The 144,179-nt window shown below is 43.7% G+C and overlaps 3 protein-coding genes across 3 annotated transcripts; 2 read left to right on the top strand and 1 right to left on the bottom strand.

Annotated features, from left to right (window-relative positions):
- Positions 1 to 23,713: 23,713 nt before the first annotated feature.
- Positions 23,714 to 27,746, bottom strand: SERP1 (stress associated endoplasmic reticulum protein 1). Its single transcript, XM_075861494.1, has 3 exons — positions 27,423 to 27,746; positions 27,268 to 27,343; positions 23,714 to 24,741 (listed from the first exon to the last, which is right to left on the bottom strand). The coding sequence occupies exons 1-3, from the start codon at positions 27,504 to 27,506 to the stop codon at positions 24,701 to 24,703; spliced, it is 201 nt and encodes a 66-aa protein (XP_075717609.1). The 5' UTR covers positions 27,507 to 27,746; the 3' UTR covers positions 23,714 to 24,700.
- A 42-nt stretch (positions 27,747 to 27,788) lies between these two features.
- Positions 27,789 to 88,588, top strand: EIF2A (eukaryotic translation initiation factor 2A). The gene is made up of 14 exons (XM_075861493.1): positions 27,789 to 27,897; positions 39,466 to 39,535; positions 55,191 to 55,265; positions 55,956 to 56,074; positions 59,348 to 59,447; positions 60,192 to 60,274; positions 61,725 to 61,798; positions 63,986 to 64,130; positions 68,100 to 68,216; positions 71,378 to 71,949; positions 73,939 to 74,049; positions 76,417 to 76,533; positions 84,760 to 84,825; positions 88,365 to 88,588. Exons 1-14 carry the CDS (start codon positions 27,870 to 27,872, stop codon positions 88,428 to 88,430), a joined length of 1,743 nt encoding a protein of 580 aa, XP_075717608.1. The 5' UTR covers positions 27,789 to 27,869; the 3' UTR covers positions 88,431 to 88,588.
- A 9,798-nt stretch (positions 88,589 to 98,386) lies between these two features.
- SELENOT (selenoprotein T) lies at positions 98,387 to 110,446 on the top strand. The gene is made up of 6 exons (XM_075861495.1): positions 98,387 to 98,578; positions 103,658 to 103,768; positions 104,613 to 104,739; positions 105,825 to 105,912; positions 108,309 to 108,462; positions 109,782 to 110,446. Exons 1-5 carry the CDS (start codon positions 98,430 to 98,432, stop codon positions 108,434 to 108,436), a joined length of 603 nt encoding a protein of 200 aa, XP_075717610.1. The 5' UTR covers positions 98,387 to 98,429; the 3' UTR covers positions 108,437 to 108,462; positions 109,782 to 110,446.
- The last annotated feature ends 33,733 nt before the right edge of the window (positions 110,447 to 144,179 follow it).

Below are 144,179 nucleotides of genomic sequence, written 5' to 3' on the forward strand. Positions count from 1 at the left end.
GCTTGTTGACTACTCTCCTGCTCTGCGTTTGGCACCTCGTACTCTCCTGGTTTGACTCGGCTTGTTCACTTCTCTTGTTGCTCACGGTGTTGCCGTGGGCAACTGCCCCTTTCTCCCCCTAGCTCTGTATACCCTGTTCTGTTTGTCTGTCGTGCACTTATTGAGCGTAGGGACCGTCGTCCAGTTGTACCCCGTCGCCTAGGGCGGGTCGTTGCAAGTAGGCAGGGACTGGGTGGTGGGTAGATTAGGGCTCACTTGTCTGTCGCCCCACCCCCGTCATTACAGTACCCTCTGTAGATACTGCCACACCCCGTAGATAATGCCATAGTGCCCACTTTTAGATAGGGCCACCCCCCTAGATAATGCCACAGTGCCCTCTGTAGATAATGCCACACCCGTCGTAGATAATGCCACAGTGCCCTCTGTAGGTAATTCCCCGGTACCCTCTGTAGATAATTCCCCAGTGCCCTCTGTAGATAATGCCACACACCCCCCTTTGTAGATAGTGCCACACACCCCTTTGTAGATAGTGCCACACATATCCCCCTATAGATAGCTCCATTGGGGCTCCCTCTAGGAGTGGAATCCCGAGCCAAAGCGGCACTTTGGCCGTGGATTCCTCTCCTGGAGGAGCCCCTGACGTCACTGTCCATATATGGACAGTTACGTGAGAGACCTCGTCTATCAGTGGAATCCCTGACCAGTGCGTCGGAAACGCGGTGGCTCGGCATTCCGGTACAGGAGGAGCCACTAACGTCACTGTCCAGATATGGACAGTTACGACAGAGGCCTCGTCTATCAGCGGAATCCCTGACCAGAGCGCTCAGGTTGGGGATTCCACTCCTAAAGGGAGCCCCAATTAAGCTGTCTATGGAGAGGGGGGTGTAGCGCTGTCCACAGGGTTGGGTGTGTGGCGTGGCACTATCTACAGCGGGGTGTGTGCGGCGCTCCTCCTTCGGCCTGCTCTCTGATCTCCCACTGTCAGCGGGCCGCAGATGACAGCTTCAGGGGCCGCCCGCGTGTTTGAGACCTCTGCATTACAGTGTCCGTTTTGGCTCAATCGCGCTGGTATACATCGGTATACATTTTTATCTGCTCTATTGAATAGGACAGTCTGCTGCGTTCTTCCATAAAGAGGCATCCAGTAAAAAAAAACTATACCGCGCAGTATTGTTTTTTTTTTTTAACATAGGAGCCTATGGGCTGGGGATGCAACTGTATGCCTTTACAATGGCATCCGTTGAAGCATCCATCGAAGGTACAGGATATGTTGGGAAATCCTCCTGACTTATGCCTCCAACTGACACTTTTGCCGCATTAGCACTTATATTAATGCACTCATGCACATGACCGTGTTCGGTCTGTGATATACGGACCGCATGTCGGCCGTATTTCCCAGACCAAACGCAGTTCAGGGAGCCGGGCCGCTAGCAGGGAATACTGTCCTGTACTGTATTCATGTATTCAGTGCGGACAGTATTCCCGCGGAGAGGTAGGGACACCTAGCGTCATACGTAACTATGATGCTAGGAGCCCGGCTCCCTGAACTCTGTTCAGTCCGGGAAATGCGGCCAACATGCGGTCTGTATATCACGGACCGAACAGGGTCGTGTGCATGAGTTTTGTATTATTGTGCATGTATTTATATTAATTAATTGTTTCATATTTTGGCAGAGTATGAGTATTCATTCTCATATCATTGTGTTTGTTTATATCAGGGCCGGACTGGGGCTGAAATTCATCCCTGGCATTTGAAAGCACACAGGCTCACTTGATGTTTGGTGAATGTGAAATATATAGCCATGTTCACACAGGGCGGATACACAGCGTAAAAAAAGTACACACCCTGGAACCAGCAGTCAATTTCGGCAAAAAAACGGCATCAAATTGTGGTGTAATTTTTCTGGAGGAATGTCCGCTGTCGAAAACAGCGGTTAAAAAAAAAAGCTTATACTTCCTCTGTCTCCGTAGTCATGGCGACGCATCACCTGTGATTGGCTGCAGGAGGCCGGCCTGGATGAAGAAATATAGAGAACAGGATAAGTATAACCGTATAAGCGATTTTGCAGCAGAATCGCAGATTTTCAGCCACAAAAATCGCAACATCTGCTATTTGTTGGAGGTTTTACATACCCATTGAAGTCAATAGGGAAAACTAGTAACGGAGAAGCAACGATTCCAAAGCATAAATTGACATGCTGCAGATTTTTAAAAAAAATAAATAAAAAACGCACTGCAGGTCAATTTATGAATGTTGTTTTTGGCTAATTTTTTTGGCAGCGTGTGGATGAGATTTGTTTAACCAGTTCCTAACAGCTGGTTGTGTATTTACAGCCAGCGGTCAGGGTCCTTAAAACCCGCGACATAGACTATTTACGGCTCGGGTTTTAGCTTGCTGCCGAGCGATGGGGCAGCTGAATGTCGGGTCTCTGGCAATCAATGACTGCCAGGCACCCTGAGGAGAAGAAAGAAGCAGCTTTCGCTGCTTCAGTCTTCTCTGATCACTTCTACACAGTGCTCAATGAGCGCTGTGTATACGAATAGAGGCAGCGGCTGCGCTGCTGTCTCTATTGGTCCCGGTGATCATGTGACTGGTCACATGATCGCCGGGATGCCATTAGTGGCAGGCTGCTGCTGGGTCTTACTAGACCCAGAACAGCCCTATTAGTGATAATAGTCACTATAAGAGGGCTGGTTTCCCCTGTAACTGGGGCTGCTGTGCAGCCCCAGTAAGGCTGGATTCACACGAGCATGTTCGGTCTGTAAAGGACGGAACGTATTTCGGCTGCAAGTCCCGTACCGAATACACTGCAGGGAGCCGGGCTCCTAGCATCATAGTTATGTATGACGCTAGGTGTCACTGCCTTACTGCGGGACAACTGTCCCGTACTGTAATCATGTTTTCAGTACGGGACAGTAGTTCCACGGAGAGGCAGGGACTCCTAGCATCGTACATAACTATGATGCTAGGAGCCCAGCTCCCTGCAGTGTGTTCGGTCCGGGACTTGCGGCCGAAATACGTTTCGTCCTTTACGGACCGAACATGCTCGTGTGAATCCAGCCTAACAGTGAAAAAACATAGTGTAAAAGAAGAAAAAATATATAAAGTCCCCCAAAGGTCTTTTCTGTCCTTTGAGGGACAGACCATATTAATAAAAAAATAAAAGTAAAATAAAGTGCAAAAAAAATTAATAATAATAAATACACATAAAATACCCACCCCAAAAAAAAAACGTTCCCCCCCGCCAATCATTGTGGTAATGCTAGCCCTGAGCCAATTACCCTAAAATAGACATGTAATATATTAAAATTTACAGTAGACAATGACGATCACAAATAAAAGGTCTATTTGGGGGTATACGTATGTTATTACCAGAAAAAAATAGCTAAAAGGTAAAAAAGCTTTTTTTTTTTTTTTATTATTATTTTCAAACTTTAAGCCTAAAAATTCTAAAATATCAAAAAGGATGTGTATAAAAATGATAAAAAAAAATAAACCTGCATTGACTACGGAAAAACATTGCAAAAATCACGTCGCTAGCCCAACAAATAAAAAAGTTATAGCGGTTTAACTAATGAGTGCTAAAAAGGGCTAAACGGTGTCTGGTCCTGAAGGATCAAAATAGCCCAGTCCTGAACCGGTTAAATCTCATCCACTCTGCTACTACTGTATTACGATGCGGAAAATCCGCAGTGTTTACACTAAGTTTGGATAAACTCTATTGGTGCGCTCGTAGGTTATGAGAAGGTGTGGTGAGTGCAGCATGACTACAGTATATATCATATTGTCATGATATGGCTGTACCTGGTATTACAACATAGTCCTTTAAAGGGGTTGTCTGGTTTAATCAAATGAATGTTATTTTCCGTATCATTAATCCATTATACTTGCTGTATTAATTCCTCACGGTTTTTAAGATCTCTGCTTGCTGTTATTCAGTAGGAACTTTTCATTGTTCACTTCCAGTGAATAAAATTCTGTCCATGGTCATGTGATGGATACACAGGGGCTGGGCTCGTTACAGTTACATTATGTGTTTCAGAGCTGTGTCTTGTAACGATCCCAGCACCTGTGTATCCATCACATGACCATGGGCAGAATTTTATCCACAGAAAGTAAATAATGAATGTTACCACTGAATAGCAGCAAGCAGAGATCTTAAAAACCAAATTAATACAGCTAAAAACGACCGAAAAATCGGAAAGCAGAACACCACCAAACATCTGTCCATTTGATTTCAATAGGAAAAACGTCGTTCTGTTCCGACAAAAAAACGCCCGCAAAAAAGAAGTGCATGTCACTTCTCCAGCCCTTTTTGGAGCCGTTTTCTATAGAAAAACAGCTCCAAAAACGGCATTGAAAAACGCTAGTTAATTAAGAAACGGCTGAAAAATAGCCCCGTATTTTCAGACGTTTTTTCTAACCGTGTGAACATACCCTTATTGTTTATCCATGCACGGCGGCATCTCAGCCACCTGCTATGCCCTGAATTGAAGCACTGCTCCATTCAAATGAATAGGGTCATGCTGCAGTTCCTTGAACCGCCAGGTGGCTGAGTGACGGGTATAATTATTATTATTTTTATTTTTTTTTAATTACATTTTTCATAACCAGCCAGATACAACATAGCAGCCTAGCATTACCAGGGTGGGAAAAGGCCACTGTGTTTGGCCTTTCCCAGCCTAATAATACCAGCCTCCGGCCGCCCCAGTGCCCTCCCAGGCTGTGTGGCACTACCTGGGAGGGGGGCTGTGTGGCACTACCTGGGAGGGGGGCTGTGTGGCACGATCTGGGAGGGGGGCTGTGTGGCACTACCTGGGGGGAGGGGCTGTGTGGCACTACCAGGGAGGGGGGCTGTGTGGCACTACCTGGGAGGGGGGCTGTGTGGCACGATCTGGGAGGGGGGCTGTGTGGCACGATCTGGGAGGGGGGCTGTGTGGCACTACCTGGGGGGAGGGGCTGTGTGGCACTACCTGGGGGGAGGAGCTGTGTGGCACTACCAGGGAGGGGGGCTGTGTGGCACTACCTGGGAGGGGGGCTGTGTGGCACGATCTGGGAGGGGGGCTGTGTGGCACTACCTGGGGGGAGGGGCTGTGTGGCACTACCAGGGAGGGGGGCTGTGTGGCACTACCAGGGAGCGGGGCTGTGTGGCACGATCTGGGAGGGGGCCTTTGTGGCACTACCTGGGGGGAGGGGCTGTGTGGCACTACCTGGGAGGGGAGCTGTGTGGCACGATCTGGGAGGGGGCCTTTGTGGCACTACCTGGGGGGAGGGGCTGTGTGGCACTACCAGGGAGGGGGGCTGTTTGTCACTGTCTACAGTGGGCACTAAATTTATGGGGGTACAAACTGGGGGCCTAACTTCTTTATGGGGCAATAACAGAGCCTAACTTCTATATGAGGGCACAAAGTGACGTTTTCTGCCATTTTACTGCCACCGTGAGTCCCCCCCCCCCCCCCGCAAAGGGGTCCACTTAGTTTGCGTCGCCCAAGGGCCCACATAAACCTGGTGCCTGCCCTGTATTACTGTATATTATTTTATGGTATTACCATATATATTACTGTGTGGTATTACTGTATATATTATTATATTGTATTTACATATATACTATTGTACCACATTATTGTGACTATTATTACAGGTTGTAACATTTTTTCATTGTGTGGTGTAAATTCTACCTAATGTTAATAATGAAAGTGCGAGCTCCTGCTCATTGTACACGGGCAGCTGCGTGTTGTGGACATTTAGAGCTGTTGCGCTTTATGTATTGTGGGTTTGCTCCTTCTCCAAATATCAAAATTTGATAATCCAAGGCTTTCCTGTCATCTCCTGTGGTGACCTGTAAACAACAAAGCCCGGCTTTACACTGCAGGATAAGACATCCCTAGACATATTGTGATGTCACACTAGGCCACATTAGAAGTGTCTGACACAAAATTGTTGTTATGCATAGCAACCAATTAAATTCCATGTTTCATTTCTCCAGTGCAATGTAGGACTTGAAAGCTGAACTCTGATTGGTTGATGTGGTTAACCCCACACCCTTTATAATAATCATATTAATAACAATGATGATGAAATTTACATATTCACTGCTGTGGAGAATGTAAAGATGTCAGAGAAAAGTGGTGGGTTGTCATATCAACCAATCCACTCTTACGGCTTTTTGAAATATGAAAACAGCAACCTGATTGGTTTCTGTAGGTAACATGACCACTTTTCCATTGCACTAGTTATGATAAATCTTCCTAAAAACAAGTGAGGACAAAAAAAATTGTGTGTTGCCCATAGCGACCAATAATAATGCTGGATTCTGATTGGTTGCTATGGGCAACACTACTGTTTGTCTGCACTAGTTTTCATACACGTGGTATAATATATTATATACTTTATCTATGTGCTGATCATACAAAGGCTATAATATTACAATGTGTATTATAGACTTCATGTGCTGATCATACAGAGGCTATAATATTAGAATGTGTATTATATACATTATAACAACATACAGTCCTATTCAATGAGTGATATAAGGGGGGGGGGGCTATAGGGCAGCAATGCTCCCTCCTGTACTTTTTTACCTATATCTTCTATTGCTATCTAATTCTTCATCCTGTAGATGTTGTATGTTGTATGTTATGACTTCAGGAAAGTAATGGAGTTACCTGTATTCTGCCCTCTCTCCTCGTCTTCATCTCCTGATCTGAGCTGTGAGCTCCGGTTACACAGAGCAGCATTAGTATTATGGAATCCTGTGATGTCACAGTCTTGATGTCATCTTATAATGTAACAATGTGTACTGAGATACAGGTCACCATTATGTTGGCAAGTGGCAGCAATAACAAGGTTACCTTTAATATAGCATAATGGAGTGAGTGAAAGGAGCACATTTACTAATACACAGATAAATATATACTTAGCCGCTCTGTCGACCCAATGAATCCATAAACTGAGTCCAATAGTACTGAAGGTGTCCTCCTTTTGTTCTATAATCCACCTTGAGGAAACGTAAAAACACAAAGGTACCGGTGCAGCAGTTGTCAATTATGGCTGGGCTTTGTAGTTCTACAGTCATCCCTGACTTCTTCAGATGTTTTCCAATAAGCCTACTATAGAGGAGACGACAAATAGGGTAGCTCTGCCAGTAACTTGTGAAAAAGCATAAGGTATTTATTTCTACTCACAAACAAAGTTTTAAAAACAGCATATCATTAAAAACGTGGCACGCCAAGTCAGCTATCATACTGTTACTGAACAAAATCCGGTCTACCAAGACCAACATTACCACAATACGAAGAACAAATGATACTGCTACACCAGAACCACATAATACCACCACATAGTGACTGAATTATACCACCATACTGTTACTAAACAATACCACTACAACATGACCACATATTACCACCACATTGTAACTGAATTATACCACCATACTGTTACTAAACAATACCTCCTCACCATGACCATAAAACCTCTACATAGTGACTGAATAATACAACAATACAGTTACTGAGTAATACCACCACACCATGACGACATATTACCACCATATAATGACTGAATAATACCACTATACTGTTACTGAATAATACCTCCTCACCATGACCATATATTACCTCCACATAGTGACTGAATAATACAACCATACAGTTACTGAGTAATACCACCACATCATGACGACATATTACCACCATATAGTGACTGAATAATACCACTATACTGTTACTGAATAATACCTCCACACCATGACGACATATTACCGCCTCATAGTGACTGACTAATACGACTATACTGTTACTGAATAATACCTTCACACCATGACCACACATTACCACCACATAGTGACTGAATAATACCTCCTCACCATGACCATATATTACCACCACATAGTGACTGAATAATACCACCATACAGTTACTGAGTAATACCACCACACCATGACAACATATTACCACCACATAGTGACTGACTAATACGACTATACTGTTACTGAATAATACCTCCACACCATGACAACATATTACCGCTGCTCATAGTGACTGAATAATACAACTATACTGTTACTGAATAGTGAAGACCAATATTACAAACATACAGTGATTTCCCCCACACAGATAATGCCGCCTTTTGTGCTCCCTACACAGTAATGCCTCCCTTTGTGCCCCCAAACAGTATTAACGTCCGCCTTTGTGCCTCCATCCATTAGTAATGCCCCCTTTGTGCCCCCATACAGTAGTAATGCCCCCTTTTTGCCCTCATGCAGCCATAATGCCCCCCTTTAAGCCCTCATACAGTATTAATGTTTCCTCTTTGTTCCCTCACCTAGTAACCACCCACATATTAGACGTGTTTATCTGTGTAGTTACTGCAGACGTTCTGTCTACCCCTCACCACACTAAAAGTGCTGTATTTGCACCAAAGACAAAATGAAATAAATAACTTACCTCTCCTCTCCTTATTCCCATGATAAGACTGCGGCCTCTTCCTGTCTCTGCTGTCCACTGTCAAGTGCAAGTGGCGCGATGCAATGACATCATCGCAGCACCTAAACTTTGTCACTGACGTCATGTGCCACACCAACGTGCTCCCAACCTCTTAATGGCACTCTGCTCCGCCATAACTTTCAACTGGATCCGCTCCCTGAGGACCAGGATACAGTTGGCACTCTTTTAGTTCACCGGGCAGAGCGGCCCACTGCTGACACCGGACCATCTGGCATGTGGCAGAATTGCCATATGGACAGTCCAGCCCTGACTATACTACTCTACCTGTACTATATGTATTGTACTGCTCTCTACCTGTACTACATATATTGTGCTGCTCTCTACCTGTACTACATGTACTGTACTGCTATCTACCTGTACTACATGTATTGTACTGCTATCTACATGTACTGCATGTATTGCACAGCTTTCTACCTGTACTATATGTACTGTACTCTACCTATACTACATGTACTGTACTGCTTTCCACATGTACTTTACGGCTATCTACCTGTATTACATACATCTACTGCACTGCTCTCTATCTGTACTACATGAACTGTACTGCTTTCTACCTGTATTACATGTACTGTACTGCTCTCTACTGTGTATACATGTACTGTACTGATTTCTACCTGTACTATATGTATTGTACTGCTCTCTACCTGGGCTACATGTACTGTACTGCTATCCACATGTACTATACTTGGTCTATACCTGTACTACATGTACAGCATGCACTGTACTGCTTTCTACCTGTAATACATGTATTTTAATGCTCTCTACCTGTACTACACGTACTTTACTTCTTTCTACCTGTCTTATACTGTACTGCTCTCTAACTGTACTACATGTACTGTACTGCTCTGTACCTGTACTACATGTACTGTACTGCTTTCTACCTGAACTACATGTATTGTACTGCTCTCTACCTAGGCTACTTGTACTCTACTGCTCTCTACCTGTACTACATGTACTGTACAGCTATCCACATGTACTATATGTAATGTACTGCTCTCTACCTGTACTAACATGCTTTACGGCTTTCTACTTGTCTTACTTGTACTGCACTGCTCTCTACCTGTACTACATGTACTGTACTGCTCACTACCTGTCCTGTACTGCTATCCACATGTGCTACATGTACTGTACTGCTCTCTACATGTACTACATGTACTGTACTTCTGACAACCTCTACTGTACTGTTCTCTACCTGTACTAGATGTACTGTACTGTTCTTTACTTGCACCACATGTACTGTAAGGCTCGTTTACCTGTAGTACATTACTACATATATTGTAGTGCTCTCTGCCTGTACTGCATGTATTGTACTGATCTCTACCTGTACTACATGTACTGTAATGCTCTCTACCTGTACTGTAATCCACATGTACACCTGTACTACATGTACTGTACTGCTATCTACCTCTACTATATGTACTGTACTACTCTATACCTGTACTACATGTACTGTACTGCTATCTACCTGTACTGTACTGCTCTATACCTGTACTACATGTACTGCTCTCTACTCGTACTACGTGTACTGTACTACTCTCTACCTGCAGTTTAATCCATGTTTACTACCTGTTCTGTAATGTTATCTACCTGTACTACATTTACTGTACTGTTCTCTACCTGTACTACATGTACTGTACTGCTCTCTACCTGTACTACATGTACTGTACTGCTCTGTACTCGTACTACATGTACTGTACTGCTCTCTACCTGTAATGTAATCCACATGTACTACATGTACTGTACTGCTCTCTACCTGTACTGTAATCCACATCTACTACATGTACAGTACTGCTATCTACCTGTACTACATGTACTGTACTGCTCTATACCTGTACTACATGTACTGCTCTCTACCTGTACTATAATCCACATGTACTACATATACTGTACTGCTCTGTACTCGTACTACATGTACTGTACTGCTCTCTACCTGTACTAAATGAACTGTACTGCTCTATACCTATACTACATGTATTGTAATTCTCTCTACCTTGGCTACTTATACTGTACTGTTTTCTACCTGTACTACATGTATTATACAGCCATCCACATGCACTATATGTACTTTACTGCTCTCTACCTATACTACTCATACTTTACTGCGTCCTACCTGTACTACATGTACTGTACTACTCTTTACCTGTACTACATTTACTGTACTTCGCTCTAGCTTCTACCTGTTCTGCATGTCCTGTACTGTTCTCTAGCTGTACTACCTGTACTACATGAACTTTACTGCTTTCTACCTGTACTACATGTACTGTACAGCTATCCAGATGTACTATATGTACTGTACTTCTCTCTCCCTTTACTACTCGTGCTGTATTGCTCTCTACCTGTACTGCATGTATTGTACTACTCTCTACCTGTACTACAGGTATTGTACTGCTCTCTACCTGTACTACATGTACTGTACTGCTCTCTACCTGTACTACATATATTGTACAGCACTCTACCTATACTACATGTACTGTACTGCTATCTACCTGTTTTACATGTACTGTACTGCTCTCTACCTGTACTATATGTACTGTACTGCTCTGTACCACATGTATTGTACTGCTCTCTACCTATACTACATGTACAGTACTGCTCTCTACCTGTACTACATGTACTGTTCTCTACCTATACTACATGTACTGTACTACTATCTACCTGTACTACATTTACTGTAATGGTATTTACCTGTTCTACAGTGAAGGAAATAAGTATTTGATCCCTTGCTGATTTTGTAAGTTTGCCCACTGTCAAAGACATGAACAGTCTAGAATTTTTAGGCTAGGTTAATTTTACCAGTGAGAGATAGATTATATTAAAAAAAAAAAAGAAAATCACATTGTCAAAATTATATATATTTATTTGCATTGTGCACAGAGAAATAAGTATTTGATCCCTTTGGCAAACAAGACTTAATACTTGGTGGCAAAACCCTTGTTGGCAAGCACAGCAGTCAGACGTTTTTTGTAGTTGATCATGAGGTTTTCACACATGTTAGATGGAATTTTGGCCCACTCCTCTTTGCAGATCATCTGTAAATCATTAAGATTTCGAGGCTGTCGCTTGGCAACTCGGATCTTCAGCTCCCTCCATAAATTTTCGATGGGATTAAGGTCTGGAGACTGGCTAGGCCACTCCATGACCTTAATGTGCTTCTTTTTGAGCCACTCCTTTGTTGCCTTGGCTGTATGTTTCGGGTCATTGTCATGCTGGAAGAGCCAGCCACGAGCCATTTTTAATGTCCTGGTGGAGGGAAGGAGGTTGTCACTCAGGATTTGACGGTACATGGCTCCATCCATTCTCCCATTGATGCGGTGAAGTAGTCCTGTGCCCTTAGCAGAGAAACACCCCCAAAACATAATGTTTCCACCTCCATGCTTGACAGTGGGGACGGTGTTATTTGGGTCATAGGCAGCATTTCTCTTCCTCCAAGCACGGCGAGTTGAGTTAATGCCAAAGAGCTCAATTTTAGTCTCATCTGACCACAGCACCTTCTCCCAATCACTCTCAGAATCATCCAGATGTTCATTTGCAAACTTCAGACGGACCTGTACATGTGCCTTCTTGAGCAGGGGGACCTTGCGGGCACTGCAGGATTTTAATCCATTACGGCGTAATGTGTTACCAATGGTTTTCTTGGTGGCTGTGGTCCCAGCTGCCTTGAGATCATTAACAAGTTCCCCCCGTGTAGTTTTCGGCTGAGCTCTCACCTTCCTCAGGATCAAGGATACCCCACGAGGTGAGATTTTGCATGGAGCCCCAGATCGATGTCGATTGACAGTCATTTTGTATGTCTTCCATTTTCTTACTATTGCACTAACAGTTGTCTCCTTCTCACCCAGCGTCTTACTAATGGTTTTGTAGCCCATTCCAGCCTTGTGCAGGTCTATGATCTTGTCCCTGACATCCTTAGAAAGCTCTTTGGTCTTGCCCATGTTGTAGAGGTTAGAGTCAGACTGATTAATTGAGTCTGTGGACAGGAGTCTTTTATACAGGTGACCATTTAAGACAGCTGTCTTTAATGCAGGCACCAAGTTGATTTGGAGCGTGTAACTGGTCTGGAGGAGGCTGAACTCTTAATGGTTGGTAGGGGATCAAATACTTATTTCTCTGTGCACAATGCAAATAAATATATATAATTTTGACTATGTGATTTTCTGTTTTTTTTTTTAACTATAATCTATCTCTCACTGGTAAAATTAACCTAGCCTAAAAATTCTAGACTGTTCATGACTTTGACAGTGGGCAAACTTACAAAATCAGCAAGGGATCAAATACTTATTTCCTTCACTGTATATGTACTGTAGTGCTCTCTACCTGTACTACATGTACTGTACTGCTTTCTACCTGTACTACATGTACGGTAGTGCTCTCTACCTGTACTACATGTACTGTACAGCTTTCTACCTATACAAAGTGGCATGGCATATATTTGAGGTATGTAATGTGTAGCCACTTTTTTAGAGAGATGTGCGAATTTTCAAAGGCAGAGCACTTTCTGAAGGATACCCATGATGACGCACAGTTCTTGTAAATACACTTCCGAGAACATCTATCAGACATTGGCGACGAGCGATCCAACGCAGAGGTTGGTGGCAGTTTTCGCAGTCCAGATTGTTTGCAAGTAAATAGCGCCGTTTCATGAATTCGATGACATCAGTTTTATTCGTACAAGATATAATAAGCTGGAGTGTCTTTTCAAAGAAATGTCCACCCATTTTAATTTAACGGCAATAAAAAATTGCAATTATTAGGGGAGATTTATCAACCGGAAATATAGTAAGAATGTCCTTTGTTGCCCACAGCAACCAATCAGAGCTCAGCTTTCATTTTACCTGAGCTCGATAACCCTTTAAAGACCCAGAAATTTTTCGTTTTTACGTTTTCATTTTTTACTCCCTTTGAAGAGCCATAACTTTTTTTATTTTTCAGTCAATAGAATGGTGCGATGGCTTATTCGCCGGGGGTCCTGCTTTGATCGTGCAGGCACAGAAGCCTTTCCATGCCGTGCATGTACGTGATTCTGCGCCAATGGGTTAAATAGATTAAATTAGACAAATCACTGGGTCCAGATGGTATGCACCCCCCCCCCCCTGAGATTAAAACTCTTCAAGACAAGGCAATTTTTTGCTTTTTAGTTTTTTACTCCCTGCCTTCCAAGAGCCATAACTTTTTTATTTTTCTGTCAATATTTTCTGTCAATATTTTTTTTTGAGTTGTAGTTTCTATTAGCACCATTTAGGGTATGTTCACACGCAAAGGGAAATCAGCTCCTAATTTTCAGCTATTTTTTTAAGCAACTTACGTTTTTTGCGGCGTTTTTTACGGCCGTTTTTGGAGCTGTTATTCTATTGAGTCAATGAAAAACGGCTCCAAAAATGGCTCAAGAAATCATAGAAGTGGCATTTTTTTTCGCGGCCGTTTTTAAAAACAGTCGGGTAAAAAACGCCCTGTGGGAACGGAACGCCGTTTTTCCCATTGAAATCAATGGGCAGATGTTTGGAGGCGTTTAGCCTCCATATTTTTAGCCATTTTTTGGGGCATTTACAGCCCGAAAAACGGCTGAAAATAGGCCGTGTGAACATACCCTTAACCCCTTAAGGACGCAGCCTAGTTTTGGCCTTAAGGCTCAGAGCCCATTTTTCAAATCTGACATATTTCACTTTATGTGGTAATAACGTCGGAATGCTTAAACCTACCCAAGCGATTCTGAGATTGTTTTCTCGTGACACATTGGGCTTCATGTTCGTGGTAAAATTTGATCGATATATTCAGTGTTTATTGGTGAAAAATTGCAAAATTTAGAGAAAATTTTGAAAAAATAGCATTTTTCAGAATTTAAATGCATCTGCTTGTAAAACAGACGGTTATACCACCCAAAATAGTTACTAGTTCACATTTCCCATATGTCTACTTTAGATTGGCATCATTTTTTGAACATTCTTTTATTTTTCTTGGACGTTACAAGGCTTAGAACATAAACAGCAATTTCTCATATTTTTAAGAAAATGTCAAAAGCCTTTTTTTTAAGGTACCTCTTGAGTTCTGAAGTGGCTTTGAGGGGCCTATGTATTAGAAACCCTGATAAAACACCCCATTTTAAAAACTAGACCCCTCAAAGTATTCAAAACAGCATTTAGAACGTTTTTTAACCCTTCAGGCATTTCACAGGAATTAAAGCAAAGTGGAGGTGAATTTCAATTTTATTCAATTTTTTTTGTGTAACACGGAAGGTTTTACCAGAGAAACACTACTAAATATGTATTGTCCAGATTCTGCAGTTTTTAGAAATGTCCCACATGTGGCTCTACTGCGCTTGTGGAATAAAACACAAGCCCTAGAAGCAAGGAAGCACCTAGTGCATTTTGAGTCCTCTTTTATTAGAATATATTTTAGGCAGCATGCCAGGTTTGAAAAGGTGTTGAGGTGCCAAAACAGTAGGAATCCCCCAAAAGTGACCCCATTTTGGAAACTACACCCCTCAAGGAATTCATTTATGGTTGTTGTTACCATTTTGACCGCACAGTTTTTTCACAGCACGTATTTGAATTGGGCTGTGAAATGAAAAAAATGACATTTTTTCCAATAAAATGTCATTTGTGATCAAAATTTCTTATTTTTACGGGGAACAAAATACCCCATTCTGTTGCCCAATTTGTCCTTAGTGTGGCAATACCCCATTTGTGGTGATAAACTGCCGTTTGGGCCCATGGGAGGGCTCAGAAGGGAAGGAGCGCTGTGTGTTCTTTGGAGTCCAGATTTTGAGGATTGGTTTTCGGGTGCCATGTCACATTTGCAGAGCCCCAGAGGTATCAAAGCAATGGAAACCCACCAGAAGTGACCCTATTTTGGAAACTACACCCCTCAAGGAATTCATTTTTGGTTAATGTGACCATTTAGACCCCATAGTTTATTCACAGAACTTATTTGAATTGGGCTGGGAATGAAAACAAAATAATTTTTTTCAAATAATATGTCGTTTTGGCTGAAAATGTCTTATTTTCACAAGAAACAAAATACCCCATTCTGTTGCGCAATTTGTTCTGAGTGCCGCAATACCCCATTTGTGGTGATAAACTGCCGTTTGGGCCCATGGGAGGTCTCAGAAGGAAAGGACCACCATTTGGCCTACTGGAGATTTTCTAGTGCGGTCATGTATGCAGAAGCACCTGAGGTACCAGTACAGTTGAAACCCGCAAGAAGTGACCCCGTTTTAAAAACTACACCCTTAAGGCATTCATCTAGAGGTGTAGTGAGCATTTTGACCGGAGACCTACACCCCATAAACTGTAATGTGGGTTCTCCTGGGTATGGGAATACCCTACATGTGGCTGTTATCAGCTGCCTGGGCACACAGCAGGGCTCAGAGAGTAAAGACGAGGGGGGATAAGCTGTGCGGAGTACATCAGGGTAAGTAAAATTGGGGTAAATTATAAACCAAGGGATGTATGATAAATTTTAAAACACTCTTTCATACAGAGCTCTGGTTATTCGGGACACGTGTCACATTGATATATTGTGTCATCCCTTATCGCCCTCTTATAGCAGACTTTGCACCTCTTTTGACTTTTTCCCTTCTTGCCAGTTTGGGGAACTTCTCCTGGAAAGTGTTGCCGCCCTGGTACGATGCGTGTGGCCTTGCTTCCAGAAGTACTGGGTGCCCCCCCCTTCTTGGTCCCTAAAGATTAGGTTCTTGATAATCACATCTTGAAATTCCAGGAAAGTTCCCGTCTGGCCTGCACATCGACGTAGCACGTACGCATTGTACAATGCCATCTGTATGAAGTGCACGGCCAGCTTCTTATACCACACCGCATGGCGCTGTAGGGCTTCAGGACTTGATCTGACAAGTCCATCACTCCCATGTACCTATTGTAGTCCAGGATGCAGTCTGGTTTGGGGGTGGCCTTTCCTTCATATATCCTAAATCTGTAGGTATACCCTGATGCACTCTCGCACAGCTTATACATCTTCACGCCATACCTTGCCCTCTTACCCGGCAGGTACTCGCGAAATTGAACCCTCCCTTTAAAATATACCAGGGACTCATCAATAGAAATACACTTCTCGGGGGTGAATGCTTGGGAAAACCGGACACTGAAACGGTCTAATAGGGGTCTCCGTTTATACAAACGGTCAAAACTGGGGTCATCTCGGGGTGGGCACGGCTCATTATCAGTATAATGTAAGAAGCGAAGTATTGCCTCATTCATTTATTTTTTTAGGTTACAGTTCAGTTCTGAAGTTGCTTTGAGGGGCCCATATATTAGAAACCCCTATCAAACACCCCATTTTAGAAACTAGACCCCTCAAAGTATTCACAACAGCATTTAGAAAGTTTATGAACCCTTTAGGTGTTTCACAGAAATTTAGAGCAAAGTAGAGGTGAAATGTACATTTTTTTTTTGTCAGAAAATCCTCTTTATACCATTTTTTTTATAACACAAAAGGATTTATCAGAGAAACGCAACTTAATACGTATTGCCCAGATTCTGCAGTTTTGAGAAATATCCCACATGTGGCGCTAGTGCGGTAATGGACTGAAGCACCGGCCTCCGAAGCAAAGGAGCACCTAGTGGATTTTGAGGCCTCCTTTTTATTAGGCACCATGTCCGGTTTGAAGAGGTCTTGTGGTGCCAAAACATTGGAAACCCCCCAAAAGTGACCCCAATTTGGAAACTAGACCCCTTGAGGAATCCATTGTAGTTTTCTTGGGGTGCATGCGGCTTTTTGATCAGTTTTTATTCTATTTTTAGGTGGCGTGGTGACTAAAAAACAGCAATTCTACTATTGTTTTTTTATTCTTTTTTTTTTTTACAGCGTTCACCGTGCACTATAAATGACATATTCACTTTATTCTGCGGGGCGATACGATTACGGCGATACCAGATGTTTATAGTTTTTTTTTATGTCTTATGGCGTTTACACAATAAAATACGTTTTGTAAACAATCATTCACTTTTTGTGTTACCGTATTCTAAGAGCCAGAACTTTTTTATTTTTCAATCAATAAAGCCGTGCGAGGACTTATTTTTTGCGTAATGAACTGTAGTTTCGATCAGTACCATTTTTCGGTACATGCGACTTTTTGATCTCTTTTTATTCCATTTTTTGGGAGGTGAAGTGACCAAACAATTGTGATTGTGGTACGGTTTATTATTATTTTCTTTTACGGCGTTCACCGTGCGGGATAAATAACGAAATAATTTTGTAGTTCAGGCCGTTACGGACGCGGCGATACCAATTATGTATAGTTTATTTGTTTGTTTATATATTTCTATCATAGCCGGACGCCATTGTTTGGTGTCAGGTTGCCATAGTCACCATCGCCGGCCGCTATCGTGTAGCAGGCCGGCGATGGCAGCTTAACCCCTAAAAAGCCGCGATCTCTATTGAACGCGGCTTTTAAGGGGTTAATCAGCGGGGACACAGCGATCGGTCCCTGCTGTAGGAGCTGTGACAGCTGCTGTACGAGACAGCAGCTGTCACAGCTCTTGTATGTGTCGGGAGGACGGCCGAAACGGCCGTTACTCCCGAGACGTACTATTAGTTCATGGAGCGCGAACGATACAGCTGCCATGACCGAATAGTACGTCCAGGAGCGGGAAGGGGTTAAAGTACCATATAATGTACTGGGAAATGGGAAAAAAAAATCTTTCTGGGGTAGAATTGGAAAAAAAACTCAATTCCTCCATTGTTTTTTAGGTTTAGTTTTTACGGATTTCAACGTGCAGTAAAAACGACAAATTAACTTTATTCTGCTTCTCAATACCGAGGATACGAAATTTATATATAATATATATATATAATAATTTATATATTTTATTGTTTTTACAAAGTAAAAACAATATGTTAAAAATAAAATCTTGTATCACCACATTCTGTGAGCCATAACTGGTTTTATTTTTTTTCGATTGAGCGGTGTGAGGGCTTATTTTTTGTGGAACGAGCTGTAGTGTTGGTACAATTTTATGGTACATACGATTTTTTTTATCACTTATTACATTTGTTTTTTAGCACTAAGGTGACCAAAAAACAACGAATCTGGTGCTTTAAAACATATTTTTTTACACCGTCCACTGTGCGAGTTAAATAGTGGTCTATTGAAATTGATCAAACATTTATGGATGTGGCGATACCAATCTTGTTTATTTTTTAAAATTGTGCTTGGGGAAAAATGGGAAAAGGTTTTTTTTTTTATCTTTTTTTACACTACTGAAAAATGAATTTAATTTTTTTTTTACACTTTTTATTAGTCCCCCTAGGGGACTTGAACCAGCGATCGGAAGCCTTTGTTCACACACTTAACAAAAAATGTCTGTAAATACGGAGCTGTTTTCAAGGGAAAACAGCCCCTGATTTTCAGCCACTTTTTAAGCAACTAGCGTTTTTTGAGCTGTTTTTCTATTAAGTCAATGAAAAACGGCTCCAAAAACGACTCAAGAAGTGACACGCACTTCTTTTTATGCGGCCATTTTTAGAAACGTGAACATACCCTAAGACAGCTTGATAAATCTCCCCCAATGTCACTGAGGAAGCAGGGGGGGTTTATAATCTTCACTTGTTCAATCAGGGAGAGGGACATAAACTTCACTTGATCCTTCTTTTCTAACCAAAATAACACTCAGATTATAGACTGAGGGTATGTTCACACGCAGTGGTTTCAGACGTAATTCGGCGTTTTACACCTCGAATTACGCCTGAAAAAACGCCCCTAATACGCCTACAAACATCTGCCCATTGCTTTCAATGGGAATTACGATGTTCTGTTCCCATGAGCCTTTATTTTAAGCGTCGCTGTCAAAATATGGCGCGTAAAATGACGGCTCGTCAAAAGAAGTGCAGGTCACTTCTTGGGATGTTTTGGAGGCGTATTTCATTGACTCCATTGAAAAACAGCTCCAAAAATGGCCGTAAAAAGCACAGTGAAAAACGCGAGTTGCTACAAAAATGTCTGAAAATCAGGAGCTGTTTTCGCCTGAAAACAGCTCTGTATTTTCAGTCGTTTTTGGTCACTTTGTGTGAACATACCCTTATGGTGACAGGTCAGGTGACTGGACTGGTCCACTCCCGGGCCGGCATCGACACCAGTGAGAACGCCTTTGCAAAAATCCTGCCTTCTTCTGAGGCCGGGTTTACACGGGAAGTGCTTCCGTGTGACATGCGTGGTTTTCACGCACCCATTGACTTCAATGGGTGCGTGATGCGCGAACAGCACACAAATATAGAACAGGTCGTGAGTTTTTCGCAGCGGACTCACGCTGCGTGAAAATCACGCACCTGTCTGCACGGCCCCATAGACTATTATAGGTTCGTGCGACGCTTGTGAAAATCACGCGCATCGCACGGACGTATAACAGGCTCGTGTAAACGAGCCTTGACAGTGATTGACGTCAAAGCAGAGCGGAGAGTGGCAGCAGTAGGGCCGGCTACCTCTACTGCTCTCCGCTCTGGCGGCATTGTGGACTAAAAGTATAAGGGGGTTGTGTTGCACTACCTATAGGGGGGCTGTGTGTGGAGCTATCTACAGGGGGGGCTGTGTGTGGAGCTATCTACAGGGGGGGCTGTGTGTGGAGCTATCTACAGGGGGGGCTGTGTGTGGAGCTATCTACAGGGGGGGCTGTGTGTGGAGCTATCTACAGGGGGGGCTGTGTGTGGAGCTATCTACAGAGGGGGCTGTGTGTGGAGCTATCTACAGAGGGGGCTGTGTGTGGAGCTATCTACAGGGGGGGCTGTGTGTGGAGCTATCTACAGGGGGGGCTGTGTGTGGCGCTATCTACAGGGGGGGCTGTGTCTGGCGCTATCTACAGGGGGGGCTGTGTCTGGCGCTATCTACAGGGGGGGCTGTGTCTGGCGCTATCTACAGGGGGGGCTGTGTCTGGCGCTATCTACAGGGGGGGCTGTGTCTGGCGCTATCTACAGGGGGGGCTGTGTCTGGCGCTATCTACAGGGGGGGCTGTGTCTGGCGCTATCTACAGGGGGGGCTGTGTCTGGCGCTATCTACAGGGGGGGCTGTGTCTGGCGCTATCTACAGGGGGGGCTGTGTCTGGCGCTATCTACAGGGGGGGGCTGTGTGTGGCGCTATCTACAGGGGGGGCTGTGTGTGGAGCTATCTACAGGGGGGGCTGTGTGTGGCGCTATCTACAGGGGGGGCTGTGTCTGGCGCTATCTACAGGGGGGGGCTGTGTCTGGCGCTATCTACAGGGGGGGCTGTGTGTGGCGCTATCTACAGGGGGGGCTGTGTGTGGCGCTATCTACAGGGGGGGCTGTGTGTGGCGCTATCTACAGGGGGGGCTGTGTGTGGCGCTATCTACAGGGGGGGCTGTGTGTGGCGCTATCTACAGGGGGGGCTGTGTCTGGCGCTATCTACAGGGGGGGCTGTGTCTGGCGCTATCTACAGGGGGGGCTGTGTCTGGCGCTATCTACAGGGGGGGCTGTGTCTGGCGCTATCTACAGGGGGGGCTGTGTCTGGCGCTATCTACAGGGGGGGCTGTGTCTGGCGCTATCTACAGGGGGGGCTGTGTCTGGCGCTATCTACAGGGGGGGCTGTGTCTGGCGCTATCTACAGGGGGGGCTGTGTCTGGCGCTATCTACAGGGGGGGCTGTGTCTGGCGCTATCTACAGGGGGGGCTGTGTCTGGCGCTATCTACAGGGGGGGCTGTGTCTGGCGCTATCTACAGGGGGGGCTGTGTCTGGCGCTATCTACAGGGGGGGCTGTGTCTGGCGCTATCTACAGGGGGGGCTGTGTCTGGCGCTATCTACAGGGGGGGCTGTGTCTGGCGCTATCTACAGGGGGGGCTGTGTCTGGCGCTATCTACAGGGGGGGCTGTGTCTGGCGCTATCTACAGGGGGGGCTGTGTCTGGCGCTATCTACAGGGGGGGCTGTGTCTGGCGCTATCTACAGGGGGGGCTGTGTCTGGCGCTATCTACAGGGGGGGCTGTGTCTGGCGCTATCTACAGGGGGGGCTGTGTCTGGCGCTATCTACAGGGGGGGCTGTGTCTGGCGCTATCTACAGGGGGGGCTGTGTCTGGCGCTATCTACAGGGGGGGCTGTGTCTGGCGCTATCTACAGGGGGGGCTGTGTCTGGCGCTATCTACAGGGGGGGCTGTGTCTGGCGCTATCTACAGGGGGGGCTGTGTCTGGCGCTATCTACAGGGGGGGCTGTGTCTGGCGCTATCTACAGGGGGGGCTGTGTCTGGCGCTATCTACAGGGGGGGCTGTGTCTGGCGCTATCTACAGGGGGGGTACTGTACTGTATCTAATCCTATCCAGTATACCTATCCTATTTAGAGCACAGACTTCTGCTACATCTAACACATTCATTACTTCTGTATTACTACTACATTTGACAGGACACACTTGGCTCTGCTGCATCTGATCGACTCAAGACTGCTGCATCACTACTACAAACTGCGTAGTGTTGAGTCTATTAGATAAAGCAGAACTGAGTGAGTGTCCTGGCAGATGTATCAGTGACGTAGCAGGACACACTCAGCTGTGCTAGATCTGATAGACTCAACACTTCTACATCGCTATCAGATATAGCAGAGCTGAGCATGTGGCTTGCCACATCGCTAATACATCTGACAGGACACTCAGATTTGCTGAATCCTGTAAACTCAGCACTATTACATCTGTGGTAATAAGTTCTGCTGCATCTGACAAGCTCAATTCTGGAATATATGACCATAACTTCCCACTTTCCTGGAATTTCTAAGAAACTCCTGGATAAAAGGGGAGATGAGCAGGACTCTTGGAAGAACTAGCAAATCTCTTGGACGCCCCCCTCTCTCCATACCTGCGCTTCCCTCCACGTCTGAGAGGAATGACAAACAGGGAGAGGTAGGCAGCTGAACACCTGGACTGGGGTCTGTATACAAGGTAGGGGGGGCCGGAGTGCAGTCTGGGGAATGTAGTCTTCTGTCAAGCAAGTAAATATTGTATTCAGTCATCTCTTAGCTGTATTCTTTTCTGAGATAGTTGAGTGACAATTTAGGGTATGTTCACACGCAGTGCTTTCAGACATTATTCGGGCTTTTTACGCCTCGAATTACGCCTAAATAAACGGCTCCATTACGCCTACAAACATCTGCCCATTGCTTTCAATGGGTTTTACGATGTTCTGTTCCTACGAGGTGTAATTTTACGCGTGCTGTCAAAATACGGCTCGTAAAAAGACGCCCGCGTCAAAGAAGTGCAGGACACTTCTTGGGACATTTTTGGAGCAGTTTTTCATTGACTCCATTGAAAACCAGCTCCAATAACGTCCGTAAAATATGCAGCGAAAAATGCGAGTTTCTACAAAAACGTCTGAAAATCAGGAGCTGTTTTCAGGCGAAAACATCTACGTATTTTCAGACGTATTTTGCTACTCCGTGTGAACATACCCCAAGGGTATGTTCACACGCAGTGTTTTACGCCTCAAATTACACCTGAAAAAACGCCCCTAATACACCTACAAACATCCGCCCATTGCTTGCAATGGGATTTACGGTGTTCTGTTCACACGAGGTGTAATTTTACGCGACGCTGTCAAAATACGGCGCGTAATAAACCGCCCGCGAATAAGAAGTGCACGTCACTTCTAGGGCCGTTTTTCATTGACTCCATTGAAAAACAGCTCCAATAACGGCCGTAAAATACGCGAGTTGCTATAAGAACGTCTGAAAATCATGAGCGGTTTTTGCCTGAAAACAGCTCCGTATTGTCAGACTTTTTTGGTCACTGCGTGTGAACATACCCTTATACAGTTCTGGCAGAAGTACAATATCAAGTAATGCTATTTACATCAGCGCCATTTAAGAGGTTACCTGTCAGTTATATCATAATAGATGATGGTGCACATTTATAAAGTGGTTGCCGCTCATATATTGGCATACGTGTGTTCATTTTATGCGTCAGTTTTTACTTTGGGCGTGTGGTTTAATTTATTGTGCAATAATCTATGAAGGATGTGCCCCAATGACTACACCAGATCACACAGGGCGCAAAACGTGGCAGATATTGGTACATTTCAGGTTGCAGTAGGCACACCCCAACATACACTATATTCTTATGTTAGTATTTGGTGCACTTAGTACATTCAAATATTGTAATTTTGCTGGCTAATGTATCCCAGTGGTAATTATATATATATATATATATATATATTTTTAAATCAATACATGCCCCTCCATTTCCCAAAATACTTCTCAACACTTCTAAAACCATTTTTGTAAAGTTTTATTTGTATTTTTTTTACAAAACGCACCAAATGTACACTGCTTTTTAGGTAGGTCACATTTTGTTACAAATACCTATGGTTGCTCAGAGCTGTGCTAGCCATGCCGCTAACCTTAATTTTAAACAGATATCTAACCCTCGGTTCAATGGAGAGTAGGTTCTTGTGCATGCAAAAATAGGTTAGACAGTAATACAAATTAAAAATAAGTTGAGAATGCGTCCACAGTATTTTGTAAAGGCCAAAGTGGCTTGAACAGACAGCTCTATGGTTGGGGATAGTCACATGGGCCTGCACCCACTCTCCCCATCATATAAGTGACCTTAGCAGTGCACTGTGCAGCTTTGCTCTTGATCACCCTCTAGTGGACAAATGGGGAGTGGCACGTTACAGGTACTTTTTAGGGGGGGGGGGGCAAGAGAATAAAAGGTGTCTTTCTGGAGAACTAAGTCACCTCTATGCGAAAAGCAAGCGCCTGAAAATGAGTGAGAACACGTGACATGTGGTTTTCTTGCAGCATATAGAGAATTTTCAAATTACTCAGTTTTCCAGCTTTTGATTCTTAAATTAAAAAGAATTAACCAATTTTATACATTAAAAAGGTAGAATATTTAACAAACAAATAGCTTCTGACACAAAACCTATTTAGACTACAGGTATCTACATTGCATACAAATTAGTTCCACATAGATTGACGTCTCACTGAATAAGTAGCTCCACGACAGCAGATCTGCTTTTATTGCTCTTATGCATATGGTGCTCTTTGAAGGCACTGTGGTTTGGATTAGAAAACTTGGAATGACTTTGGTGGAATCGTTTGGAATGACTCGGATGATCATCGTTTATGTCGTCATTCTAGAACAGGCAGTTTTGTGAAATCCTTTTTCTTTTTTGTTGTCCCGATTAACAGAAAAAAAAATAAATCAGAGTCCATGTTATACTTCACAGGAGAATTGTAACATCTGCCAAAAGTTTTACATGCCCATCCTAATGCTCTGAATTATCTGGAAAATTGCTGCAGAGGAAGAAGAAAAAAAAAAAAAAAAAAAAGTTTTAGTTGAAGTCAGAGATTATTACTTTACATACAATTGGTAGAATTCATACAAATATGTAACGCATATTAAATGTAGCGCCACCTTCAGGTTCTATACGATAGCGACTTCTATTAGGTTAGTATGTTCACACAGTGTTTTGGCCGTTGCAGTAATTCACCACAGAGGCCAGATGGGACATCTTCAATCACTGTCAATCACTACCAGCTGGTATAGGGAATATACTGAAGCTGACCTCACTTAGCCTGCGTTCACACGTTGCGGTCTAAATGCAATTATTGCCACGAAAATCACCACAAAATGGTGCGGTTTTGCTGCATTTTTAATGGTACTTGTGAACCCGTAGTCAACATATGGTAACAGGTTAATTACTTCAATCATTTGCACCAAAAAAAGTATTTGGAAACACAACACAGAGGTTTTTAAGGTTGTTTTCACGTCCTCCACGGCACCAGACGCTGGGTCACCACCAATATTGGCCCGTTACAGTGTCTACACTACATGATTCCTACATTACTATGGAAGCCTTTGCACAGCAATGGGAACGTACAGGCTATTCAGGGGCTGTGGAAAGCCGGATGTCAAGCCCTAGATCACCCAACATCTGTTACCAGCACAGGAGACCTCAATCTACTGTATGAAAAGCTTCAAATTGCTCCATTTTCATTCAACACCCAATCTTAAGCCGCTTCACTGAGAAAAAAATACAAAAATCCCCATTCTAGAGCTGCGTCCCAGATGTCGCCTACCGCTATCTAGCAGCCTAGAATATGAAGCGCTGGTGACATGTAAGGATGTGCCACCAGTCGTCACTGCCAGCGCCAGATCAATAGAGCACAGATCCGATATTGTCATTATCGCCGTGACCCAACAACAAAGCTACTTATGTTCAATTACAAGAGTACACCTGGAATATATAGATATGCCACATCAGCGAGACAATCTCTTTCCATATGGCACAGGAACGTATAAAGAGGGGGGTCACATGCTTCGGAGCCCCTCATCTATCAGCCAGAGTGGAGAGCCACTCAGCATGACCGAGTATTACACGAGGGCCCAGTCATAGCGGCTCCTACAAGGGGAGGGGGGCCACAACATGTAGCTGTCCAGATGGGATACCCCTTCAATCAGAATTGGTGCACTTATTAAACTTCTTACCCAAGTAAATCCAGATTTGCCCAGCACCCGGTTACTATTATAGGATTTCAAAATGACCCAAATGGTGGTTATTTGACAGGCACATTGCATTGCAAGCAGACTGTGGCGAGTTCCCAGCATGCAACAAAGGCGTAAATATGCGGGGCTCCGTGACCAATGAATTACCTGAGCCTGCCAGCGCCTTCCAACAGGCACGCTGCTCTGCCTGGATGCCAGCGGGTTATAGAGAAGTGATATAAAAGGATTTACATGGGACTTCATGAAGAAAAAATAGAAAGTCAGGATTGGGTAAGGACATATAGTAGGATGTGGCTGGATTTTCTATGAATAGCACTGCCCAGAAGTGTTATCTATGGAGCAGACCGGAATCAAGGTGACATATGGCAGTGGCGGTACCAGAGCTTCCAGCAGACTCTCAGTCATGAACACGGAGGTGCATAGAAATCACAGAAGTAATGATCGGTAATTAATCTTAATCCCAGATAATCCCTTCCGTCAAGACATGTGATAAGCAAAACTATTGCACAAATCTCTGCAAACAATATCATCTCCTCCACACCGCAGGTTAAAGAGTAAAGTGTGAACACCGGAGTCACCTCCACCTCATAGTACAGAACGCAGCACCGTCAACCTCAGCCGGTGACACCGGCTGTCCAGAGAAAGGAAACCGCTGACCGGATCTGGTGACCAGAGCGAGGACGTCACTTACATTGCAGAAGCTCGGCACATTGTCACCGAAAACGTAACATTATCTACTAGGATGCGGGCCGTGACAGGTTTATGAAGAGAGGACCTTCTAGTAGTCTTTAACCGGTCACTGATAGAAAACGACAACTTCCACCATTGCCTGTAGCCCAACATGCTGACTGTTTCCTATTAGCCAGAGGCCACCACTAGATCTCTATTAGCCACTTGGCAATAAACATGTCACCAGTCTCACACCTGGTCTAATACTTTGGCATCACCAGACATTGTAATGTACCAGTATTATGGAGGGGGTCACCTGTCCTAGGAGACCATGGCAGCTTGATAGGGAAATTCCATATTACTAGATTATTATCAGGCAGCCATAATGTTCCAGAAAAGTACAAAAGTCACTGAGCAGGAGGGGAACAGACAGACGCTCCGTTTTGGTAACTGGCAGCCTGCTGTCAATGTCACCATCTTATCAACCTGACATATGTTCGAATGGAACTCCCCTTTAAGAGGTGTCACAGACTTTATGTCTACTATAGATCCAGGCGAGAGCACTACCCCCCCCCCCCAGGCAGCAGGCTGGGAGTTGTAGTTCTACAGAGACTATGAATGACAGGGCAAGGCTGGTCACTCACCGGAGCCGCATACCACGAATATAAAGAGCGCCAGTAACCAGGGTCCTACCGAGGACTTCTCATCCGTTGCGTTCCTCTGTAGGAAAGGAGAGACACGTTACTATGAACACATACACTGCCCGGCGCTCCTCCACGTCCTCCCTGCACACACGTACCGCGGTCTTGGCCACGTTGCCTCTCTGTGTGATGTTCTTGCTGTGCTTCTCATTTGCCATCCTGATTCTCTGCTTGGCCACCATGGCTGCTGACGTGTGAGCGGAAGGATAACGGCCACAAGAACAACGATAACCGGCCCCTTCTCTACTGGGTGTGTATGCTGTAAATACCGAGCCGCCGAGCTGCCAGCGTAGGCAATTCCACGAGGCCCGCCCCCAACGGAACTACGTAGCCATACTACTGCGCACACGTCATCACATCTCGTCAAATAGTCCGCGGAGTTTACACGTGTGTTTGCATCAACCAGTGGCGGAAGGATACGCTGCGCCTCGGCGGATGTGTCGTCCGCTCTCCTGAGGTGTGTGATGCGGCTCTAAGGGTTACGTGTATCACGTTGAGGCTCCTCCTCCGGTCCTGTTACGTCATCAGTCTCTTTCCTGCTCAAGATGGCGCCTCCCATGCCGCTTCTGGCAGGTTTGTCTCATTTAATACGTATAGAAGCCGGTAGTCTGTTGGTCCGCACCGGTGTTCTCGGTGGTGGAGGAAGCATTGTGTTAGTTTCTTCGTCTTGTACGTTACTTGTGTGAGGATACAAGCTTTGGCTTTACGGTGGCATCCTGTGGTATTATTGGCTGCTGTATGTCTTTTATCACTATCCCGTCTTATTATAGGGCACTTAGTAGAGCAGTTCGTGTAGTCCTTTCCAGTGCTTCTGGTTTTATCTTGGGACTGTCCGAGTTTTTGCTTCCATACATGCTTCATTCACTGACAGCAGTTAGGAGTCTGACTTTTTTGGAGTTATTGGAAGGGGATGTCCTTAGGTTTCTGTAAATAAAGCTGCTCTAATATACTTGAGGGCTCACCAACTTGTATAACTTTATAAAATACTTCTATCTGCTTTTCCCATAGGGCTCATGCACACGGTGCTGCTTTCACACGTGGCAGATTTTGTTGCAGAAACTTTCTGTGACTGACAATCCGTTCCATGTGGTAATTTCTGCGGCAGGTGCCATGGATTTCTGCAAGTTCTATTCAGATGAATGCAACTGATTTTCAGTCTCCGAAAATGTATGCAACAAAATCGTGTGTGAATGAGCCATAAAGCTGTGGATACTGATGGTTGTCATCGCAGCCTGGGGGCCTAATGAAAGCCCCCAGGTCTGCCTCTGCTAAGCCATGCCTCCATTAGGGCTTAGCAGAAGCCTGTAAAAATGACAGTATACTGCAATTCATCTAACGATCGCTGGTTCAAGTCCCCTAGGGGAACTAATAAAATGTGTGGGGAAAAAAAAAAAGTTAGATTAATTTTCAGGAGTGTAAAAAAAATAAATACTAAAAGTAAAAAAACAAACCCCTTTTCCCACTTTTCACCAAGCACAATGTAAAAAAAAAAAATGGTATTGCTTCGTCCGTAAAAGTCTGAACTATTACAATATACCATTATTTAACTCGCACGGTGAGCGGCGTAAAACACCAGAATTTTATTTTTTGGTCACCTAAGCGCTAAAAAAAAAAAAATGAAATAAAAAGTGATCAAAAAATCGTATGTAACAAGAAATGGTTCCAATAAAAAACACAGCTTGTCCCGCAAAAAGTAAGCCCTCGCACCGCTCAATCGATGAAAAATGATAAGTTATGGCTCTCAGAATGTGGCGAAACAGAACAAATTATTTTTTAACAAATAGTTATTTCTTTGTAAAAGTAGTAAAATATGAAATATTTTTTCACTGTTGTCTAAAACCTGTGTGCATCTTAGGGTGTGTTCGCAACGCCCCGAAAAACGGCTGAAAATACGGAGGGCTGAACACAACATCTGCCCGCTGATTTCAATGGGAAAAACAGTGTTCCGTTCCCACGTTTTTTTTTTTACGTAGCCGTTTTTAAAAACGGCGCTTTAAAAAACGACCCTTAAAGTGCATTTCACTTCTTGAGCCGTTTTTCATTGGGTCAATGCACTTCTTTTTACGGGGCGTCTTTTTACGCTCCGTTATTTGAAAATGAGGCATAAAATAACACCACGTCGGAACAGAACGCCTTATTTCCCATTGAAATCAATGAGCAGATGTTTCTAGGCATTCTACTTCAGATTTTTCAGCTGTTTTTTGGGATGTTTACGGCACAAAAAACGGCCTTAAAATAGCCCGTGTGAACATACCCTAAGGGCTCCTAATTTTCAGATGTTTTTTGAGCAACTCGTGTTTTTCGCAGTGTTTTTTACAGCCGTTTTTGGAGCTGTTTTTCTATAGTCTATGAAAAACTGCTCCACTAACCTCCCAAGAAGTGACCTGCACTTCTTTTTCTTGGCCGTTTTTTACCCGGCCATTTTTAAAAACGGCCCGTCGGAAAAGAACGCAGGTTTTACCATTGAAATTGATGGGCAGATGTTTGGAGGCGTTCTGCTTCCGATTATTCGTCCGCTTGCGGCCGTGTGAACATACCCTATACACGACAGGGTTTCCCGGCCGGGTGCCGGCCGTTCATAAATCGGCCGCCACCCGGCTGCATTAGGAACAATAGACCCCTAATGGGGCTATTCACACTACCGTTTTTTTGACGGGCCGGGAAAACCGGCCGTCAAAAAATGGGACATGCCCTATTTTCGGCCGGGTACCCGGCCGCCCGGCTCCCATAGAAGTTTATGGGGCCGGGTAATGCATCTGTACATTGGGAGAATCTGGTGCGGTTAACGCCGGCTCCTGTGTGAACGAGGGTCCAAACCACTGCTTTACCAATGTTATACGCTGATTCCATATTTTGATATCTCTGTTTACATACCCAGTCACAAAGGGTTCGCAAACGAACTAGGACTGGGAGTATTCTGTTTAATACGTTTTTAAATACACGGTTGGGCTTTTCACAGTGGTGATTGTACCCCTGTTTTTAGATAGCTATGAAATAAAAATTATACATTTTACTCATTTATCACTTCAGTGAATTTTCAAATGTTCATATTTGTGGGAGCACAATATATATCGTTAAAATACAGTGAATTATTACGGGTAATACACGGCCATCACCGGAATGTGTTCCGAGTGATGGCCGGGTCCACCGTTGCTCGCGCGCTCTCTCTCCTCCTCCTCCTCCTCACAGTGCAGAGTGCATGTGAGGAGGAGGAGGGTCTTTTTTTGCTCCCTGTAGGAGTCGTAATCCCCAATCCGGGGATTGGGGATTCCGCAAAAGGAGAAGTGAGTCACTACACTGTCCATATATGGACACAGTGACGTCACTCACTTCTGAAGCGGAATTCCCGACCTGTGGCAGGGAATTCCTCTCCAGGAGAAGTCAGTGACTACACTGTCCATATATGGACATTGAAGTCAGTGACTTCTCCTGGAAGGGGGGGGGATGGGTGCAACCTACAGGTCGCTGTGTGGCATCGCCTACAGGGGACTTGGTGGCATCGCCTACAGGGGGCAGGTTGATTCTGCAGCAGCATCGGCGTTAGCAGGTAAGTCGATGTAGCTACTTACCTGCAAACGCTGATGCTGCTGCAGAATCAACTGTAGCCTCTGGTGCCGATGTGTCCTCGCTCGTCTGACACGATGCAGGGATGCAGGACCTGTGAGTGACGTCACAGCGTGATCTGGCAGAAGCTGGGCGTTCTGAAGAGAAGTGGATGATACTTCTCATCAGAACGCCCAGCTAGTAAAAGTATTAAAAACGCCCCGATGTACGCACATAATACACGCCCAGTTGGACTTTTACTTTTAAACACACCCACTTGGACTTTTGCAAGCCTCATTTGCATAACTACAAAAATGGTCATAACTTGGCCAAAAATGCTCGTTTTTTAAAAATTAAAACGTTACTGTAATCTACATTGCAGCGCCTATCTGCTGCAATAGCAGATAGGGGTTGCAAAATCTGGTGACAGAGCCTCTTTAAGTGATTACACATTGTTTTAATTTTTTCACAAGTCAGGAAATATTATAAATTAGACTATAATTTATAACATTTCCATGTGCTGGACACTAGAGGGAGCAGTTCCCAAAATTGAGCATGGTCACTGGTAAAGCAACCACATTGATTTATGCTGCAAATTTGGGGTGGACACACTCTCTGTAGTGTCCTCACACAAGCCCCCTCCCTTCTTCTGGCTAGTGCACACCATAATGCACACGACCGAACATAAATTACCTGCTCCTGCCGCCGCTGGTCTACGCTCCTCTTCCTTGCGCCTTCGCTTCGTTGAACATATTGTCGGAAGCCGCGGCCGGAAGTCGTCATCTTACTGTCCGGCAGCGGCTTTCTGGTCCACATGAAAATGGTGCCGGATTTCGCTCTACGAACGAGCTTCGTTTTGGTCTGCGCCGGCATGCGCCGTTCCCACACAGACAGCGCACGCAACTGAGAATGGAACAGCTCCCGTTCGCTTCCTCTATGGGGTTGTACACCGTGTTCCAAATTATTATGCACATTGGATTTAAGCGTCATAAACATATAATTATTAGTTTTTCAATTAACCCCTTAAGGACACGGCCAATTTTGGCCTTGAGGACAGAGCAATTTTTTTATATTTCCCTCTTTGCATCCCGACGCTCATAACTCTTTTATTTTTTGTACGACTTAGTTTTATGAGACTTTGTTTTTTGCGGGACGAGTTGTACTTTATGTAGGTACCGTTTTTGGTACAAATACAGTACATTATCGTTTAATTTCTATAAATTTTTATTTTGGCGAAATTGCAGAAAAAAACAGTTCTGCAGCAGTTTTAATATTTTTATTTTTTTTACACCATACACCGATCATCATAAATAATGTTATACATTTCTTGTACAGGTTGTTACGGTCGTGGCGATACCAAATATGTCTATATTATTTCATGTTTTGGGACTTTTATTTTAAAAAGCTTATTTATTATAAAAAAATGTTTGTGTATTTTTTTACTCTTTTTTTATTTATTTATAATTAATAAAAAATTTTTTTTACATTCATTTAACTTTTTATTTTAATCCCATAAAGGGATTTATCATTTTGATTTAGTAACTGCAATGTACTGGCATAGATCTATATGCCAGTACATTAGCCTGTTACTGATTGTACACAGGCAGTTGTTATGGCATACCTCAGTATGCCCTAACAGGAAATATGTTCAGACAGCCCTGGGGTCCTTCAATGGACCCTGGGCTGTCTGGCCATATGAGTTGTGGGCTTTGATCGCGTCACAGTTATCTTCTGTGACACGATCAATGTGCAGTCCCCTCTCCTTGAACGCCGCGATCAGCTTTCATCGCGGCGTTCAAAGGGTTAATGGCGGAGAGAAGATGTTTCTCTCCTCTCCGCTGTCAGAGCGGGGCCGTGGCTGTGTATTACAGCCGTTGCCCTGCTCTCGATCGCGCGCACAGACGGCTGTCACACAGGACGAGAATGCTCGTCCTAATGCGCCAAGTACTCGCCGCTCAGGACGAGCATTCTCGTCCTGTGTCGGCAACCAGTTAAACTCATGGATGGTATTGTGTCTTAGGGCTCTTTGGATCTTTGTAATCAATCTCAGACACCTGTGATAATTAGTTTGCCAGGTGTGCCCAATCAAAGGAAAACTACTTAAGAAGGACGTTCCACATTATTAAGCAGGCCACAGGTTTCAAGCAATATGGGAAGAAAAAGGATCTCTCTGCTGCCGAAATGCGTGAAATAGTGCAATACCTTGGACAAGGTATGAAAACATTGGATATTTCAAGAAAACGTAAGCGTGATCATCGTACTGTGAAAAGATTTGTGGCTGATTCAGAGCACAGACGGGTTCGTTCAGATAAAGGCATAATGAGGAAGGTTTCTGCCAGACAAATTAATAGGATTAGGAGAGCAGCTGCTAAAATGCCATTGCAAAGCAGCAAACAGGTATTTGAAGCCGCTGGTGCCTCTGGAGTCCCGCGAACCTCAAGGTGTAGGATCCTCCAGAGGTTTGCAAGTGTGCATAAAGCTATTATTAAGCCACCCCTAAACAATGCTCACAAGCAGAAACGGTTGCAGTGGGCACAGAAATACATGAAGACTAATTTTTAAACCGTGTTGTTTACTGATGAGTGCCGTGCAACCCTGGATGGTCCAGATGGATGGAGTAGTGGATGGTTGGTGAATGGCCACCATGTCCCAACAAGGCTGCGACGTCAGCAAGGAGGTGGAGTCCTGTTTTGGGCTGGAATCATGGGGAGAGAGCTGGTAGGCCTCTTTAGGGTCCCTGGCACTGTGAAAATGACCTCTGCAAAGTACGTAGAGTTTATGACTGACCACTTTCTTCCATGGTACCAGAATAAGAACCGTGTCTTCCGTAGCAAAATTATCTTCATGCATGACAATGCACCATCTCATGCTGCAAAGAATACCTCTGTCATTGGCTGCTATGGGCATAAAAGGAGAGAAACTCATGGTGTGGCCCCCATGTTCCCCTGACCTCAACCCTATTGAGAACCTTTGGAGCATCCTCAAGAAAAATATCTATGACGGTGGGAGGCAGTTCACATCAAAACAGAAGCTCTGGGAGGCTATTCTGACACCCTGCAAAGATATTCAAGCAGAAACTGTCCAAATACTCCCAAATTCAATGGATGCAAGAATTGTGAAGGTGATATCAAAGAAGGGGTCCTATGTTAGCATGTAACTTGGCCTGTTAAGTTCTATTTGATTGAAAGAGCTTTTGATTTCTGTAAATATGACCTCCTGATGCTGCAAATTCAATAAAATTACCATTTTAGGCTATGTTCACACGGGGTATTTTGCCGAGTTTTTTGACGCGGGAACCGCGTCGCAAAACTCGGCAGAAACGGCCCGAGAACACCTCCCATTGATTTCAATGGGAGGCGTCGGCGTCTTTTTCCCGCGAGCAGTAAAACTGCCTCGCGGGAAAAAGAAGCGACATGCCCTATTTTCGGGCGCTTCCGCCTCCCACCTCCCATTGACTTCATTGGGAGGCAGGAGAAAGCGTATTTCTCGCTGTTTTATGCCCGCGGCGCTCAATGGCCGCGGGCGAAAAACGGCGCGATAATTGCCGCGAAAATCGGCGTGCAGGGAGAGGAATATCTGGCTCAAAGTTCCAAACGGAATTTTGAGGCAGATATTCCTCCCCCAAAATACTCCGTGTGAACATAGCCTTAGTTCTCTTTACGACCTTTAAAATGTTTTGATCTCTGTTGTGCATAATAATTTGAAACAGTGCATTTTGAGTTTTTTGCTTCTAAAAAAAAATCTGTTATCATTAGGAGATTTGTTCAATAAAATTAGCATTATACTCAACGGTTGATGGCTTGAAGATTATACTGACTGTCATTTGCATCGACTATTTAGGAATATCAGCAAAAAATAACATTTGCATAATAATTTGGAACGCGGTGTATGTGCCGTATAGCATCTCTGTATGTGTCGTTAATCGACACATACAGAGATGAAAAAAAATGGCAGCCCTCATAGAGAAGTAAAAGTCTGAAAACATGAGAACACAATTAAATAAATTTTTTGAAAATATTATATTAAAAGCAATATGATAAAAAAAAATCATGACACCTTCCCTTTAACCCCTTCCCCCTGCTTGCATTCTGGGCCCTAATGACCATGCCATTTTTTACATTTTTCCATCGTCCCATTCGAGGAGCTCTAACTTTTTTTTATTTTTGCGTCGACATAGCCGTATAAGGTCTTGTTTTTTGCGGGACAAGTTGTACTTTTTAATAGCACCATTTTGGGGTACATAGAATTTATTCATTAACTTTTATTAACTTTTTTTGGGGAGGATAGAAGAAAACCTGAAATTTCGCCACTCTTTTTGCATCCTAAATCGACGAAGTTTACCGTGTGGTATAAATAACACCATAACGTTATTGAACGGGTTGTTATGATTGCAAAGATACCAAATTTGTATAGATTTTGTATGTTTTACTACTTTTACAGAGTAAAAACACTTATTTGTTTCAAAGTTATTTGTTTTTGTGTCTCCATATTTGAAGAGCCATAACTTTTTTATTGTTCCGCCGATGCAGTTTTATGAGGGCTTTTTTCTTTGCGGAATGACTTGTAGTTTTTATTGGTACCATTTTGGAGTAGATGCGACTTTTTGATCACTTTTTATCACATTTTTTTTAAGTCAGGATTAACAGAAAACAGCAATTTTTCCATTGTTTGTTTTTTATTTTATTTTTTACGGTGTTCACCGTGCGGGTTAAATAATGTAATAGATTTATAGTCGGGGTCGTTAAGGTCGCAGCGATACCAAATATGTGTAACTTTTTTGCTTTATTGTGGTTTTTTTTTTAATAGTAAAGCATTTTGTAATGGGAAAAAGTGGGTTTTTAATTTTAGTTTTTTCCCCCAAAAATTTTTATTCAACTTTTTTTTACCAGTCCCACTAGGGGACTTTAATATGCAATCATTCGATCGCTTTTATAATACACTGCAATACTTTTGTATTGCAGTGTATTACTGCCTGTCCGTTTAAAACGGACAGGCATCTGCTAGGACATGCCTCCAGCATGACCTAGCAGGCATTTACTACGGGCAGACCTGTGGGGCCTTTTATTAGGCCCCCGGCTGCCATCGGAGACACAGACACTCGGCGATCTTATCGCCGGGTGTCAGTGGGATGAGAGGGAACACCCTTCCTCTCTCTAAAACCACTCAGATGCGGTGCACGCTATTGTTCACCGCATCTGAGGGGTTAAACCAGTGAGATCGATACTAATATCGATCTCACACGTTTGAGCAGGGACGCCCCCAGCCCTCAGCTACCTCTGGTAGCTGAGAGCAGGGACATTTATCGGCTCCCTGCTCTGTTTACTTTATTCTGATGCGGCGCCGTGAAACGGCTATTGCATAAGAATAAAGCCCACTAATAACCGCCGTGAAAAGGCTTCTCGGTGGTCATTAAGGGGTTAAATGGAACTAAGCTGCTGTAATACCAGACACAGCCACAACCAAATGTATGGTGCTGTGCCTGGATAAACAATGAAGGGGATTCTGGAACGCAGTGGCCCCTTTATTTAGCTGATCGGAAAATGTGCCAGGAGTCAGACCCCCGCTGATCAGGCCTCATGCACACTTCACCGTTTTATCGGCCGTTTTTGACGGATCCGTGTGCCCGTTTTGTTGTCTCTGTGGTTTCCGTGTACACTCCGTGTTTCCGAGCGCCGAGCATGGTATTGTCCAGGGTGCTGAAAGAGCATGGTTGTTCAGCGCTAGTCACTGTACAGGGTGCTGAAAGAGTTAATAAGCTGCACTGATCGGTAACTCTTTCAGCACCCTGGACAGTGACCAGCGCTGAAGAATGACCATGCTCGTCGATCGCAAAATACAATTTTAAAGAAATATAAAATAAAAAAATCAGTTCATACTTACCCAGAACTCCCTGCTTTTTCCTCCTGTCCGGCCTCCTGGGATGACGCTTCATCCCATGTGACCGCTTCTGCATCCAATCACAGGCTGCAGCGGCCACATGGACTGCCGCGTCATACAGGAAGGTCAGACTGGAGGAAGAAGAGGGACTAGTCAAAACAACGACTGGGGTACGTATAAACTGCTTTTTATTTTTATCAGCAGCCTCTTCTCTCTATCAGTGCTGGATAGATCAGAAGTGGCTGCCGATTAGTGTAATATCTCTAATGTACTTCTGCCCGCCCGCCCGGCCGTTGCTAGGCACACCACGGCTCCATCACACACGGACGGCACACGGATGCCTTCTGTGTGCCTTCAGTTTTTTTGACGGCCCCATTGACTTGCATGGGCCTCATGGTCACGGAATCTCAGACCAAAGTAGGACATGCTCTACTTTTGTCGGAACGGAGTAACGGGACCGTCAAAAAAACTAAAGTGTTCATGGCCTCATTGAAATGAATGGGTCAGGGTGCTATCCGTCAGAAAAACTAAAAAATAACACTAAAACATTCATATAACCCCCCAAACCCCACTCTAAGGGCGGGTTCACACATGGCGGAATTCCACTTAAATTCCGCTGCGGACACTCCGCAGCGTTAATCCGCAGCGGAGCCGTTTCTCCATTGACTTTCACTTTAAATTAGCAGTGTTCGTTTACACGATGCGTACAATTCCGCTGCGGAGCATAGGCTGCGGAGCGGAATTTGGTGTCCGCAGCATGCTCTGTCTGTTGCGGAGCAGTGGCGGACTCATGGCGGAATTTCTCCATTGACTTCAATGGAGATTCAAAGTTCCGCAATGAAGTCCGCAGCTGTCATGCACATGTTATGTGTGCTGCGGATACGTCTTGCTTTTTTAACTTGACATTTCTTCATTCTGGCTGGACCTATGTATTTCTAGGTCTACAGCCAGACTGAGGAAGTCAATGGGGCTCCCGTAATGACGGGAGCGTTGCTAGGAGACGTCAGTAAATAGTCACTGTCCAGGGTGCTGAAAGAGTTAAGCGATCGGCAGTAACTGTTTCTGCACCCGGGACAGTGACTACCGATCCCAATATACATGTATCTGTAAAAAAACATATAAGTTCATACTTACCGAGAACTCCCTGTTTCTGTCTCCAGTCCGGCCTCCCAGGATGACGTTTCAGTGTAAGTGACGGCTGCAGCCAATCACAGGCAAAGCACAGGCTGCAGCGGTCACATGGACTGGCGCGTCATCCAGGGAGGTCGGGCTGGATGCCGAAAGAGGGACGCGTCACCAAGACAACGGGCGGTAAGTATGAATTTCTTTGACTTTCACTAGGGAAAGTGCTGTCCCTTCTCTCTATCCTGCACTGAATAGGGAGAAGAGAAGCACTTTTCCTGCAGTCCGCAGCGGCCAGTCCGCATCAATTTTCTGCACATTTTGTGCAGATCCGCTGCAGAATCTGCAACGCAGATTCTGTGCGGCATTGATGCGGACAGTTGCGGAGGAATTCCGCCATGTGTGGTCATGCCCTTACTCTCCCATCCCTATACAAGTGGAGCAGAAAAGAGGAAAGAGAAGAAAAAAAAAAGTTTTTAATTTTATTAGTTCTCAAAATATATAAACATTCATAGTCCATTTTTTCAGAATCTCCAATCGAGCTAAAAACAACATTTGGAGAATTAGTTGAACTCTGTCCTTTTTTATACAATTTATCAATTTTAGTTGAATTTCCCAAAATTATTAAAGTATCATCTTGCTCAGCTCAAAGTGGTATAATCAGTAAAGGAGCTCTCCACTCCACAGTGATTCCAGCCATTTTTTTTAACGGCCCGTGAATACTGGCTGTCAAAAAATAGAACATGTTCTATTTTTGGCTGTTTTCACGGCCCCATAAAAGTCAATAGATCAGTTTTTAATGACCGTTTTTCAGAAGTCAATTATTGAGGCGAACATTAAAAATGTATCCTGGCCTTCACAAGGGGCTTCTTTGGGCACAGCGCCACTTTAAGCGCTGAGCTCGGGCAAGCCCCTGACGTCACTGTCCATATATGGACAGTAATGTCAGGGCTTACAACTATGGAGTCCCCGGCCAGAGCATCGTAAGCTCTGTGGCCGGTTACTCCTGTCTTGGGAAAGCCCTTGACGTCACTGTCTATATATGAACAGTGAGATTTGGGGCTTTGTAATGAGAGAATCCCCGGCGATAGCGCCGGCAACGCTCTCGCCAGGTATTCCGCTACTGGAGGTGCCCCCGACGTCACTGTCCATGTATGGACAGTGACGTTATGGGTTTTGAGATGCGGGGATTCTGCATGGAACCCCTGAAGTCCCTGTCCATACATGGATAGACATAGCAGCAAATGTGTGGAACCTTGGCTGCATGGCGGCCACTACGTGTGTCTGTACCCTTAGATTTATGGAGCCTATCACCGCAGGTCCAGCTTCTCTAACTTGTGGAGGTTATTTCAGGACAAATGTGTAATACTACAGCACTTATGTCTTACGTGGTCGATCATTCATTTGTATGTCACACTGAGTTCTCCAGCATCAGCTCTCAGACTCCTAGAGTAGGAGGCCATCCTCAGAAGTCATGTGCCCTAATAGGGTTTGTACATGGAGCTGTGTTTCCTGTTAGACCATTTTGACATGAGTTCCATTTCTCTTACAAAGTTTTATCCCATAACATTTTATTCTGTCTTGATTTTTTTGTTCTAGTGAGAGGGACTGATGGAATCCATATGATCCAGGGGCCCCCAAATATTCAAAACTTTGATTCATTTCAGAGGTATGATTTCTACGATGTAAATCAATTTATTCTAAAATAAACACTGCTTCTATTTTAATGCTTTTCTACAAATGTTTAGTGTTGCAATTTCGTCATTTTCATTGTGTCCATCTCATTCTAAGTCTGGCGTCAATCATTGTCATTAAAACCAACAATAAAGGCATATTGATTGGATATGCCATCATTGTCTCATCAATGGGGGTCCGAGTGCTAGCGAAATCTTAGGTACTGAGAATTTATAAAATTCCTATGACACACTACCTACCGTACATAAGAAGTCATTTTTTCCAGTGTTTGTTCTATTTTGTGTGTATTTGTGGGGATTTTATTCTCATTGAAGTTCCAATTAGGCCAGTGTACTTTTGATGCCAAAGGGGGATTGATCCAAAGTCTGAAGTATAATGCTTATACTTTATATTTTTCCTCTTTATAGGATCTACATCAAACTATGCTGTATGAACATCGTTATGTTCTGTAGGGACAGGATACTGTTGATCGCTCTAGTACACAGCTATGTTCAGTGTGCAAGTTCGGCATACTTGCCGGGAATTGCTCTTGTCGCATATACGCTTAACAAATCCATAGACGCTACGGGCCCGACGGATAGAAGTATACTTTCTTACAATAGTGGCCTGCGTATGTTACACCGTATACATCAGGGCTTCATGTTGAGCCAAACGTAAAGTCCAAACACGATGTGAACACCCTTCCTGCTACAGCTGGGCAATTAATCGAAAAATAATCGAAATCGAAGTTCAGCGCAATTAATCGACGTCCTCCTGCAAATCAATTATTTTTGTGGGGCAGCTATGGGGCATTATACCGTGTGGGTGTAGGGTCACGGGATATATTATATACAGTAGTATACAGCAGGCTCGGGATAAATATTAATTCAATGGTGTAGCATGCAAATAGGGTCGTGGCGTGCAAAAAGCAGTGTGGCCTAAATAATCGTGCAATAATCGTAATCGAGGTTTCATGTACAATTAATTGGGATTTTGATTTATGTCATAATTGCTCAGCCCTAGTTCCTGCTGCATCTGTTTAGGTATATACTGTGTCACATTGTGGCAGATCTCTGACTGGTTTTGAGTTCACCACAGCAGGATTGTGGGATTAAGGCCGGTATCGCACACAGCTGTTTTTTTTGTTTTTTTTTTTGAATTTTTTGCGCTAAAATGCTGAAGCCAGATTTTAGTTAAAAGTTTATAGTGAAATATGAAAATGTCTACATACATAGCTTTTTGGTTTGTGTTTTTTTTTTTTTTTTGGCAAAATGCAGCATGCTCTAAGTACTATGTACTTTTTGATGTATCGCTGCATATTCTTAAGACACCTGGAAAAATGCATGTACAAAATTACATAAAATATAAACTCGTGTAAAAGCCTTAGGCTGGGTTCACACGACCTATTTTCAGACGTAAACGAGGCGTATTATGCCTCGTTTTACGTCTGAAAATTCGGCTCCAATACGTCGGCAAACATCTGCACATTCATTTGAATGGGTTTGCCGATGTACTGTGCAGACGACCTGTTATTTACGCGTCGTCGTTTGACAGCTGTCAAACGGCGACGCGTAAATTGACTGCCTCGGCAAAGAAGTGCAGGACACTTCTTTGCAACGTAATTTGAGCCGTTCATTAAAGTCAATGAAGCACAGCTCAAGATTACGGGCGTCAAAGACGCCTCGCATAATGCGAGGAGGAGCTTTTACGACTGAAACGACGCAGCTGTTTTCTCCTGAAAACAGTCTGTCTTTTCAGACGTAAAAGCCTCTCATCGTGTGCACATACCCATAAAGAGAATGTGTCACAAATTAAATTTTTTATTTTTTAAGTAAGTTAATTATTTTCATTATTTCGGTTTTTTGCTGCATTTTTTTTTTTCTTCCACATGGTGGGAAGTATTAAAAATTAAATAATAATTTGACATGTTTTCCTATGTTGACCACCAGAGTGGAGCACTTCCCAGAATTACAGCAAGGTGAATAAGGTAAAGCAAGCTGACTCACAGCTGCTGTAAATGTAGGAGGGAGACTCAACCCTCCCCCTATTTTTGGCTACAAGCCAGGAAAAGTTGTCTTCAAATTGCTAAGTTTTGTCCGGCTCCTATTTTGGGAGTGATTGTACAATGCAGCTTGTAGACGCTATAGAACACCCCAAAAGGCTAAGAGTATGTTCACACGCCTACAAAAAAAACGTCTGAAAATACAGAGCTGTTTTCAAGGGAAAACAGCTCCTGATTTTCAGCCGTTTTTTAATCAAACTCGCATTTTTCGCTGCGTTTTTTACGGCCGTTTTTGGAGCCGTTTTTCTATCGAGTCAATGAAAAACAACTCAAGAAGTGACATGCACTTCTTTTTCGTGGGCGTCTTTTTACGTGCCGTTTTTTTTATTTAAATGAGCCGTAAAAAAAATGCCCCGTTCCAATTTTTCAGCTGTTTTTCAAGACTTTTACGGCCCGAAAAACGGCTGAAAACACTACGCGTGCACATACCGTAAGGCTGGGTTCACACGAGCACATTAACGTCCGTAATGGACGGACGTATTTCGGCCGGAAGTCCCGGACCGAACTCAGTGCAGGGAGCTGGGCTCCTAGCATCATACTTATGTACGATGCTAGGAGTCCCTGCCTCTCTGCAGGACAACTGTCCCGTACTGTAATCATGTTTTCAGTACGGGACAGTAGTTCCACGGAGAGGCAGGGACTCCTAGCGTCGTACATAACTACGATGCTAGGAGCCCGGCTCCCTGCACTGAGTTCGGTCCGGGACTTCCGGCCGAAATACGTTCTGTCCATTATGGACGTTAATGTGCTCGTGTGAACCCAGCCTAAGAATGATGAAAGTGAAGTGAATGGCTTTTCAATTGACCGTTTCACACGTGTATTTGACATGCTTTTTGGCGAATTTTACATGCCAAAAACCGCATCAAAAAGCGCTTGATTAGGCTTTTCATTTACATAATTCGTAAAGTGCGCTGTTAGTACTTACAACGCGCTTTTTTACACACGCGTTTTTGAAAACAGTGTTGTGTAAATAAAGAAATGTCGAGTCAATTCCTTTACACGTAAAACGTGCCAAATGTTCCTATAGTCAATGGAAGTCCTAATTATGTGCCAAAAAGCACACACAAAATGCATAAAAAAGTGTCAAACGCTTGATTAAGCTTCCCATTTACATCAATGGGAAAGCGAGCCGTTCGTTCTTTACGCAAGCGTTTTTAAAAAACGTTTTGCATAAATAAAGAACAGTGGGGGAGGTTGTGTGGGGGCGGGGGTGCGCGCCGCTGATTCTTCAAAACAGCTGATAAGCGGCTATGAAGGATCAGCGGCGCCCGTGCATACTCCGCTGCACAAAAATAGGACACAGCTCTTCTGCGCACACACACACACACACACACACACACACACACACACACACACACACACACACACACACACACACACACACACACAGTGCTCTGCGGCACGCGCGCGTGCGCACACACAGCCAATGAAGAAGCACTCACGCGCACCGACAGCCACTGAGGAAGCACTCACAGCGAAACGCGCGTTTGGGTCTCTGTGGTAGAGCGAACATTGGTTCATACAACTTCTTTTGCTGCTATGGGTAAGGCTGTTTTTTGAGTGATATTTGCATGCACTGACACTTTCTCTTATTCCCCCTTCCACTAGTCGCAAATGTTTAAAGGGTATTAGGGTATGTGCACACGATAACTGCATTTACGTCTGAAATTACGGAGCTGTTTTCAGGAGAAAACAGCTCCTGAATTTCAGACGTAATTGCATGTACTCGCGTTTTGCGGGGCGTCCATTACGAACGTATATTGGAGCTGTTCTTCATTGTATTCAATGAAAAACGGCTCCAATTACGTCCCAAGAAGTGTCCTGCACTTCTTTGACGAGGCTGTTATTTTACGTGCCGTCTTTTGACAGGTACGCGTAAAATTACAGGTCGTCGTCACAGTACATCGGCAAACCCATTGAAATGAATGGGCAGATGTTTGCCGCCTTTCTATTTTTACATGTTATCCAGCAATTTCCATGTTTCGCTCCATAAACTTTACTAGTCTTGTTTTTATGTTTTTTTTATACAGTGTTTGTCGTATTTGTGTAATAAAATTGTCATATTCGTATATACTTTTGGCTACATGCTCTAGTTCTCTTTTGTATGGTTTACACACACAACACACACACACACACACACACACACACACACACACACACACACACACACACACACCACGCACAGCTCTGCTACACACACACACACACACACACACACACAGCTCTGCTACACACACAGCTCTGCTACACACACAGCTCTGCTACACACACAGCTCTGCTACACACACAGCTCTGCTACACACACACACAGCTCTGCTACACACACACACACAGCTCTGCTACACACACACACACAGCTCTGCTACACACACACACACACACAGCTCTGCTACACACACACACAGCTCTGCTACACACACACAGCTCTGCTACACACACACAGCTCTGCTACACACACACACGGCTCTGCTTCACACACACGGCTCTGCTACACACACGGCTCTGCTACACACACACGCGGCTCTGCTACACACACACACGCGGCTCTGCTACACACACGCGGCTCTGCTACACACACGCGGCTCTGCTACACACACACACCCACGCGGCTCTGCTACACACACACGCGGCTCTGCTACACACACGCGGCTCTGCTACACACACGCGGCTCTACACACACGCGGCTCTACACACACGCGGCTCTGCTACACACACGCGGCTCTGCTACACACACGCGGCTCTGCTACACACACGCGGCTCTGCTACACACGCGGCTCTGCTACACACGCGGCTCTGCTACACACGCGGCTCTGCTACACACGCGGCTCTGCTACACACGCGGCTCTGCTACACACGCGGCTCTGCTACACACGCGGCTCTGCTACACACGCGGCTCTGCTACACGCACGCACACGCCCGGCTCTGCTACACGCACACACACGCCCGGCTCTGCTACACGCACACACACGCCCGGCTCTGCTACACGCACACACACGCGCGGCTCTGCTACACGCACACACACGCGCGGCTCTGCTACACGCACACACACGCGCGGCTCTGCTACACGCACACACACGCGCGGCTCTGCTACACGCACACACACGCGCGGCTCTGCTACACGCACACACACGCGCGGCTCTGCTACACGCACACACACGCGCGGCTCTGCTACACGCACACACACGCGCGGCTCTGCTACACGCACACACACGCGCGGCTCTGCTACACGCACACACACGCGCGCCTCTGCTACACGCACACACACGCGCGGCTCTGCTACACGCACACACACGCGCGCCTCTGCTACACACGGCTCTGCTACACACACACGGCTCTGATACACACACACGGCTCTGCTACACACACACGGCTCTGCTACATGCACGCACACACACACACAAGGCTCTGCTACACACACACACACACGGCTCTCCTACACACACACACACACACACACACACACGGCTCTGCTACACGCGCGCACACGCGCACACACACGGCTCTGCTACACACACACACACGCGCACACACACGGCTCTGCTGCGCGCGTGCACGCGGCTCTGCTGCGCTTGCGGCTCTGCTGCGCTCGCGGCTCTGCTGCGCTCGCACGCGGCTCTGCTGCGCTCGCACGCGGCTCTGCTGCGCGCGCGCACGCGGCTCTGCTGCGCGCGCGCACGCGGCTCTGCTGCGCGCGCGCACGCGGCTCTGCTGCGCGCGCGCACGCGGCTCTGCTGCGCGCGCGCACGCGGCTCTGCTGCGCGCGCGCACGCGGCTCTGCTGCGCGCGCGCACGCGGCTCTGCTACGCGCGCGCACGCGGCTCTGCTACGCGCGCGCACGCGGCTCTCCTACACGCACGCGCGGCTCTGCTACACACACGCGCGGCTCTGCTACACACACACGCGCGGCTCTGCTACACACACGCGCGGCTCTGCTACACACACGAGCGGCTCTGCTACACACACACGCGCGGCTCTGCTACACACACACACGCGCGGCTCTGCTACACACACGCGCGGCTCTGCTACACACACGCGCGGCTCTGCTACACACACGCGCGGCTCTGCTACACACACGCGCGGCTCTGCTACACACACGCGCGGCTCTGCTACACACACGCGCGGCTCTGCTACACACACGCGCGGCTCTGCTACACACACGCGCGGCTCTGCTACACACACGCGCGGCTCTGCTACACACACGCGCGGCTCTGCTACACACACGCGCGGCTCTGCTACACACACGCGCGGCTCTGCTACACACACGCGCGGCTCTGCTACACACACGCGCGGCTCTGCTACACACACGCGCGGCTCTGCTACACACACGCGCGGCTCTGCTACACACACGCGCGGCTCTGCTACACACACACACACACACACACACACACGCGGCTCTGCTACACACACACGCGCGGCTCTGCTACACACACACGCGCGGCTCTGCTACACACACGCGCGGCTCTGCTACACACACACGCGCGGCTCTGCTACACACACGCGCGGCTCTGCTACACACACACGCGCGGCTCTGCTACACACACGCGCGGCTCTGCTACACACACGCGCGGCTCTGCTACACACACGCGCGGCTCTGCTACACACACACGCGGCTCTGCTACACACACACGCGGCTCTGCTACACACACACGCGGCTCTGCTACGCGCGCGCACACACGCGGCTCTGCTACGCGCGCGCACGCACGCGGCTCTGCTACGCGCGCGCGCACGCGGTTCTGCTATACACACACACGCACACGGCTCTGCTACACACACACACGCACACGGCTCTGCTACGCGCGCACACACGGCTCTGCTACGCGCGCACACACGGCTCTGCTACGCGCGCACACACGGCTCTGCTACGCGCGCACACACACGCGCGGCTCTGCTACACACACACACACACACACACACACACACACACACACACGCGGCTCTGCTACACACACACACACACACACACACACGCGCGGCTCTGCTACACACACACACACACACACACACACACACGCGCGGCTCTGCTACACACACACACACACACACACGCGGCTCTGCTACACACACACACACTCGGCTCTGCTACACACACACTCGGCTCTGCTACACACACACACACACACACACACACACACGCGGCTCTGCTACACACACACGCGCGGCTTTGCTACACACACACGCGCGGCTCTGCTACACACACGCGCGGCTCTGCTACACACACACACACACACACGCGCGGCTCTGCTACACACACACACACACACACACACGCGCGGCTCTGCTACACACACACACACACACACACACACGCGCGGCTCTGCTACACACACACGCGCGGCTCTGCTACACACACACACACACACGCCTCTGCTACACACACACACACACGCGCGGCTCTGCTACACACACACACACGGCTCTGCTACACACACACACACGGCTCTGCTACACACACACACACACGGCTCTGCTACACACACACACACACGGCTCTGCTACACACACACACACGGCTCTGCTACACACACACACACGGCTCTGCTACACACACACACACACACGGCTCTGCTACACACACACACACACACACGGCTCTGCTACACACACACACACACGGCTCTGCTACACACACACACACACACACACACACACACACGCGGCTTTGCCACACACACACACACACGCGCGGCTCTGCTACACACACACACACACACACACACGCGCGGCTCTGCTACACACACACACACACACACGCGCGGCTCTGCTACACACACACACACGCGCGGCTCTGCTACACACACACACGCGCGGCTCTGCTACACACACACACACACACGGCTCTGCTACATACACACACGGCTCTGCTACACACACACACACACACGGCTCTGCTACATACACACACGGCTCTGCTACATACACACACGGCTCTGCTACATACACACACGGCTCTGCTACATACACACACGGCTCTGCTACACACACACACACACGCGGCTCTGCTACACACACACACACACACACACGGCTCTGCTACACACACACACGGCTCTGCTACACACACACACACACACGGCTCTGCTACACACACACACACACGGCTTTGCTACACACACACACACGGCTCTGCTACACACACACACACGGCTCTGCTACACACACACACACACACACACACACACACACACGGCTCTGCTACACACACACACACACACACACACACACACACACACACGGCTCTGCTACACACACACACACACGGCTCTGCTACACACACATACACACACACGGCTCTGCTACACACACACACGGCTCTGCTACATACGCACACGGCTCTGCTACACACACACACGGCTCTGCTACACACACACACGGCTCTGCTAGACGCGCACACACACACGGCTCTGCTACACGCGCGCGCACACACACGGCTCTGCTACACGCGCGCGCACACACACGGCTCTGCTACACGCACGCGCACACACACGGCTCTGCTACACGCGCACACACACGGCTCTGCTACACACACACGGCTCTGCAACACACGCACACACACACGGCTCTGCTACACACGCACACACACACGGCTCTGCTACACACGCACACACACACGGCTCTGCTACACACACACGCACGCACGCATAAGCTCAAGCAAATAGTAGGAGCAGCACAGTGTAAATACCAAAAACGGCTGGTGCTAGCTTCAAAAAAAGGAGTGACGCGCTCCTCATAAATATACAAAAAAATAGAGACCAGAAGCAGCACTCAAATAGCAAAAAATTTGAATTTATTTACCCAACAAAGCAACGTTTCACTTCCTCCATGGAAGCATTTTCAAGCAATCAATAAAAACCACACAATAACATATATAGGAAGAGCAAAGCTTAATTAACAAGTGTTCTAAATCATAGTAGTTATACACTATATGTAAAAATATAGTAATGTGTAACAATGTAACGAAATACCAAGTGCATATGTGCGTGAGTCAATCACTGACAATAGGTATAGACGTTTTAACATTTCTGTCAAGTGTAATATGTGTATATAAAACAGTGAAACACATTAATTGCATATTAATAAATAATCACAATACAATACACAAAAGCTGACACTCACCAATCTGGATAAACAAGGAAGTCCTGGCCACGAGATATGCAAACTACGATTTCGGCGCCATCGTCACCGATCTGCGCATGCTCCAACAGTAACTATCTATTGGACACTGCTAGCGTGTGTATCAGGTAGTGATGACAACGCACATAGACGTAACAGCTGACCCGAATGTGTAACTGCTTGGAGATCAAGATCTCACGCAGACGCACTAGGATACAGAGCTTCAAATTACGCCATATCTAATAAGGGCAAATATGCCAATGTATTAACAATAGTCAGACTATAATGACGACTTGAGTTAAAGTTGTGAATATCATGCTCCCGGATTTATAGGTGAAGTATATAAGAGCTATAACCTAGACATACGTAGTAGTTTTGTCAGCATTTAACTCCTTACGTCCCTAGAGACAAGAAAACATCCGCATATAAAATACAGAAGTCACAGGTCTCACAAAGCGTACTCCCACCGATGTATCGATTAACCATCAGCACAAAGGTACAGGATATCACTTATTACCGGGATCTTTGGGAAAAATGAAGATCGATACCACACTTCCAGCTCTAAAAACTCCCCAATATAGAGCACGCATTCACAACTACAGTGATGACTGAAAAACATCAAATATACTGACAGCTAAATACAGTAGAAATAGTGCAAAGTCTGCACCCCATATTCAAACACATGATTCAAACAGTTTTTAAATTTTTAATTTTTCACATTTTTTTTTATTTGAAATCAGTTGTTTAAATAAAAAACATGTATATGGCATTCCTTGTTCCAGTTGGCAAACGTCTTCCATAAACAATTTCAAGTCTCCAATCTAAAGGGGAAAGGAAGACAGATAAGTACATTAAAATCAATCATATTGAAATAACTACTATTCCCATACATCCAAACAAATATTTTTCAGAGTAATGAATGGAGCATAGAAAGGTATCACCAGGCAAGAGACTCCCCAAGGGTAGCACAGGTACGATTAAACAGAATATGGGTAGACAATGGAAATCTTCATAGACAATGACCGGACTCACTCGTCCTAAAAATAAAGATAAACATTATCTGAATACATTCAAAGGGTAATCCATATTAAAGGCATGGTGTCGCCCCAAAAACATGTTTTTTTTTTAAAATTTAAACATTTAGTGTGTGGGTGATAAAACATTGTTCAAATTTTTTTTATTTTTTTCGCGAGTCAGGAAATATTATAAATTTTTTCAAATTTATAATACTACCCATTTTTGGTCACTAGATGGAGCTGTTTGGAGCTAGTTCCCAAAATTGCAGCATTGCAACATTGGGTTAAAAGCTATCGCTCTAGTGAGCGCTCAGCATCCCCCCCCTCCTTTATCCTGGCTAGTGCCGGGATAAACGAGGGGTTTGAAAGGTTTAACCTCCTACACTGTGTGTCGCCATTTTTTGAGGTAACCCACAGTGTAGTAGGTTTACATGCAGTAGTAAACACACACAAACACTAACATACATTGAAATCGCTTACCTGCTCCTGCCGCCGCGGCCCGTCCGCTCCCTTTGCTGCCGCTGTTCCATGTGCACTTGGAAGCCGCGACCGGAAGTAGTAATATTACTGTCCGGCCGCGACTTCCGGTCCACAGGAAAATGGCGCCGGACGGCGCCAATTTCGAATAGGACTGTGTGGGAGCGGCGCATGCGCAGTTCCCACACAGACGCCGTACACGGCAGTCAATGGGACGGGAGCCGTTCGCAGTCCCTATGGGACTGTGGCTGCCGTATTCCATGTCTGTGTGTGTCGTTAATCGACACACACAGAAATGGAACAAAAAATGGCAGCCCCCATAGGGAAGAAAAAGTGTGAAAAAAAGAAACAGTAAAACACAAACACACAAATGAAAATAAACGTTTATATTAAGGCACTAACATCTTTAACATATAAATAAAATATTTGTGATGACACTGTTCCTTTAAGACCGTTTGGGTGGAGAGAATTCAATCTATTGATCCACTGAACCTCCCGTTGTTTGAGGATCAATTCCCTATTACCCCCTCTCTTAAAGGAACAGTGTCATCACAAATAATTTGTTTATATGTTAAAGATGTTAGTGCCTTAATATAAACGTTTATTTTCATTTGTGTGTTTGTGTTTTACTGTTTCTTATTTTCACACTTTTTCTTCCCTATGGGGGCTGCCATTTTTTGTTCCATTTCTGTGTGTGTCGATTAACGACACACACAGACATGGAATACGGCAGCCACAGTCCCATAGGGACTGCGAACGGCTCCCGTCCCATTGACTGCCGTGTACGGCGTCTGTGTGGGAACTGCGCATGCGCCGCTCCCACACAGTCCTATTCGAAATTGGCGCCGTCCGGCGCCATTATCCTGTGGACCGGAAGTCGCGGCTGGACAGTAATATTACTACTTCCGGTCGCGGCTTCCGGACAAGTGCACATGGAACAGCGGCAGCAAAGGGAGCGGACGGGCCGCGGCGGCAGGAGCAGGTAAGCGATTTCAATGTATGTTAGTGTTTGTGTGTGTTTACTACTGCATGTAAACCTACTACACTGTGGGTTACCTCAAAAAATGGCGACACACAGTGTAGGAGGTTAAACCTTTCAAACCCCTCGTTTATCCCGGCACTAGCCAGGATAAAGGAGGGGGGATTGCTGAGAGCTCACTAGAGCGATAGCTTTTAACCCAATGTTGCAATGCTGCAATTTTGGGAACTAGCTCCAAACAGCTCCATCTAGTGACCAAAAATGGGTAGTATTATAAATTTGAAAAAATTTATAATATTTCCTGACTCGCGAAAAAAATAAAAAAAATTTGAACAATGTTTAATCACCCACACACTAAATGTTTAAATTTTAAAAAAAAAACATGTTTTTGGGGCGACACCATGCCTTTAAGTGGGGGAACCCTATCAATAATGCAGAATCTAAGCTGGTGTACACTGTGTCCCATCTCCACAAAATGTCTAGGTACGGGAAGTTCAACTTTCTTCGTCCGTATGCTCGATTTATGATTGTTAAGTCTTAATCTACATTCAGTTGTGGTTTCACCCACATATATCAAGTTGCAAGGGCATTGTAGGATGTAAATTACAAAATCACTTCTACATGTGTAGGGTGAAGTAATGTTGAAGGTTCTACCAGTGGTGGGATGTGTAAATGAATTACCTTTCATTATAATTGCGCAACTGTCACAGGACATACAGGGGAAGCAACCATTACGAGTCAAATCCCGTGGTGTACTTTTGACCCGACTGTTCTTTATACTGACATCACTCCTAACAAGTTTATCCCTTAAATTCCATGATCTCCTATAAGAAAATAAGGGGGGCAATTGAAATTCTGTCACTCCATCATAAAAATTACTTAAGATCCTCCAATGTTTTTTAATGATCCCTGCCACATCCGAACTGTATATATTGAATGTAGAGACCATAGGAAGTCTAGCAACGGTCTGCTGATTTTTCCTGCTACCCTGTCTCAATTGTGTCCTGTCAGCTCTCTGCACTTTATAGGTGCGTTTCCTCAAAAGTCTTGCTGGATACCCTCTGTCCAGAAACTTCCCTACCATCATGTCAAGTTTATGTTCTAAACAAACCGGGTCATCAACAATCCGTTTTACCCTCAAAAGCTGGCTATACGGTAGAGAATTGATCATACCCCTAGGGTGATGACTATCGAAACTAAGTAAGTTGTTACAGTCAGTCTCTTTAACATATAAATCCGTCATGAGTTTGTTGTTATGTATATATACCATGGTGTCAAGAAATTGGACACGGGTGTCAGATACTACCATAGTGAACTTGATATCTGGATCAATCAAATTCAAGTAGTCAAAAAATGTATTCAAACTAGGCAAATCACCTGTCCAGATGAGGAAGACGTCATCTATGTATCGCCACCACTCAAGTACCGAGGTGAAGTGGTGGGATACATAGATCGACGTCTCCTCCATATCCGCCATAACGATGTTGGCATACGTAGGGGCCACATTGGACCCCATAGCTGTGCCACGGAGTTGCATAAAGTATTCATCGTTAAACAGGAAGTAGTTACAGGTTAACACTATATCAAGAAATTCCCTGCACTCACAGGAGAACTCAGTGCCACTTAAAGCTTTATCCACACTAGTCATACCTCTCCCATGGGTGATAGAGGTATAAAGGGATGTCACATCAAATGAGACCAATAAGGCCCCAGTAGGAATAGCAATGTCCCCAATCTTGTTTAAAAAATCAGCCGTGTCCCTGATATGGGATCTAGCTGACACGGCAAACTTTCTCAAAATTTTATCAAGAAAAATAGCAGGAGGATTAAGGAGCGAATCTCTACCCGAGACAATAGGTCTCCCTGGGGGATTCGTGATACTTTTGTGTATTTTGGGCAGACAATACAGTATAGGAGTTATCGGATATAACGGAGTTAAATAGTTATAAAGATCCCTATCGATCATATCGTTTGCAAACGCATTGTCAACCAGCACCCTAATTCTTTTCTGAATATCCTTAATTGGATCTGACGCAACCCTCCTATACACAACCATATCATTCAGCTGTCTATAAACTTCTGTTACATATAGGGTTCGGTCCATAACGACGACCGCTCCCCCTTTATCAGCAGGTTTAATGATAAGGTCGTTGTTGTGGACCAATCCATCTAAAGCCACACACACACACACACACACACACACACACACACACACACACACACACACACACACGGCTCTGCTACACACACACACACACGGCTCTGCTACACACACACACACGGCTCTGCTACACACACACACACGGCTCTGCTACACACACACACATGGCTCTGCTACACACACACACGGCTCTGCTACACACACACACACGGCTCTGCTACACACACACACACACGGCTCTGCTACACACACACACACACACGGCTCTGCTACACACACACGGCTCTGCTACACACACACGGCTCTGCTACACACACACGGCTCTGCTACACACACACACACACACACACACACGGCTCTGCTACACACACTGTTCTGCTACACACATCGTCTGCTACACACACACACACACGGCTCTGCTACACACACACACACGGCTCTGCTACATACGCACACACACACACATACATACACACAGTCTGCTACACACACACACAGCTCTGCTACACACACAGCTACAGCAGGTGTGCTGGAGGCCGTGAGGTGGGGGGCCCGCGGGCGGGGGGGGGGGATCTGTGAGAGACAGACAGAGCCACACACACCCCTTATCTGCAGTGCGGCTGGTCTTCATAATGGCGCCGGCTTTTCCCTTACAAACCAGCTGCTATGCTCGGTCGCTCTGAGATGCGCCTGCGCAGTACAGAGTGAGCTAGCAGGAACAGAGGATACAATGAACGAGAGCTGTTCATTGTGTCTTATGCACTGTAGCTGCCGTATTCCATCTGTGTATGTGTCGTTAAGGGACACGTGCACAGATTAAATAAAACATGGCAGCCCCCAGTAAAGTAGGAAGGTGTTAATAAATAAAAAAAACTGTGAAAAAATAAATAAGTCAATATGATATTTTATTAAATAAAAACACATAAATGAATAAAAAAATCATGACACTGTCCCTTTAAACCATAAAAAAAACAAACCAACTGCAGGCATTGTTTTTACATGCAAAAGTCGCAACAGAAAACAGTGACTAAGGCCTAAAGCAAAATTTTTTGTTTCTGTGAATTAGTTCCTCTGTGATTTAAAATGTGAATATACTGTGTTTTTGTTCCTTTATGCCCCCTGCACACGAGTCAGATTTGCTGCAGAAAACTTAGCAGCAAATTTGATCCAGATACCGCAAGGAATTCCAGCCGAAAGTCTGCACCACATTGTGTTTGATTTTGTGCGGACTTTCAACTGGGTTTGCCACTGCGGACACCATATAAGGGGAGAAAAAAAAAGTCAATACTTACCTCCCCCTGGTCTCCTATAGCGGCTCTGGTGTCATTGCTGCCTGCCTTTTGGAATGACATTTTCCCCTGTAAGTGGCTGCAGCGGTCACATGGGATGAAACATTATCCCAGAAGGCCGGCAGCACTCAGACCAGACGGGTAGGAGTGAGGCATCACTATGGGAGTGCCAGGATCAAGTCCGTATTGATTTTTTTTTTTAATAGTTTTTTTTTTAAAAGTGAATGTTTTGCGATTTTTGTTAGGAGTTCACAGCTTTTCTTGCGCAACAAATATGCAACCGTTCCGCAGCATTAATTGACATGCAAAAACCACACCGTAAGTCAATTTCTGCATGTAAATTTTCAGCAGGGTGTGGATAAAGTTTTTAAAGTCGCATCCACTTTGCTGCTGCTACTATAATACGCTGCACATTTTTCAGAAATTGTGCAGCGATTACCCTGTGTGTGCAGGGGGCCTCTTGAAAACTACTTTTCCAGGCTCTACTTCATCAAGATTCTCTACACCTGAAATATGTTTTTATACCTTAATGATGTTTTTTTTTCTCCACTCCCAGGGACTGCAGCAAAAATTGCAAAGTATCCGCTTTTAGCAAGGACGGACGGCTTTTTGCATGGTGCAATGGAGAGGTGTAAGTTTTATCGCAGTTTTTCAGCGAATGAAAGATTTATGATGTGGTTTCTGTTCTTAGAAGCGGATCCATTTATATGATGATCTGTTTTGTAGGACTATACTCTATGGTGAGCTGCACAGGAGCGCTATTAGCCCTCTACAAATCATTGCTTTTGCACAGGTTTTTCATAGATCAGTGCAGACATCTGTGCAAATTATAATAAAATTCTATCTAAACTTCTCATCATTCCTCTCCTATTTTGTTCTTTGAAATGGACTCCGGAGGGTCAGACCTACTGAAGCAGTTTCTGATTTTCACAAAATATGTGTGTTTGTTCTGTAATAGAATCTCTAATTTATTTTTAGCCTTTTTACTTGCTGCACGTATGTTTACTGCAAGCTTTACATTCCCTCTTAGGGCACCAAGGTCTTATTGACTAGATCTTAGATCTATAACATGTGATAGCTATAATTGTACTGTGTGACTACAGTGCACTATTGATCTTTTTTCTGGATTTTGTATTGGCAGCATTTGAATGTATAATAATAATAGTAGTAAAAAAAATAAAAATCTATTCATGCAGCATTCTCATCCAATGCTGCGTTCGATTGGCAAAGCTGTAATGCAGAGCGGTATTGGAACTGGTCGTGTGGCTTAATTATTAATGTATTCTGTCTCAATGCCTTTAAATGACCCTTGTGTTTGCAGAATAAATATAGTGAGCTCGGCTGACGGCAAGTTGCTGCACACCTTTGATCTACCCAAAGTAGTTGGTCTTGAAATCTCTCCAAAGAACACAATCCTGGCAACATGGCAGACTTATACAAGTAAGTAAATGTCAGCCTTACCATTGCTAGTAAATGGTGGGAAGATTTTGGTGTTCCAGTTCCTGTGCGCTCACTACTTCTTGCTGGTGTGTTTCATCAGCATTAAAGAACTAGTTTTCATATATATTGGACATCAATAGAAATTTTCCATTGACCTTTCTATAAATAATATTTTGTATAAGCATGACATTCTCTATCTCTGTACCTGACGATCATACAGAGAGGAGTGGTGCTACATAGATGATGCTAGTCTCTCTGCAGAAGATCCCTTCTATAGGAAGTCCCTTTTTCTGTGCCAACCACTCATTGCCTGACGTGGTGCTCCCTCTTTTTTTAAAAAGAGGTTCTTCCGCAACTGCAATGTGTACTATACAGCCGTTCCCCAGCTGCTGCAGGACAGACCAATCCACCTTCTGCAGACTATCTTTATGAAAGGATAAAGATATTTCTCATCAATAAATAACAAGTTAACAGGCTGCTCCCCTTTGCCCCTCAAACGGAAGTTCAGCAGCTGAGGTGACCGGTGAGCTGATCACTAGGAGTCTGGGCTGCTGAAACCCAGCTATCCGGGGCTGGCTTGGAAATGTGGACATTCCTGCAGCATGCAACGATAAAGGGAATATGTAGTATTGAACAGCGTCTATTCATATAATGGATGACCATGTAGTACATGGTTGTGCTGAGTACTCCAGAGTGAACCCCTGCCCCTTTATATGACAGCCATATGCCCTGATAGGACTTATGGACTGGGGTTGACTTGAAAAGACCCTTTTAACATTCTGAATGATCGAGGAGGACCCACCTTGCACCTACATTGCAGTGAAGAGACTGAACATTGAATATTAAAGAAAAGGATTGACGTCATTTGACATTACAGCTCATTTGGCTACCGGATACCTCTCTGCAGGGGACGGACACCTCCTTTCTCTGAATTAGTGTAGTACACCGCTTTGAACACCAACCAATCTGATTTTTATGGTATATCCAGTGGATTTACCATAAAATCTGCACAGAAAAACCCTCATAGGGGAAATCGAATGATTATTTTGGCTCTTAAAATAAAACCGCAGGTTTAACAAGTTGGGTTATGTTCACATATGCGTTGGAGGCTCCGTTTCAGATTTTGTCAAACTTGACCTCATACAGCGCTATTTCTCCTGTGGAAACAAAGGACACTTCGACGAATCCATTGGACTCCATTGTAAGACAATGGGGATCCGTAGAGCAGCGCTGGTATCCATCGGTTGACCGTCCCGGGATTGCGGCGTGGCTTCCGTTGTTAAGATGTAAACAGAGCCTTAGATTGGATGGTGTTTTGTGAAACCTTGCTTAGCATAACCTGGAAGTGTTATCTCTTGCTTGTTTTAGAACTAGTGTAAATATAAGGAATGAGCTTAGGAAAGGCTTTTCTGATCTCGCAGGACAAAATCCAATCCGGTCATTGGCCCTTAATGTATAGCTATGTGCATAGACATTGAGAATAAATTCTTGCCCCTACATCACATTGGGATTAGATTTGTTCTTTAATCTTTAACATTTAAAGGATATATAAACATTTTGCACTCAAAGGATCCAGCTGTTCTCAATTACATCTAAGTTCACATGGCTTGCGCTGCAGGTAAATGAAGCACTGAAGGTACGAACAAACCGGATGGGTACGCTGCATGAAGGTACACAGCCTATCTGTCCTGGAAGCCGCCCTGAATTCCGTCTGAAAAACTGCACCAAATTGTAGTGCAGTTTTTCATGCAGCATATCAGCTGTGGAAATCCTGCAGGAATAATAATAATAAAAAAAAAAAATGTTTATACTTCCCCCGGCCGTAGATATGGCGACACGTCCTTCTCTTCTGAGTGTAGCTCGGCCTCCTGAGATTATTCTTCTGCGCTCAGAATACAGGATCGCCTTGCTAGAACTATGGCCGGGATAAGTATAAATGTTTTTATTCATTTCAAATTCAAAATAGTTTTTTGTTTTCTCTCACTTAAGATTTTTGTGGCAGAATCGCAGCGTTTCCTTTGGAAAAGTCGCAACACATAGCACCCACCCAATTGAATTCAATAGGGAAAACCTGCAACAGAAGAGCAGCGATTCCGCAGCGTAACTTGATATGCTGCGGTTTCAAAAAACCATACCGCAGGTTAATTTAGGAATGATTTTTTAAAATTTATTTTTATTTTTTTCCCCACCGTGTGTGGATGAGATTTGTTCAAATCTCACCTACTCTGCTGCTACTGTAGTACTCTGTGGATTTTTCGCAAATGAAATCCGTTGTGGAAAAGCTGCAGTGTTTGCGCCTAGTGTGTTCCTACCCTGAAGCTGGCCAAACACATGGGATAAAAGTCGGACGAAAATGCAGATTTTGGCCGTCTATTGATTTAAAAATAAATGTAAACTATCATTTGCGATGGCCACTTCGGACTGTCTGACAAAAATGTGATCGGTCAGGATAGAAAAAAAATTCTGAAACTACATGTGTATGGCATGATTGGCCATTCGTTTACCAATTTGCACGAGGCCCCAGAGAGCCAGTTTTTAATGTTTTTTTAAACTGACCCTCTGATCTGTTAGTTTAGTCTCTTCTGTTGCTGGTGGAATCATTCGTATGAACGATCCCACAAACGCATCGCCGCTGATCACGGTCTTGTGTGTTTTTCCAGCTTTTCTGCCAGGTTTCCCAACAGATAACAGCTGATCGCTGAGGGTTCCAGCAGGAGGACACTTTGTAAACAGAATATTGTCAGTAGACCCTTCTTACAAGTAGGGATTGTCCAGAGTAGACCTCTTCGCATGTTCTGTCTGGGCTTGCTGACCAGCGCAACTCTAGAGCCGCGTATCTCAAGCACCCCCAGCAGGGCATGGTTTTAGGATATCAGACAGAGAGATCACCTGTGGGGATTTCTGATGCCCTGACAAGATCACATGTTCAATACTAAGGAGAACATGACCGGTTAGTGATACTTGAGGATTGGAGTTGCACATCACTGCTCTAGAAAGTATTCATTTGGCGTCACTACACTCCAAGCATTATGTGTAATAGAACCCATTGTCCCTCATTGGCTGTAGTATGGCAGTGGGTATGGATGTTTCTAAGCATTAAGCATCCGCCCCGATGTTGCTTCTAAGAATTACAGTAACTGTAGTTACTAAATACCCTGAACAAAAGATACACCACGTTCGTTGCCCATTCATTTTCCAGTTAAACCTCTGTCCACATGTCCTATTTCTTTGCTGGAATAAAAAAAACTTTAATCCTATCTTGTTTCATCTCAGCTGGAAAGGATGGCACGGCAGGAGTGCCCAACCTCCAGTTATATGACTTGAAAACTGGAAAATGTATGAAGTCATTCATCCAGAAAAAGATGGAGAACTGGTAAGTAGCTGAGTTTTACCTAATCTGTCATAAGAAATGAAGTGGAAAAGAGTATTACAAATTCCAGTGGTTTGTTGTGAGTATTCTCCACAAGAATGGGTTGAAATCAAAAGAAAACGAAATTGAAGCGATGATTCCAGTTGGGTCAGACTGGCAATAGGACCATCAGAGCTGAGCTTATTGTGAAGAGGTTCTGCTGCTTAGTCCTCCCCAAATGGAACTGTCTTTGCAAGGGAACCATAAAGTAAATTTAAATTGATGCATTACGTAGTGTCATTTAAACAAATGAGCATTCATGGATTTCAGTGGACCAGTCCTGATCCTCCTGGGCACGGAGCAGCACTTGACATGACCCTCAGACTTGGCTGATGAAGGGTACCCCCTTCTAATACCTGAGCATTTCCAAAGGATTATTTTGACCAAGTACTAGTTTTATTATAGGAAATAAAAATTGGTAGGATTTACACATTTCGGGAAATTAATCAAAACTAATACAAGGTAAAAGACCTCTCGGGAGAGGGGATTGTTTCCGTAGACCACTCCTCTATTCCATTTCACTAAACAAATTTGGGAAAAAAGCCATGAATGTGAACAAGCTCTTTAGCACAGTTCTGCCCATCATTAAACTCGTTATCTTCTCCATGTCCTAGAATGTCATCTGTTTCCTAAAGGTTCTTTTCAGTCTTCATTGGTTTGTTCTCTGTGCATGGTGGTCTTAGAATATCTATACAATATCTCCTCCAGGTCTCCTCGCTGGTCTGAAGATGAGAAGATTTGTGCCAGGAATGTAAATAACGAAGTGCACTTCTTTGAAAACAACAATTTTGGTATGGTAATGGTCATCGTATTATATAGTTGATGGCAGAAGGTTTGCGTTGTCTGACTATGGATTGACAATTTTCATAGCCTCATCCTTTTCCAAAGATTACTTCCAGTATCTACCACCTATTTTATTTTAGCATTGGGGGGCCCCCTATTCCAGTTATATTTAGAAAGTAAAACCCCCATTCCTTTGCATTGTTCTGTACCATCATCGAAAATCCACAACGAATATACCTTGTATGAATGTAAACTTAGGGGCTCAGGAGTGTTTTATACAAGCGAACGCATGTTCCATTCCCCTACTAAAGAATGTATTAATGACTATTAAAATATAAAAAACATTAAAAGTCAAATAAAATATTGCTATTCCCATTTATTACGTAAAATATTGTAAACAATAAAAAAATTAACATAATTCTTATGGCTGCGTCTGTATCGGTCCAAACTATTAAATGATCACTTTATTTACTTTAAAAAGTTATGGGTTTTAGAATATGGCAACAGAAAATAATTTTTTAAGTATTTTAATTTAGTTAAAGTAGTAAAACAAAACAAAAAAAGTGTGTGTGTATATATATATATATTTGGTAGTGTCATAATCGTACAGAATCGTGGAATAAGGTTAACCTGTTATTTTTACCGCATGGTGAACTTTGTAAGAATTAAACCCAAAATACGATAGAAAAAATTGCTGGTTTTTACATTGCACCCCACAATTTTTTGTTTTTTTACATTTGTTAATACATTATATGGTACATTAAATAGTGCCATTTAAAAATACAAGTCATCCTGCAAAAAACAAGCTGGAAAGGATTAAACAAAATGTTGCCGTTCGTAAATGTACCTTTAAATTCTAAAATTTTAACTAATATTCTGATATTGCTGCAAAATGAATAATAATTATCTCTCTTACCATATATAGTGACTTTATGTACTTGCTAAGATTCCTGCTGGGTTTTTTAAAGCTGGCCATACACTTTTTAGATAGCTATAGGGCCAAACGATTGTTAGGTCCACAGCTAGTCCTCTCTAACCCCCATACACATGCACGCTCAGCCGAGCGTTCTCCATATAGAGTAGGGAGAAAAATGCTCTGGCAGGAAAATATCTAATAACGAATGAAAGAATCAGGCATGTTGAAATTCCACATGCCCAACCCTTCTCTCCCCTGACATCATCTTCTGTCGGGAAAGAGTTGGGACGCCGCCATACGCTAGATTGTCGGCCGATATAAGCGGGTTCGGCAGACCTACATCTAATGTGTATGGCCAGCTTAAGATATGCAGACCGTTGCTCCTTCATTTACCAGTCCGAGTAGTGGCTGAAACAGCTGGCGCTGGTGTTCTATGTAATGATCTTTATGGGGTTGATTCTTTTGTTGCATAAACTATGCTGTCCAAACATAGAATTGTATTCAATGCATTTATCTTTCTATATATTTGTTATTTTTGCCAGATACTATTGCAAATAAATTGCACTTACAGAAAGTCAGCAGTTTTGAGTTGTCACCTGGAGAACATCCCTGCAAGGTACATGTCATTATATTCCATAAATATCTGAGTTTTTAGATCCCTAGACTTTCTAATGAATACTTGTGTGTATTGGAAATCTAAAATAAAAACAAAAACTAATCAATAATAACCTCTGCAAGTGACCAAATGAGTTGTTTCTGCGGAGCAAACAAGACTCCTCAGGATAAAAATTAAAACACATAAGATGAAAGATGGCTGTTTGTTCAAACATTCCACTTTGCGAAAAAAAAAATCAGAACAGGAATGAAGTTTAATGCCTGTTTTAATGGGTTTTCCAAACCTAAAGCATTGTTGACCTATCCATGTATGATCAGTGGGGGACCCTATCATCAGAACAAAGGGTTGCCCTTTTTCCAGGCACAGTGGCTCTTCCGTATGTGGTGCTGTGCCTGGTACTGCAGCTAAATCCCATTCACTTGAAGACTAGGACATCAATATGTTCGTCCCAGAAAATCTATTTTGTTGAAGTAAAGTTTTGCAATAAAATATACATTATATGTGGGGGTGGGGAGAGGCAGCATGGAAAAGGTTATGTAGAAGGGTGGGCGTATGATGCCAGGACATGAGTAATTTTATATTTGTTCTCTCTGTATGTCGTACAGAGAAGTTTTGGCTGCCTGATGCCAAGCGGAATACCTCTTTAAAGAGGACCAGTCACCTCTCCTGACATGTCTAATTTAGTAAATAATTGTATTTCCTAGGAAATAACAATTGTGGCGCATCTTTTCTTAGGACTCTATTTTAAGACCGTCCTCTGTTATGCCTCTTAGAAATTTGAGTAAACTGATAACTGAGTGTTACCAGTTCGGGGTGTGTCCCTACACAGACTGACAATGTCCAAACAGCACTGACAGAGTGAGGACTTATTCAAACGAACGTTAAAATAGTCCGTGTGATGCCCGGTTTTTTAATGGCCATCACCTGGTTGCATGTATTTCTATGGGGCTAGTCACACGGCCGTTGTTTTAATGGACCGTGTGAATGGGCTTTGAAAAAATAGGACATGTACTATTTTTTCAATTTTCACGGATCTCTCATAGACTCAAGTCTAAGAGGGGTCAGAGAATCCTGCACGGGTGCAAATCAGCCGTGAAGATGAAGACCGGCCGATTTGACACAGATTCGTCTGAATACCCTATGACAAAGGGATTGTTAACACCCAGTTGTCAATTTAAATTTCTAGGAGGAATAACAGAGGAATAGCACAACGAGTTCTAAGAAAATATGTTCCAGTATTGTTGTTTCATGGGGATTCAGTATTTATTAAAACAGACCTGTCAGGAGAAGTGACAAGTTCTCTTTAAGAAATGTTTAAATGCCAAAACACAAAAAGACATGTTTTGTAAAAGTATTATCCAACAGTCTGGTGCAAACACTAAGGCCTCATGCACACGACCGTAAAAACACCCGTTATTGCGGGTCGTAATTACGACCCGCAATAACGGGCCCATAGTCTTCTGTTAGTCACGGGCACCTTCTCGTTTTCTCACGGGAAGGTGCCCGTGCCGTTAAAAAAATAGAACATGTTCTATTTTTTCATTTTACGGGCCGTGCTCCTATGCTTTATAATGGGAGCACGGCTCGCAAAAGCGGCCGGCTGCTCGTGGCCGGACGTGCCCGCCCGTGCTCATAATTACGAGTCGTAATTACGAGCACGGTCGTGTGCATGAAGCCTAAGACAGGGGGGTGCATGTGTGGTCAGAACTAGATTACCATATTAGATGCTCCTGCTATTTGACGTAGTATCTGACTGCTGACGCTGAATTATCCTATTGGCCAATTGTCATTTCTCTAAAGAATAAATGTGATCTTACTTGTGGCTCCCGACATAGCCATTACTGATCTATACAAAATGTTTAACCTTTACAATTACAACTCTTTTAGTTTAGTCAGGAGAGGACTCGATAGGTCTTTGCTGGTCTATCTTTATCCACTCCTTTTTCACATGTGCAAACGGGCTGTACTCGAGATAAGTGATCTGGCTTTTTGGACTGAGAGTTTGCGCAACTTCTACTGCATTGGAGGTGTATTCATTCGCCATGCTGATCTTGGCCCATGGCTGGTTTGGTTCTTTTTTTCTATTTTTATTTTTTATTAATATTCATAGACTTTGACAAAGATCCAAAATTGTTAAGGAAAGTTGTTTTGGATCATCTGGCATATAACAATGTTTCTCTTTTCTAGGTAGCGGTATATGTTCCTGGAAGTAAAGGTGCCCCATCCTTTGTGAGGTTGTACCAGTATCCCAATTTCAGTGGCCCTCATGCTGCCCTTGCCAATAAAAGTTTTTTCAAAGCTGATAGAGTGACAATGTTGTGGAATTCAAAAGGTAACAAGCAAGACAAAGTTAAAAATCATATAGTTCATATTGCTCTGATGACTGTCAATAACTGGCATCACTGATCCCACGCCTTGTCATAGTGGATGTTCTCATGGGCAACAATGTAAACGATTGGCCAGATACAAATATCTTCTATCACTACTGGCATGATTTATCAGCATTTGGCCAAACCTGTGTGTGTTTTTCTGTGATAATCTTTTTATCTGTGTTGCCATTGTCTTTTTCTGTATATAAAAATTGTAAGGTATTTTAAAAACTGCATGCCTGTCCGTAAGCTGTCCACATACTAGAGATTTTGGACGGCAATAAGGCTAATTTCGGCCAGTTTCTCCTGACTGTCGGCTCCTCCTCGTGACACAAACTCATAGGACAGACTCTGACCGAAGGCAGATATCTGTGAAGAAGTTGATCTGTTGGCTTTTTTTCAGTCGTTATTGGGTGCAGTCCTTGGAAAATCATTTGAGCCAAATAACAGATCTGCATCTCATCAATAGAAACCTAGACCAGGCCACAGATTAAGGCAGAGATTGTGGTTTTGACTTATGGCATTGTCGTCTAAAACTACAACCTTCACAAACCAATCGTAAGCGAGAACGTCAAGTCCTTTTTAGAAAACTACTGTCTGAAATCACTAATGTATGGCCGGCTTCAGATTGTCGTATTTTCGTAGATAGTAAATGTACTCATTTGTCAAGCTAGTAGTTAAATAGGCTCAAATCTGTATAATTCCACTCCTCAGCCAGGAACTTACTATCACAACAAAGAAGAAAGTTCAAGTGTTTGGCTCATTTTGAGGCATGTTCGAAGTTAAATTTAAAATGAAAGAAGGAAGAATGGCAGAATAAACTTGTGTCATTTATGGTCTCCATTGCACATAAAGAGGTTATCCGGGTTATTAAACTTGATTGATGGCACCCCTGCCGATCAGCTGTTGGAATGGCCCGCTTCGCTCGTACCCCCACCAATCTCGTATTGATGGCCTATCCCAAGGATAGACCATCAGTTTTGAGAACCCCTTTAAGAATGCATAAGTCTAACAGTATCCACAGGATAAAACTTAGCAAAACACAGATGAAAAAAGACTTGGGAATATCCGAGTATAACCAACTGAATTGTTGAAATCCACTCCTTGTAGCTGCTGCCAAAGCAAAGATTCTGGGCTGCATCATGAGAGTATTAGACCTAATGGCCATTTTATTAGTTTACCTTTTAAGTACTGAGCAGGATCCCCCCTTCCCTTTTTGGCTTTAGAAAGGCCTGATATCTTTTTGGAACGGATTCAAAAGGTGGCAAAAACATTATACAGAGTATCTGGTCCACATTGACTTGATGGATGCACATTCAGGCTCTGCGAATTTGCCATCCCAACACATCCCAAATTATTTGTCATGTTCAAGAAGCCGACCTCTGGGGACCCGTGCTCTGTGACACGCGTGCTAGTGCATTATTCTGCTGAAAATAACCATTAGAAGATGGGTGGGCTGAGTCTATAGAAGCTTGTACATAGTCTGCAATTCTACTCCGGCAGGCTGTAAAGGATGCCCAATGAGTATTAAGAAATCCCTCCTCACACCCTTATGACGCCACCACCAGCCATTGCTGTCAAGATATGCTAGGCAGTATTTTTATTTTTTTCCCTCATAACTGTAGTTTTTTCTCTCTGTAGTTACTGTGCCTCTCATTTACTAATACATTGTTTTGCACCCGGAAATTGTACTTTTTATTGTTTGTCCTTTTGTGCACCATTCCCTAAAACTGTTGCTCATGAAAATCCCAGATGAGCAGTTTTAGATACTGAGTGTATACAAATAAGTCAGACAACACATTAAATATTGTGTACAGTTTAGGCTCCATATGCAGATGACTTTATCAAAATATATTCAAGAAATTTTGATGTTTAATTTGGAAAAAGACACTTTTAAGTGATGTAATTTCTATCATATCAAAGCTCAATTTAGAGGTCTAAGGCCTCATGCACACTTCAGTTTTTTTCCTTCAGGGTGCTATCCGTTTTTGTCACTGATAGCACCCTGAACCCATTAATTTCAATGGGGCCATGCACACTACAGTTTTTTTACGGTCCCGTTGCTCCGTTCCGATCCAAAGTAGAGCATGTCCTACTTTGGACCGGGATTCCGTGACCGTGAGGCCCATGCAAGTCAATGGGGCCGTCAAAAAAACTGAAGGCACACGGAAGGCATCCGTGTGCCGTCCGTGTGTGACGGAGCCGTTGCCTAGCAACCGCCGGGCGGGCAGAAAAACATTACAAAAATATTGCACTAATCGGCAGCCACGTGTCTCTATCAATAACTGATAGAGAAAAGAGGCTGCTGATTAAAAATTAAAATAAAAAGCAGTTCATAGGTACCCGGTCGTTGTCTTGGTGACGAGTCCCTCTTCCGCCTCCAGTCCGACCTTCTTTTGTGTCGCGGCAGCCTGTGATTGGCTGCAGAGGCCGCTGCTGCCTGTGATTGGCTGCAGAGGCCGCTGCTGCCTGTGATTGGCTGCAGAGGCCGCTGCTGCCTGTGATTGGCTGCAGAGGCCGCTGCTGCCTGTGATTGGCTGCAGAGGCCGCTGCTGCCTGTGATTGGCTGCAGAGGCCGCTGCTGCCTGTGATTGGCTGCAGAGGCCGCTGCTGCCTGGGATTGGCTGCAGAGGCCGCTGCTGCCTGGGATTGGCTGCAGAGGCGGTCACTTGGGATGAGTGCAGCCCATTAACTCTTTCAGCACCCTGGACAGTACCATGCTTGGCGCACGGAAACGGAAACACGGGAGTGCACACGGCCGCTAAAACAGGTTCACGGACCCGTCAAAAGCGGCCGTGAAAACGGTGATGGAAGTGTGCACGAGGCCTAAGGCGGTGTCCATAATGTTTAGAGGAAGACATAAACACTGTTTAGGCAGTTTTATCATCAGAAAAGTGGGTTTCACGGTGGAAGTAATGCTGGAACTCTGTACTTGAGCCTCTTCGTGATAAGAATTCACAGTGAGCTACTGATAGACTGGGCCTCCTTAGGGTCCTCTTACACGGCCCGATATTCGCTGTGAAAACGAGCGCCGATCAATGTGACGCTTCGCTGATCGGCGCTTGTTTGCTCCTTTCACAAGGAGCTATTATTGGGCATGTATGGGGACAAGCAATCATTACTACAATGGTTCATCCCTATAAATTTCTATCAAGTCGGCAACCCATCCCCTGTTTACACAAGTAGATGTGCTGCTGACAACAATAATATTTATTGCTGAAAAAACGACACGATCAGCCGATGAACGCTCGATTGCCCAATAATTTGCCCGTGTAATAGCGGCCTTTATGCTGTTTTATTCATTTCACCACACAAAATATATTTTTACATTTCCCAGTACATTATTTGATACATTACATGGTGCAATTAAAAATGACAACTTGTGCCACCAAAAAAAAAAAAGCCCTCATACGGCTATGTCAACGGAAAAATAAAAAAAGTTATGGCAGTCATGGGGAAATTAAAAATAGCTGCAGGGAGAAGGGGTTAAATGCTTATAGTCAGACCGTTTCTATGAATTCTTTTTGGCTGCGGTGTCTCTTTAAGGATATGGGTGCAGTTGGGATGCGACATTGATGTGTGTGCACATCACAACCAGATGGGCAGGTGATGCCATTGTGTAGTTTGGACCTAATGGTTCTAAAATTTGCTTGTTACACATAAATTCTACTTCATGAAACCATTAGTGTACAAGGACATTAGTAAAAGTCGTCCTGTACATGGTCGTCAGGATATGGTGAGAATTTGTTATTGCTGTGAATTGGTATACATTTCTACAGAGAACAGTTAACAGTTGTTTGATATGTTTTAGGTTAGAGATAGCTGTGACCGTAAAAGAGAACTGCGCTTCTTTTCTGCCAGGTGATTTCAGGCTCCAATGCTTTCACACGTCCTCTCCTTAAAACATGTCGTTATTTCCTGTTCTGTAACAGCCACTGCGGTACTAGTGACTGCCAGCACAGACGTGGACAAAACCGGAGCCTCGTATTATGGGGAGCAGACGCTGCATTACATTGCAGCCAATGGAGAAAGTGCTGCAGTACAATTACGTAAGTATAAAATCGCACGCGATATGCTGTCCAGTAATTTACATTTCAAACGTTTTTAGATACTCTAGGTCTCTTTCATAAAAACTGTTCTTACATAGCAACCAGTTCAGATAATTTTTCATTTTTTTAATCCTGTCCGCTAAAAAAAAAAAAGGCTGTAATCGGATTGGTTGCTATGAGCAACACTGGCACTTTTTCCTAGGTGACAGTCAAATAAGCTTGGCATTAAAGAGGCTCTGTCACCACATTATAAATGTCCTATCTCCTGCATAATGTGATCGGCGCTGTAATGTAGATAACAGCAGTGGTTTTTATTTTGAAAAACGATCATTTTTGAGCAAGTTATGAGCTAGTTTAGATTTATGCTAATGACTCTCAATGGACAACTGGTCGTGATTTTACTTTTTACCAACTGGGCGTTGTACAGAGAAGTGTATGAGGCTGACCAATCAGTGACCAATCAGCGTCATACACTTCTCATTGTTCCAGCCCAGCATGATCCACAGCACAGTGTGATTGTGCAGTGAAAGAAGTAAACACGCCCAGTTGCTAAAAACACAATACACGCCCAGTTGTCCATTAGAGATAAATATAAAATATTTTATATTGCATATATATAAAATAGCTCATAACTTGGCCAAAAATGATCGTTTAAAAATTTTTTTTTACTGTTCTCTACATTGCAGCGCCGATCACATGCAATAGGAGATAGGGATTTGATAATCTGGTGACAGAGCCTCTAAGTACAAAACGGCTTATGTCATCTTCCACGTTTTCAATGCAGCATTCACAGTGCTCACTATGTGCAACGTCTAGGTGACAGGGAGACCAACTTATACATTTGCTGTCACAAAGTACACGTGGCAATCACAAATGTTCTAAAGTGACTACAGTTGTTAGCAAAATGTATGCTTCAAGTGGATAGCACTAATAACTATTATATTGATTAAAAATAACTTTTCCATTGTGTGAGTATGCCAACCCTCCTGTAAATATTGAAACCTATTGTAGAGGGCAGTGCTGGCCAAATTTATCTGACATTCGCTTGCAGGTAGGTCATTCACTAATAATTTGGGTGCTGCCATTGTATAAAACCTTGTCCGGGCATAGGACATGATTTGTGCTCCATGGTGAACTAGGGTGGGGTACAATAAAGAAATACAAATTCCCCCAAAACACGAGCAACAACCTGATTATTTGAATCCTATAGAGTTGAAGTCATAAGGTTACATACACCTCAGCTACATTCATTAAAACGCAGTTTTTCACCATTCCTGACATTTAATCCCAGTACACATTCCCTCTTTTAGATCAGTTAGGATCACTACTATATTTCAAGAGTGTGTAATGTCAGAATAATACTAGACAATGATTTATTTCAGCTTTTACTTATTTCATCACATTACCAGTGGCTCAGGTCTTTACATGCACGTGGTTTGTATTCGGTAGCATTGACTTTACGTTGTCTAACTTGGGTGAAAAGTTATGGGTCGCCTTCCACAAGTTTCTCACATTAATTTGCTGGATTTTGACCCATTCCTGCTGACAGAACAGGTGTAGCAGAGTCAGGTTGGTTTGTAGATCTCCTTGCTTGCACACACTATTTCAGTTCTGCCCATACATTTTCTACGTGATTGAAGTCAGTGCTTTCTGATGGCCTCTCCATTACCTTCACTTTGTTGTCCTTAAGCCATTTTGCCACAACTTTGGAAGAATGCTCGGGGTCATTGTTCATTTTGAAGGCCCATTTGGCCCAAACTTTAATTCCCTGGCTGATGTATTGAGATTCTGATTCAATGTACACATATAATTTTCCTTCCTCATAATGCCATCTATTTTGTGAAGTGCACCAGTCCCTCTTGCAGAAAAGCACACCCACAACCTGCTACTGCCACCCCGTGCTTCATGGCTGGGATGGCGTTCCTTGGCTTGCAATCAAAGAGCTTACTTTTTGGAGAAATGTCCTCTGAAGTGCCGTGACCTTAATCTCATAGAAAATGTATAGCAGAACTGAAAAAATATGTGCGAGCAAATAGGCCTACAAACCTGACTCGGTTACGTCAGTTCTGCCAGGAGGAATGGGTCAAAATCCAGCAACTTATTATGAGAAGCGTGTGAAAGGCTACCAAAAACGTGTGACCCAAGGTAGACAATTTTAAATACAATGCTACCAAATACAAACCACGTGCATGTTCACTTTTGCGCCAGTGGAAGTGTGATGAATGAAATAAAAGCTCAAGTATTATTCTGCCATTTCGCATTCTGGAAATATAGTAGTGATTCTAACCGACCCAAGAGAGGGAAGGTGTACTAGGATTAAATGTCAGGAATTGGGAAAATTGATTTTTAATATATGTGGCTGAGGTGTATGTAACCTTATGACTTCAACTGTACATGTTCTGACACATACTGCAATCCAAAGGAGGAAAACCATAAATAAAATAAAATTGTCTTCTAAATGTGTCTCAGGAGGCACCAATTTTGTCAAGTTCAAGAAACAAAAGTTTGGGAAAGAGGCTTAGGTTACTTTGTCGCTGGCTAGGAGGTGGCATGCTTCAGAAGAGAGCTAGTGCCTGCAGAGTACTGCCACTCAAATATATATTTTTATGTATACGTTTTTAGATTGATATTCAATAAAATGTATACTATTTATATTGGTGGATTTAGGCTCGTTCTTCTATAGGTTGTATGGTTATACAATGTGAGTTTCCATCACTTATTACATGTGCAGCTTTAGGCTGTATGGGCCCACCCCCCAGTTTATTAGATTACTAGCAACATGTGATTCTTTTTTTTTTTTTTATATAATGGGGTGTGAGGCCTTGGCCGTCCTCTATATAGGTTGTGTGTAGACTCAAATATAGCGGCTGTAGCCAATAGTCTGGGTGATGCTCAAATTGCAGCACTTGTTTAACGTCAAGGCATTTTCATACGTCCTTAGCCATTAAAGGGTTAAATACTTACCTGACGTTGACCCACTATATGCCTGCAATATTTGAGCGCATTTCCCCTTCTTACTGTAAACACATATTTGACTGCATGTACTTTTGATTACATATTTTATGTTTGAGTTGTAGATCTGGTAAAACTGACAACTGTTTTCGTGCTTTTATTTAATTTTGTTTTACCGTTTTTGTTTTTTTAAAAATCCTCTTTTACAGCAAAAAATGGTCCAATTTATGATGTGGTATGGAACAAAAATGCAACGGAGTTCTGTGCGGTCTATGGTTTTATGCCTGCCAAAGCCACCATTTTTAACTTGAAATGTGATCCCATATTTGATTTTGGCACTGGTCCCCGGAATTATGCTTTCTACAGCCCGCAAGGACATATTTTGGTTTTGGCTGGTTTTGGTAACTTGAGAGGACAAATGGAAGTGTGGGATGTGAAAAATTACAAACTTATTTCAAAACCAACAGCTTCCGATGCCACGTTTTTTTCTTGGTGCCCTAATGGGGAACATATTGTTACTGCTACCTGTTCCCCAAGATTAAGAGTTGGAAATGGATATAAGATTTGGCACTACACAGGCTCTATATTATATAAATATGATGTGCCAAACAACACAGAACTGTGGCAGGTGTCCTGGCAGCCATTTGTTGATGGAGTCTTTCCTTCAAAACCCATTATGTACCAGCCTGTGCCAGGGGAAATCCCATCAGAGGAGAGCAAACCAGCCCAAGCATACAGACCACCTGCCCTAAGAAATAAGCCAGTGACCAGTTATAAACTGGTAAGTAAGCCTCGTCATAAACTTTCAAAGTTCACATAATGAACATAGAAACTAGAACAAAATGTGTGTTGATGTCCTTTCTAATGTTCCAGCACGGCAGACAATCTTCAAGTTGTATAATTAGCTGTAATATGATTTAGTTAGTGTTGGAAAAACTGGCATAAACTTTGAACTATAATGGAAAGAGAGAATTGTTTTGCCAAACCAAATACAAGATCAAGGTGATTTTAGATTTGTATTTACTGTAGCATTGAATGCTCTGTACGCAGTATTGCTTAAAGAGGACTTGTTGTGCTCCTATTTCTATCTTTTTAAAAAAAAAAAAGAAATACGAAAAAAAACAACCACATACCTCCCCTTACATACCTACAGTCCTTATTACCTTTAGCGCCTAATATGCTAATTTTGAGTAAAGGTACAAAGAGGAGGAGACCTCCTCTCTTCTTAGTAGGCGTTGCCTCCTGCATCACTGTGACCCTGTCCAATCAGAGTGGACAGCCTCACTGCAATGCAGAGGACCTGCTGATTCACAAGACTACGCCTGCCGAGGACACGATGTCAGGAAGAAAAGTTCATGTATTTACACCCCTGAGTCCTCATAGACTGTACAGACACACACACACACACACACACCTGACTATGACGTACATTCTACTACTGTCTTCCGATTTGTTTACATGAAGGAGACACAAAGTGATATGTAGTAACCAGTTACATCAAGCTCTCCGTTTTTTTTCCCATCACTGATTAGAAAATGAAAGAAGTGACCTGATTTGTTGCATTGGCAATTGCTCTCTTCTGAACTACTTTTTATACGTCTCTGCAAAGCGTATAATAAAACACTAATGAAGGAACCCTGCATTCTCCCAATATGCCATAAATGTTTTAAGCGGAAGTACCTCTTTAACCCATTCCTGCCCGTCTCGTGTAAATTAGAGCGCTAAATGGCACCGTCCGTCCCAGTGCCATTAGTGCATTCATTTACGTGACGCCTTGGATGACACTGCGCGCTCCTGTATGCAGTGCCATAGGCAGGGTCGTCTGTTGAAATGTACTGTGACAGGGAACTGAAATTTTGAGCAATCTGTCCCCAAATGCAGAATCAAATCAAATACAGGTTGAGAAGTACTGGCTCCCAGCGCCCTACATTTAAAGCGCGTGTCACACCGGGGTTGATGCAGAACGTGAAAAAATTAGAATTCGTTTTTTCCGTTTCTATCCATTTTTAAGCGATTGTACATTTAAATGAATGGCATCTACGTAACGCATGGATGGCTCTTGTCTACAAGAGGGGGAGCTGTTCTTACATGGTAACTCTTCATTCTGGCTGAATGACGTCTATATGCCCAAATAGGAGATATGGACAAGGGTCCTCTTTCTGAGTTTCCCTCTTCAAGACTTCAAGAGTAGTCCGCAAAGCAATTCAGCAAAGCAAATTAACATACTATGAACTTCAGTCTGTGTTCCAATAAAATGCAGTACCTGATTGTGGAGAATAATGTGTCCAGAGAAGATCTGTTTATTTCCTGCAGCTCCGTGTATGCTTATGGTAGATTGTGCACATGTCAAATACAAACAATTACAGAGAATCTGCATGGATGATCATACAGGGTGCATAAGTAAACTTCCAGAAACATCCACATTTCAGGGTAAAGCCCAGCCAGTTAATTTTTGCCTTAAAGAGCCGATGCCTCAACGTGTCACCAGATGTTCAGCAGATCCTATCATCATTTTAAATGGTAGCACATATACACTTATATTATAAGAAAGGATGAGACAACTGATATATATATATATATATATATATATATATATATATATATATATATATATATATATAGAGAGAGAGAGAGATAAGCCGTACTCTGCGTCAAATTCTTCTATATATCTATATTTAGTATTTTTTTCTTTTTTCATCTAGCAATTATACAATGTATTTGTTATGGATTTGGATTAGATCCCACATTCTGTTTTCTATGTTAATTTTAGCATGAAGAGGAACCTCCACAGAGCACAAAGCCACAGTCTGCTGACAAGCCTATGTCCAAAGCCGCTTTAAAGAACCAAAAGAAGAGAGAAGCAAAGAAAGCTGCTAAACAGGTATGCCAGGGCTTGTGTTTCTACTGTGGAAACAGGCACGAGTCCGGACTAAAAGAAATTAGACAAGTCACTTAAAGAATTACCATGCACATTGCTATTGCCAAACAGCATAAAATATGCGTGATGACAATACTCATGACATTGTTATAGTTGTTCCTTTCCTAGTAAAGGCTAGGTTCATGTCCTTTTGTTGTGTGTTCAGATGTATACCTTAAAGTGTAAATAAACCTTCAACAAACTTTTGACATGCCATAGGGATATGTCAGAAGTTTTGATCAGTGGGGGTCCGAGCACTGGGACCCCCACTGATCGTTCGAACGAAGTGGCAGAAGTGCTCGGGTGAGCGCTGAGCCGCTTAGTTTATGATCAGGTTTTTTCAGAAATCTGATGTAGCGGTGTACGGGTTCATAGACTTTCTAATGAGTCCGTACATTGTTACAAAAAGTCTTTGTTCACCTCTTTGCAACGTTTCAAGGCTTGAGTAAGCTCAATAGAGCTAGGCTGAAATATTGCTATCTATCTTATCTTCATTCCTCAACATTGAAATTGCAACACCAAGAAGTACAAGCCGTAAGATTATGCAAATTGAGGAAGTAGCAGGTGTCGCTAAGATCTGAAAATGATCACATTTTCAAGCACCTAGCTCCAATCTGTGGCTTGTGGAAGGGGCACAAAAGCCAGATTGAAAGCAGTCTTTTAGCCACAGGAAACCTCAAAAAGTGGTGTGGGATGATTGTGCGATGCCTCCTGTTCGTTGACGTGACAGTTATCGGAACTTGTCACAAAATGAGAGGAACAGAATCCTTGAACTCAGAGACCTTGGTTTATTACTCTGGCAGACCGCTGCACGCCTAGGCGGCGATGTCAGTACTGTTCCACATTTGTGCGCCGGAGGTTGGGAGAACAACAAGGAATGGGAATGACAGCAAGGGGTGCGCGGAGGGGAACCTCTGCACGGGCAGATCGTCTGATTGAAAGAATGGCACGTCGTGATCCATTCTGTACTGCAAGTGAAATTGGACGTCACATCCCACATCTAGGGCGGAAACCAGTGTTAGAACAAACCATTAGAAGACGTTTGCACGACATTGGTCTACAAGCCAGATGTTCAGCTACAGGTGTTCCGTTGACCACACGCCACCGCTCTCAAAGGCTCATCATGGTGCACAGCATGATGGCAATGGATGCTGGAAAGGAGGTCTATCCTCTTCAGCGATGAGTCCCGCTTCTGTCTCGGACACAATAATAGCCGGAGATTGGTCTGGAGACTATGTGGGCAACGCCAGGAAGAGGCTTTCACAAGGGAACCTGACACCGGTCCTACTCCCGGGATTATGGTGTGGATTGTCATAATGTACGGTAGCCGGACCCCTCTAGTCTTCATTTCAGGTACACTAACTGTTCGGCATTACATTGATTTGTTCTTGGAACCAGTGGTACGGCCATTTCTCCAAAGTGTCCCCGAAGCCGACAACACCAGGCTGTAAGTTGCTCGTGGCCTAAACGTGCTAACATGGCCTGCCGCGTCTCCGAACTTGTCTCCCATCGAGCACATCTGGGACGTCATTGGTCGGCAATTGCATAGGCAGCTGCCAGCAGCCAATATTGATGATTTGCGTGCCCAAGTGCAATCAGTGTGGCATAACATTCTTCTGACAACCATTAATAATCTCACTGATAGCATGCCAAGGCGTGTAAGTGTGTATATATCTGTGCGCGGCGCTCATACTCGATACTGAATAAATCAAGATGTTTGGAATATTTTGTATCCATGTTTTTATCATTTAATATCATTAACATGTCTATAGATCCTGTGATTTACACAATTCCAAAACTGTTCTTTCTTTGTGTTGCAAATTCAATGTTGAGGAGTACATGCATATATATAAAAAATGGGTGCAACTTTTTTTTTTTCTTCAGCCGAATCCAGATGTATACTGTTCAAACATATGCAGACGTTTGGCCCTATGTTTGGATACACTAGTCATTGACTTACATTATAAAAAACATATCTTAACGTACGTACTTTTTTGAGATGCTGCAGCCCACGTTTTTCAATACAGTCTTAAAAAGTTATTCAAACTTTTGGCATAAGTCTGTCGCATAGAAGTCTATGGATACTGTACAGTGTTTTTGGGTTTTGTTTTTTCCTCCAGATGTATACTGTAAACTGTATGAAAAATGTGGTGTAAATGAAAGGCTATGTAAACCTTTGAACAATTTTATTAATAAAAAAAACAATTTAAAAGTTGCTTCAAACACCATGATACAGTGTTTTTTTTATATATAAAAAAAAGTTTTACATAGCCTTAAAGCCTAAGAAAGGGGGCTTTTTAAAAAAAATAAAAAAAAAATTTTTTATTCTAGGATGCCAAAGCAGATGAACTGTCCGAACCAGACTTGCAGGTTAGCCAGAACATTGCCCTGGACGCTGTAACAACTGGAGACCCTGAGACTGATAAAAAGATCAAGAACCTGAAAAAGGTGAGAATGGAATGGCATTGATTCCTCAGGAAAGATTTTCTGGAAGCTCAAGCTTGACATGTGTGGTATCATTTCCCATCAATGTACATTGTATTCTTACTTATTATACATTGCTTTAAAAAGGTATTTGACCCTCACTCAATTTTTTTCTAATGTCACATTCAAATGTTTCAGATCATCCGACAAATTTTAATATAAGATAAAGGCAACACACGTAAACACAAATGCAGCTTTTAAGTAGTCTTTCCATTTATTGAGGATAGAGATTTATTTAAAACCTATATCACCCATGTGAAATAAAATTGCCCCCCCCCCCCAAACCTATTAGCTGGTTGTGCCACCCTTGACAGGAACGACTGTAATCAAATGTTTAATATAACTTGTGATGAGTCTCTTACATTGATGTGGAGGAATTTGTTCCAACTCTTCTTTGCAGAATTGTTTTAATTCGGCTACATTGGGGGGTTTTCGAGGATGAACTGCACGTTTAAGTTCTTGCCACAGCATCTCAATGGGATTCAAATGAGGACTGACTCGGCCTCTCCAGAAACTTAAAGGCTATAGACACCTTTTGAGGGCATTTTTTTTATTTTTTTAAATCGATTAGTCAGTGAGTTTAGTGTAACTTTGTAATTCGTTTTTATTAAAAAATGGTTTTACTTTGGAGATACAGCTGTAATGTATTCTCTATACAGAGCAGCTGTAGCTCTTGTTTTACACTGAATCCGTCAGTCCAGCGGACCTGACAGATTCAGTGTTGGTGGGTTCTGCGGCGGTCCGTGACACACAGGATTCACCTGTAATAGAGCACATCTAAGTTATGAACTTGGATGTGATGGATTACAGGTGGATCCTGCGTGTCAGAGACACATAGGACACGCCGATACTGAACCTGTCAGATCCGTGGGACTGACTGATCCAGTGTAAAACGTAAAACCGCTGCTGTGTATAGAGAATACAGAACCAGCTGTATCTCCAAAAGTAAAACCATTTAAAAAAAAAAAACGAATTACAAAGTTACACTAAACTCACTGACTAATCTATTTATTAATTTAAAAAAATGCCCTCAAAGGTTTACATAGTCTTTAATTTAGTTTATTCTCAGCCGTTCAGAAGTGGACTTGCTTGTGTGCTTCAGATCATTGTCCTGCTGCATAATCCAACTGCGCTTGAGCTTTAGGTCATGAATTGAAGGGCGGACAATCCCCTTCAGGATTTTCTGATAGAGAGCAGAATTCTTATGGTGGAATGCGGTGTAAGGTTCACACCAAATGTAACACGACACATTTTCTTCTATAAAGCTCCACCTTTTGACTTCAGTTTACAGAATATTATCCCGAAAGTCTTGGCGGTCATCTAGATGTTTTTTTGCCAAATGCGAAACCAGTCTTTGAGGGTTTTTGTGGTCAGCAGTGGTTTGCACCTTGCAACTGTGCCATTTTTGCCTAGTGTCTTTCTTAACGTGGAATAGTGTACATTGACCTTAACTAAAGAAAAGTGCGGCCTGCAGTTGTTTTAGATGAGAAGTTTGATTATCTGAAACATTCAAGTGTGACAAATATGTAAAAATAGAAGAAATTGGGAGAAATACTTTTTAGCATTGATTAGCATCAAAATAAGAACGTGATGAGTTGGTTTAATTCGGAATGACCTATGACCATGTGTTTCACTTAAATTAAATGCATTATTAAGTGCATTAGTATTTGGATAAGATGTGTTGCAGACTAAGTTTACTAATCCAGCTATGCGCACACAGTGCAAACTTAGAGGCTCTGTCACCACATTATAAGTGCCCTATCTTCTACATAATCTGATTGGCGCTGTAATGTAGATCACAGCAGTGTTTTTTATTTAGAAAAACGATCAATTTTGACCAAGTTATGACCCATTTTATATTTATTCTAATTACATTCTTAATAGTCAACTGGGCGTGTTTTTACTTGTTGACCAAGTGGGCGTTGTAAGGAGAAGTGTATGAGGCTGACCAATCAGTGACCAATCAGCGTCATACACTTCTCTCCATTCATGTACTCAGACATCGTGATCTTGCTAGATCACGATGTGCTGTCACTTACTCACACATTAACTTTACTGAAGTGTCTTGAGAGTGAATGAGTTAGTACAGAAAAATAGTGAGGGGATGGCGGCGCTCCTCCGAGGCTATTATGAGGTGGTGAAGTGTAGATCGCCGGCTGCCACCCACTGCAGTCCCTAGATGCTAAATCCTTAGTACCTGGGACAAGGTAGGAGTCAGAAGGTAGGAAGAAAAATGCATCTACGTCTTTTGACATCGGCATTTTTTCAACAGTATTATAAACATTTTTTTTACGCCTTCTAATCACAAATATTGAAAAACTTAATCTCTATCCCAAAACGTTCCTCTATGGAGGGATAACATGGTGAAAAGAGGATCACTATGGAAAGAGACACAGATGCCCCGCAACTAAACAGCAGGTTGCATCCTGCAGAGCACGTACAAACAAACAAAATGTCTTTATTTGTTAAAATACTTTTTGCTCACATATGTGAAAGAATATAAAATATTATCATACTATGGCAACACTTTAACACATTAACCGCTTCCCGACCGCCCACTGTATATTCACGTCGGCACTTGCTGGGCTCTGTGCAGTGCCGACGTGAATTCACGGTGGGTGTTAAAAGCACGATCCGGGTGTCTCAGAGTAGCGCTGACACCCAGATCGCGCTGTTATCACCTGCCTCTGGTACCGGAGATATGATCGGGACCTGATTAGTTCAGGTCCCGGTCATGTGATCGCAGGGAAAGTGTGTTGTAGCAACGAACTGGAAAGTTTGTTGCTATAACACACTGGAAAGTTTGTTGCTACAACAAACTTTCCCGGGGACCGATTGCTGGTGCTGCAGTCGGTTATAAGGCAGAACCGGGGGCCATATAACAGCCCCCGGGTCTGCCATGCACAGCAGCCTAAGAGAACCAGCCGGAGGCAGGTTCTCATAAGCTTCCTGTCAGTGTGACTCTCAGCGTCACACTGACAGTTTATAATACGTTACACTACCTAGGTAGTGTAATGTATTATAGCAGCGATCAGTGCTGCCAGGCTTCAAGTATAAAGTAATAAAAAAGTTTTATAAAAGTGTAAAAACAAGTTATAAAAGTTACAAAAAAAAAGAGTGCTTTTTTTTCCTATAATAAGTCTTTTATTATAGGGAAAAAATGAAAATGTTAAAAAAAAAGTACACATATTTGGTATCACCGCGTTCGTAACGACCCAAACTATAAAACTATATTATTATTTTTCCCGCACGGTGAACACCGCAAAAAAAATAATTAAAAAACAATGTCAGAATCACTTTTTTTTGGTCATCAACCCTCCCAAAATATAGAATAAAAAGTGATCAAAAAGTCGCATGTACCCCAAAATAATACCAATAAAAACTACAACCCGTCCCGCAAAAAACAAGCCCTTACACCGCTTTTTTGACGGAAAAATATAAAATTATGACTCTCAGACTATGGTGACACAAAAAATAAATAATTTTATCAAAGTGATTTTATTGCGCAATCGCCACAAAACATAAAAAACCTATATACATATGGTATCGCCGTAATCGTACCGACCCGCAGAATAAAGTAAAATGTCATTTATACCGCACAGTGAATACTGTAAAAAAAAAAAATACAAAAAACATTGTTAGAATTTATGTTTCTTTGTCACTTTGCTTCCAAAAAAATCTAATAAAAAGTGATAAAAAAAAATCACATGTACCCTAAAATGATACTAATGAAAAGTACAGATTGTCCCGCAACAAATAAGCCCTCACACGGCTCCGTTGGAGAAAAAATAAAAAAGTTCTGCCTCTCAGAATATGGCGATGCAAAATGTGCAGAGTGTTCCAAAAGCGGATAGGATCGGGCGCCATTTATCAGTGCGACACCGGCCACATATCTGCGAATTATTATTTATGTACCCCATTATTATACCCTCTTATTATGCCCTGATGTACTCCGCACAGATTACATATACCCCCACATCATAACTGAAATACCAGCAAAACCCCAAACAGAACAGTTACCAAGCAAAATCTGCGCTCCAAAAGCCAAATGGTGTTCCCTCCCTTCTGAGCCCCACAGCGTGCCCTAACACCAGCTTACGTCCACATATATGATATTTTATATCCGGGAGAACCCGCTCAACATTGTATGAGGTATTTGTCTTCAGTGGCACAAACTGGGCACAATATATTGTGCATTAAAATGGCATATCAGTGGAAAATTTTAATTTTCACTTTGCACCATCCGCTGCGCATTAACGCCTTGGCGCACCACGACTTAATAGCATGTCGTGGTGCGAGGGGTTATTTATGGAGCGGGCTCATGCGCTGTGCACGCTCCATATTCTGCAGGTGTCAGCTGTGTATTACAGCTGACACCCGGGACTAACGGACAGGAACAGCGATCGCGCTGTTACAGGAGCCTGTAAAATGACATTATACTGAAATACATTAGTATTGCAGTGTATTGTACCAGCGACCTAATGATCGCTCGTTCCAGTCCCCTAAAGGGACTTTTGGGAGGTTTCCACTGTTTTGGTACCTCAGTGGCTTTGCATATGCGACATGACACCCGAAAACCATTCCAGCTAAATTTGAGCTCCAAAAGCCAAATATTGTTCCTTCCCTCCTGAGTCCTGCCGTGGGTCCAAACAGCAGTTTATTACCACATATGGCGTATTGCTGTAATCGGGACAAATTGCTTTACAAATTTTGGGGTAATTTTTCTCCTTTATTCTTTTTAAAAATTAAACATTTCTATGTTTTTTCAGAAAAAAGTAGATTTTCATTTTCACGGCCTAATTCCACTAAATTCAGCAAAAAAACTGTGGGGTCAAAATGCTAACTATACCCCTAGAACAATTCCTTGAGGGGTGTAGTCTTCAAAATGGGGTCAGTTTTGGCGGATTCCACTGTTTTGCTTACTCCAGGGCGTTGCAAACGCGACATGGAACTGAAAACCAATCCAGCAAAATCTGCGCTTCAAAATCCAAATGGCGCTCCTTCCCTTCTGAGCTCTGCCGTGGGTCCAAACAGCAGTTTAGTACCACATATGGGGTATTGGCGTAATCGGGAGAAGTAGCTTTACAAGTTCTGGGGTGCTTTTTAATCTTTATTCCTTGCAAATATTATTTTTTTATATATTTTTTCAGAAAAAAAGTAGATTTTCACTTTCACAGACAAACTCCAATAAATATAGCAAAATACCTGTGGGGTCAAGATGCTAACTATACCCCTAGATAAATTCCTTGAGGTGTGTAGTTTCCAAAACCGTCTCACTTTTGTGGGATTTCCACTGTTTTGGCACCACAAGACCTCTTCAAACCTGACATGGTGCCGAAAATATATCCTAAAAAAAGGAGGCCACAAAATCCACTAGGTGCTCCTTTGCTTCTGAGGCCGGTATTTCAGTCCATTATCACACTAGAGCCACATGTGGGATATTTCTAAAAACTGCAGAATCTGGGCAATAAATATTGAGTTGCATTTCTCGGGTAAAACCTTCTGTGTTACAGAAAAAAATGTATTACAAATGAATTTCAGCAAAAAAAATAAAATTTGTAAATTTCACCTCTACTTTGCTTTAATTCCTGTGAAGCGCCTAATGGGTTAAGAAACTTTCTGAATGCTATTTTGAATACTTTGAGGGGTGCAGTTTTTAATATGGGGTGATTTATGGGGGTCTATCTAGTACATAAGGCCCTCAAAGCCACTTCAGAACTGAACTGGTCCCTGTAAAAATAGCCTTTTGAAATTTTCTTGAAAACGTGAGAAATTGCTGCTAAAGTTCTAAACGTTGTAACGTCCTAGAAAAATAAAATAATGTTCAAAAAACTATGCAAATATAAAGTAGACATATGGAATATATAAAATAGTAACTATTTTGTGTGGTATTACTATCTGTTTTACAAGCAGATACATTTAAAATGAGAAAAATCATAATTTTTGCAAATTTTCTCAACATTTTGGTGTTTTTCACAAATAAGCAATGAATTTATTGACCAAATTTTTCCACTAACATAAAGTACAATATGTCACGAGAAAACAATCTCAGAATCGCTTGGATAGGCAAAAGCATTCCGGAGTTATTACCACATAAAGAGACACATGTCAGATTTGAGAAAATGGGGCTGGTCATGAAGGTCAAAATGAGCTCGGTCTTGAAAGGGTTAAAGTATAACAACTCAATAACGGCTTTGAGAAAAAGGTGCATGAGAATCTATGTGAAAAACATGATGCTAGAACAGAATATACACAATCATGAATAAATGTATAAGAACACATGTGAATATGTGTGAACAGCATGTATTGTTTGTATAAACCATGATGTTTTCATTTTGAAGCCACGAAGGGATTTTCATCCCGTAACGGCTATTAACAATTTGAATGTAAATTGAAGTGTTGTGCACCGGTCTTTTTACTGCATATATATGTGCACACTACACGTGCAACTATTGTATACTGACCTGACGAAGGGACCAGTCCGGTCCAGAAACGCGTCGTCCTCACAATAAAAGATCTCCTAGATCCTACCCACTTGACTCCGTTCCTGATCCTCTTCAGCCTGGCACCGATGCCGTAATTACACTGCATTTTTCTTCCTACCATTAGTGCTGACTTCACTGGCCATAACACAACTTTAAGTAAAACTATTAATCGCACTATGTAGATGCCCCTTCACTTCCTGTGGACCCAAAGGCATTTAAAGAGGCTCTGTCACCAGATTTTGCAACCCCTCTCTGCTATTGCAGCAGATCGGCGCTGCAATGTAGATAAGAGTAACGTTTTTATTTTTAAAAAACGAGCATTTTTGGCCAAGTTATGACCATTTTTGTATTTATGCAAATGAGGCTTGCAAAAGTACAACTGGGCGTGTTTAAAGTAAAAGTCCAAATGGGCGTGTATTATGTGCGTACATCGGGGCGTTTTTACAACTTTTACTAGCTGGGCGTTCTGACGAGAAGTATCATCCACTTCTCTTCAGAACGCCCAGCTTCTGGCAGTGCAGATCTGTGACGTCACTCACAGGTCCTGCATCGTGTCGGACGAGCGAGGACACATCGGCACCAGAGGCTACAGTTGATTCTGCAGCAGCATCGGCGTTTGCAGGTAAGTCGATGTAGCTACTTACCTGCAAACGCTGATGATGCTGCAGAATCAACTGTAGCCTCTGGTGCCGATGTGGACGACACGATGCAGGGCCTGGGGCAGGAAGTGAGTGATGTCACAGCGTGATCTCTCGAGAACACGGCTGTGTCTGTGCAATGCCAGAAGCTGGGCGTTCTGAAGAGAAGTGGATGATACTTCTCGTCAGAAAGCCCAGCTAGTAAAAGTATTAAAAACGCCCCGATGTACGCACATAATACACACCCAGTTGTACTTTTGCAAGCCTCATTTGCATAAATACAAAAATGGTCATAACTTGGCCAAAAATGCTCGTTTTTAAAAATAAAAACGTTACTGTAATCTACATTGCAGCGCCTATCTGCTGCAATAGCAGATAGGGGTTGAAAAATCCGGTGACAGAGCCTCTTTAAGCTCTGTTATCCCTATGGAAGTACTTCCAATTCTAGCAGTTCAGTTTTGTCATCGATAATCATGTGTATCTAAAATCGACATCATTGTACTCCTAGTAACTCGCTTATCTGTTATCTTATTATATTGACCTGTTTGAGGTTAACATCGTTTGGTGACGGGTCCCGTGCACTATTAATCGAAATGGCACAAAAACATATTTTGCTGTCTTGGATTATGTTAGCTAGCGAAGATTATCCTTGAACTCCTAGTTCGCTGTCTTTTTATGAGAAAAGTTCTCTCCACACTTAACCCCTCTCCTCTCAGCAATGATCGATGGCTGCTGTGTAAGCATGCAGATACGCAGCAGCCGTCAGACGCTGTTGGGTTAGCGCTCCTCTCCTGTCTTCAGCAGGGCAGCATAGTATGATGGAGGAGCCGCTTTAAATGGCGATATTTTGTTTCAGTAATAGATGTAAAGAATAATTTATCAATCCCATCTCATAAGTCTGAATATATTGTGCCAGGATTTTCAGTATCGTTTATGGCCGCCAACCTAAATATACAGTGTAAATCTCAGTCTTGTCTTTCCGTTGCATAACCAGTCATGTGTTTTCACTTTGTGCCTTTCTTGCACTGTTTTGGCCATCGTTTATTAACATAGATATTGTTTCATAGAAACTGAAAGCTATTGAACAACTTAAAGAATTGCAAGCATCTGGCAAGTCCTTGGAAAAGAACCAGGTAATTCTGTCTTATCAGGGCATATGTCTGTGACATTCCTCCATTGGAACACAATGCGGCTGCCATGAATTCCTGTGGTAGGCACTGTTAGTTAGATCTGTATTTTGTTATCAATTATATACAATTTGGCCAATGTATATATTTTACATGCTTAGACATGAGAACGCAAAAAGAGTAACAGTGGTTGTGTTGCCACAAAGCTTCAGATTTTGCATAATTGGAGCTCTATAGGCTGTTTGAATGCTCTTCCCATGTACAGATGGCTATTCTCTGGTGCTGCCACAGTAATTCTTAGAGTGCTATAGATGGATATTATATAAATGAGGAAGAAAGATATCGGCTCTAATAAAAATGGCCATACACTTTAGATTGCTCGTTCAGCCAACCACTATTTCCCCCAACGCCCCATAATTCTGCATGCTTTGCTCATCCGAGCGTGCATATTCATTTCAATGGGTAGAGGGGAAAATGCCACTACCAGTTACCTCTCTGGAACAAAGAAATAGCCATGTTGAAATTCTCCCACCGACATCTGTGTTGGGGGAGAGGCAGGAGACCCACCAAATACACATTAGATCGTCCACTCCAGCTGACATTGGTGGGTTCGGATAACTTTTATATAATGTGTATGGGAACTTTGATATGGGATGGGGCATGTGAGAATAGTTTGTTTAAAATCAGACTGATTAACCCCTTAAAAGCCGCGTTCAATGGCGATCTTGGCTTCTTAGGGGTTAAACCACCATCAACGGCCCGCTATATGATTACGGGCATCGATTGTTGCTATGGCGTCCGGCTATGCCATCTACGGAAGCCTAGTGGGTCCTGACAAAGTCCCACAGGACCCACTATGCTTGCGGTCAGTGAGTAGCTGAGAGCTCTAATACACTGCACTACGTTCCCCAAACTGGCAAGAAGGGAAAAAGTCAAAAGAGGTGCAAAGTCTGCTATAAGAGAGGGATAAGGAAGGACACAATATATCAATGCAACACCTGTCCCGAAAGACCAGGGCTCTGTATGAAAGTGTTTTAAAATTTATCATACATCCCTTGATTTTTAATCTACCCCAGTTTTACTTACCCTGATGCACTCCACACAGCTTATCCCCCTCATCTTTCCCTTCTGAGCCCTGCTGTGTGCCCAGGCAGCTGATAACCGCCACATTGAAGGTATTGCCATACCCGTGAGAACCCACATTACAGTTTATGGGGTGTATGTCTCCGATCAAAATTCTCACAACACCTCCTCTAGATGAACGCCTTAAGGGGTGTCGTTTTTAAAACAGGCTACTGGTACCTCAGGGGCTTCTGCATACATGACTCCGCACCAGAAAATCCCCAGTAGGCCAAATGGTGGTCCTTTCCTTCTGAGCCCTCCCTTGGGCCCAAACGGCAGTTTATCACCACAAATGGGGTATTGCCGCACTCAGGACAAATTGGGCAGCAAGATGGGGTATTTTATTTCTTGTGAAAATAAGAAATTTTGAGCCAAAATGACATCTTATTGGAAAAAAAATTTAATTCACAGCCCAATTCAAATAAGTTCTGTGAAAAAACTATGGGCTCTAAATGGTCACAACACCCATAAATTAATTCATTGAGGGGAGTAGTTTCCAAAATGGGGTCACTTCTGGTGGGTTTCCATTGCTTTGATACCTCTGGGGCTCTGCAAATGTGACATGGCACCCGAAAACCAATCCAGCAAAATCTCCACTCCAAAGAACACACAGCGCTCCTTCCCTTCTGAGGCCTTCCATGGGCCCAAACGGCAGTTTATCGCCACAAATGGGGTATTGCTGCACTCAGGAGAAATTGGGTAACAAAATGGGCTTTTTTGTTCCCTGTGAAAATAAGACATTTTGATGAAAAATGACATATTATTGGAAAAAAATTCATTTTTTTTTAATTTAACAGCCCAATTCAAATACGTGCTGTGTAAAAACTGTGGGGTCAAACTTTTGGGGGGTTCCTACTGTTTTGGCACCACGCCGCCTCTTCAAACCTGGCATGCTGCCTAAAATATATTCTAATAAAAAAAGAGGCCCCAAAATGCACTAGGTGTTTGTTTGCTTCTGGGGCTTGTGTTTTAGTCCACGAGCGCACTAGAGACTAATGTAGGACATTTCTAAAAACTGCAGAATCTGGACAATACATATTTAGTAGTGTTTCTCTGGTAAAACCGTCTGTGAAAAAAATTAAATAAAATTGAAATTCAGCAAGAAAAATGAAATTTGCAAATTTCACCTCCACTTTGCTTTAATTCCTCTGAAATGCCTAAAGGGTTAAAAAAAACTTTCTAAATGCTGTTTTGAATACTTTGAGGGGTCTAGTTTTTAAAGTGGGTTGTTTTATTAGGGTTTCTAATACATAGGCCCCTCAAAGCCACTTCGGAACTGAACAGGTACCTTAAAAAAAGGCTTTTGAAACTTTCTTAAAAATATGAGAAATTGCTGTTTATGTTCTAAGCCTTGTAACGTCCAAGAAAAATAAAAGAATGTTCAAAAAGCGATGGCAATCTAAAGTAGACCTGTGGAAAATGTGAACTAGTAACTATTTTGGGTGGTATAGCCATCTGTTTTTTACAAGCAGATGCATTTAAATTCAGAAAAATGCTATTTTTTCTAAATTTTCTCTACATTTTTCACAAATAAATACTGAATATATCGACCAAATTTTACCACTAACATAAAGTCCAATGTCTCACGAGAAAACAATCTCAGAATTGCTTGGGTAGGTTTAAGCATTCCTACGTTATTACCACATAAAGTGAAATATGCCCGATTTAAAAAATGGGCTCTGAGCCTTAAGGCCCAAACAAGGCTGCGTCCTTAAGGGGTTAAAAAGAAAAAAAAGTATAAAGGAAAGACTGATTTTATTGTTTTTTGAATTCACTCCATTGTTTGGCTCAAAAAGCTGCCTCAAGAACTGCGTGTGATTCTAGCCTTAGGCCCATTTCACACTGTTTTTTGACGTGGAAACCACGTCGGAATCAGCGCCACAAAACTGCCAAAATCGCCTCCATTTCAATGGGAGGCAGAGGATTTTTTTTTTTACTGCTGTGGCTTTTAGCCCCACACGCTAAAAAAAAAGCGGCATAGTCTTTCAATGGGCGTTAGAGAGCATTTTTTGCCCGCAGCACTCAATGGCCACGGGCGAAAAATGCAGCGTTAATCGCGACAAGAAATTGCAGTCCACTCAACATTCCTGAAGGAATTTTGAGCCAGATGTTTCTGCCTGTAAAGAAACTGTGTGAACAGGGCCTAATGTGTACAGGGCCTTATAAAAGTTCCATCTCACCGTGCAATAACAACTGATCCCGCGGACTCCCAATAGCTAAACTTTTCACAAGAATTCATGGTACACAGACTTCACTTTGCCTTAGGAGAATTTGCTATATTTGAACAGTATTTCAATATTCTCCTCTCAACCTTATGGTTTTCTTAGGTGTAAACATTCTCTTATTTGATTTATTTCATGTAGGTAGTTAAACTGTCAGTTTTTAGATGTGTGTTGTTTTTAACTGTATTCTCTCTTCCACAGTTTGATAAAATCCAGAAGGAGGACGCTCTTCTGAAGGAACTGGAAGATTTAGAGCTTGGAGTGTAAATAAACATGGAACAATATCCTCTACAGTTGGATAACAGAGAATTATGATTGACGTACTAAAACAAACCTGTTTTGTACATGAAAGTAAAGAATTAATGGACATTGTTAAACATTTATTTTATGTTGGATTTACAATACAGAAATGCCAAACACACGCACTCAGAGTTATGTTTTTTTTATCGTCCTTAAAAGAAGACTACCAGAATGTCCTTTGCTCCAATTACCTTTTTCTGTCTCGTTGTCTAGGGGCTTGGAGCTTGTGAATAATAGATGTGGGGAAAATGGAAGAACTCTTTTCCTCACACTAACATCTGTAATATGCCGTAAATCTGGATATCCCATAAATGTCTGTGATGGAAATATCTCTTTAAACATCAAAATTCCCACGGACCCCACTAGAGGGAGCCAACGGCAATCACTGTAAAGTCTTAGCAGCTGATGGTAAAACTGTCCGTTTTGGATCGAGCATGCTGACAAGATGATAGTAGGTCATCCTTTTCTGAGAAGCTGATTCAACAGTGACAACCAATATGGCTGCACTTCCTGCTGTCTGTTTTGCAAAAAAATGTCTCCTGGAACTGACTAGAAAAATTTCAATATCTCTAAGTAAAACAAGCAGAATTACCAAACTTTGCTAATTGCTCTAACTACTGATCTGGCTATTTTTATATTTTTGGTGAAAATCCTCACTAACAAACTGTTAACCTGTGTCATTTGGACAAAATCAGGACATTTTTACTTTTTCATTATAACCTATATATATATCCCGAGCATATATCTAGAGCACAAGACAAAATAATTATATTCACAAAACTAATATTGTCTAATGAACTAATCAATAATAACTCAAAAAATAATGTAAAAATAAACTTTATTAGTCCCCTTTCTGAGGACAAAATTACCCCCCAACAATTATTAGACAAACATAGTACAAAAACAGTTAAAAAAAACATAACTAAAAACGGTCTCAGGTGAATACAAGTCGAACCATTACAAAAGTTAATGCCAAAGTCGCTACTGTAATAGCACATCAAGAGGCAGGAATTACCTAGGATTCTCCTACTAGTTGTACCATAGTTCCAAACAATCAAGTGAAAAAGTGAATAATGCTGATAAGACTAATTAGTTACCTGTGGTGGACATGATGGGAGATGAGATGTATGCACCCGAGGAAACACCTCGACGTGCGTTTCGCAACCTTCGTCAGGAGATGGTAGATGCTAGCCCCAAACAGAGGTTTAAATACTGAGCCCAATAAAGCGGCTTTGATCGGCGCATAGCGCCTACCGAGCACATCCGGCCCTTCGATGCAGACACAAATGCCCACATTCAATGACCGATGACAACTTCCGGTACGGCACTCAGATGGACCCGTGAGGCGCATGCGCACAGACCGCAGGTAAAGTATATATTGAAACAAAAGGATTCACCCATTCAAAAATACCTATTTATTAAACAAATATAATAGAACATCGCCATCATGTCCACCACTGTAAACACAATGAGAATTCAGCAGTCATACGACTATACCATTATAAATAATAGTCGAATCATGTTAATACAATGCGACATTTACTATGACCAAAAAGCGTATATGCATATATCACATTGTCCACCATCAATCAAATAGTGTATATAAATCTAATAAGCAGAGAAATATCATAAATGCATAACAAAACATTTTTTTGTTTATATATATATATTTATTTATTATATACAACTGGGACCATGAGAGGGAGAACACCGTCCACGCTCAGCACGAGCGGTGTATATCCCCCACAAAGACCCAGAAGCCATCACCCATAAAGTTAGCTAAAAAGGTTTATACATGCCACACATGTGAAATAAAGACTCAAAAAGATCCTCAGTAAAGCAGATAGATATAAAGGATGTATACCAATATAAATAGAAATATAAGGTTACTCACTTGTTAACTATGCTGCAGCACACTTATGTGGTTACATAGGGAGAAGGAAGAGCATGTAGTGAAAGGGACTACGAGAGGAAGAGCATCGCCGACATGCAACGCTGGCGGTGCAAAGCCCCAACCTGAACCCCGTCACAAAAATAAGTTTATTTAGAATTTATTAGAATGAAAATACCCAATAGACCAAGTGTTGATATTAATATATGTGTATAATTGAAAGAGCGTCCGAGCAAAAAAACGGAGTGGGTTAGCCGACATAGTGGATCACCATGAACCAACACGTTGATGCAAATCGGTTCAATCTGCCCGCTTAAAAAATGGACACACACATCTAAAGTGATATTATAATAATTGGAAGAATAATAATGATAAAAATGAGTGAAAAAAATAATAAAGATAAAAATTAAAAAATAAAATAAACCGTGAAAAACGGTGTAATGAAGTTCTAAGTGTAGCATCCAGTTGTGTGTGCCAGCGGAGGACTGTGGGGCAAAAATCGCCCACAAGTCCAACCACGGAGACAGACGACTCGAGGCCCACAAAAAGTGAAAAAGGCTATTAATATAATATATTAATAAATAAAAAGGTGTATGTGGTAATTATACCCACGTGATATGTGTACAAAGACATGATACTAATCAACAATACCCCATATCAATTAATTCATATCCTGCAATCTTAGTGTCTTAATGTAATACATGATCCTCCATAGCCTATGCAGTTTAAGAAGAGCAAAATATATATAGTTATGCATCTATAGGGTTTAATAAATACACCATTTAACAATAATGTAGACACATGGGATATAGGTAAGAAGTGTGCCCTGTGGGCACGTTCCACCCGTTTGAGACCTGATGAGCCCAGGGCCTGTGGTAAATCACACTCACAGCTTTCTAAGAGCCTTAACCGGTATGAACTCCGGCAGACCGACCAGTCTCGGGTTGTTCCGGCGGGACCAATTTTCAAGGTCTTCAATGCGGTCATAAAGCTGTTTAACGGTCTGATGCAGATCACTTGTTTGGGACACCACCGCAATCAACTTGTCCTCGGCATTAGAGATCCTCTGTTCAGCTTCGTTTAAGCGGCCTTCATGCTGGGTAATGCTCTCTTGTAGGCGGTTTAAGGTGGATTGCACTGTCGACACCAGAGTGCTGGACAGATACGGAGCAATAAGGTCGGCCACTGCTTTGGCCAATAATTTGTAATCCAGAGTTTCTTGCAAGGTAGGATGTTGCGTGGGAGGAGGCTGAGACGGCAAGTCAGCGCTGTCCCGTCTCTCTTCCAACGGCGCCATCTTGGGCGGCTGTTCCTCCATAGCGTCGTTCCCCATATCTTCCAAATCAGGTTTTTTTACTGCTCCTCAGCAAATAACACTCCATATAGGTACCGCCAGTCGTTCAGATGTCAGGTCTTCTCCACCCCAGTGTTTTCTGAGGAGATATTTGTAAGCGCAGACCGCTTTGTAAGGTCTGGAGGAGCGGGAGCGATGTCACACGCCAGCGCCGGAACCCCCTTATTTTATTTTTAATCAGCAGCCTCTTTTCTCAGTGATTGATAGAGACAAGTGGCTGCCGATTAGTGTAATATTTCTGTTATGTTTTATGCCCGCCCGGCAGTTTCTAGGCAACGGCTCCATCACACACGGACGGCACACGGATGCCTTCTGTGTGCCTTCAGTTTTTTTGACGGCCCCATTGACTTGGTCACGGAATCCCGGACCAAAGTAGGACATGCTCTACTTTGGATCGGAACGGAGCAACGAACCGTCAAGAAAACTGAAGTGTGCATGGCCCCATTGAAATGAATGGGTTCAGGGTGCTATCAGTGACAAAAACGGATAGCACCCTGAAGGAAAAAACGGAAGTGGGCATGGGGCCTTATGGTGACAGTCAGTGGGTGAAAATGTCCTCTGTGACAGACAGACAAATCTTTTTTCCATCCATCAGAAATCTATTAGATATTCCTCTCTAGTAATACCTGTTTGGGTATGTTTACACACAAACTCAAAAACATCTGAAAATACGGAACTATTTTCAAGGGAAAATAGCTCCTGATTATCAGATGTTTTTTAAGCAATGCGCGATTTTCGCTGCGTTTTTTACGGACGTTTTTGGAGCGGTTTTCTATAGAGTCTATGAAAAACGGCTCCAAAAACGGCCCAGAACACTTTTTTCCATTTAAATCCATGGGCAGATGTTTGGAGGCGTTCTGCTTCCGATTTTACGGCCCAAAAATGGCCAAAAATAGGCCATGTGAACATACCCTTACAGCCATAGTGATTACGATGATCATTAGAGAAACGGTCCGCAGATTTTAGGCTAAAGATCGGGTATGGACCGCGTAAAATGTGCAAACTTTATTGACGTTTATGTGTGTGAGTGCTTGGTGCGACTTATTTTACGCTGTGATCCAGACGCTGATAAAAGTCCGGGTGGTGGCGTTCATAAACCAGCTGATTAAGCTTAGATCAGTTAAACAAAAACATGACATGCAGAGCAAGCAAGTATGCTTTCTAATTCATGTGGAGAGGGGGGGGGGGGGGTGTGATGTCATAAACAAAAGTTCATGTTACCCTTCCCCCTGGGGTCATCTACAGCCATACTGGGCCAGGAGGTGTATCACAAATCCCCTACACAGGCTGAAGTGAGGGCTGCAAATATATGCAGTTCCCACGTTAACTTGCTCAGGCTAGAAAACGGCTAGAGTCGCAGGGCGGGGGAAGAGATTCTATGTGGCAGATCAGAGTGTGGAGAGAAAGGAAAGCATACACGTGTTCAAGGAGGGCAGATCACACAGGCTGAACTTTATCAGAGTGTACATGGGGAGGAAAGCTGAGCAGAGAGGCAATCACTTAGGGTATGTGCACACGATAACGACAATTACGGCTGAAATTACGGAGCTGTTTTCAGTAGAAAACAGCTCCTGCATTTCAGACGTAATTGCTCGTACTCGCGTTTTGCGAGGCGTCAATTACGGACGTAATTTGGAGCTGTTCTTCATTGAAGTCAATGAAAAACGGCTCAAATTAAGTCCCAAGAAGTGTCCTGCACTTCTTTGACGACGCTGTTATTTTACGCTCCGTCTTTTGACAGCGACGCGCAAAATTACAGGTCGTCGGCATAGTACGTCGGCAAACCCATTGAAATGAATGGGCAGATGTTTGCCGACGTATTTGAGCCGTATTTTCAGGCGTAATTCGAGGCGTAAAACGCCTCGTTTACGCCTGAAAATAGGTCGTGTGAACCCAGCCTTAGGCTTTATCAGTGTAGACAGAAATCAGTACATGAATAAAACGGTGCGGATACATGAGAACTAGTGAAGGCAGCAGCATCCTGGACACACACACAACTCACATCCAGTTTATATTACTGGGAGGAACATGACCACCGGAGAAATTTCTGAAACTAGGAGGAGGTAACAAACAATGTCAGGGGGTCTGAAAAATGAAGGAATGAAGATTGCAGCCTGAAACTTAGTGCAACTTTTTTTCAATTCCAGGTAACCATTATAGTAAAATGAACAGTTTTACATCATTCTAATATACTTTGTGTTTCAATTCCTCACTATGTTGAAGATCTCTACTTGCTGTCAATTAATGGAAATATTATTGGGTACATCCAGAGGCTTAAAGGCTTTGACATTAAAAAAAATATTTTTACATACAGTGAAGGAAATAAGTATTTGATCCCTTGCTGATTTTGTAAGTTTGCCCACTGTCAAAGACATGAACAGTCTAGAATTTTTAGGCTAGGTTAATTTTACCAGTGAGAGACAGATTATATTAAAAAAAAAAACAGAAAATCACATTGTCACAATTATATATATTTATTTGCATTGTGCACAGAGAAATAAGTATTTGATCCCCTACCAACCATTAAGAGTTCAGCCTCCTCTAGACCAGTTACACGCTCCAAATCAACTTGGGGCCTGCATTAAAGACAGCTGTCTTACATGGTCACCTGTATAAAAGACTCCTGTCCACAGACTCAATTAATCAGTCTGACTCTAACCTCTACAACATGGGCAAAACCAAAGAGCTTTCTAAGGATGTCAGGGACAAGATCATAGACCTGCACAAGGCTGGAATGGGCTACAAAACCATAAGTAAGACGCTGGGTGAGAAGGAGACAACTGTTGGTGCAATAGTGAGAAAATGGAAGACATACAAAATGAATGTCAATCGACATCGATCTGGGGCTCCATGCAAAATCTCACCTCGTGGGGTATCCTTGATCCTGAGGAAGGTGAGAGCTCAGCCGAAAACTACACGGGAGGAACTTGTTAATGATCTCAAGGCAGCTGGGACCACAGTCACCAAGAAAACCATTGGTAACACATTACGCCGTAATGGATTAAAATCCTGCAGTGCCCGCAAGGTCCCCATTCTCAAGAAGGCACATGTACAGGTCCGTCTGAAGTTTGCAAATGAACATCTGGATGATTCTGAGAGTGATTGGGAGAAGGGGCTGTGGTCAGATGAGACTAAAATTGAGCTCTTTGGCATTAACTCAACTCGCCGTGTTTGGAGGAAGAGAAATGCTGCCTATGACCCAAAGAACACCGTCCCCACTGTCAAGCATGGAGGTGGAAACATGTTTTGGGGGTGTTTCTCTGCTAAGGGCACAGGACTACTTCACAGCATCAATGGGAGAATGGATGGAGCCATGTACCGTCAAATTCTGAGTGACAACCTCCTTCTCTCCACCAGGACATTAAAAATGGCTCGTGGCTGGGTCTTCCAGCACGACAATGACCCGAAACATACAGCCAAGGCAACAAAGGAGTGGCTCAAAAAGAAGCACATTAAGGTCATGGAGTGGCCTAGCCTGTCTCCAGACCTTAATCCCATCGAAAACTTATGGAGGGAGCTGAAGATCCGAGTTGCCAAGCGACAGCCTCGAAATCTTAATGATTTACAGATGATCTGCAAAGAGGAGTGGGCCAAAATTCCATCTAACATGTGTGCAAACCTCATCATGAACTACAAAAACCGTCTGACTGCTGTGCTTGCCAACAAGGGTTTTGCCACCAAGTATTAAGTCTTGTTTGCCAAAGGGATCAAATACTTATTTCTCTGTGCACAATGCAAATAAATATATATAATTTTGACTATGTGATTTTCTGTTTTGTTTTTTTATATATAATCTATCTCTCACTGGTAAAATTAACCTAGCCTAAAAATTCTAGACTGTTCATGTCTTTGACAGTGGGCAAACTTACAAAATCAGCAAGGGATCAAATACTTATTTCCTTCACTGTATATATATATATATATATATATATATATATATATATATATGATACGTATATCTTGATGTCCCAGGAGCCAGGTCTGTAGATTCACAGACCTGGTCATAGGTATCTACTCAAAAGAAGACAATGACAATTAGTCATTGCCCTGATTTGATTAGCAGAGAGTGAGATGGGAGATGCTGCATTTGATCTCCTGTCTCCTTACTCTGCAGGGGGCCAGAGAAGTAATTGGGGCTGTATCTTGTGATATACCCATGTACCACAGGACATCCCGACTGATTAACTTACCTCCCTTCCCCCTCGAGATTCTGGAGAGGAAGCAGGAAGTTCCACCTGCCCTTCCATCCCCCTCACTAGGTAATGAGATTCCATGAGGGAGCCATAAGCCCATGCCTTCCTCCCCTTGCACATGCATGAGCATGTGATCTCACACAGATGTGCACAGGAGGGTTTAAAAGGACAAACTGTCCCACACTTCAGTCTCTCTTCCCTCCTGAGAGACGACACCAACCTTGGACCAGATGAACTGCTAAGTATCCTGGTGTAGCAGCAGCTACACGCAACTTCTCCCCCCCTAACACAACACTTCCCTGTTCAACCCTTTCCCACCTGCCTGACCTGCATATACGCTGGTACCTGTTTAATCCCTGGTACCTGTTTTACGCTTTCCCACCATTTACCTGCTATCCCCTGTAATGTATTCTAACTGTCATTGTGACGTGACAGTCACACTGATAGGAAGCATCGGAGGACCGGCCAGAGGCTGCTCCTCCGAGGCTTCCGTACATGGCAACCCGGAGGTCATTGTCTGGCCTCCGATTGCCACGACAAGCATCGGCAGCCCCCACAATCACTTCGTGGGGGCTGGCGATGTGCTTCAAGCCCCTTAAATGCGGCAACCGCAATCGGTCGCCGCATTTATGGGGTTCATTTCCAAAATTCGCTTCCATGGCCTCTTCCAAGATAAATAGTACAATTGAGGGCTTGCTTCCCGCACCAGGACGTACAGTTGCGGACCGGCAAGACTGGAGTGTCAGCTGTCGGGGACAGCTGACCTCCCAGTTCCCGGGAACCGCTCCGCAACTGTACGTCCTGGTGCGGGAAGCAAGCCCTCAATTGTACTATTGATCTTGGAAGAGGCCATGGAAGCGGATCTCTGGGGTCAGATCCCTAATAATTCCTACAGCTGACCATACATTAGTGATCAGACGACCGTCTTCTGGACAATTTGTTATTCACGACTGGTCGTTTTGGGTGACCGCACCGTACGTTAGATTGGCCTGGTCTGCGCTTCTATTGATGGAATGCAGATCTGTCGTTTGGCATAAATGACTTTCCAAGGACTGCGCCCGACAACAACCGAAAAGATCCAACACGGCAAATCAACTATTCCACAAATACCTGCATCAGTCGACGTCTGTCAGGCTCATTCGTGTCACGAAAATGGTCTTAATGTGCCTGTTAGACGCTTTTCTCTCATGGCTGGTGCACACCACTTTTTTATTGCAATTTGTGCCGGAAATCTGGCGCATTTTGCTTAATAAATTTCCCTAATCGCCATATAACTGTTAAAAATAAAAGTCCCCTAAGGCCTCATATACAGTACCATAATGTTTTTTTTACTGTCCACAAATACCAATCCGTAGTCAGCCACATATCTGGCACACTGTCCGCAAATTCGGTCCGTAGTGCATCTGTATTTACGCATCCACAGAAAAAATGGCGGCTACAAATGATGTCACCAACATTTTCCAACCCCTTGAAAAGGTCACATGATCGCTCAGGCAACATTTTCTTTAGAAATCCTGTCGTCGCATAGCAACGCTTCCGCAATTACGGATGGCTACGCATGTACAGCCGTAGCCATCCGCCATTTTGCCCACGCCCATAGGCTTCCATGGATGAGTTCGTGCTGCAATTGCGGACAGGAATAGGACATGTTCTATATGTTTTAGATCATTTCATTTCTACAGCACGAACACACATCCGTAAATATTCGGAAAGGTGTCAGTGGCCAATAGAAATGGATGGGTCCGCAATTTCATCCGTAATTACGGATGAAAACTATAGTCGTGTGAATGGGGCCTAAGACAAAAATAAATAAAAAAATGTAAATAATCAATACAATTTAAAAAATCATGAAAATATATAAAACATATTTTTATATCCCCAAACTCGTCTTGACCCTCATAATAAAATGATGCCCTCTATTAATTTTAACAGTGAATTCTGTAAAAAAAATATATATATATATATGGAAAAGACAATGGAAAAATTAATTTTTCTATACTTTCCTCCTACTAAGAAAATCATATCAATTAAACGCTACCATATATTTACTCAAAAATGACTCATCCAGCAAAAAAACAAGGCCTCAAGTAGCCATAAAAATAAAAAAAGTTAGGCCTGATGGAATACAAGGAGGCAAAAAACAAAAAATCTCTTGGTCCTTAAAGGGGTTGTCCTAAAATTAATATTTATCCCCTAACCACAGAGCCCCTTGCTCCTCCTCACTGGATTACAGTGAGAATATTGAATGGACCGTATACACCTTTGAATACAGAATTGGTACTTAAAGGGGTTGATAAAAATCATTGCAAAACCATGTAGCAAAAGGTCCAGAAATAATTGTACATACTGTAGCTAAATTGCGGCATTGGGGGAATTAACAAAGCCCAACACATCCCCATCACAACTGACGTAGTACTGGCACGCTTCCCTCAGTAGTCATGGCGGTCGACGTTGCACGCTTCTGAACTCATACGTCATTGCGTCACAAAGGGCTGTACCCGGCTCTCGCTGTAGTCGCGGAGGCCAGAATGGTTGTTCGGTGCGCTCCGTGGTTGTTGCTGGTGAGCGGTGTCCTGGCTGCTGTATGGAGTGCTGCCTCGGCGGACGGGAACGGTCTACCGAGCAAGAAGCTGAGGATGCAGTACACGGCGGGACCGCTGCTTAAGTTTCAGATATGGTGAGTGAGTCATGGCCGGAGTCTGTGAATTGCGGCCGGGCCTGTGTGACCATATAGCACTTGGTATCCGCTGCGGGGTCACCTTGTTTCCAGGCTGACCCTCGTGTGTGTGGAGGGGGATAGGGGGAACACGATGCTCTGCTGAGTAATGGCTGCGGTGATGTCTCCGGGGAGCCCATCGTGTACAACATGGAGGATCGCTCTGCTTGTGTAACATTGTGCAATGGCTTCATTGTGACAGGGAAGTGCGCTGTGCCTTTTGTCCTATTCCTCGGCCTGTGGTTATTATAAATGTCTTATAACTCGGCATATCGCGATGAATCGCTATGGAATATCCAGACACTGAGTTCCACGCGCTTCTACCTGTTCTGTTTCCTAAAAGTTTCATGTCACCTGTGCATAGTAATGTAGTGATATGAGCGGTCTATGTATATATATATATATAATGTTACTGGGGTGGTCTCACCCCGTCTGTCTCTAAGAACGTCATAGAGCGGGGCTAGCACTGAGCTGCACAGGTGGACCCGGGTTATCCATGCATTACGTGGTTTGACATATGACCGTCGTGTAATGCTGCGTTTCTCCTGGTGAGGGCGCTGCGGGGGAGTGGTATGGCTAGATGTGGCTTTCCCTGACGAAAAAATATTCTACTGTCTGGAAAAAGCTCAAGACAGAAAACAGCGCACTCCGTTTATGAGCGTTTTGTACAGAGCCCTAAGGGCTAGTCCACACGTGGCGTAAATACACGTCCGCAGCATAATACAGTAGCAGAGGAGTGGATGAGATTTCACGAAACGTTATCCACACGTTTTGTCTGAAATGCGGAGATTCCACACACAAATTGGGCTGCGGTGCAGTTTTTGTAAGCCGCGGCGTGTCAATTGCGGTTGTGGAATCGCCGCTATACTGTTGCGTGTTTTCCTAATTGAATTCAATGGTGATCTAAAACCCGCAACATTAAAGTGTTGCAGCTTTTGCGGCGGAATCGCAACCTAGGAGAAAAAAAAACACCTTTAAAGAGGCTCTGTCACCACATTATAAGTGCCCTATCTCCTATATAAGGAGATGGGCGCTATAGTTTTTATTTAGAAAAACAATCTATTTTAAACCACTTTGAGCGATTTTTAGCTTTATGCTAATGAGTTTCTTAATGCCCAAGTGGGCGTGTTTTTACGTTCGACCAAGTGGGTGTTGTACAGAGGAGTGTATGACGCTGACCAATCAGTGACCAGTCAGCGTCATGCACTTCTCTCCATTCATTTACACAGCACTAGCGATATAGTTATATCACGATGTGCAGCTACATACACAAGCCCTAACATTACTACAGTGTCCTGATAATGAATATACATCACTACCAGCCTGGATGTGATGTCTATTCAGAATCCTGACATGTCTGTAGCGTCTCTGTGAAATTCCAGCAAGGCAAGCGTAATCTCGTTTGAAATGACCGGGTACATCGTAATCTCGCGAGATTACATTTTGCTTTGCTGGAAATCTCACAGAGACGCTACAGACGTGTCCGGATTCTGAATACACATCACGTCCAGGCTGGATTTCATGTGTATTCATTATCAGGACACTGTAGTAATGTTAGGGTTTGTGTATGAGGCTGCACATAGCGATATATCTATATCGCTAGTGCAGTGTAAATGAATGGAGAGGAGTGCATGACGCTGATTGGTCACTGATTGGTCAGCGCCATGCACTCCTCTGTACAACGCCCACTTGGTCTAACGTAAAAACACGCCCACTTGCGCATTAAGCAACTCATTAGCATAAATCTAAAATTGCTAATAACGTGGTAAAAATCGTTTTTCTAAATAAAAAGCACTGCTGTCACCTACATTACAGCGCCGATCTCCTTATGTAGGAGACAGGGCACTTATAATGTGGTGACAGTCTCTTTAAACTTGCCTGACGGTCTGTAGGCCGGCCTCCTGGGATGACGTTTCATACCGCGTGACCGTCGCTCGTCTCCTGGGATGACGTTTCATACCGCGTGACCGTCGCTCGTCTCCTGGGATGACGTTTCATACCGCGTGACCGTCGCTCGTCTCCTGGGATGACGTTTCATACCGCGTGACCGTCGCTCGTCTCCTGGGATGACGTTTCATACCGCGTGACCGTCGCTCGTCTCCTGGGATGACGTTTCATACCGCGTGACCGTCGCTCGTCTCCTGGGATGACGTTTCATACCGCGTGACCGTCGCTCGTCTCCTGGGATGACGTTTCATACCGCGTGACCGTCGCTCGTCTCCTGGGATGACGTTTCATACCGCGTGACCGTCGCTCGTCTCCTGGGATGACGTTTCATACCGCGTGACCGTCGCTCGTCTCCTGGGATGACGTTTCATACCGCGTGACCGTCGCTCGTCTCCTGGGATGACGTTTCATACCGCGTGACCGCCGCTCGTCTCCTGGGATGACGTTTCATACCGCGTGACCGCCGCTCGTCTCCTGGGATGATGTTTCATACCGTGTGACCGCCGCTAGTCTCCTGGGATGATGTTTCATACCGCGTGACCGCCGCTCGTCTCCTGGGATGAACCATCATCCCAGGGGACAGGCCGGCTAAATGCTGCAGTTTTCCACTTTGGACGTTCTGGACAAAAAACTGCACCACAATTTGGTGCGTTTTTTCGCCTGGATTTCCTTGTGGCCACCGGGATGTGGGAACCTAATAGAGCGGTCATGGAAGTACCTTGGTTCTCTACTATCCCCTCCATATGCCACCAACTTCCATATGAACTACTAGGGGAACATAACACCGTACATACGTTGAATGGAGTTCCTGCGGGTCACAATGCAAAGCCATGTGTACGAGGCCTGACACATTCATGGCAGTAATGGCGTTTCTTCATCTTTGTCAAACACAAGCAATGAAGATGACAAGTACTTGATGGCCGTGTTTTGGGGAAACGAGCCCAGTGTGCAGAGTATAAACCAGTGGTGTATTCCCGTGTTTGTATGTGAATGATCCCACGTGCCTCTGTTCACACAGCACAGCTTTTAGTATGTTCACGCCTGCCTGGTAGGCTCTATTGCATGTTCTGACGTATCTTGATGGGGAAAATAGGGTAGCATGCTACAACAGTCACCTCGGTGGACCCCATTAGAAGTCAGTAGGGTCTGTCGGGTGCCGCTGCTGATAATCGGGGACAGGTCTGTCACAGCCTTGTGGTTTCCAATATAAAACTAGGCCACAATGCAGATTTGAGCAGAGCCTTAGGCTATGTTCACAGGGAGTATTTTGGGGGAGGAATATCTGCCTCAAAATTCCGTTTGGAACTTTGAGGCAGATATTCCTCTCCCTGCACGCCGATTTTCGCGGCAATTATCGCGCCGTTTTTCGCCCGCGGCCATTGAGCGCCGCGGGCATAAAACAGCGAGAAATACGCTTTCTCCTGCCTCCCATTGAAGTCAATGGGAGGTCAGAGGCGGAAGCGCCCGAAGATAGGGCATGTCGCTTCTTTTTCCCGCGAGGCAGTTTTACTGCTCGCGGGAAAAAGACGCCGACGCCTCCCATTGAAATCAATGGGAGGCGTTCTCGGGCCGTTTTTGCCGAGTTTTGCGACGCGGTTTCCGCGTCAAAAAACTCGGCAAAATACCCCGTGTGAACATAGCCTTAAAGCGGTTTTCCCATGAGACATTTAGGACATCTCCACAGGATCCAATCCAGTCTGAATGATCTGATATTAACCGTAGATAGAGGTCAGCACATCATACATAATACATGTGAATTCAATCATTGTTCCCACATCATCCATGTCATGATATACACCATCATGTCAGAACTACATGACTGTAGTAAGTGTAGCACGGTGCTGTATATCATGACAAGGGTGATGTGATAAAAATGATTGAGTTGACCTGCATTATGGGGTGCTGTAGTGATGGGTAGTTCATGAATGATCGCTTCAAAATGAACTGATCTTCAAGGTGAACAAACTCATTGAGTTCACATCCCTGGCAAAGATTATTTCATCAGAACTAAAGCAAGTGGGAGGAGTCAGTGAGGGTGGGAGGAGTCAGACAGTGAGTGGGAGGAGCACAGCAGCTCGTCATTGCTCGCTATCACATTACCACTCGCTTGCACTAAAGACCGCTTACAGTCGCGCATCTAGTGACCGTCTTTAGTGCACTCACTATTTTATTGGTTATGATAATTACCCTGCTATGGCCACATCTGGTCTGTCGCCTTTTTTTCTGATACCGGTCCATGCTCCAGGTAAATCATATTTACCATCACTATTCCCTGATTCCATACATATATATATATCGCTCTTCTCTCTTCCGATTCTTTTTATTAGGTCACCAAGTCATGTACCAAGGAATATGTTTAAAGCGATCTATCAATGTTTGTTTTACCAATGTTTGGCATGTATCAATAAAAAAAATTTCTGTGTGAGTCAATTTTACTTTGTTGGTGATTGTTTTCCATACGGAATAGAAATGGAACCGTACTCATTATGAGACCCATAGTTGGGAGGACTAGATTGCGCCCAACAGTGAAGAATATTTGTGTGGCCACAGCCTAAACAAAAAGTATTCATTTTCCATCAGTGTAATCCTCCACAGAATGATCATCCAATATAATAGACCATGCCCAGGCTGAGTTTAGAGGTACCGTGATTCCAAATGTCTCTGTAAGGCATTTTATCAATGTTTCCCAAACTTTCTTGATAAGTGGGCAATCCCATAAAGAATGAAAAATATTTGCATTAAGGACATGACATCGGGGACTAAAGTAAGGGACTGATGACGACATCTTAGGCTGGATTAGGGGCGAAATGTAAGATCTCAGGCTGAAAATTTGAAACTGAAGCTCCGACGCAAACGTGAACAGCTAAAATGATCCAATCGCAAAAACTGAGCAGATATTTGAAGCAAGAAGTGTTCTGGCTGATGGTCGGATTCCTTTATTTTTAGTGCATTATCGTATATTATTGTAACATTATCTTGTGTATTGAATATAATAATTCTATGGCCTGTTTAAAAGTACTACATAGAATTCTCCTATCATCGAACATTGTGCGTGTACACCACCTGAATAACGGAACCGTTTTTACTCTGCAGTATCTCCTGAGGTTACCGGCGGGTGTTTGAAGAGTACATGCGGGTCATCAGCCAGCGGTACCCAGACATCCGTATAGAAGGAGAGAACTATCTTCCCCACCCCTTTTATAGGTGAGTCAATTGTGGGATATTTCAGTCTATATTGGTTCTCTGAGGAAACGGGTTTATTTTAGCATTCCATATTCTCTCTTGAAATGAACCTCTATTCTACTTTCCTGTGCAACAGTTTCTGTACACACAGGAGAGTTATCAAAAGGAGTGCAAGGGAAAGGCGGTGTCCTACGTCACTTACCTTCATGTTCTCACCACCGCTATCAATGAGGATGTGTTCACTCCAACAGGTGAAAGCTATAATACGCTTTTCCACCGATACAAATTGAGCTGTGTAAGAAATTAAAAGGGTGCAGCGCTTTGCCTGCGCACTGCGGCCCCTTCAAACAGCTGATCGGAATGGGTGCTGAGTTGGACCCCCACCGATCAGATATTGACCATCAATATGTTTTTCCACCAGTCAACCCCTTTAATTTATAACTTAGGTAGGGTTTGGCAATTAATCTAAAAACAAACGGAAGTAAGCGTGTATAGCTGACGTCATCTTGCACATTTTTTAAAAAAAAAAATTTTTTTTCGTGTGCAACTCTGCACATACAGGCGTGAGGCAGTGTCGTTTATTTTCCCTATGAGCTCACACAGTGGCAGTTGCCTGTTTCCACCACTAGTGCGTTGATCTGTATGCAGCTTTTATTGGCCTGAATCAGAGTTGCGTGCTCCGGCCCCTATAGATTGGAGTCGGCATCTTAGGTATTACAAGTATGCTGCTGGTTTCATAGAAAACAGGTTAACGTTCACACAGTAAATAAACATCAATGATATTCGCCTAGTATTGTTAAAACAAATAACGTGTGTGTGTTTGTGTGTATATGTGTATATACTATAAAAAAATTTTTGTTTTTAGCCACATTTCATCGTTCCTGTCGGTCTTCAAGCTAGTGTTAATAGGCTTAATAATTGTTGGAAAGGATCCCTTTGCATTGTTTGGCATGCAAGCTCCAGGTCTTTGGCAGTGGGGACAAGAAAATAAGGTTGGTGACCACATTCCTAGGAGGACTGTTCAGATAATCTAATATATATTTTAGAGGCTCTGTCACCAGATTATAAGTGCCCTATCGCCTACATAATCTGATCGGCGCTGTAATGTAGATAAGTGATTTTTTATTTTGAAAAACGATAAATTTTGACCAAGTTATGAACCATTTTAGGTTTATGCTAATTCATCTCTTAATAGACCACTGGGTGTGTTTTTACATTTTGACCAAGTGGGCGTTGTACAGAGAAGTGTATGAGGGTGACCAATCAGCGTCATACACTTCTCTCCATTCATGAAGTGAATCACTGTGCTGTGATTAAGTCCCACAGAAACTTTACCGAAGTGTCGGGAGTGTGAATAGACATCGCGTCCTGGCTGGAGGCAACGTCTCTTCACTCTCAAGACACTTGAGTGAAGTAATGAATAGAGAGAAGTGTATGATGCTGATTGGTCAACGTCATACACTTCTCTTTACAACGCCCAGTTGTCTATTAAGAAACGAATTCGCATAAATCTAAAATTGCTCAAAATTGATCGTTTTTCAAAATAAAAACTACTGTTTTCTACATTACAGCGCCGATCAGACTATGTAGGAGATAGGGCACTTATAATGTGGTGACAGAGCCTCTCTAAGTGATCTTGGTAGAATTTCTGGCAGATATTTTCATGCTTTGCGTTCTCGGTGAAGGAGTTTATAGGGTTTCCCCAAGGTGCTGTGTACACACTTGCAATGTTACTTGTTATGGAATCCTATTTATTTCTGCCAGTTACATCATCTCGTTCTTTGCATCCAAGGAACAAGTGCATGCCGAAAGCAGAAGGGTGAAACATATACCCAATAGTTACTCATGAAGCTATTTCTGTTAATACAAGCAAATTGTCTTGCAAATTGACTTTATAGTCACCAACAAAGCGGACACTTGCACAATGCCTTTGAGCTGCGAGTCAGAATTTACATGGTAGACGATTACAGATATTTTATATAATAATAAATATGGTTAAATGTGATTTCCTTTTATTTTTTATGAACTGATCTTCTGACGTGGGATATTCACATTTTCTCTGCTTATTTCTTGCTAGGTCTACGCCTGCATGATGGTTTTCTTCCTGAGCAACATGATTGAGAACCAGTGTATGTCTACCGGAGCCTTCGAGGTCACTTTGAATGGTAAATGTTCTCCTTTACTCGGAGCTCTATGTCCTGTGAGCAGTTTGCATGTAGACTGTTTCCATGTGGCTCTGTAAATACTAAGCTTATGTGTGTTGTTTAGCCCCATGAGGGCTGTCGGCTTTACTTGCGTTTGTCCTGTCAATCTAGCTGACATGTAACAGACACTGGACGACACATAGGGGTATTGTAATCACATTGTAGTGACCCCTAGTAAATATTTAATGTGTGGTTGGTACGGTCGGTAAAGAACGTTACCTCGCTCTTGGTTAACCTTTACGCAGAGATACGCCTATCGCTGCTACTACGGACTGAGCTTTGAATAATTAACTATTTAACTCTTTGTGCTCACGTCCACAATGTATCATATCGTGATAACTGGCACTGTCCGATCAAGTCAGAAGAAGTAGGATATTGGATAGGATTCTTGGGTCTATGTGTTATCTGCATATTACCTGTACTGAACCTACAAGGATTTAAGGGAATTGGGTGAATGGCAAGTCCTAATGTCAGATTATTGTCGGATTATGTGCAGAGAAATAAGGAAAAGGCAGATTTCCAGTGTTTTTCTGGTCAGCGGACTAAAGACTGCAACAGCCCGACCTCATCTGACTGGCATTTTGAAATTCCTCAAACCAAACCGTTTATTTATTTTTAGTTTTTTTCCCCTTCGCATTACGTCACAAGTAGACACTTGGGAAGCCGTAGCGTCTTTAGCTCTGGGTCCCCGGCACTGAGGTCTGGCATGTCGTCTTCCAGGTGTACTTGAGACATCACGGCGTATGCGCAGTTGCACTTTCCTGTTTAACACCAGATGAGATGGTGCATGCGTGAACACTTTGTGTAGATCAGTGACGTAGACATGCTGACGATGGGTCCGAGTTCTCAGACCCCCACCATTGCTGAGACAATGGTGCAGTGTGCTTAGCTGAGCGCTGCTGCATCTTTGTTTCAGTGACGGTGGGGATCTCCGCACCTGGACCCCACCGATCCAAACTTTTGATAGGTCTCTGACATATCAAAAGTTTTATGGAAGTGCAGTTACTCTTTAATAGACCGCATGCTGCCTGCTCCATCCCCAAGAGGGAACTTGCTGCATACTCTTATTGAGTTCCATGTATGACCGCATGCAGTAAGCGCCCTCTTGTGGAGGCTGCCGGTAGCCAGCATGTTTATTAATTCTACATCTATGCAGGGAATTAGGAGCTCTATAAGAAAGACAATGCTCAGACCGTTAGATAGCATTCTTTTTTTTTCTTCATGAACAGCCTGTTATTAGAGTCAGTGAGTGATAAAGGAGAAGTGACCACTTCAGGACATGCAGTAACAGGCGCATACTTTATTATTTATAAAACCTATAGTTCGCTCACTTTGCTGTGTCTGGATCTCCCATAGACTGTAAGACTTGGACTGCACTGCAACCTTTTTGTAGTGTGGCTTTCCAATTTTAACTACTTCTCTGAGCTGCAGTTCAATACCTTGACCGCATGCAACTTGGTGCACTCAAAAAAAAAAAAAAAAGTCCTAGTGGAGTCCTAGCCTTACCGTTTATAAGAGATCTAGAAACAGCCAAGTAAGCTCGCTCCATGATGGGGAAAAAGCCTTTTTAAAGGGGTTGTATCATCAGAGGACTTCTTTCAGATCTCGCTCCCGGCAAACAGCTGATCTTACAGGGGAAAGCCGCGTCCACCCAGGAATTTCTGCATTCAGATGAATGGCCGTCCTTGTAATACAAGGACAGCTCGATTCCGGCAGAATGGCGGCCAATTGTTCAGTGTGTCTGTTCTGATTCATAGTTCTGCCTAATGGGGCGTATCACCATAGATTGTCCTCATTAAACCACATGTATTCAACATAGGTTGTCAACTTTCACTCATCCGCTGTATAGCTAAATCTGGGCATAGACAAACTTTTAGACAGCTGAAAATGCAGATTTTAGACAATTTTCTTTAGATTGTCGCTCTAATTCGAGTCATGAAAATACAGCTATGGACACAAACTGGAGGCAGATAACTGCCAGATATCAAAAGTTTTTTAGTCATTGTGCCGTTGTTCGTGCTAAATTACAGATGTGCCCTCCATAGAAGGTCACAGATCAAGGTAGAGGTCAATTGGTGGTTTGACAACCAGAACAATCTCTACAGACCGACCAGGAAATCGCAACTGAAGTTTCTAATTTTTTTAGCTTTAGAGCTGCACCCATTCTTTCCCCCAATAGATGGCGCTTTTCTCATTTGGACCATGGTGATGTATTAAAATTGACACTGATGTTGCATGAATGTAGAGCTCAGATGTTTCTGCACAGTGTGCGAGCAGAATCCTTCACACTTGTTTAGTAAAATCCTGTTGTCTTTGCCTCTTGCCTGTCTTTTTATTAGTTTTTATTTTTTATCCAGATGTACCTGTGTGGTCAAAGCTAGAATCCGGTCATCTCCCATCAATGCAGCAACTTGTCCAAATTATCGATAATGAAATGAAGTTAAATGTTCACATGGATGCGATTCCCAACCACCACCGTTCATAACATTTTTCCAGCACCAGATTAATCTTGTAAGTGTGGATGATGAGTGTTACCTTGTTCAGGTTTCAAAAAGAAGGTCTTATACTGGAATAGCAGAACTGTGATTGTAAATGAACAGAGTAGAATAGGAGGGCACATGGCATTACCTGCAAGTAAGTTGTGAAAACCGTGAAGAGCATTAGTAGGGTGGAGTAATCTCGCTACTATCAGAGATTCCAGTTCTGAATTAGTTTACGAGCATGGCCTAGGAAGGCGACAGTCACTACATATATTGGTAAGTTGTGCTGCGTTAACCAGTGAAGATCAGTAATGGGAAAGAAGAAAAACTCCTCCACCTTCCCAATATTAGCTCTGGCAATAGTACCGTATACAATATTGGGGTAATTTATCAACCTTTCCATGAGAATCTGGGGAGAGAAGAGGAGCGCTGAGGTGAGGATGTGTTCTTGGTTGTTTTTTCTTGCTAGACGGTGGGGAATACATGGCCATGGTCTTTTGTAGCGCTCGGCCCAGCCAAAGGATGAAACGCATTTATTAAGAGGCTTTTGCCTCCTAATGTCAGAGTTTACTCCGACTTTTCAATATTAAGACTAGCGTATGAAACGGCAGACTTCATAAATTGCCCTCCTACGTCTTTTATTGAAAAGAGCCTTCCACGTTAGATAACGTATTTTTTAAGTTCCGCTGTAGGAAAGTTTTGCATGGTGGGAAAAGATAGAAATTTCATAGAGGTGACCGGCTAAAAATCCATGTTGTAGCCACAGTAATAGATGGTTGTTGTTCGTGAGCATCAATAGTGGAAACATTTACAACAAAAAGCCTTTGGAACACACGTAGTAAAACAAGTCACGTGATAACAGCCGGACGCTTGTCCATACAATTATTCAGCTACACAGAATTGCCCATAACATTATGCCAGCCGCATCCATCAAGTTCCCTTTTATCGAGCAATGTTTTATAGTGCGGTCACCGCCATGCCTTTTCTATATCCGTGCACGTATACTACAACACGCTATGTACAGCCCTCTCCTATCTGTGGCCGCTCACGTGTAATGATCTTACTGTGTCCGTCTGTAATTGATGGATCCCACCGTGTAGTCAGTGACTGAATTCTGCGTCCCTCCAGCTGAACCTAGAAGTCATGAGATTGGAGACTATATATGAGGGAAGATTTTTCGAAACTAGTGTAAAGGAAATGTGGAATAGTTGTCCACGACAAGCAGTCCGGTTTTTGCTGCTACTTCCCCACTTTTCCTTTTGATACTTTTCTATATGTCTATATAATCTCGTCAGATTTAGTGAATATATCAATGGTCTCTGTTAATGAACCTCTTTCTCATCTTTCCAGGCATGACGTGGGCTTTTATGAAGGGATCAGCGGGACTGGTGTTATGAAGGTCTGCTCTGAAGACAGTTTCTGTTAGCGCAGACTGGATGTCTTTGCCATCTCGTTGTACCTTTTGAAGTTCTACATGCAGGATTTGTCTGAGTGCTGCCATCTTGTGGAGTTTTACAGACAGTGCAAAGATATTCTGTGTAGATTCATCCCCGTTTTTATTTTAAAGCCATTCTTTCATTGTTCCATACGTCACATAATGCTGGCATTAAACCTTGTTTTATATTCATCATTTACAGTGTTGGAATAGGTTGTCTAATTTTCTTTCCTCCTGAGATTTTTGTCTTTGATATCTAATTTTTATAAGAATCTGTTCTTTTTATAGTTTAAAGTGATGCTCTAACTAAAAGGACTTAAATAATCTGCAACTGTTAGCAGTTTGTTTAGTTCTTTCAATGTTCTGTATAATAAGATTATATTGCAGATCACTAAGTTATTCTAAATTATAACAAATTTATTGGCATTGAATATATATCAGTTACTATTTAAGGAAGATCAAGCTATTCTGTTGTATTCGAGTAAATGTAGAGTTTTTAAACTGAGCCTTTATACTATTCCTCTTTACAGAAGATGCAAATTAAGTTAAATAAACCTACCATTACAGTAAAACATCACAATGTGTGTGTGGACTGCTTCTATGTTCTACTAAACCTGTAACTAAGGCTATGTTCACACTGAGTTGGCGGTTCCGTCAGCTTTACAGTTTTCAACACTTACCGTATTTGACTCCATGCAAGTCATGAAGCATTCTTGATGACCCATGAATAACCTGAAGGTTATTGGTCTTACCATGTATTTTAAGATTAGAATTTGAACTATAGATCTATTGCCAGCAGGGGGCATGAACTTGTATATTAGCTGATTTTATAACTGTGCAGTTGATTTATATTCAATCTTTATCTTTGGATTTTGTTATCATTCTTCTAGGTGATGAAGTAGCATCATAGGGCCTGCAGCATACACTGGTAGAAATATTAGGCTTAGGGTAGGAACACACACGGTGTAAACACTGCGGATTTTCCGCAACGGATACGTTGCAGAGAATCCGCAGTGTATTGCAGTGGGTGAGATTTCAACAAATCTAGTGCCTGCAGTGGGGAAAAAGATGCCGCAAAAAAAACGCAAATTGACCTGCGCACCACATGTTAATGCTGCGGAATCGCTTCTCTTCTGTTGCGGGTTGTCCCCATTGAATTCAATGGGGTGCTTAAACCCGCAACCAAGCGGTGTGTGTTGTGATATTTGCACCGGAATCACAGCAATTCCGCCGCAAAAATCACAAGTAAGAGGAAAAAAAAAGTTACTTACCCAGAGTTCCCTGCTTTTTCTCCAGTCCAGCCTCCAGGGATGACGTTTCAACCCATGTGACCGCTGCAGCCAATCACAGGCTGCAGTGGTCACATGGCCTGCAACGTCATCCCAGCAGGCCGGACTACACGCAGAGTAAAAGGAGGGGGTAAGTATGAACGCTTGTTTTTACTTTTTTTTTTTTTCGGTGCTGCTTTACGCAGCGGAAATCCCTCCGGAAAAAGGCACCACTTTTATCGGTCGGCATTCCCTGTAGTGCTCAGGGCGAATTATCTGCGCGGCTTGACGCAGCGCATCCGCCCTGAACGCGCTGTGTGTGTTCCTACCCTTATTCGTTCATTCATGCTTCCATTTCCTAATTCTCATAAAACTTATATGAATGTCATTACCATATTGTGGCACATGAAATGCCTCCATAACACAAAATTGGAGGAACTCTGTGACAGCCAAAGCTTTGCAGTGCTCAAGGACTCGTGTACAAACAAGTTACCTCCTTTCGGCTACAGTATTATCTTTCTTTTAATCTGCTGTCAGCTAAAATACAATGTGGAGTATTAGCCAGTCAAACAAAGTGGGATTGTTTGCTAGCACGGTGAAATGGACATCCAGTACGATCGAAGATAAGTGACACTCACAATGCTCTCAATGTGCAATGATGTAGGATCCGCCACATTTTCACATCCATAAATTAAATGAGTCCTCACAAATAGAAGGGGCTGACTATATGGTACATGCGCTCTGATAGTGTAGAAGGGATAATGTTGATACCATCACTCGTCCTATGGGAGTTGTGAATCTGTTCAGGGCTCTGTGTGCATTGAATTGTCACCTACAGGGCGTGCATGTCTTAACTGCTGTTGAACACATGCCCCAAATGTATTCCCGCTGTATGCCTACACATGATGATTTTTTTTTTTTTTTTTTTGCTGGATCTCATTGTGATAAACTTCAGTCTATTTTTAATTTTTTTTTTTATACCGTTAAAGGATACCCTTTTGGCATACACTTGGCTTTTAAATTCTAGGAAAACGTTGGCTTTTATGTTGAGAAGTGGTCCTGGTGTATGAGCTGAACGCACATCATAAACGTGATGTGAAAATATACAAGCAGGAAGCGGCCAGTCACAGGCCTTAGAGCAGCCCTCCGGTTCTATATAAAAATGTTATGGGGAATATATCTAGTGCCCTACTTTTTAATGTTTCCACTGCAGATACCCGATCTCCTCTGCATTAATTTAAAATGGCTGCCGGCGTCTCCGACCATATTGTACACACTGTGCCTGGGTAGTCTGAGACACACACCGTGCTTGTAGATAGACCAGCATTGATGATGTTAGCACTGTCCAGCCAATGCTGCATAATAAGCAATGGTCATCCGAGAGTATGACTACCGAAGCACAGGAATCGGCGGATGCACAGTAGAAATGCTAAAAAGAAGGGCACCAGGTGCTTTTAACTATACATTGCCCATATTCTGTAAACTTTTATGGAGAACCGGTAGGCTGATTTTAAGGGAGATGATCAGACAGGAAAAAAAACTATCCGGTTGGATTTTTGCTTGCCCCAGTTACTGCCCTCTGCTGTTGGTTCAATGGCCTCATTGTCAGGTTGTTGAGAGTCCATCAAAACACATCCTGGCCTCCCAAAATAAATCTAATGTCTCTGGTCAACTTTAGGCTTGTTTACCTTCATTCTGACCATCGTGTTACCACTACTCATTGAGCAAATAAATCACTATATAAGGCCAGATCAGGAGCGTAGCTAAAGGCTCATGGGCCCAGGTGCAAGAATTCAGCTTGGGCCCCCCAACACCACCATAAACAGAACCCTGCGCGTGCCTATGCCCAGACGCCTTGCCCAACAGCCCCCATAGTATAATGCCCCACATAGCTGCCCCATACATTATAGTGCCCTCATACAGTATAATGCCCCTCCATATCAGCTCCCCATACAGTGTAATGCCCCTCCATAGCTCCCCATACAGTATAATGCTTCCCATATCAGCTCCCCATACAGTATAATGCCCCCCATATGAGCTCCCCATACAGTGTAATGCCCCCCATATGAGCTCCCCATACAGTAAAATGCCCTCCATATGAGCTCCCCATACAGTATAATGCCCCATATGAGCTTCCCATACAGTATAATGCCCCCATATCAGCTCCCCATACAGTATAATGCCCCCATACAGTGTAATTACCCCCATATGAGCTCCCCATAAAGTAAAATGCCCCCCATATGAGCTCCCTATAATGTAAAATGCCCTCCATATGAGCTCCCCATAAAGTAAAATGCCCTCCATATGAGCTCCCCATAGAGTAAAATGCCCTCCATATGATCTTCCCATACAGTATAATGCCCCCATATGAGCTACCCATACAGTATAATGCCCCCATATGAGCTACCCATACAGTATAATGCCCCCCATACAGTATAATTCCCCCCTATCTTATCAGCCCCCCATACAATATAATTCCCCCATATCAGCCCCCATGCAGTATAATGCCCCCCCATCTTATCAGCCCCCATGCCATATCAGCCCCCCCATGCAGTATAATGCCCCCCCCCTGGTGATATCAGCCCCCCCCCATACAGTATATTTAATGCCCCCATATGTGCATAATAGAAAAATAGCATAATTACCTATCCCCGTTCCTTCGCCTCCTCTGGTGTGTGCTATGAGTGACTCGACGCAGACAGGCGCAATGATGTCGCTACATCCCACCAGCCTGCGTAGAGCCGCTCAGGGCACAGTGAATGCTGGATCAAGGAGACGTCAGCTACTTGCTCCAGCATTGAATGGAACCGGGACCTCGGTGAGTGACTTGCGACCCCCCGGAGGTCTTCACACGAATCCCCAGGGGGACGTGACCCACAGTGTGTAATGTATTGTGTTGTATTGTGCAGTTTGCGGTGGAGAGAGGAGGGGGGGCTGTAATTTAACGGGCCCCCAGTCTCCACTGCAAACAGCACAATACAATACAATACAACACAATGCATTACAAGCCAACACAATACAATACATTACATTACAATACAACATAACGCAATACATTACAATACAGACTCTGCAGCTCACCTGGAGTCCTCCGCACTGGCTCTTCCACTGCACTGGCTGGAAGACGTGTCACGTGACAACATGGTCACATGGTACACTAAGTGTACCATGTAACCAGGAAGTGCCAGCTTCACGGCACAGAAAATTTATTTTTAACAAGCATGCTGTACGGCAACGGGGGCCCGGTCGCAACTTCTACCGCTGTGACCCCTATAGCTACGCCACTGTACACCACTGGGCCAGATCAATGTCTAATAGACATGTACTGTATTTATAGATTTTCATTCTAGTCTTCAAATTCTATCATTATCTGTGTCTGACAGGGCACTCAACAACTGGAGTGTCGACGTAATTCATGATGGGGAATAAAGTGAACAAGTCATTTAATGCATCGCTGGAAACATTCACGCTGGTCTGACCTTACTCTATATTTATTGTGGGACTGTGGTTCTTGATCTGTCTACTGCTCCAGGTGAGGGCCCATGGGCTTCATATTGGTTCTAAGTACTGATCCTCTCCAAACTGCTAACCAGCACATGGAACAGATAGAATCCATAGAGACCTATTGTGTAGTGTGTTGCGATCCATGTTGGGAATTACAAGACGAATATCCTGCTTGTATAATGACACAATGGAATAATAACAGATGCCATTTGACTATTCCTGAAGCCTAAGTTAGCACGGGGCATTCGTCATGAAATAATTGACTTTCAGCTCTTGAATGAGCCAAATATTGCGCTGAGCATCATTCATTTTCTTTATCTTAACGCGTCACGATATTGGATGAGGCTGTCATCCGAGCGCTAGATGCGGCATCTGTAGTCAGCTCCTTTATTGCTTCCTGTTTTCTTGCAGGGTTGCTAGGTTATAAATCTCTTGACTACGCGCATGTGAAAAGTTATATCGATGACATTCACAGCGTCTTGTCACCTTCAATAGATAACAGCGCAAACCAATTATTCAAACCAATAAAACCCACTAGAAAACAACACGCTACTTCTAATATATGAATCGAGGCTGTGTTTACTACCCAGGTCATTGGGATCAAAAAACAATGTACATGTGGAGTGACCTCGTCCATGCTCGTGTCACCTGGTTTTATTAGAATTATTAGTGTCAGTTAAAAGCTGTGACATCACCTTTTTAAAGCATTACAATGTCTTATATTTTAGAGAAAAAGGACAGAGCACATAAATAGACAAGAAATCACCATAGAGAAAAAACAGGACCCCTCTTTTTTGCGTCCTAAATTTACGTCGTTTATTGTGTGCTATAAAAAACACAATAACTTCATTCAGCGGGTTGCGATTGCAACGATACCAAATTTGTATAGATTTTGTATGTTTCACTACCTTTACACAGTAAAAACACTATTTTTTCAAAATTATTTGTTTTTGTGTCTCCATATTTGAAGAGACAACTTTTTTTATTGTTCCGCCGATGCAGTTGTATGAGGGCTTTTTTTTGCAGGACGGGTTTTTATCGGTACCATTTTGGAGTAGATGTGACTTTTTGATCACTTTTTATCACATTTTTTTTAAGGCAGGATTCAAAGAAAACAGTAATTTTTGCATTTGTTTTTATTTTATTTTTTACAACGTTCACCGTGCGGGTTAAATAATGTAATAAATTTATAGTTGGGGTTGTTACGGACACGGCGATACCAAATATGTGTAACTTTTTTTACTTTATTTTGTTTTAAACCAGTTTGTAAGGGGAAAAAGTGGGTTTTTCGTTTTCACTTTTTCACTTTTTTTTTCCAGTTTTTATTAAAGTTTTTTTTTACTTTTTTTACTACTACTCCCACTAGGAGACTTCACTATGCGATCCTCTGATGACTTCACTATGCGATCCTCCGATCGCATTTATAATACACTGCAATACTTTTGTATTGCAGTGTATTACTGCCTGTCCGTGTAAAACGAACAGGCATCTGCTAGGCCATGCCTCTGGCATGACCTAGCAGGCATACACTACAGGCAGACCTGGGGGGGCCTTTATTAGGCCCCCCAGATGCCATAGAAGACACCGGCACTCTGCGATCACACGCAGGGTGCCGGTGGGATGAGAGGGAGCTCCCTCCCTCTCTCCAAAACCACTCAGATGCGGCATTTGCTATTGAGCTCCGCATCTGAGGGGTTAAACGGGTGAGATCGATACTTATATGGGCCGATATTACGTCATGCATATATATGGGCATAATTTTATGTCATTTTGAAGTTCTACATGCAAGATTTTTCTGAGTGCTGCCATCTTGTGGAGTTTTACAGATAGTGCAATGATATTCTGTGTAGATACTTCCCCGTTTTTATTTTAAAGCCGTCCTTTCTTTGTGCCATATGTCAATATTCTGTGTAGATTCATCCCCGTTTTTATTTTAAAGGCCGTTCTTTCATTGTGCCATACGTCAAATAATACATTTTGAGTGACCCCATACTTTGGGTAGTTCCTAACACCATGAGCACCTGCGGCAACCGTTGCAGGGGAATTCACAGTATTTGCCCTGAGATTCACTGATGTTTTATTAGTCATGTACAGAGATGTTTGCTCATTTCTTGATTGCAGTACATAAACCAATATATAAACTGTGGTACAACAGCCAGTACCAGGAATTTCACTCCATGTTGCCACTTGCATGGTATAAGCACTGGTACAACTAGAAATTGCAAGGTCCCATAGTTACAATTTTAAGGGGCCGTTCACATATGCACCGCGTCCGCTTCAGTTTACCTCTGGCGTGTTGAAGAACAGCCGGAGGCAAACTGATGCTAGAACGGATCCCATAGCTTTCTATGGGATCTGTTCTGACACAGGGAACATCCGTTGTGGCGCCGGACCTCCCTGGGAGCCGGATCCAAAATCGTTACCTGCATTGGTTTTGGGTCTATTTTAATGGTGGCCGGATGTATGCCGGGTGCTGCCGCATCCACCTTCCGGCAGCACCTGGCGGGATGTTGGATGTGAGCTAGTAGTGGAATTCCCGGTCATAGCATTGCCGGGGATTCCGCTCCAGAGCCCCTGACGACTCTCCTCCCACCCGTCCCGGATTCAGCGTGACAGTCGGCGGGGGGGGGGGGGGGAGTATGTCCCACTGTCAACTGTGTTTGTGTTCTCAAGACGCAGACACAGTTGAATTTAATACTGAAGCAGGGAACGATCAGGTCCCTGCTTCAGCATGAGTTCAGAGCGGAGGAGCAGAGGTAGCGCCTCCGCTTGCCGAGAATTCCCCGGGCACAGTGCTGTGCTCGGGAAAGCCCTTGACAGGCTAGAGGTTGAAGTTGCCTCTAGCAGAGGAATCCACGGCCAGAGCATTGCCAACACTGTGGCCGGGGATTCCCTCACGGAGGACCCCCTGACTCCACTGTCCATCTATGGACAGTCACGTCAGTGGCTACTGATTGAGCGGAATCCCCGTTGCCGATAATCTGGCCAGAATCCCAGGCCAGAGTCAGCAACGGGAATTCTGCTCAAGGAGTAGCCACTGACATCACTGTCCATACATGGACAGTGGAGTCAGGGGGTCCTCCTTAAGGGAATCCCCGGCCACCCCGTCGGCAATGCTCTGGCCAGGGATTCCTCTGCTAGAGGGAGCTTCAGTGGGGGTAGCTTCAGTGGTATCTACAGTTGAAGGGGGGGAGCACTATATACAGTGGGGGTGGCGCCATCAACAGGGGGCGCTGTGTGGCACCATCTACAGGGAGGCTGTGTGACATTATCTACAGGGGGCACTGCGGCATTATCTACAGGGGCATGTGTGGCACTATATACAGGGGGTTGTGCGGCACTATCTACAGAGGGCGCTGCAGTATTATTTACAGGGGGTGTGTGGCACTGTATACAGAGGGCACTGCTGCATTATCTACAGAGGGCACTGTTTCATTATGTACACATGTGCCATGTTAAATACTTTTGTGTCAAAAAAGACAAAAGTAGAGTAGGTATGATACCTTTATTGGCTAACCAGTAAAGGTATTATACCTACTATACTTTTGTCTTTTTTGACAGAAAAGTATTTAACATTGCATATTGTTTCTGGCTAACACGGTACTACATTTTTTTTTACTGTACTATTACGTACACATGAAATTCATCTGTTTTTAAAAATTTGTGAAAAACGGAAAACACGGAACGGATGCAAAACGGACCTAGATGGCTGTTTTTAACAGCCGACACCCGAACCCTGTTGTGTGAATCCCTGCGTGGTGTGGGGTAGGTAGGAGATGCAGGCTGCTATTGGGTAGCTGTAAAGGCATCAAAAACGATCTACTCCCTGAAGTTAGGGCTAGTGTTTGGCGTCTTTTCAGGCTCCAGTGGCTGCTTCGAAGATTTGATCTGAGGTCAGTGGACAGCAGCTGTCTCTCTCTCTCTCTCTTCTCTCTTCTCTCTTCTCTCTTCTCTCTTCTCTCTTCTCTCTTCTCTCCTCCCCTCCCCTTGGCGTTGCACTGAATATGACACACGTGACTTCAAGGCCGGAGCAGTGAAGGAGAGCCCTGACATGGTACACAACAAGTATCTAATCTATCATGTATCCAATCTATCACAGACTATGCAGCGCTCTTTTCAGAGCCTTTTTGGTGGACCATTGTGGTAAAAACGGATGGCAAAAACTGTTGACAACTAACGACAACTGATAACAACTGATGGTTTTGTAGTAAAAATCGTGAAAAAGCCTGATGGCAACTGATACATTTTTGCATCAGTTTTTGTATGAGTTGTAATCACTTGAGGGACAAAAAAACTGATACTGATGCAACTGAGATATGGGAACGCACCCTAAAAGAGTGAAACAGAGCCCAATGAATCTAAAGCCAGCTCATCCGAAACATCAACTAACTTAACCCCGCCCTGTAGAATCACATACATGTACGCAGCGGGGAGGGTCCCCTTCCCTCATACAGACCGTACAGTTGCAAGAAAAAGTAAGTGAACCCTTTGGAATTTACTGGATTTCTGCATTGTTTACTAATAAAATGTGGTTTCCTTGTTATCTAATTCACAATTATAGATAAACACAATCTAACTAAACTAATAACACGCAGAGTTGTACTGTTCATGTCTTTTATTGAGCACATTGGGTAAACATCCACAGTGCAGGGAGAAAAAGTCAGTGAACCCTTGAATTTAATAGCCTGCAGATCCCTTTCCGCAGCCATCACCTCCGCCAGATGTTTCCTTTAGCTGCAAATAAGATTTGCACAACGTTGAAGGGGAATTTTGGACCATTCCTCCTTGCAAATATGTTGCAGTTCATCAATGTATCTGGAATCTTCAGGTCATACCACAGCATCTCCATAGGGTTACGGTCAGCTAAAAAGCTCCACTTTTGTCTCCTTTGTCCATAGAACATTTTCCCAGAAGCATTATGGAACATCCACTTTGTCTCAGGCAAACTTGACAGTGGCGTAGCTATAGGGGTCGCAACGGTCGACCGGGCCCTTAAGCCTGGGGGGCCCCCGTTGCCACAAAGCACTGACCGTGCCGGTCCCGCCTCCAACTGAATCTGCATCCGCAGGATGCAGATTCATTTGGGTTCAATGTTCGAGCTCCAGCATTCAATGTACCGCGAGCGGCTCGGAGCAGGCAGGCGCAATGTAGTGACGTCATCGCGCCTGTCTGCGCCGAGTCACTCACAGTGCAGAGGAGGAGAAAGATCTTCTCCACCCGTCATGGGAACGGGGATAGGAAAGTAATTATGTTATCATTTTTCTATTAGGTACATACATATGGGGGCATTATACTTGGTATGGGAGGGGGCTTATATGGTAGCTGCTGAGGGGGCATTATACTGTCTGGGGCAGCTATGGGGGCATTAATCTGTATGTGGCAGCTATGGAGGGCATTATACTGTATGGGGGCATTATACTCTGGGGCAGCTATGGAGGGCATTATACTGTATGTGGCATCTATGGAGGGAATTATACTGTATGGGGGCATTATACTGTATGGGGCAGCTATGGGTGGCATTATACTGTATGTGGCAGCTATGGAGGGCATTATACTGTATGTGGCAGCTATGGGGGAATTATACTGTATGTGGCCGTTATGGGGGGGGGGGGGCGTTATACTGTATGGGAGCATTATACTGTATATGGCAACTATGGGTGGCACTGTGGGGCAGCCATAGGGACATTATACTATGGGGGCTTTATACTGTGTGAGGGCAGCTATGGGGAGCATTATACTGTGGTGATCAGCTATGGGGGGCATTATACTGTGTGGGGGCAGCTATGGTAAGCATTATACTGTGGTGGTCAGCTATGGGGGGGGCATTATACTGTGTGGGGGCAGCTATGGGGGGCATTATACTGTGTGGGGGCAGCTATGGTGAGCATTATACTGTGGTGGTCAGCTATGGGGGGCATTATACTGTGTGTGGGGGCAGCTATGGTGAGCATTATACTGTGGTGGTCAGCTATGGGGGGCATTATACTGTGTGGGGGCAGCTATGGGGGGCATTATACTGTGTCGGGGCAGCTATGGTGAGCATTATACTGTGGTGGTCACTCACAGTGCAGAGGAGGAGAAAGATCTTCTCCACCCGTCATGGGAACGGGGATAGGAAAGTAATTATGTTATCATTTTTCTATTAGGTACATACATATGGGGGCATTATACTTGGTATGGGAGGGGGCTTATATGGTAGCTGCTGAGGGGGCATTATACTGTCTGGGGCAGCTATGGGGGCATTAATCTGTATGTGGCAGCTATGGGGGCATTAATCTGTATGTGGCAGCTATGGAGGGCATTATACTGTATGGGGGCATTATACTCTGGGGCAGCTATGGAGGGCATTATACTGTATGTGGCATCTATGGAGGGAATTATACTGTATGGGGGCATTATACTGTATGGGGCAGCTATGGGTGGCATTATACTGTATGTGGCAGCTATGGAGGGCATTATACTGTATGGGGGCATTATACTGTATGTGGCAGCTATGGGGGAATTATACTGTATGTGGCCGTTATGGGGGGGGGGGCGTTATACTGTATGGGAGCATTATACTGTATATGGCAACTATGGGTGGCACTGTGGGGCAGCCATAGGGACATTATACTATGGGGGCTTTATACTGTGTGAGGGCAGCTATGGTGAGCATTATACTGTGGTGGTCAGCTATGGGGGGGCATTATACTGTGTGGGGGCAGCTATGGGGGGCATTATACTGTGTGGGGGCAGCTATGGTGAGCATTATACTGTGGTGGTCAGCTATGGGGGGCATTATACTGTGTGTGGGGGCAGCTATGGTGAGCATTATACTGTGGTGGTCAGCTATGGGGGGCATTATACTGTGTGGGGGCAGCTATGGGGGGCATTATACTGTGTCAGGGGCAGCTATGGTGAGCATTATACTGTGGTGGTCAGCTATGGGGGGCATTATACTGTATGGGGGGGCATTATACTGTGGGGGCATTTATAGGTCTGTCGGGCAAGGCAGCTGTACATAGGCTGAGCGCAGGGTTCTGGTGATGTTGGGGAGGGGTAGGGGGCCCAAGCTGAATTCTTGCACCAGGGCCCATGAGCCTTTAGCTATGCCCCTGAAACTTGAGATAGGTCGCAATGTTTTTTTGGACAGCAGCAGCTTGTTTTGTGGTATACTTCCATGAACACTATTCTTGTTCAGTGTTTTTCTAATAATGGACACATAAACAGAGTTTTTTTTTGCAGTTTGTAGTCCTCAGTAGGTCTTTTGCTGTTACCCTTGGGTTCTTTCTCACCTCTTTCAGGGTTTTGAGGCACTAAAGCAAACAGAGAAAGTGCCTGGGACTGTATGTGATAGGGGGAAAGAAGGGGGGGAAAAGTGCAAGAAAAATCAGGAGCAGGGATTGGTGGGACAAGGGGATAGAGGAGGGGTTAGGAGCGGATAAATAGTTGAGGTCAAGGGCAGTTCACCATCTTACCTGCTGGAGCTGCAAACGTCCCTCCTGCCCTCCCTCTTTAGGTAAAATTTGGGTGTGTAGTTATGGTGTTTCTCTGTCTTTTAATTTCTTTGCTTTTCTTTGCCATGTCTCTTATGGCTCGTCAGCTTCTTGCCTTTTTTCTTTGCGTAGGCGTGTTTCTGTGGTTTTTCTTTGTTTTTTCAGATGTCACAGCAGGCGGAGATAGGCTCTGAAGAGTAAAATCCGGAGAAGAACCTACATGCGCGCCACTTCACAGTGGGCGGCATCACAGGAGATGTGAATAAATTAAGTGGTTACTTCAGGGCCATGTGATACAAAAATGTTTGGTTGGGTTAAATAAAGCTGTGGCCATTCCCACATTCTCCAAGAAACAGGTTTCATTGCTTTATTTGTTTATTAAATTGGGTAATGATGCATCAGCGACACTTAATATGGGGATAACATTAGTACATGCAGTCTTCCATTGAGTGATCTTAACAGGACACCCGCTCCTAGGGAGAGTAGCAACAGTCCTGCATTTTTTCCCCATTTGTAGACAACTCGTTTAAAGACTCTCTGTCACCAGTTTATAAGTCTATCTCCTACCTAATCTGATAAACGCTGCAATGTAGATAACAACAGTGGTTTTTATTTTGAAAAACTATCATTTTTGACTCCCCCCCCCCCCCCCCCACCCGCAGCTGCAATGACAAAATATCCTGGCCACCGGAGACATACACCAGCGTAAAACTTCTGGCCGGGAGAAAACCCACCAGCAGCGGGAACATGTTCTTGCTTCTGTGTCCTGGTGAAGAGAGGGAAGAAGACCACAAGGAAACAGGTACAACCCCCTAAAACTCCTCCCCTAATCCCAATAACCCTCCTACCATCCCTGTCCTTAAATTCCCATAGGCCAACCAACTCACTATCCCTCCCATCTATTTTAAGTCATGGAGGCCTCCCCTTATTTATTTTTTTCGTCTGCAGTACGGCCTCTTGACTCAAATAAGTTGAGTCGCTTCTCCCTCAAGAAACCTACCCATTACTCAAAGCAGACACTGAAACAGAGTGGGATTTTAATGACCACAGCAGCCGTTTATTATTTAATGAGTGAGGGTGGTCGGTGTCCAGCATGACCCACTACTACGATTGACTGATTACGCTATACCCACTTTAACTACCGTATTGTATTAGGTACTATGGTCATAATTGGCCGATCGATGCATTCTGTACTTATTGCATACAATTGTGCACTTTTTTTATTAATACTGCCTATGGGCCAACATTCGTGATGTTCTCAATTCTGTATCCGAGCACTCAGCTATTTTGCATTTCGGCCCCTAACCCCTCCCCACTGGATGGTACCCTTTGCACAGACTGGTATAAAATGTTTTACCTATTAATATGTTATCTATATTGTCTGTAATTGCTTTGTTGCAGTTATCAATATTAATCGTCACATTGTTTTCTATTTGTATTATTTGCCTCATTTAGTATGATGCTATTCTTATTGTTCACCTTATACGCTCATTGACATTATCTGCATCATTATTAGTAGTTGTTTCTCATTTATCACTAAAATTCCTTAACCCCTTAAGGACGCAGCCTAGTTTGGGCCTTAAGGCTCAGAGCCCATTTTTCAAATCTGACATATTTCACTTTATGTGGTAATAACGTCGGGATGCTTAAACCTATCCAAGCGATTCTGAGATTGTTTTCTCGTGACACATTGGGCTTCATGTTCGTGGTAAAATTTGGTCGATATATTCAGTGTTTATTGGTGAAAAATTGCAAAATGTAGAGAAAATTTTGAAAAAATAGCATTTTTCATAATTTAAATGCATCTGCTTGTAAAACAGACGGATATACCACCCAAAATAGTTACTAGTTCACATTTCCCATATGTCTACTTTAGAATGGCATCGTTTTTTAAACATTCTTTTATTTTTCTTGGACGTTACAAGGCTTAGAACATAAACAGCAATTTCTCATATTTTTAAGAAAATTTCAAAAGCCTTTTTTTTAAGGTACCTCTTGAGTTCTGAAGTGGCTTTGAGGGGCCTATGTATTAGAAACCCTGATAAAACACCCCATTTTAAAAACTAGACTCCTCAAAGTATTCAAAACAGCATTTAGAAAGTTTTTTAACCCTTCAGGCATTTCACAGGAATTAAAGCAAAGTGGAGGTGAAATTTGCAAATTTCATTTTTCTTGCTGAATTTCAATTTTATTAATTTTTTTTGTGTAACACAGAAGGTTTTACCAGAGAAACACTACTAAATATGTATTGTCCAGATTCTGCAGTTTTTAGAAATGTCCCACATGTGGCTCTACTGCGCTCGTGGAATAAAACACAAGCCCTAGAAGCAAAGAAGCACCTAGTGCATTTTGAGTCCTCTTTTTTATTAGAATATATTTTAGGCAGCATGCCAGGTTTGAAAAGGTGTTGAGGTGCCAAAACAGTAGGAATCCCCCAATAGTGACCCCATTTTGGAAACTACACCCCTCAAGGAATTAATTTATGGTTGTTGTTACCATTTTGACCACACATTTTTTTCACAGCACGTATTTGAATTGGGCTGTGAAATGAAAAAAATTTCATTTTTTCCAATAAAATGCCATTTGTGATCAAAATTTCTTATTTTCACAGGGAATAAAATACCCCATTTTGTTGCCCAATTTGTCCTTAGTGTGGCAATACCCCATTTGTGGTGATAAACTGCCGTTTGGGCCCATGGGAGGGCTCAGAAGGAAAGGAGCGCTATGTGTTTGTTGGAGTCCAGATTTTGCTGGATTGGTTTTCGGGTGCCATGTCGCATTTGCAGAGCCCCAGAGGTATCAAAGCAATGGAAACCCACCAGAAGTGACCCCATTTTGGAAACTACACCCCTCAAGGAATACATTTATGGTTGTTGTTAGCATTTTGACCGCACAGTTTTTTCACAGCGCCTATTTCAATTGGGCTGTGACATTAAAAAATTGAAATTCTTTCCAATAAGATGTAATTTTTTATCAAAATTTCTTATTTTCACAGGGAACAAAATACTCAATCTTGTTGCCCAATTTCTCCTGAGTGCAGCAATACCCCATTTGTGGCGATAAACTGCCGTTTGGGCCTATGGGAGGCCTCAGAAGGGAAGGAGCGCTGTGTGTTCTTTGGAGTACAGATTTTGCTGGTTTGGTTTTCGGGTGCCATGTCACATTTGCAGAGCCCCAGAGGTATCAAAGCAATGGAAACCCGCCAGAAGTGACCCCATTTTTGAAACTAAACCCCTCAAGGAATTCATTTATGGGTAATGTGACCATTTAGACCCCATAGTTTCTTCACAGAACTTATTTGAATTGAGCTGGGAATTAAAAAAAAATATATTTTTTCCAATAATATGTCATTTTAGCTCAAAAATTCTTATTTTTACAAGAAATAAAATACTCTATTCTGTTGCCCAATTTGTCCTGAGTGCGGCAATACCCCATTTTTGGTGATAAACTGCCGTTTGGGCCCATGGGAGGGCTCAGAAGGAAAGGAGCGCTATTTGTTCTTTGGAGTCCAGATTTTGCTGGATTGGTTTTCGGTGCCATGTCGCATTTGCAGAGCCCCAGAGGTATCAAAGCAATAGAAACCAACCACAAATGACCCCATTTTGGAAACTACACCCCTCAAGGAACTCATGTATGGGTGTTGTGACCATTTTGACCCCATAGTTTTTTCACAGAACTTATTTGAATTGAGCTGGGAATGAAAACAAAATTATTTTTTTCAAATAATATGTCGTTTTGGCTGAAAATTTCTTATTTTCACAAGAAACAAAATACCCCATTCTGTTGCGCAATTTGTTCTGAGTGCCGCAATACCCCATTTGTGGTGAAAAACTGCCATTTGGGCCCATGGGAGGGCTCAGAAGGAAAGGACCACCATTTGGCCTACTGGGGATTTTCTATTGCGAAGTCATGTATGCAGAAGCGCCTGAGGTACCAGTACAGTTGAAACCCGCAAGAAGTGACCCCGTTTTAAAAACTACACCCTTAAGGCATTCATCTAGAGGTGTAGTGAGAATTTTGACCGGAGACCTACACCCCATAAACTGTAATGTGGGTTCTCCCGGGTATGGCAATACCCTACATGTGGCTGTTATCAGCTGCCTGGACACACAGCAGGGCCCAGAGGGGAAAGACGAGGGGGGATAAGCTGTGCGGAGTGCATCAGGGTAAGTAAAACTGGGGTAGATTAAAAATCAAGGACTGTATGATACATCGTAAAACACTCTTTCATACAGAGCTCTGGTTATTCGGGACACGTGTCACATTGATATATTGTGTCATCCCTTATCGCCCTCTTATAGCAGACTTTGCACCTCTTTTGACTTTTTCCCTTCTTGCCAGTTTGGGGAACTTCTCCTGGAAAGTGTTGCCACCCTGGTATGATGCGTGTGGCCCCGCTTCCAGAAGTACTGGGTGCCCCCCCTTCTTGGTCCCTAAAGATTAGGTTCTTGATAATCACCTCTTGAAATTCCAGGAAAGTTCCCGTCTGGCCTGCACATCGACGTATAAAGTACACATTGTACAATGTCATCTGTATGATGTGCCCGGCCAGCTTCTTATACCACACCGCATGGCGCTGTAGGGCTTCAGGATTTGATCTGACAAGTCCACCCCTCCCATGTACTTATTGTAGTCCAGGATGCAGTCTGGTTTGGGGGTGGCCTTTCCTTCATATATCCTAAACCTGTAGGTATACCCTGATGCACTCTCGCACAGCTTATACATCTTCACACCATACCTTGCCCTCTTACCCGGCAGGTACTCGCGGAATTGAATCCTCCCTTTAAAATGTACCAGGGACTCATCAATAGAAATACACTTCTCAGGGGTGTATGCTTGGGAAAACCGGGCACTGAAACGGTCTAATAGGGGTCTCCGTTTATACAAACGGTCAAAACTGGGGTAATCTCGGGGTGGGCACGGCTCATTAACAGTATAATGCAAGAAGCGAAGTATTGCCTAATTTCTTTATTTTTTTAGGTTACAGTTCAGTTCTGAAGTTTCTTTGAGGGGCCCATATATTAGAAACCCCTATCAAACACCCCATTTTAGAAACTAGACCCCTCAAAGTATACACAACAGCTTTTAGAAAGTTTATGAACCCTTTAGGTGTTTCACAGAAATTTAGAGCAAAGTAGAGGTGAAATTTACTTTTTTTTTTGTCAGAAAATCCTCTTTATACCATTTTTTTTATAACACAAAAGGATTTATCAGAGAAACGCAACTTAATACGTATTGCTCAGATTCTGAAGTTTAGAGAAATATCCCACGTGTGGCCCTAGTGCGGTAATGGACTGAAGCCCCGGCCTCCGAAGCAAAGGAGCACCTAGTGGATTTTGAGGCCTCTTTTTTATTAGGCACCATATCCGGTTTGAAGAGGTCTTGTGGTGCCAAAACATTGGAAACCCCCCAAAAGTGACCCCAATTTGGAAACTAGACCCCTTGAGGAATCCATTGTAGTTTTCTTGGGGTGCATGCAGCTTTTTGATCAGTTTTTATTCTATTTTTAGGTGGCGTGGTGACTAAAAAACAGCAATTGTACTATTGTTTTTTTATTCTATTTTTTTTACAGCGTTCACCGTGCGCTATAAATGACATATTCACTTTATTCTGCGGGGCGATACGATTACGGCGATACCAGATGTTTATATTTTTTTTTTTTATGTCTTATGGCGTTTGCACAATAAAATAAGTTTTGTAAAAAATCATTTACTTTTTGTGTTACCATATTCTAAGAGCCATAACGTTTTTATTTTTCAATCAATAAAGCCGTGCGAGGACTTATTTTTTGCGTAACGAACTGTAGTTTCGATCAGTACAATTTTTCGGTACATGCGACTTTTTGATCTCTTTTTATTAAATTTTTTGGGAGGTGAAGTGACCAAACAATTGTGATTGTGGTACGGTTTATTAATATTTGTTTTTTACGGCGTTCACCGTGCGGGATAAATAACAAAATGATTTTGTAGTTCAGGCCGTTACGGACGCGGCGATACCAATTATGTATAGTTTATTTATTTGTTTATATATTTTTATTAATAATAAATGACTGATAAGGTAAAAAGTGGGACTTTTACTTTTATTACTTTTAAAACTTTTATTTTCTTATTTTTACACATCTTTTTGTAACTTTTTTTTTACTTTATTACTTTGTCCCACAAGGGGACTTGAGGGCAGGAGGCCCTGATCGCTATTCTAATACACTGCACTACATGCGTAGTGCAGTGTATTAGAACTGTCAGCTACTCACTGACAGCAAGCATAGTGGGTCCTGAAGTTGTCAGGACCCACTAGGCTTCCGTCTATGGCATAGCCAGACGCCATTGTTTGGTGTCCGGTTGCCATAGTCACCATCGCCGGCCGCTATCGTGTAGCAGGCCGGCGATGGCAGCTTAACCCCTAAAAAGCCGCGATCTCTATAGAACGCGGCTTTTAAGGGGTTAATCAGCGGGGACACAGCGATCGGTCCCCGCTGTAGGAGCTGTGACAGCTGCTGTACGAGACAGCAGCTGTCACAGCTCCTGTATGTGTCGGGAGGACGGCAGAAACGGCCGTTACTCCCGAGACGTACTATTAGGTCATGGAGCGCGAACGATACAGCTGCCATGACCTAATAGTACGTCCAGGAGCGGGAAGGGGTTAAACAATGGTTTTGGACGGACTTTACCCCTTTTTATATAGCCATATTCACACACACACACACACATATATAAATATATATATATATATATATATATATATACACACTTATACTGTATATACACTACCGTTCAAAAGTTTGGGGTCACCCAGACAATTTTGTGTTTTCCATGAAAACTCACACTTATATTTATCAAATGAGTTGCAAAATGACTAGAAAATATAGTCAAGACATTGACAAGGTTAGAAATAATGATTTTTATTTGAAATAATAATTTTCTCCTTCAAACTTTGCTTTCGTCAAAGAATGCTCCATTTGCAGCAATTACAGCATTGCAGACCTTTGGCATTCTAGCTGTTAATTTGCTGAGGTAATCGGGAGAAATTTCACCCCATGCTTCCAGAAGCCCCTCCCACAAGTTGGATTGGCTTGATGGGCACTTCTTGCGTACCATACGGTCAAGCTGCTCCCACAACAGCTCTATGGGGTTGAGATCTGGTGACTGCGCTGGCCACTCCATTACAGATAGAATACCAGCTGCCTGCTTCTTCCCTAAATAGTTCTTGCATAATTTGGAGGTGTGCTTTGGGTCATTGTCCTGTTGTAGGATGAAATTGGCTCCAATCAAGCGCTGTCCACAGGGTATGGCATGGCGTTGCAAAATGGAGTGATAGCCTTCCTTATTCAAAATCCCTTTTACCTTGTACAAATCTCCTACTTTACTAGCACCAAAGCAACCCCAGACTATCACATTACCTCCACCATGCTTGACAGATGGCGTCAGGCACTCTTCCAGCATCTTTTCAGTTGTTCTGCGTCTCACAAATGTTCTTCTGTGTGATCCAAACACCTCAAACTTCGATTTGTCTGTCCATAACACTTTGTTCCAATCTTCCTCTGTCCAATGTCTGTGTGCTTTTGCCCATATTAATCTTTTTCTTTTATTAGCCAGTCTCAGATATGGATTTTTCTTTGCCACTCTGCCCTGAAGGCCAGCATCTTGGAGTTGCCTCTTCACTGTAGACGTTGACACTGGCGTTTTGCGGGTACTATTTAATGAAGCTGCCAGTTGAGGACCTGTGAGGTGTCTATTTCTCAAACTAGAGCCTCTAATGTATTTGTCTTGTTGCTCAGTTGTGCAGCGGGGCCTCCCACTTCTCTTTCTACTCTGGTTAGAGCCTGTGTGTGCTGTCCTCTGAAGGGAGTAGTACACACCGTTGTAGGAAATCTTCAGTTTCTTGTCAATTTCTCGCATGGAATAGCCTTCATTTCTAAGAATAAGTATAGACTGTCGAGTTTCACATGAAAGCTCTCTTTTTCTAGCAATTTTAAGAGTTTAATCGAACCCACAAATGTAATGCTCCAGATTCTCAACTAGCTCAAAGGAAGGTCAGTTTTATAGCTCCTCTAAACAGCAAAACTGTTTACAGCGGTGCTAACATAATTGCACAAGGGTTTTTAAGTGTTTTCTAATCATCCATTAGCCTTCTAACACAGTTAGCAAACACAATGTACCATTAGAACACTGGAGTGATGGTTGCTGGAAATGGGCCTCTATACACCTATGTAGATATTGCATTAAAAACCAGACGTTTGCAGCTAGAATAGTCATTTAGCACATTAACAATGTATAGAGTGTATTTCTGATTAATTTAATGTTATCTTCATTGAAAAAAACTGCTTTTCTTGCAAAAATAAGGAAATTTCTAAGTGACCCTAAATTTTTGAACGGTAGTGTACATATATAGTTCGGGGTTACTGGCTGGTTGCGGGGTTACCTCTTAAATTATAACCTTTTTGTACATTCATATCCATTTTTCAATGTGCACACTTCTTGAGTTTTTTATACTACTTGCTTACTAATCAATTTGCCTTTCTTCCCATAGATTTATGGTTTTGGATATATTTATCCTTGCCGTTTTTGCATGTTAATGTTCGTTTTTTTTCATGCTTTTATTTTTATTTTTATTTATTTATTTATTTATTTATTTTTTTCGTTTCCTTCACTATTTTTCACTTTCACAGCACTTTTATCCATTTTTGGTACTTTGTTCCAGTTTTCTGCTGCATTGGCGCCCCTCTGGCCATTTTCAGCACTATGGACAGCAGCCGCCGTTCTGACTGCTTTTTTACTCTTTTCAGCACTTCGGACAGCAACCGTTGTTCCTGTGCTGCACTGTTGCCTGGCACGGTATGTATTGGCAAACTCAGTTTTTTATCATCATTTTCGGCATTTTTCTAAATTGGGTTCTTGGAATTATTAAAGTGGGTAAACCTAGGTCTGATACTCGTGTTGCCTCCTCTTTGTTCCACTCCCGGTGTTCGCCTTTTGCCACTGTGCCATGGAGGACGGGGGAGTCATTTTCCGCTTCCTCCTTGCCCTGCGTGGCTCGGCTGCTGGGGGCGTGCACGAGAAGAGGGGGCTCTCACCATGGCTATACACGATAGGACGCTATCGTGGGTTGGCGGCGTGTTCCGGCGGCTGTCATTGGTGACCGCCGAGCCACCCTATGCAAAACGGCCAGCACTTATCACTAATTTATGCCCCACCTGAAACTATTTGAGAGGAGGGTCTATTTAGGGTCTTGTGGGTGAATTGGACACCAATCCCTGACGACGAAGCATCGGGTTCAGCAGCGGTCCCCCGGCCTTAATCTCCCGGTTATTCCCATATCTTGCAGGTGTAGGTATACTGCTGTTTAAAACTTGATTTTTTCTATTGTACTTATATTCATTTCTGTCCTTATATCAATCTGTGCAAATGTGCTATACCTATGACTTGTTTCAAAAATCCACTATCCATGCACTTTAGCATTTTTGGGAGATCTTGCGACCGGATTATTATCTGTGTGTCCTGCTGCTTTAGTGTTCGGATTCCATCTTTTTATCCTGCGAGGGTTATGTTCTTTTATCTTGTCTAGTTTTGTCTGCTTGTATGTGTTCAATTGATATTAATAAAGGCTTTTTTTGTATTTTTTCAATTATATGGTCGTGACTTTTTTCTTCTCTTTTGGTTTAGTTTATTATTTAAATAACAAGGAATTTTAAATAGCATAACTTTTTGTATCCCCAAAAAGGAATTCTTCATAACATTAAATAACCAACTGCGACCCTATCAGGGTCATAACATTATTTAAAAACCAGAATGACAGGGGAAAGTCCTTGAAGCCACCGATATTTTATTTACTGGTCATCTGCCCACCAATACATTACCCCCAGCCGTAACCCGGCCCAGGGGCACCAATTACCTTTTGCAGATGACCACCATATATAACACAGCTTTCAAAAGGGGTAACACCCTAAGAAGCCGACTAATTGGGGGTGCATCCCATGATGCATTCCCCCCCACCACTTTTTACGACCTACTTCAAGGACTCCCCCCCGCCAAAGCGAAATAGGCCTTGACCACCTCAAGCCTGCGAGCTCCTCCACACACTCACCGCTCGTTCAATTCCATCAGTCAAAGCCAGACTCCACATATCCATTCCTACGTCATTCAGGTGAACTCCATCTTCCCTCCTATATTTTCCCGTCCCAGACTCCAAATCCCAATGGCACACCGCAACCCCGCCGTTGCATGCCACAAAGCCCGATATAGCCCTGTTGACCTTAATGCGGGCCTTGTTGACACTCGCCACAGAGCGAGCCATGCGCCAACTCTGCCTTGGGACCATAAGCAAAGCAAATTATGCTTAACGTCCCACACCAACTCCCGAAAAGGGCGTAAGCCCAGATCGTTACCCCCCACATGCAACACCAGCACCTCCTGAGCTGTCAACCGTCTGGCCGTACATCTGCGCGAAGGGCACCCCAGTACACAAAGGAGTGCCCCATAATCCACACCATGCATGTGTAATGGCCTGCAAAACAAAGGGAAAACATACACGCACCACAACTCACTCACTAACACAAGCATTTTACAGGCGGAACGCACACACCCGGAACGAGTTACACATTACTATATCACAACATATGCAGGCGAACATAAGAACGATAATGTGCAGACTCCCAAAGCCCTATCCGCCGCACACTTGCATCGTCCAATCCCCATCTCATCGCCTCCGTCGCCGCCCCAATGCGAAAAGAATGAGATGAGTATTGGTCTGCCTGCACCTGACAAGCCACCAGACAGTTTTTGAATACCGAGACACACTGGAAACGGGACAAAAACTTGCCATCTACATGTCGCAGCAACGGAAAATCCGAAAGACCTATTCCAACTAAATATTCCCTGAGGCACAACACTGGACAAACTGGATTCCCCGGGATCGCAAACAACACCACCCTACTTCTCACACCTGTCTGATCCGTTTTTGACCGTCGCAAAACTATCTCTACCCTATCCTCATATAGATCCACATTATCCTGCAGCAAGCCCCCCGGTCTAACCGAACTAGGCGAAACCAATTCCCCCACCCGAAACGCTCCAAAAAAGCCTAACACGAAACCCAACCGAAACAGCTTGCTCTCATATACTGAACAACACACCTGCCATACCACCACTTCCAGCGAACATAACAATTGAAAAGACACTGGGCACCTCTGATCTCTCACCACCACACCCCGTCTCAAACCCCTCAATGCCTGGCCCACCAAGAAACGCTTCGTGATGTCCACTAACCCCCGGAGTTTAAAACCAAAAGCAATGGCTGCCACAAAGCGATTGACCTTGGCGACCGTGCATCCATTAGCGAACGCTTCCCCCAATCAAAACAACAAGGCAACCATCCTATCATCATCCGAACACACATCACCTAAAGATCTCACCCACTCTTCCCAATGACGCCATCCAACAGCATAAACCGACCACGTGGAGCTGGCTAGCGAACGTTCAATCAAGGCACCTGCAGCCCAGATACCAGCTCCAACCGATGACTGGGACATTCCACCCTAGTAAACTCCATGTCCGGAACCAGATAACGAAAACGATCCCACTGCAAGCGAGAAAGCGCGTCAGCAATACAATTCTCCACGCCTGGAACATGACTCCGCCACCACCCACGCATTCAACTGTAAGCAGGCAAGCACCAACTGACGCAACAAGCGAACCACCGGAGGGGCCGCCTCCGAAATGTTATTTATAGCCATCACCACCCCCAGGTTATCGCAATGGAAGCAAACTTTCTTATCCCGGAACCTGTCTCCCCAAATGGTGACTGCCACCACGATGGGAAACAGTTTGAGCAGGGCCAAGTTGCGCGTCAAACCCGCCTCAACCCAAGAAACCGGCCATTGCCCCGCGCACCATTGCCCTTTAAAGAACGCCCCAAACCCCACGGCACCTGACGCATCAGTGAACAACTCCAAATCAAAACTGTCCAACGCCTGCAACATCCAAAGTGAGCGACCATTATACCTTGCCGAGAAATGGAGCCAAACATGCAAGTCTTCCCTGTGATCCGTCACCAAAAGAATGAAATTATGAGGCGCCTTAACTTCCGATGTCGCTGCTGCCAACCGACGACAAAACACCCTGCCCATCGGCATGATGCGGCAAGCAAAATTTAATTTCCCTAATAGAGATTGCAATTCACGTAGCGTAATCTTCTTAATCTGAGAAACTCTATCAACTTCCAACCGCAAATCCATCAGCTTATCCTCCGGCAATCTACACTCCATAGCTACAGAATCAATTGTAATCCCCAAAAAACAAATGGTCATCACCAGACCTTCTGTTTTTTTCCAAAGCCAAGTGGACCCCAAACTCCCGTGACACCCAGTTAACTGTTTCCAGCAAGTTTGCGCAAACCCCCGAACTCGCCGGGCCAACACACAAAAAATCGTCGAGATAGTGAATAACGGACTTCACCCCGGCGACCTCTCTAACTACCCATTACAAGAAAGAACTAAAAACCTCAAAATACGCACATGACAGAGAACAGGTAGGCAATGGTCAATGAAATAACCCCCTTCCCAATAACAGCCCAACAACCGCTGGCTGTCCGGATGCACCGGCAATAAGCGAAACGCCGCTTGAATATCCGTCTTGGCAATCAAAGTTCCTCTTCCATAACCTCGCACCAATGCCACCGCAGCATCAATCTACGTATATACCACGGAACACAGATCCGGGTCAATACCGTCATTAACCGACGCCCCTTATGTCCTTATGATCCCACCTGATGTTAGGCCGCACGGCCTTTCGCTGACGAAATTGTTCATCGTAACGGAGCCAAGCCTGACCCCCATAAACCCTGTGCACTTCCCCCACCGCGTCTAAATAACAAAATAAAGCCGAACAATTGTCTGGCGCCTTCTCCCCAATAACACTCGCCAAAATTGCAAAAGCCTGCATCCAATTGACAAATGTTTTTGGAATCAACCTGTACCGCCTTTTCTCTTCCTCATCTTTCTTCGTTTCATCCCGCTTAATCTTATCCAAATTAAACTTCTCCAGCGGAAGAAGGGAAAATATCTCAACGTACTCATCTTTACAAATACGCTCTTTAACCTTCTGCTTCAAATGTGCCCCTAACGGGCCCTCATAACATACATACACCTCCCCTCACGTGTGATCATCCAAACGCACTCGATCCACCTCCTTTGGCGACTCCGTTTGCACTGACACCGCCACTGCGTCCGTCGCACCCACGGTTATCGCCACCCTGGTCTGAAGAACCGGAGCGCTAACAGGAGACCCCCCCCAAACCGCAGCCGGCGCCGCGATCGCCTGCTCTTGTGAAGGAGTCCCCCCAAGCCGCCCCACCAACACTTTCAAACAACTCACTAACTCCGCCAGACTATACCCCCAAAGCTTGCCTGCAACCCGGGGGCCCCCGACTCCGCTGGGACGCAATCCGCACCAACACTTGACATCAATAAAGCTGGAAAAGGTAAAGTAGGCATCAACTCACCAGACTGCCCAGGGGCTGTGAACTCGTCAGCCGGACCCCCATGTCCACGTGAAGAGGCCCGCAGCTCACCGTCCTCCAATGCTCCGGTCCCACTCTGGCGCTGTCCGCATTGGCAGTGTGTGCACGGGGAATTACAACTTCCGGCCGGGAAACGGGAAGCCGGCATCGCATCATCCTGGTGGCACCGCTCCAAATCCTGCATCCTCTGGCCTGTTGAACCAGCCCCACGCTGTTCGTTACCTGGCACTCCAACCACCGACCGCATCCTTTGTCCTCCGATCCCACCATCCTCGACCGCCAGCTCGCTGTCACAAATAGCCGACCCTCTGGCTGGCTCATTGCCATGCAGGGTCGCCGATGCCCTTCTGCCACGCACAGAAGAGGGAGGGGGGGTGGCCAGAAGTGAAGGTTGCATCCTTCTCGTTGCTGCCGCCGGGCGCTGCCGCGTTCTGGGATTCCTTCCAGGACCAGATGAGAGAGCAGCAGCAGGCCGCCCTGGAGTCTGGCCTGAAGGGTCCACCAAAGAGCTCCTCTTGAGTCGCCGCCCCCATGGGATCACCTCCGGACTCAGCTGGGCGGGCGGGTGCGAGCGCCTCGTGCTGCACGTCGCGCCGGAAGTGCCGGCCACCTCCTGTGTTACTGGGTAGACGGGCTCTCCTCGCCTCCTACCCGTCCCCCTGGAACGCCGGTCCCGTACCTCCGACTGCTCCTGCAGTGACGAGACCGGTGGTGTGATGGAGCGCTCCCGGCTGCTCCCAGCGCCTCCACTAACTCCTGGTCAGGAGCAGCAGCGTGGCCTTGTAGCAGTGCCGCTACACATGCACCAAGCCTTCCAGGACCCTTAGATGCAGCCGCGATCCGCAGTTGCTGCAGCACCTCTTCATCGGATGCCGCAGGGAGGCAAGACATGTTCTTGCTTCTGTGTCCTGGTGAAGAGAGGGAAGAAGACCACAAGGAAACAGGTACAACCCCCTAAAACTCCTCCCCTAATCGCAATAACCCTCCTACCATCCCTATCCTTAAATTCCCATAGGCCAACCAACTCACTATCCCTCCCATTTATTTTAAGTCATGGAGGCCTCCCCTTATTTATTTTTTTTGTCTGCAGTACGGCCTCTTCTTGAACAATAGTTAGTAGTTTAGTTAGATAGTAGTTTAGTTAAATTGTTTGTCAATAGATAACAATCAGACCACATTTTATTAGTAATCAATACAGAAATCCAGGTAAGGGGGGATTCACACGAGCGTGTATTCGGTCCGTGCGGGCCGCGTGGTTTTCACGCGGCACACATGGACCAATACAAGTCTATGGGGCAGTACAGACAGTCCGTGCTTTTTGCGCAGCGTTTGTCTGCTGCGCAAAAAGCGCGACAGGTTCAATAACTCTGCGTATTTCGCGCATCACGCACCCATTGAAGTCAATGGGTGCGTGAAAATCACGCGCACCACACGGAAGCACTTCCGTGGGACGAGCGTGATTCGCGCAACAGCAGTGAAAAGGATGAATGAAAACAGAAAAGCACCACGTGCTTTTCTGTTTCCAAGCATCCAAACGGAGTGTCTTTGCGAGGAGCGAACCCCGACAACCGAGGCAAACTTCACCGGGTTCGGCCAAACTCGTTTTGGCCGAACCCGGCAAAAAAATTTCCGGTCCGCGATGTCGGGAGAGATTCACTGTGCATGGTGCTGAAAGAGTTAAACTGTTTCAGCACCATGGACAGTGACTTGCGATCCCAAAATACATGAACCTGTAAAAAAAACCGAAGTTCTAACTTTCCGATTACTCCTGTCTCCTTCCTGCAGTCCGACCTCCCGGGATGACACTTCAGTTCAAGTGACAGCTCCAGCCAATCACAGGCCAAGCACAGGCTGCAGCCAATCACAGGCTGCAGCGGTCACTTGGACTGCCGCGTCATCCAGGGAGGTGGGGCCCGATGTCAAGAGAGGCGCGTCACCAAGGACGCGTCACCAAGGACGCGTCACCAAGGCAACGGCCGGGAAGTTCTCGGTAAGTAGGAACTTTATCTTTTTTTTTTACAGGTTTTTCGCTGTTGTGTTCGGCATTCACTGTCGACACGCATGACACACGCAGCTGTCAAATGGTTTTTGCGCTCGCAAAACGCCGCGTTGTTTGCGCGCGCAAAAACGCAACGCTCGTGTGAATCTACCCTAACTCTTACTTTTTATTGCAATTGTACAGGTAGGTGATGGCGGTTAGGTCCTCAGTTATTGTCAGCTGCTCTCCAGCACTAACGGCCAGGATCAGAAGAAACTCCAATCCTGGACATGAACCCCTTACCGCACCAGGATGCACCGGTACGTCCTGTATTGCAGTGCTTTAAGGCATCGGGATGTACCGGTGCATCCTGGCTAAAAACTGTCACCCTGTCTAAGGACAGGGTGACAGAACTGTGCCGTCAACTGTTTATGACAGTTGTTCATCACAGTAAGACAGCAGGGGACCGATCACAGCGGTCCCCGGCCGGCGATTGCTGTGATTGGTCAGTCACAGAAGACTGACCAATCACAGCTCCATGAGGTGGTGTATGAGATGGCGCTAGCTCAGAAGCTGAGCCAGCACTAACACCGCCAGTTATCAGCTGTCCGACATCCCACTGTAACGGCCAGGACCGGAGCTAGGCTCTGATCCGGCCAATTAACTCCTTAGATTCAGCGATCACTGCATCGAAGTGTCTTGTAGCCTGTCGGCAACCATAATGGTTGCCACGAGCGCGGGTGTCAGCTGTTTGTCAGCTGTTTGTCAGCTGATCGCACCCTATGGTTGCTAATGGCAACCATCGGCACCCGCGGGGGTTCCGATGGTTGCTATGGCAACCGTAGACTAACAATCGATTCCTAGTACGGAAGCCTATTAGGCCTCGCCGGGACGCGAAGCCTAATAGGCCGGCTGTCAGTGAATAGCTGACAGCTCTAATACACTGCACTACACCGTGTTCCAAATTATTATCCACATTGGATTTAAGTGTCATAAACATTTAATTATTAGTTTTTCAATTAAACTCATGGATGGTATTGTGTCTTAGGGCTCTTTGGATCATTGTAATCAATCTCAGACACCTGTGATAATTAGTTTGCCAGGTGTGCCCAATCAAAGGAAAACGACTTAAAAAGGACGTTCCACATTATTAAGCAGGCCACAGGTTTCAAGCAATATGGGAAAGAAAAAGGATCTCTCTGCTGCCGAAAAGCGTGAAATAGTGCAATACCTTGGACAAGGTATGAAAACATTGGATATTTCAAGAAAACTTAAGCGTGATCATCGTACTGTGAAAAGATTTGTGGCTGATTCAGAGCACAGACGAGTTCGTTCAGATAAAGGCATAATGAGGAAGGTTTATGCCAGACAAATTAATAGGATTAGGAGAGCAGCTGCTAAAATGCCATTTCAAAGCAGCAAACAGGTATTTGAAGCCACTGGTGCCTCTGGAGTCCCGCGAACCTCAAGGTGTAGGATCCTCCAGAGGTTTCAAGTGTGCATAAAGCTATTATTCGGCCACCCCTAAACAATGCTCACAAGCAGAAATGGTTGCAGTGGGCTCAGAAATATATGAAGACTAATTTTCAAACCGTGTTGTTTATTGATGAGTGCCGTGCAACCCTGGATGGTCCAGATGGATGAAGTAGTGGATGGTTGGCGAATGGCCACCATGTCCCAACAAGACTGCGACGTCAGCAAGGACGTGGCGGAGTCATGTTTTGGGCTGGAATCATGGGGAGAGAGCTGGTAGGCCCCTTTAGGGTCCCTGACGGTGTGAAAATGACCTCTGTAAAGTACATAGAGTTTATGACTGACCACTTTCTTCCGTGGTACAAAAAGAATAACCGTGCCTTCCGTAGCAAAATTATCTTCATGCATGACAATGCACCATCTCATGCTGCAAAGAATACCTCTGTCTCATTGGCTGCTAGGGGCATAAAAGGAGAGAAACTCATGGTGTGGCCCCCATGTTCCCCTGACCTCAACCCTATTGAGAACCTTTGGAGCATCCTCAAGCAAAATATCTATGAGGGTGGGAGGCAGTTCACATCAAAACAGAAGCTCTGGGAGGATATTCTGACATCCTGCAAAGATATTCAAGCAGAAACTGTCCAAATACTCACAAATTCAATGGATGCAAGAATTGTGAAGGTGATATCAAAGAAGGGGTCCTATGTTAACATGTAACTTGGCCTGTTAAGTTTTTTTTTTATTGAAAGAGCTTTTGATTTCTGTAAATATGACCTCCTGATGCTGCAAATTCAATAAATTACCATTTTAGTTCTCTTTACAACCTTTAAAATGTTTTAATCTCTGTTGTGCATAATAATGTGAAATTCGCATTATACTCCAATGGTTGATGGCTTGAAGATTATACTGACTGTCATTTGCATCGACTATTTAGGAAAATCATTTGCATAACATTTGCATAATAACATGGAACGCGGTGTATGTAGGTAGTGCAGTGTATTAGAATAGCGATCAGGGCTTCATGCCTTCAAGTCCCCTAGTAGGACAAAAAAACAAGTTAATAAAAATGTTGTAAAAAAAGTAAAAAAATATAAGTTTCATGTTAAAAAAAACAATAAAAGCCTTTTTTCCCATAAGTCTTTTATTATAGGAAAAAATGGAAAACATTAAAAAAAAGTACACATATGTGGTATCCCCGCATCCGTAACGACCGGAACTATAAAAATATCACGCTATTTTACCCGCACGGTGAACACCGTAAATAAATAAAATAAAAAACTATTCCAGAATTGCTGTTTGTTAGTCGCTACCCCTCCCAAAACAGAATAAAAAAAGGGATCTAAAAGTTGCATGTACCCCAAAATTATACCATTAGAATCTGCAGCCCGTCCCGCAAAAAACAAGCCCTCCCACAGCTTTTTTGATGGAGAAAGAAAAAAGTTAAGGCTCTCAGAATATGGCGACACAAAAAATAAATAATTTGAAACAAAAGTGATTTTATCGTGCAGACGCTGCAAAGCATAAGAAAAACTATATACATCTGGTATCACCGTAATCGTACTGACCCACAGAATAAAGTAAAATTGTAATTCATACCGCATGGCAAATGGCGTAAAAAAACAGAAAAAAAAACCTTCAGAATTGCTGGTTTTTGGTCACCTTGCTTGCCAAAAAATGAAATAAAAAGTGATCAAAAAATCGCATGGACCACAAAATGGTACCAATGAAAACTACAGATTGTCCTGCAACAAATAAGCCCCCACACAGCTCCGGTGGAGAAAAAGAAGTACTTTCTCTCAGAATAAGGCGATGCAAAATGTGCTGAGTGTTCCAAAAGTGGATAAGATCAGGCACCATTTAGCAATGCGACACTGGCCACATGTCTATGAAATATTATTTATTTACCCCATTATTATACCTTCTTATTATACCCTGATGTACTCCACACAGATTACATATGCCCCCACATTACGAACCGAAATACCAGCAAAACCCCTAACAAAACTACCACTAAGCAAAATCTGCGCTCCAAAAGCCAAATGGCGCTCCCTCCCTTCTGAGCCCTGCAGCGTGCCCAAACAGCAGTTTACGTCCACATATATGCACTAAAATGGCATATACCTGTGGAAATTTGCAATTTTCACTTTGCACCATCCACTGAGCATTCATTTCCTAATAAAAAAAACCAAAACCTGTGTGGTCAAAATGCTCACTACACCCCTTAATAAAATGCCTTCAGGGGTGCAGTTTCCAAAATGGGGGTCACTACTTGAAGGTTTGTTTTACTATTTGACCCCAGAGCCCTGCCATTGTGGGCTAATGCTGCGAAAATCACCAAAATAGGCCCCACATGCGCCTTTCACTCCTAAGTCATATGTCCAGGCAAATTATAAATGCCATGAGGGGTGTAGTTTACAAAATGGGGTCACATCTCAGGGTTTTACACTCTACTCTGGTACCTAAGTGAGCTCTGCAAATGCGACATGGCGCCCGTACACCAGTCCAGCAAAATCTGCGCTCTAAATGCCAAATGATTCTCCTTCCATTTTGAGCTCTGCCATGTACCCAAACAGCTGTTTAGGGCCAGACATGGGGTATTGCCGTACTCGGGAGAAATTGAGTAACAAATTGTGTGTTGTTTTTTCTCCTATTACTCCTTGTGAAAAAAAATTGGGTGCAAAACTACATATTTTTGGGAAAAAATTTTTTTTTTCATTTTCACTGCCTCATTCTAATACAATCTATGAAACACCTGAGGGATCAAAATGCTCACTACACCCCTAGATGAAAAACAATCAACCAAAATCTACATGCCAAGTAGCACTCCTGCCATTCTGAGCCCTGCCATGTGTCCAAACAGCAGTTTATTACCACATATGGGGTATTGCCCTACCTCGCAGAAATTGTTTTACAATTGTTGGGCCGCTTTTTCTCCTTTTTTCCTTGTGAAAATGAAAAAAATGCAACATTTTAGTGGAAAGAATGTAAATTTTCATTTTCACTGCCTAATTCCAATAAATTCATCAAAAAAACAGTGGGGTCAAAATGCTCACTATACCGCTAGATAAATTCCAAGAGGGGTGTAGTTTCCCAAATGGGGTCACTTTTACGGGGTTTGCACTATTTTGGCCCCTCAGTGGCTTTGCAAATGTGACATGGCGCCGCAAACCATTCCAGCAAAACTTGAGCTCCAAAAGTCAAATGGCGCTCTGTCCGTTCTAAGCCCCGCCGTGTGTCCAAACAGCAGTTTATAACCACATATGGGGTATTGCTGTGCTCAGAAGAGTTTGCTTTACAAATGTTGGGGTACTTTTTCCACCTTATCTATTGTAAAAATGAAAAAATCTGAGCTAAAACTACATTTTACTAGAAAAAAATTAGATTTTCACCCCTAGAAATATTCCTTGAGGTGTGTAGTTTCAAAAATTGGTCACTTTTGGGGGGTTTCTGCTGTTTTGGTCCCTCCAGGGCGTTGCAAACACGACATGGCACTTAAAACTATTCCCTCAAAATCTGCTCTTCAAAATCGAAATGGTGCTCCTTCCCTTGTGAGCCTTGCCGTGGGTCCAAACAGCAGTTTATTACCACATATGTTGCATTGCAGTAATCGGGAGAAGATGCTTTACAAATGTTGGGGTGCTTTTTCTCATTTATTTCTTGTAAAAATTAGATTTTAATTTTTACAGACTAATTCCAATAAGTTTAGTAAAGAAACTGTAGGGTCAAAATGCTAACTATACCCCAAGATAAATTTCTTGAGGGGTGTAGTTTCCAAAATGGGGTCACTTTTGGGGGGTTTCCACTGTTTTGGCATCACAAGACCTCTTCAAACCTGACATGTGCCTAAAATATATTTATAAAAAAAAGGCGGCCCCAAAATCCACTAGGTGCTCCTTTGCTTCTGTGGCCTGTGTTTCAGTCCAGTAGCACACTAGGGCCACATGTGGGATATTTCTAAAAACTGCAGAAACTGGGCAATAAATATTAAGTTGCGTTTCTCTGGTAAAACCTTTTGTGTTAAAGAAAAAAATATAAATTTCCCCTCTACTTTGCTCTAATTCATGTGAAACGCCTAAAGTTAAAACACTTTCTGAATGCTGTTTTGAATGCTTTGAGGGGTCTAGTTTTAAAAATGGGGTAATTTATGGGGTCTTTCTAATATATAGGGCCCTCAAAGCCACTTCAGAATTGAACTGGTCTCTGAAAAAATATCATTTTGAAATTTTCTTGAAAATGTGAGAAATTGCTGCTAAAGTTCTAAGCCTTGTAACGTCCTAGAAAAATAAAAATACTTTTAAAAAACGATGCAAACATAAAGTAGACATATGGAAAATGTTAATTAGTAACTATTTTGTGCGGTATTACTATCTGTCTAAGGGTATGTGCACACGATAACTGCAATTACGTCTGAAATTGCGGAGCTGTTTTCAGGAGAAAACAGCTCCTGAATTTCAGACGTAATTGCATGTACTCGCGTTTTGCGGGGCGTCTTTTACGGCCGTAATTTGGAGCTGTTCTTCATTGGAGTCAATGAAAAACGGCTCCAATTACGTCCCAAGAAGTGTCCTGCACTTCTTTTGACGAGGCTGTAATTTTACGCGCCGTCTTTTGACAGCGACGCATAAAATGACAGGTCGGCATAGTACATCGTAAAGCCCATTGAAAGTAATGGGCAGATGTTTGACGACGTATTGGAGCCAATTTTCAGACGTAATTCGAGGCGTAAAATGCCTCCATTATGTCTGAAAATAGGTCGTTTAAACCCAGCCTTACAAGTAGATACATTTAAATTTAGAAAAATGCTCATTTTTGCTAATTTTCTAAGACTTTTCTATTTTTTCACAAATAAACACTGTATATACCGACCAAATTTTACCACTAACATAAAGTACATTGTGTCACGAGAAAACAATCTCCGAATCGCTTGGATACATAAAAGCATTCCAGAGTTATTATCACATAAGTGACACATGTCAGATTTGAAAAACAGGCTGTGTCCTTAAGGGGGTTAAACCCTTTCGGCACCGTGATCAATACTGATCGTTATGCTGACAATAGAAAGTATTGTACTGGCAGCCTGGGGCCTAATAAAGGCCCCCAGAT

Source organism: Rhinoderma darwinii, chromosome 4 (genome assembly GCF_050947455.1).
Source record: "Rhinoderma darwinii isolate aRhiDar2 chromosome 4, aRhiDar2.hap1, whole genome shotgun sequence".
NCBI lineage: Eukaryota > Metazoa > Chordata > Amphibia > Anura > Rhinodermatidae > Rhinoderma > Rhinoderma darwinii.

Bases quoted from the DNA above. Each gene is read 5' to 3' on its own strand.
- EIF2A (XM_075861493.1), top strand. From the start codon at position 27,870: ATGGCGCCTCCCATGCCGCTTCTGGCAG. The intron at 61,799-63,985 runs GTACATGTCATT...TCTCTTTTCTAG, and splicing joins CTGGAGAACATCCCTGCAAG to GTAGCGGTATATGTTCCTGG. The intron at 84,826-88,364 runs GTAATTCTGTCT...TCTCTTCCACAG, and splicing joins AGTCCTTGGAAAAGAACCAG to TTTGATAAAATCCAGAAGGA.
- SERP1 (XM_075861494.1), bottom strand. From the start codon at position 27,506: ATGGTGGCCAAGCAGAGAATCAGGATGGCAAATGAGAAGCACAGCAAG. The intron at 27,344-27,422 runs GTACGTGTGTGC...CCTTTCCTACAG, and splicing joins GCAACGTGGCCAAGACCGCG to AGGAACGCAACGGATGAGAA. The intron at 24,742-27,267 runs GTGAGTGACCAG...CTTCCTCTGCAG, and splicing joins ATTCGTGGTATGCGGCTCCG to CAATTTTCCAGATAATTCAG.